Raw genomic sequence first — 142973 nt, forward strand, 5'->3', positions numbered from 1 at the left:
GGGGCCTCTGGAGACAAGGAGAAAGGGGACTGCTAGGCTGGGTACTGACCATTAGCCTGGGCATTACTGTCAGCCAAGAGGAAGGCTGGGGTTTGAGGGGCCAGGAGAACTTGAGCCCGAGTCTCTGAAACTTCAGGAACCCTGCAGAAGACCAGGAATCTCAAGAAGTAGAACTTAACATGGGGGTGATGGCACAGAGAGGAAGTCAGAATCAGGATGGAGAGGACCTGGGGAAGCAGCCATTGCTACAGGAAGTCCATGGCCTGGACTCGTGCCTCTGGATGCCACTTGTGATGGCTTTACCCTGCAGCTGCTGGGGCTACCAGAGGCTCGGGCCCTGGAGCCCTTGATGATAAATTGTGGCGTTTGAACATAACAAGAAACAGCAGGGTTGGATTCTTTTTCCCCTCCCAGTCTGCTCTGGTTGGCTCACTCATGTGTATGAACCTCTTCCTGTGGACAGTGCTCTTTCTGGCTGGCTCTCAAGCCTACGTTCATCTCATTTCTTCATTCCTCCCCTAGGAGGCCCCAGCTCCCAGATTCAGGGCAATGAAACCAGAAAACACATAAAGCAGCTGTCCTGCATCTATGATTCAAAACATCTGGGCGCTGGGACTGCCAGAGGTGGCTGGAACCTTCCTGTATGCAAACGGCCAACTACTAGCTAGTTAGCATTTTCCTCTGTCCCCACTTTGCCTTTCCTACCCTCTTTTCCCCATTCAGGGCCATTCCAACCCAGGCAGGGTGTTGTGTACATGATTGAGAATGTGTGGCTTTCCACCTGCCCTCCAGGGGGGAGTCACAGGTGGGTGACATGCACGCTCCTAGACTCTTTTGGGGCTCTGGCTTCCTTGCAGCAAGTAGGTGGGTCTGTGAGCCTCCCTCCCTCAGAGGCATTGCATAAGCAGCTGCAGCCCTGAGTACATTCCCATGGTTACCAGGCTGGGAAAGGCTGGCCGAGATGGCATCGCCATGGCACCGGCATGGTCCAGAGCTCTGCTGGGCGTCACTCTGGCATGTGTAGTTCTGGGCTCTTGCTGGACAGATGGCCTTCACAGATTCCCTCCCAGACATCCAGTGGCCTTGGATATCGTGATGTGAGGTAAGCAGACGGGAGCAGACTAGGTGGAGTATGAGGGCTTCTCACGTCCTCCAGATCCTCCCTGAAGGCCTTCAGCCACTAAGGCAGCAGCCCTTGCTGTGTGGTTGCCTCTGAAGCTAACCTTTCTACATCAAGGGCTCAACACACCAGATAGGCCAAGTTACGGTGCTGCCCATTGTCCAGGCCCCCTTGGGAGCCCCTTGCTCAGGCCCATAGGAATGTGGAGCTTGGACTCCATAACCATGTGTGTCCTGCCACCGTCTAGCAGCCTGTACTCAGGGATACCACAGAGTCAGGGATAAGAACTCCAGGCCCAGCTCTGTCTCAAGGACACAGGAGGATGGAGAACAAAGACATGTGAGATGTAGGCCTTCAGGGTGGCTGAACTATCAAGGTAGCAGTGGGGATGGGCTTGAGGGGAGAAAGCCAGGGAAGGGAGCAAGCCAGGGAAGGGAGCCGGCAAGGAGGCAGAGGCAAGATACTGCTTATCAGATGAGTCTCAGCGATTGACTGTGTATGCAAGTGCCCAAAGCTGGGCTCCGTGTTGCTGGAGCCCGGGAATCTGCCTGTAGACGGTGATAGGATGGAGAACAAACCTCCAGGATGCCCAGGAAGCCTTCGCAGATAGACCTCTCACAGGGCACACCAGATGTGGCCAAGTGGTCCCCCCAAGACTCAGGTTTGCATCTGTGGTTGTTCCGAAAGATGCCCCACGAAGGGTCGCTCAGCTCTCCCAGCCTGGCTCCCTGCCCCACCAATGCTGGCTTTCCCATCAGCGCTTCTTCCTCACTTCAGCCGTTCTTCCACGTCTCCCCATCTCCTCCCCAGCCCAGCCAACCAGTCAGGATCATCCCAACCCCTCTAAGCAGGGTGTCCTAACCCACCCTCTTGACACTGCTTTCCATGTATAAGCCATCTCATGTCGCCACAGGTTCCCTGCAGACCCCAAACTGAGACCCTCTTGCCCTTCACGGCCCATGCCATAGGGACAAAAACATGACCTTGTCACCTCCCTGATGTGGCAACTCTTTTTAAAATTACGGGACCTGGAACAAGAAGGCAGAGTGTCCTCTCCTTCGGCTGGGCACAATGTGTGAAGCAACTCAAACATTTGAGAATGGCTGTGAAAGTGTAGTGAGTATTGACTTTGGGGCTAGAGAGCAGGGAATTCACAAATAGGAAACCTCCACAGATGGAGAGGGTCACAGTCATGATCCATAGCAGATGTCTGTCTTAAGCCGTTTTGTGTTGCTATGACAAAATACCCGAGGTTGAGTGATTCCTAAAAGCCAGTCACATAATTAACTCACAGTTCTAGATATGCCCAAGGGCATGGGGTCAACACCTCAGATATGGTGAAGACCTCTAGGCTGTCTCAACTCACGGTGCACACATCACACGGGAGCACTTGTGAAATGGGGAGGGAGCTGTCATAGAGCAAGAAAGAAGGGGAAGTCTGTCTGTCAGGAATAGCTTTGTAGCACCCTGTTCTCTTGAGCATCAACTCAGTTCCCAATATCAGCATTACTTCCTTCCAAGAGTGGTTCTGACTTAATTTATGTGCCATGTGGCTCCACTTCTTAAAGCTTCCCCAACGTTAGCACTGCCACCTGGGTTTTTCCAGCCCATGCTCTTTCTGGGACCCAATCAAGCCACGAAAGTACCAACAATGTCCAATGACACACAAGCATGGGAACACGGAGTGCTTACGGGGAAAGAGATGGGGCATGGCTTTCTAGTGCTAGCCTGGAAAGTCCAGGTGGGAGAGAGAAGGAAGATTCTGGAAGGAAAATGGGGTCTATAAGAGAGCCCTTGTCCCATAGTGCCCCTTTATCCCCATTATCTGTCCTTGTTGTCAGACTCATCATTTGCTATGGGGATTGGAGGAGGGAGAGGATACTGTGGCATAGAGAGCTCTCTCGGAGGATGAACACGGCACAGGCTGTGTACAAACTGCTTGGTTGAGAACCCTGGTCCTGAAGGAGGTAAATGTTCATTTGAGTGTGCATGTGTATGTGATTGTGCATGCATCATTGTGCATGTGTGAGTATGAAGATGTTTCTGGGCGCACACACATGAAAGGGAGCTTGCCTTCCCAGCAGTGAGGCACATGTGTGAGCATGTGCCTGGCCCTGTTCTGATGAGGTCTGCTGGCTTGCTAGCAGCTGGAGTGCTTGCTATACTGACAGGGCCTGTAATCACGGGAAATTACCCAGCCCCGAACTAAAATTAAGGCTGAGGCTGCTACCACAAGACCTGCTTACAGAGCAGGCTCCCGGAAAAAGCTGGGGGGAGGAGTCTGTTGGGAGTTGGGACTTCTGGGGAGGACAAGGCCTGGCTTAGAGGCACGAACAGGAGAAAGCCCAGCTCCTATTTGGCCAGTGACTGCCCAGGGCCAAGGGCCGTGTTATCTGTTTGCATGCTGCCTTTTGCTCCCTTCCCACAGCTCAGCATCCCTCTCCACTAGGGAGGTGGACATAGTCCTCTTCACCTCTGAGAGGAGAGACTGAGTCTCCCTGAGGCTGAGCAGTGAGGCTTGTCACTACAGCTCTTTAAGGACAGGGCTGTGTGACAGGAGCGTGGTGCCTGAGCAGGGAGAAGGCAAGCTCTCTGGGTCCTGTGTGGCTGAGCAGTGTGGGTCTTGAAGGATTTCTCTGTTTTTTAATACTTGGTGGTTGGGTGCAAGATACACCAATGTTTTGGGATCCCCAAACAATTCTCCTGGCTCTGTCTCTCCTTAAGATCTGAAGCATGACTATGGGAACCCATACAGCTCTCTAGGGAGCTCAGTGAGCCAAGCATCACTCCATTCAACCCTGTTTCTAGGCTTGGCCCCTTCGGACCATATGGGCTCAAGGCTCTCTGTGTTCACATAGGGAACCTGGGACCAGGCTTTCCAGCTGAGGACACTTCTAGCATCTTGTGTCTCTGCAAAGACCTCTCTGTGATCCTGTGAATGAATCTTCTCCCAAGTCAGTGAGTGTATTGTTCACAGACAGTGGATGGTGTCTGAAAGGGGCTCCAGGGCAGGGTAGATGGTGGATATAGGTCCATCTTGCTCTTACCCATCAGTCCCCAGGAGAACCTAGATCGATGGTGTGGAGGCTATGGAGAGAAAAAGTGCTAGCCCAAGGCCCCATATGGCATCTGTTGGCACACAATCTGCTGGTCTGCTGCCAAGGACTGGCTGCATGTGACTGAGCAATGAAAAATGATCTGAGCACCAGGCACTGTTCTAGGACTCAAGTGTGTGCATGCACACCATTTAAGGAGTCCACTGAACAGTTGTCCCCAGCTCTGCTTCACAGGTGAAGGAAGAGGCAGCTAGCCCCATGGTTTGTGCACACCTGGGTAGCAGTGGGGTGTGACCCCTCTACCAGCAGGCTGGCAGCAAAGTCTCCATGCAATCTACTCTTATGAATACACCTGAATACATCCAAAGTAGGTTCTCACCCTGCACAGTCCCCTGAAGATGGCTCTGCTCAGAGATCCTGAAGTAGCACCCTATGTTGTGCTCATGCTGGACATCTGCTATCTGGTTCTGCATGCCTGGTCCCATGATGCCCCTTTGAGAACTTGGAGAAGACAGTCACAGGGCTATGAATGTACACTCCCAATAGCCTATGCCAATGGTTGCGAGCTGTCATGTGGGTGCTGGGAACTTGAACCTGGGTCCCTTGCAAGAGCAGCCAGTTAACCATCGAGCTACCTCTAGGGTCCCCTGTTTCACCTTTTAAACTTCATAAAGTTTGGAAATATTCAGCCCCATTCCATAGATAAGAAATGGAGACCCAGAGAACTTCATCTGCTTGCTCAGAGTCTCAGCTTGTAGGCTTGGCTCTGGGTCACCAGCTCCATCTGTCTGCAGCTGTATCCCGAGTTCTGGGTACCCTGACAACAACCAGGTGTGGGGGCTGACCCTCACCACCCCACCTCTTTGGTCATCTCCTTCTCTTTCCTGAACCATGGCTCCTGTCGAGTTCCCTCAGGACACCTCCCTAGAAGGACTGAGGGAGTCTGTTTGTTAGAAGCAATAATTTCCTCTGGTGATCTGAAGGCTTGCTGTGGTGTGGGGGGTAGGCCAGGCTAGGGGGTTCTGCCTGGCTCATTGGGGCCTTTTAAGCAATCCCTGGACCTAGACTCACTTATCCCCAGGACTTTGCTGCTCTTCTTTCCCACTCAGCTCACAGTGAGCAGCCCGAGGCAGGTTGACACCACATTTCTGGGGGATGATATACCACAGGACCCATACATCCTTAGAGTGCCTCAGAGCCCAGCATGGCTGCTCCTTAGGCCTACCTCCTTCCTTCACTGGCCCAAGTCCCTGGCCCAGGGCTTACTTCCAGGGCTGATGGGTCCTATACTCTTGGCCTCTTCTTCCTCTGTGGGGTCCAAGTGAGGGGCGGAGTCATTAAGTAATGCAGCAGTTAGTCAATTCCCCAGCCCACTGCCTGGCCTCTTTGTACCTTTGCCATCCAATCAATTATTTGTCAAGCCTTCCTGGGGTTCCTTACTTCACTCAAAGCAAACTGGTGAGCACATGGAAGTCTTGTGTGCCCTGCCTCTTGAAGCCGTCCATCTCTTGCTTTTACCTCATTGACTTAGTTCCAGCATGCAGGTCTGTTTACTGTTCCTGATCCAGGGGTGGTCTTTGCAAGAGTCGTTTTCTCACATGTCTGCATGGGTCCCTTCTTCACCTCAGTGAGGCCTCCTGAGCAGATGGCTCCTGCAACCAGGACTTTTACCACTTCCACACTTTGCAGTTTTCTGTGCGTTGCCTCCTTCTGAAATGCAGCTTAACTCATTCGCTTAGCTTCTCATTGTTTTGCTGCATTGGATTGTGTTCCATAAAAGTGGACGTCTTTGTTTGTTATGTTCAACAGCCCCTGGCCCAGGGCAGGCATTAGAGAAAGGGGAACGTACCAGCCACAGACCTGGGCCAGTTGTGTGTCCTCTGCAGGCAAGACTCCAGGTAGGATCTCACCTACTGGTTGTGGTGATGATTAATTAGTTCGCACCATGTCTTACACGTTATAAATGCCAAAGAAGTCATAATCATGAGGAAGAAATGGCATTTTGTGACATGAAAAAAGGAAAGAAAATGCTTGGAAATGAAATCGGATAAAAATAGATATAAAGATTGGAACTCTGATTTCTCCCATACCTTCCCCCAAACTTCCCTTTTAAATTCCTTGAAGGCAGAATCCCCTACCCACCTGTTTGTGATGTTCTTTTTGCCTCTAGCCTTTCCCTGTGTGGGATCCTGCTTCAGGCCAGGACCTGGCTCCATACTGCTTGCCACAAACCTGAGCAAGCACCCCAGGTGCTTTGTAAGGAAGACTGTCCACACAGACGTGCCAGGCAGAGGGTACCTGCCCTTCCCTCCCAGAGCTCACAGCCAGGGAGGGGGTGGGCAAGGGCATGGACTGCAGTGGGATGTGCCTGTTTGGGACACCCTTCCTGTTGGCACCACAGACACAGCTTTGCTTCTTCAGGGCTCAGAAACTGGCAGTGAGTAGTCAAAAAGCAGTGGACTGTGGCCACACAGGGAGCCTGCATCCAGGCAGGAGCTGAGAGCCTACCTCCTGCCTCAGCCTGAGGCCTTCCAACTGCTTTACATGTGTTCTTTGGAGCCCATGCAGGCAGCCTGGGTTCCCCCAGAGAATGCCACGGCCTTGACCCTGTCTCTTAAGCCTTCATGGCTGTTTCAGCACCCCTGGGGCCATGGAACTCAGTGTTGCTGAGGCCTGCAGGGCTGGCTGGAGGCGTGGGAGTCAGGGCAAAGCTAGTTCTCACCGATCTGAACTCCCATGCTCCCCCTTGCCCTGCGAGGATGGACATGGATTTCTGAATATCTCTGGGGAGACCACTGCTTACCTTCTTTGGATAGACTCTCCCAAGGGTGAAGAGAAATAGGATCATTGGAGCTAAAGGGGTTGTTGATACCTTCTTGCCATCCTGGAGACTAGGAACTGAGGGCACCAAAAGGGAGGGGTTCAACTAGGTCCATGGCCAGAGTCAAGGCAGGTGTGGGTCAGATTCCAAGGCCCTTTGCTTTCTTTGGCTCATGTCCAGGCATTTACCTTATGTGCTCAGTGACAGGGCACCCACTGGCTCAGTAGTATTTAGAACTTCCTGTCTACCCTTGCTCTACCAGGGTCATGGGTCAAGTCCACACCATGGACCCTCCCTACTTTCTCATTTGGTGATTCAAGGGACCCTCACTGGCTGGGTCCAGAGGGGCCTCTCCATCTCCACAGATACATAAAAGGTCATAGACAGTATTTGCTCATCCTTTCTCATGCATTCAAACATTTCTGTTGAACTTCGACTGTCCTGTGTGCCAGAAACTGCTCCAGTGACCAAGACACACTGATGAAATCAAATACCAGACCCCAAGGACTTAATTGGCTCCTGCCTTGGACACTTTCTCACCCACGGCATAGTCTCTTGCAGCTGTGAGGCCAGCGGCCAAAAGAGTAACTGGTCCAGGCAATAAGGAGACAGCAAGGATCCGAAGCACAAGTGGGGGTGAGGACGGGGAAAGTCAGAGCCATTATTTTCTCCGCCCAGAAACTACAGGGCTTCCTTTTGACCCTCTCAGGATTGGAGGCGGAGGAGTCTTTGGGGACATCTGGAACATCTGGTAGCCATCTCTCCCACTGAAGAGGACTGGGCAGGGGGGTAGGAAGGACAAATAGAACCAGGTATCTTCTTGCTCCCAAATCTCAAAACACTGCCTTCAGGTCCTGGTGGCCTGACTTTCTCCTCAGCCATCCTCAGACACCAAAAGATCTTGATCCCATCTCCTGCCCTCACCTCTCGGCATGGACCTGTTCCTATACATTGTAGGGTCCAATTGGGAGATCAGCTTCCCACAGGAACCCAGGTTGAGAGGCTAGGGTCTGAGGTGAGAGGGTGGGATGTGGGAAGAGGATGCAGCTGGAGCAGGGAGGAGACTTCCTGCAGGAGAGATGCTGGAGGAGCTGGGTAGAGGTGGGATAGCATGGCAGTGAGCTCACAGGATGTGAGATGAAATGAAACGGCTGTAACCTGAGGACTGGAGGTGTCAAGGGTGCTCTGTTCTCCCCCGAGTCCACATCGTGAACTTTCAAACCTCAGTGTTCAGAGTATGGTCATTTAGATATAGAACTTCCTTCACTTGCATTTCTGGTAGTGCTGGGTGGGGGTGGAACCTAAGGTCTCACTAGGTAGATGCTCTGCCACTGAGCTACACCTGAAGCCTAACTAAGACTTTGAGTTTTTAAGGTAAAATGTTGTCACTGGGGAGGCTCCAAGCCAGTGCATTGGTGTGTCATGATGAGAAAAGGTGATCCAGGCAGAGACAAAAAAGAAGGGAAGTCATGTGAAAAAGGAAGTATATCCACAAGCCAAGGAGTGAGGTCTCAGAGCACAGCCTGCCAAGTCCTTGATTTTGGGCTCCTGGCCATCCACAACTCTGAGGAAACAGATTTCTGTTGTTGAAGCACCCTGACTAGGATGTTTGTTACAGTGGCCCCAGCTAAGTCATCTAGGAGTCGGGCTATTGGATTATCATCCTGTTCTTTGTCTCAGGCGTGTGTGCCTATGGGCCACATGGAGAGCCCGTTATCCCAGAATTCTGTTGAGAAGAGACAGATAATAGGGCCAGAGTCCTGGTTTATTATTGCCATGTGTTTGTGTCCAGTGGAGCCTCTTGTATGTATGAGTCACATCCAGAAAAGAAGGTGACATCCTTTATATGAAAACCAGACTGACCTTTGAAGGGAACCGGTGAGTTATGTTTGCTTTTAATAATGCAGGGGGAAAGCAGATGCAACCTTGCCAGCACAAGGAGATGGATCAGACACAGCACAGACGCTGTCTTCTTCGTGTGCTTTGAAGGGAGGGAGGTGCCTGTTTTACTCCTTAAGTCCGCAGAAAGCCTATGAGGAAAACATTCATAAACACCTATGTCATGCCTGGGCTACCAGTACCATTCACAAAACTTACACACGTGGCAGGTGCAGAAGGGAGATATTGAATATCCATGGGATAATTATAAAATTTTTCTCCTCTAGACACTACAGACTCCATGTTTTAACCATGTAACTGTGTCATCTTCAATAAGCCTCAACAAAGCCCAATGATGCAACGTTGTTATTTCCCTTGCTTTTCGTATGAGAAGAGGGAGGCACAGAGAGATTCTGTGACAGAGCCTACTACAGATGCTAAGAAGAAAGAGCAGCATGATCAGGTGGGATGGGGGTGTCGGGGGAGAAGGCCCCCGGGAAGAGGTTAGGGAGCAAGCATATGGGCCACCCCTCCAGAGTCTTGCCCTCAAGAGGGACTGTCCGGACACTTACCAGACTGTCATACTGAGGAATGACTGCATGACCATACTGTCATTCCTCAGATGTGTCTACATTTATTTTTCTAGTATTTTAGTATGCTTTCACTCAAGGGTCTGTAGGAATTATTTTTGTTTCCTTTCTTTTTATGTGGAGTGTTGTTGGGAATAGGGAGCAATCGGGATGGGCAAGACAAATCATACAAGACTACTGGCTACAGAGATGAGTAAAACCGTCGGATGGATAAAGTGTGAACAATGACACACAGACACCTTGGATGCTGGGAGACAGAGCTAAAAGTGTGTAGATGGCAATAAGCATCCAGGCTCCCCCCGCCCCCCCAACTGTACAGGAATAAGTGCTCCATTTTATCGTGTGTTTAGTGTTTTCAGAAACCACATCCACAGTGTTCACATTTGGCTTCTTATTCTGGTTTCTTCATAGGGTACAGGTAGTGGAAAGGACCACAGGCTACAGTTGGCTGTCTTTCTGTGCACAACATGGAATAGCCCTTCTGTGGCCCATGAGAGGTTAGTTGTGGCTACACGACAGACATGAGTGTAGGAGAAATGGGGGTATTAATCTGACAGAAGAGTTAGTACGTATACACAGCATCAGGAGTTAGTATCAATCAGTATGGTACATGATCAGTATATATGATATCAAATAGGTTTTTCTGTTAGGCCCCACGTACTGGAGATAATCAAAAGATGGTTGAACTATCTAGGTAGAACACAGACCTGAGCTCCAGCTGACACATGGTAGAAAAGACACATGACAACATAAAAGCTGTGTGGTTTGGAACCGCTAAGACATGGGGCCACTTGTCGCAGCAGTCCAATGTGCTTTAGGCCAGGTGATTGGCGTTCATGAGCAATCGGAGTCACGGCCTGCTGAGATGTGGCCTGCTGTATCACTCATGAAGGAAGGCAGGCACAATGACCTCTAGGATACCATGAGGCATCATGAATACAGTGGTCCCTGTGATGCACGTGGAGAGATTTTAATATAGCAGCCCCTGTGGTACCCCTCAAGTCATTAGAGTCCAGCGGCCTCATGTGGATGGCACATACTCAGAAAAATGTTGTCCATTCTGATCATGCACAGATTTGTTTTTTCTGGTAAGTATGACAATTGTTTGCTTGGCACTTATTTTATATTGGGTAATGTAAGAATTCCAGAGATGTTTTAAATATATGAGGTATGGGTGGGTTATACATGAATACCATGCCGTTTTGTGTAAGAAACTTGACCATCTCAGGATGTTGGTATCCAAGGGGGATCTTAGAAGAAAGTCCACATGGTTACTGAGGAATGACTTCATGGCCTCACTGTCACATCTCGGATGTGTCTACTACATCTGTCTCTCTAGTATTTTAGTATTCTTTGGCCCTGAGGTCTGTAAGAATTATTTTGTTTCCCTGTTTTTCTTGCGTGGAATATCCAGAAACTTACCCTTTTTTTCATCATGTTGTTTCTGTGATTAAAAAATGTGGAACGCCAATGTGACACCTGCTGTTTGTTACTTTTGCCTTTGCTAACTGATTTGGGGACCAGAGTCCTGTTCGGTCTTATCTAACACTATTTCTTCGGAGGCCATTTTGCTTCCTGAACTTTAATTTTTCCTCCTTTACTTGAGATAGTCATCCAGGATCCCCAGTTGATTCCTGGTCCTGCCAGATGTGGGGGTTGAGGGGTAATGACTAATGTTCTCTGGGAATCCCCAGATGACCCCCATCTGCTTGAGCAAACTTGGACTATTTCTGGAAGACTTGGGCAAGAGGAAGGACTTGGTGTCACTAAGTGGGTGAATGGATAAGACCCAGTTGGCTGTGAAGTTTTCCTTTTAGAGGTTCAGAGAGAGAGAGGGTGTGGACTTGTGTGTCTTCATGGGGTGGAGCAGGCTAGGACACTTCCTAGGGCTGATGGGAGGCCTGATACCCACGCCCTGGTGGTTGTGGGATGGATCTGCTCTAGTTTCTGGCCAAGGCCCTGGGTTTGCAATCAGGCCTGGAACAGTGGCCAGAGAAAAAGCAACCAGAAGCAATGTGCTGTGTGCCACTTTTCTCTGGATGAACACAGAATAATGCTGAGGATAGTCATGTACTCCCCATTTAGTAAGCCCAAGGAAAATGACCTGAGAAACTGGAAAGGTAAGGAGGGGACCATTGGTTGTCTGTGCCCCCCACAAATGTGATGTCTTTGCTGAGTTCACAGTGACTGTCACCTGTATGTATGTGCTTCTGCCTCCGGCTGTATTCTCCAGGGAGGGAGGCTGGTTCAAGGAGATACGCCGTGTAGTTAAAGTTTGGACCAGAAGAGAGAGAGAAAAGACACAGGGTGCAGGATGGCAGCAGAGGCCCTGGGGAAAGATGATGATGGTCTAGGGAGGAAGGATGAATGACAGGACCCTGTGGAGGTCCACTTCTCAGCTGAGTACATGTCAGATGACGATATTGGGTACCAGGGTGGTATCCATGACCACCACTGTATCCCGCTCATCTGTTCTTCCACAGAGGATTCTGGGAAAGGTTGCCTCCTCCGGCTTCTCATTCCTAGGGGTGGGAGTTGGGCCAGCTTCAGGAATCCAGCCAAAGTCCCCCCAGACCGACCCCCTACCCCTGACAAGGAAAAGCCTGTCACCAGGAGAAGGATAACGCTCCCGTGTCCAAGCCCTCCTTTCACTTGCCGCTCGGCACGAATCCAATTGCTCCCTCTAACCTAATTCTCCGTTGCTGCTAGAGTCCTTTGCTTTGGCGATATTAAAACTCTTTTCATTTAATTGTGCAGAAGATAGATCCTCCTTGGCCATCAGGTGGTAAATATAGAATAGCCGATGTGCAGCTCTAATTTCTTCCCTGGCAGGCCTCCTGTAGCTCTGAGTCATTGGGGACCAAGTTCTTCTGGAAGGCAGGAGACAGGAAGGGAGAACAGGGACAGGCCTCCCGCCCCGACATTTCCAGGAGGTCACAGGTAAAAGGCAGTCTGCCCGTGTCGATAGGGCCAGTTGTTTCTCTCCTGACTCTTACATGTCACCTGGTGACTTGAGCTCTGAAATGCACAAGCATCTAGTGTTTCTGGATCCAAAGGTGACTAAGGGATCCTGATCCATTGTAAAGAATGTGAGGAGCCACATTATTGCCCAGAGCTGGGACCACCAGAGAGGGATGCTTTGGACAAGCCCCCATTTTCACTTAGGGATGGACTGCCCATGTCTCTGTGCAAAGTCACCAAGGAGCCACACAGCATCACAGCTCTTTTTCTGTTCTCTGAGGCCTCCTGTGATGGTGCACTGTAATCTTGTTTGGTGACCACAGGGTTTCTCAGCAAGATAAGGAAAGGCACGATATCAGTGCGGGTGTGTTCATCTCCAGCTGGGGGAGAAATAGCATGTGGAAGATGGGGCCACTGTGTTCCCATAGGTGGGGAGAGCAAGTGCATCACCATAGGTTCCAGGGGCCCTTAGCATGCTCTGAGTTCTCCCCTATTCAGCCAGAAGGGAGGGGTCCCAGCTCAGTCACTGATGCAGTCTACAGTCACAGCTAGTTATGGAGGAAGAAGGAAGCATCCTTGGATGAACCACTGGTCAACAGACAGGGTCAGCTGAGCTGTGACAGCGGCTCGCTGGAAGCTCCAGCTTTCATGACTCCCGTAGACACTGGAAAACACAGCCACATACTCGATTTCCTCCAGGAGAGTGGTAGCTTCCTCTGGGCCACATGCTCAGCTCCCTGAGCCTCTAGACCCCTCCTTCAAGACTATGGGTGCATGTGAGTTTCTAGACTAGTTCAGTTTCCCATCAGAGGCACCCCTACACTGCAGTTTACTGGCTTCTCCTATCACCCCTGCTCCTCATGGGCTGGTAAGAACATTTCTCCCAGGCTGGGCCCTGGGCTGCCTTTTCTTCTTTCCAGCCTCATAGTAAGATATAGATCCAGCATCTCCTGAGGCTCCTCTCTCCTGAAATCTTAGGGATCCTTGGGGGTCTATTTCTTCTTGGCACTGTTACCCTAAGATCCTCAGGCAGGCTTGCATACTCAGACTCCACCACAGCAGGACTCTGCAAGAACTGCCTCTCCCTTACCCGTTGCTGATCCAACACCCTCAGAACAAAAGAGAGGACTCTCAGGGTTCAAGTAGCCATGGAACCCTTTGAACTACAGTCTGAAGACACTAAGGTAGTCTCCAAGACTCTAGCCTGGACTTGTCTCCACTGACACTTATCTCGGATCCTAGGATCGAACATTCTGGCCTGCAGGTGACTTGCCTTCCTAGTCTTTCCATTTTCAGAATCAGGAACAGCAGGGCATGTGACTTCTGGAAACATTGACCCAGATAGCTCATTCACAGTTGTATCGGGGCCAGAATCATCCTAGCTCTCAGATCCTTTCTGTTCAGACAAGGAAACGGAGGCCTAGAGACCTAGTCTGGGAGGTATACTCACTCCTGCATGGTGTCCTAGGATCCTGACTTTTTAGATTCTGATCTAGGATCAGTATTTCTGTTGCTGCAGTAAAACACTGATGGACACTTACAGGGACAATGGTCAGAACTACAGGAATCTATCTCCATCTTCATCTTGTACCAGCTGGGTGACCACCCATAAATTACCTGACCTCTCTGGCCAGCAGTTTCCTCATCTATAAAATGAGGGTGACCTTGGTATCTGTCTCCTGAGGTGGCCTGAGATGCTAGAGATAGCCTCTCCAAAGCCCCAGTGTAGCATCTGGAAAGTGGCCCATGATAATTAGTTATCTCACATTTCCCCTCCAACCAGTTCAAACCATAATGAGCACTAGCAATTCCAGCAATCACTGAGCAGGCATTTAATTTATTGCCTTGGAAAATGAAAGGGTTCTGTATCAAGGGACTGTTTGGATGGCTTCTCCAGAAAGAGAGGATTGCACAGATGGCTTTTTCTCCTCCATAGAAGTTTCCTAGCACTGGGAAGGGGCAGCAGAACCACTCTCTCCCTCTCGAAGCTGCCTACAGGAAACAAAGAGAGAGCCATAAAGTCAGGCCTCTGCTGGTATTCTCCTGGGAGGCTTCCAGAAGTCAGGGCTGCCTTGACTTCTGCATGCCTTTCTCATCCCTGCAGAGAGGATACAGTGCCGGGGAACCCTTGCTCCACATCTCAGGAAGCTTTGTCACAGTGCTAGGCAAAGATGTGAGTTCTCCCCAGGGCTGGGAATAGGGGAATGTCACTTGCCTAGCACGAAGCACACCAGGGACACAGCAAGCTCAGAACAGTAGCTCCTCTTGTTCCTGGCTCATCCCAAGAACTTCGGCCTATGGCTCAAGATAAACTTACGAATTAGGCATAGCATCGTAAGAGAGAGACGAACAACTAGTCACAAAGAACAGTCATATCATACTGCCATGAGTTATAAGGCTGTCATCATTTTCTCTGTCAGAACAACTTAATGTATTGGACTCGCAGATCCCATGATGACATGATGTTTAGACGTCAAGTTGAAATGAAGGGAATGGTGCTGGGGATCCTCTTAGGTTACTGGGTGAGGGATTCTAGGGGAGAAATCATGTGGTGCCAGGGGAGTGGATCTGACAGGCCAGTGGTAGTATACACAGAGTGAACATTAGATCAAGGGATAATTCCTGGTCCTGGGTGTGTGTGTATGGAGCTGAATGGTATGAAAGTCATCCCATTACCCAGAATAGGTTGTTTAGTTCTGGAACTTTCCATTTAATATTTTTAGACTGTGGTTGAGTATGAGTAACTGAAACCACAGAAAGCACAAGGGAGGGCTATTATAATATTTTATTAACATCATTTATTAAAAAATTAAAACAGGCCGGGCGGTGGTGGCGCACGCCTTTAATCCCAGCACTCGGGAGGCAGAGCCAGGCGGATCTCTGTGAGTTCGAGGCCAGCCTGGTCTACAAAGCGAGTTCCAGGAAAGGCGCAAAAGCTACACAGAGAAACCCTGTCTCAAAAAACCAAAAAAAAAAAAAAAAAAAAAAAAAAAAAGTTTAAAAAAAAATTAAAACTTAGTTTTAAAAATCCATGAAGAACAAAACATCAGACTTTTAAACAGAAAGATATCAACCTTGCGCCTGTGGTACCTGAAAGCAAGTGCCTCCTACCTAACTTGCCTGACCTTGAGGCTCAGCCCTTCCCAGGCCCGGGCAGTCTGTTTCTCTTAAAGTAGAATCCAGACTTCTCAAACTCCACAGTAACTCAACTGTGAGAGGATCCAACCCTCTTGCTTTGAAGGAAGAAATAAGGGAAGGGCACTGAGCAGCAGAGAAGGCTGGGGTGCAATCTGGTCCCTTTCAGAAGACTGGAGCTGGTGAAGTTAGCTCAAGTGGACAGGTGAGACTCCGCCAAGGGCCCTGACATTCTGCTTTCCTGCATCTATCCTTATGGGGATCTTACTGTGGTTCACTTTTGTGCAAACACTTAAAGAACTACAGACCAATGCAATGAATGAGCTTTTTCTGTCCTTGAGGACACTGTGATGTAGTGTTTCCTGCTCCAGATAGCGTGAGTCCTCTCTGCTGCTTGGCCTCCTCTGCCAACTTCCAGGCCCAGTCCAGTCTTCCTAGTCTACTCCATAATCATCCAGCCCCACGAATATGCCTGTTGAGTGGTCTTTCTTAATTAACATTTTGAAGTGGGAAGACCCACCTTTGATCTGGGCCACACCTTCTGTGGCAGCCTATATAAAGGACACAGAAGAAGGAAGCTTTGCCTCTTTGACGGCTTGCCCTCATTTTCACTGGCAAGTCCATTCCTTCCCCGGTGCTAGAGCCCACTTCTTCAGGATTTGAGAGTATACTGAAAACCAGCTGAGACATCCAGGCTCATGGAGCAAACAACTATCAGATTCTTGGACTTTTCATTGGTAGACAGACATTGTTGGACCATAGCCTGTAAGCCACTCTAATAAGGCTCTTTACCTCTTTACACACACACACACACACACACACACACACACACACACACACACACACACACACAATCAGTTCTCTTCTTCTAGAGAAACCTGACTAATACACTGTTGCTCTTGGTTTCCCTCTAGAACTTGATGGTAAGACTATTGCTGAAGACACCACATACTTTGGCCAATGGGACATGGAGAAATCCAACTGATATTGATAGGAGAGCTTCCTCCCTGATGGCTAGGTTTCATAGTACTGGAAAGTGCTTCTAGGGGAGAAAGTCATCAACAATGTTACCCAGTTATGAACCCTACAAGTTACAATAATGACAAAGCCTGGCAAGATATGCCCATAGGTGCACTGATGTTATAGGGGTAGCCAACTGCCTTTTGATTGGATTTTAGGATTGCTCTACAGGAGAAAACACATGCCTGGTATGTAAATCTGGCCAACAACACATGTCTGGGGGAGTTCATAAACCTTAGGGGTGAACCTACTGCTATCATTTTGATAAATGGACATAGTATCAAAGTGCCCTGTACAGCATCCTTACTAGTGCAGCTCTCACTCCTTGTCAGGGAAGCTTCTTTGTGCAGTAGTTGGTGGTTAACACAGACATTCACAGCTGCTCAAAGTGCAGAAAATGTGTCTGTGCTCAGCCATAAATGGGCCATCGATATAATACCCTTTACCCGTAAGGCTCAGGTAGCATCACAGAAGAGGAGGTGTAATGACCGTAAGAGCCAGAGGCTGGGGACAACCGGGGAAAGGCAGCGTCTTCTGAACATTACTAAACCACTGTACTCATAAACTCACCGCAGCTGTGGTTCCATGCATAAGGCCCATACAAAATCAAACTAATCAACGTCCCAACACAGATGGGTCAGGAGGGCATGAGCCCCCACACCTAGTTAAGGAGATAATGATAGGTGGTGTCTGTTAGGGGAGGAACTGTCAGTTTTCTTCAGTGATGTGGCCCCTGGTAGATTGACCATGTTCTAGTACCCACATCCATGTGTATAAAGCAACACAAATTAGACTCAGAGGGTGATTATTATATTTTAAGAGGATATGAAGTGGGAGTGAGGGAGTGGTGGGATGAGATAGAATAGATCCAGAGAGAGAGAGAGAGAGAGAGAGAGAGAGAGAGAGAGAGAGAGAGAGAGAGAAGGATATGATCAGAATACATTGTATGCATGTATAAATTTCTAAAAATAATTAATAAAGCTAGTATATTAAAGTTGAATGTGTGTTAAAGTAGGGCCTGTGATGTCAGCCCCTTGGGATAATGGGGTAGGAGGAACCAATATTAAAGCCAACTTGCTCTACAGAGTTCAAGACCAGTTTAGATGAGGGAAGACTTACTTTGGTTCATAGTTTCAGGGACATCAGTACATGTTCACTTGACTCCATTGCTTCTGGGCCATGCCAAGGCAACTCATCATGTAAGGGCTTATAGGAGAGCAGAGCTGCTCACCTCATGATGGCCATGAAGGGGAGAGAGAAAGAGCAAGGAAGAGACTGATGGCAATACACAGCCCCTCACGGTATGTCCCCTAAAAAGTCACTGCATTCAACTGGGTCCTAGCTTCTTATTTTCACCACTTCCCCATTGGGCCATTTAATTCACTCCATCAGCGTAATCCATCAATGGGGTTCAGTCACTTCCTTGGAGCCCCACTTCTGACTGTTGCTGTGTTAGAGAGAACATCGTCAACACCTGAGCTTAAGGAAGGACTTTCAGACTCAGCCACAAGAGCATCACAATTCTACCATTTTCTCACACTTGTTTAACCTCCTGTTGTTCAGGCTTCATCTTCTTGAGAGTTCTGCTTTCTCTCTTTTCAGCCAACTCCTCTATGTCCTGAACACAGACTTGCTATTTCTTGGTTAACTTCCCTCTTTGGAATAGTCACTCGCCAGCAGCTCTCTAGGAAGCACAGAGGAGGTAATTCTGTGAGCTTCATGTCTGACTACATCTGTTTTTCCTCTTGTATTCATTGTTTTCCCTATATGACGAGTGCTTTGATTAGATATGGAATTCTAGGCTGCAAATGAGTTTCTCTAGAGCCTGTGAATGTTTCAGTTAATCATGCTCAGGTTCCCAGTGTTGCTGTGGAAACATCTGATGCCATTTTAAGCCTTGTCCTGTGCACATGATCAGTTCTTCCTCTTGTTGAAAAACTTCCTGTCCCTGATGCTCTGAATTTCATGCCTTACCGTGTCTTCTGTGATTTGTTCCATAATTCATGGGTGCTTTCGAAGTAGACACTCACATCCTTGGGTGCCAGAAAATCTTCTATCTCCTCTTTGAAGATACTGCTCCCTCCACATTCTCAATGCTCTCACGTTTTGAAACCCTTGTTAATGAGATGTTAGACTTTATGCTTCGAAACCCCCATCTCATGTCTTTTCTTACTCATCAGATTGTATGATTTTCCAGAAAAAAAGTACATTTTACCTAATCTTTCTGCTTTTCAACTGAAAGCTTACTTTAAGATGTGACATTTTTCTCTTTATTTTCCAAGAATTTTGCTTATTCTCTGGGTATTCAGTTAAAAATAGCATCCTGTTTTTAAAGAATGTTTCTCCGGTACACTTTATTCATTTTTTCCCCTCACTCCCTGTCTCTGTGTCCTCGGACTTGAGTCTTCTCTCTGGAGCTTTCTTTGCTTCTCTCCTTGTCACAGACCCTTCATATTGGAGCCACCTCTAAGGTCTGCAGGATTCTATAAAAGTCTGTATCCCAGACAGAGGCACTGATCACCTGACAGAGGACCTGTGCATAGACACAGCATGCCACTTTCCAGCTTCTCTGGAGGGGTTCTGGCGGCATGGTTGTTTGAATAAGAAGGATCCCCATGGGCTCATATATTTGACTCTTGGTCCTCAGTTGGTGAAGCTGTTTGGGAAGGATTAGGGCACATGGCCTTGTTGGAGGAGGTTTGTCACTGGGGGTTTGAGGTTTCGAAATTCCACGCCATTCCCGGTTAGCACTCTCTCTGTCTGTCTCTGTTGGTCTGTCTGTCTCTGCCTCTGCTTTTGGATCAGATGTAAGCTCTTTGCTACTGCTCCAGTGCCATGCATGCCTACTATCGTGCTCCTCACCATAATGGTCATGAACTCCAATGCTCTGGAACTTTGACCAACCACCCCTGCAACTAAATGCCTTCTTTTATAAGTTGCTTTGGTCATGGTGTTTTATCTAGCACTAGAAAAGTAACTAAGAAGGTGGCAAGCCTGTGTGTCACTTTCTTGAGGTCTTTCCTTTTGAACTGGTAAATCTTTCCTGAGGGGACTTCTCTCATCCCTCATGAGCGTGTTGGATAGAAGCTGGAGGCTTAAATCCTACCTCCTGTTTGCAATCCACTCTATTCTCGGGTGCCTTGTCCACAATGCCTCCTTATCATCCCAGAGACATCATCTCTGGGCTAAGTTATCCTGAGAATCACCCATCCAGCTCACCTGGGTGGGAAAGAGATCTAGAGATTGGTGTGGGGCAGGTCTCATGTCTTTTTAAAGGATGTGTGCACTACTCACTCTGTGTTCAGCTCTGTCTTGGCTTCTGAAGCTGTGTGCCTTATGCCTTTGAGACATCTGAGCAGAATCTGGCTTACTGCCTGCTTCATCCTCTCACCCCAGGCACTTGTTTACTTTTTGTGGTCCTCTTTCCGGCTGTCTTTGACCTTTTCTGGCCTCTTAGTGGAGGTTTTGCAGGGCTGGGGAAAGGAATATAAAATCAAATGTGGTTGCTTTATCGAAGTCTTTTGAAGGTCATCTTGACAGGACCGTAGAGACCTCCTGGCACCTCCCCATCCTGGCACCACAGACCTCTGAACTAATCCTTTCCCTACTTCTGTTCTGATCTTGGAGCTTGGTTTATCTCCTCTCCAGCTCCTTCCCTGTCTTGTTTCCCTGCCTTCTTCATTTCCTCTCATCCTCCCTGCCTCTCACCCCCTCTTCCTGATCTCTCTTTAACACTCGCCAGCTGTGGTCTGCCTTCTAGGAAGTCTTCCTTAACTCTATCCCAACCCTGAAGCCTTCCTTAACTCTCCCAACCCTGAAGCCTTCCTTAACTCTATCCCAGCCCTGGAGCCTTCCTTAACTCTACCCCAACCCTGAAGCCTTCCTTAACTCTACCCCAACCCTGAAGCCTTCCTTAACTCTATCCCAGCCCTGGAGCCTTCCTTAACTCTCCCAACCCTGAAGCCTTCCTTAACTCTATCCCAACCCTGAAGCCTTCCTTAACTCTCTCCCAGCCCTGAAGCCTTCCTTAACTCTATCCCAACCCTGAAGCCTTCCTTAACTCTACCCCAACCCTGAAGCCTTCCTTAACTCTCCCAACCCTGAAGCCTTCCTTAACTCTATCCCAACCCTGAAGCCTTCCTTAACTCTCTCCCAGCCCTGAAGCCTTCCTTAACTCTATCCCAACCCTGAAGCCTTCCTTAACTCTCTCCCAGCCCTGAAGCCTTCCTTAACTCTCTCCCAGCCCTGAAGCCTTCCTTAACTCTATCCCAACCCTGAAGCCTTCCTTAACTCTCTCCCAGCCCTGAAGCCTTCCTTAACTCTCTCCCAGCCCTGAAGCCTTCCTTAACTCTCTCCCAGCCCTGAAGCCTTCCTTAACTCTATCCCAACCTTGAAGTCTTCCTTAACTCTATCGCAGCCCTGAAGCCTTCCTTAACTCTATCCCAACCCTGAAGCCTTCTTTAACGCTATCCTGACCCTGACTTGCTAAGATTAGGGAAGTGATCTTGCTCTGCTGTCTTCAACTTGCTATCAAGTCCTCACTGGCCATCTGTCTTACTTCCCATGGGACTTTAAGCTCTGTAAAGGATGTATGTGCACAAGGTATGTGCTCCCATTTACCCTGTCTCCCCTGCTGGGCCCCATGCTAGGGTGAAGTGGGCTCTGATTTGTTGAAATCATAAATGAATGCTATAATTAAAGGATAATTATGTATAAATTATATACTTCATATATAATTATATAAGTCATAGATTGATGTTATAATTCATTTCAGAGAGCATTAAATTCTTGCTAACTTAATGAGCCTGTAGTCATGAATGAGTAAAGTCCATATTGGTCTAGGCAGAGGGCAGAAAAGGGGGAACCACCCACGAGTTCTCAAAGTCACCCTGACCTGGCCTCCCTGAGACCCTAAAGAGAAAGGAGGGTGTGGAGTGAGCCTCAGCAGTTCATCTTCTATAGCTGACTTGCTGCTGGGTCCCCTCCCCTGGTGAGGTGGAGCAGCAGATCCAGGGTTGGGGCAGAAGAACCATTGCTGGGTGTGCACCTCCTGCACCAGCGCCATCTGGTCTTCTGAATGAAGCCAGAGAGGCAGAGCCTCTCCATGGGGAACCAGAGAGTCTGGAAAGTGCTTCCAGCTCTTTTCCACGACATCCTGCTTTTGCCCCTGCTGCTCCTCCATAGCATTGCTAAACTCTGACCACCTCACAGACATCCCCAACCCATTGCCCCACTGCAGGGCTAGATGTCAGCCTGACTGGCTAGGTCTGTAGTGACCATGCTTTTACCCCTACTACCTGACACATTGCCCATCCCGGGTGGACATTGGCAGGAGTACAGAAAGGCACAGGGCCAAGACGCTGGAGTGGACGACTGGGTGTGGCACAAGAATCCCTTGTGACCCCTGCCCTGATTTTCTTGTCTACAAAATGTGTGTGAAATGACACTAATTCATTGGATTATTGTGCAGGTTTAGCAAAAATTGCTGAGAACTTTGCCTGGCCCACACATGCTTTACACAAGTGTTGCCCACGATCACTAAGCAACTGCTTAGGAAAGATCTGCTGAGTTGACTGAATCAGGTGCTAACAGTGGGATTATCACTCTGCTCTGGCAGCCATGGCCTCCCTGTTGGGCTTTCTGCCTCCCATTGACCTCTTGCAGTCTGCCCTCTGTTCTGGCTGCTCACAGCGTTGAGGAGGCCAAGCCCAGTATGCTCGACACTGCTCTATTTCTCTGCCTCCCCGAACCACACATGCACACAGACTACTGTATGCCTATGGATGCATGGAGGCAGGCATTGTTTCCCTGGTCTCTTATGCTCCAGTCTGTTCCCATTCTCCAGGCTCTTTCTCCTCTGACTCTTGCTGTCTGCAAGCGGCTGCCCAGCTTCGGTCCTAGGAAGCCCTCATGTTGCTTTTGGCTCTGTTATCCTCTTCGCTGGAAGCCAATTATGTTCAGCCACCTCTAGTGCTCTGAGAGGTTCCTGTCACACTTTCCGACTCTATTATTCTCCAGAGCTTCTTGAAGAGGCCCCCATCCCAACTCTTAGTGCATAGAAGCTTCCCCATTGGTCAATGAGCAACTAGAGCCCCACTTGGGCCTTAGGAAGAGTGTTTACCACCCAGGGCACAATGACTTGCTTCTACTCGGCTGGCTTCCTGCTCACTTGGGGTGCAGGATTCTGAGGTCTTTGGGCAAAGGCAGTCCTTATGTTTGGTTGGCTCTCAAACTTCCACTGGGCTCAGGAACGGGTCTGTCTTTTCTGTTCACCACTTTTTCACTTGCCCATTCACCTCTCTTCCTGTCTCTAGGCCCTTTCTTTTTTGCTATCCTTAGACTCGAAGGCCTGGGGCAGAGTTGAAGGTGAGCTGTCATGCCCCATCAGCTCAGTCTTGGGAGCAGCACACATATGTAGTGGGTAGCCATTCCAGCTTTGATCTGGAAGTTCCAACCCCCATTGAGGCTTCGGCAACTGTCACACCTACAAGGCGGGGCCAAGGGAGGACCCTGGAGACCCGGGATCGAGATGGGCCAGCGCTCTCTCTGTTCCTGGACCCTAGACAGTGGAGGTTGACCAAGCAGAGCTCCAGAGAACACCGCTGGACTGCAATACACCTTCCCCAGACCCCACGACCTACCTATCCCTTCATTTCTAAGTTACCCACTAAATAAATCTTCCTTTTAACTACGTGGAATGGCCTTAATAATTTCGCCAATACACATACCATGCCTTTCATCTGCTTTCCTCAAGTCCTGGGTTGTTGAGAAGGAGAAGACAGAGGATAATGGAGGGAGAGAATCTGCTGTTTCAGTTGTGGGTAAGAAGAGGCTTCATTGGCCTCCTGTCCCCCCACTTAGCATCTCTTATCTCCCATCTTTCACTGACACTCAACCCTTCAGTACCCCACATGCTACTGGACCACCCATGTCATGGGCCAAGAGCAAGATGTGGTGAGGAGCTGTCCTGAGGCTGAAGTGCTGAGGAAGCCGGTACCAGTCAGTACCAGCCGGTACTGAGGGCACTGTCCAGGGTGGGTCAGGGAGCGAACTCTTACTCCATCCAGTCTTCCTTTCAGAGGGGTGCAAGATGATCACCACTACACTGCCTGGCTCTGTGGGACTTGAAGTCTCACCTCAAAGGCCTTTTCCTCAGGCCACCGGACACTTATCAGTCACTTTTATCTTAGTGTGGATGAGATCATGCCTTTTCTATGAGTGCAGCCTTTATTGTCGAGGGCCCTAGAGATGGAGCTGGAAATGCCTTTTCTGCGCCCACACAGCATAGGTCAGGTGGACTTGGAAGACTCTTTCTGAGCCTACATCTCAGAGCTAAGGCTCCTCCTCCGGGCCCCCAGCCTCCCTTCTCACCATGCTCTGTCTGTTGTCCCTAAAAGGAGACCCTGGGTGGACACACAGGAAGCTGCAGGGTGACTGTAGATATGAGGGAAAAGAGAGCAGTCCAGGAAGGAAAATGAAGTCCCTTGAACATCAGCAAATCTACTCTTTGCCTTGGCCTAGCATGGATGTCCACATTCCCAGGGTTGTCTTTCTTTGCAGAGGACTGTGGGAGGAAGCGGTAGTCTTTGTTTTGGGCCCCAGCCTGGTCTTCTGCCCTTCCCCTCTGAACCAAGGGTGATATCTTCATTGTTGTTTCTGCAGTGTTTTTGGCATCTAGGGTGAACTCCGGTTGCCATGGCAACTCCAGCAAAGGGAAGAAAGGAGAGGGTTGAGGGGGTAGAATTTGTTCCACTCTTGGCTTCTTTTCTACGTGGGGGTCTGCAGAGGGCTAAGACTAAGATTTCCCCCATGAAGGCCCCCTCAGCACCCCACATCTCCCCTGCCTGGCCTGACTCCATGCTGGCTGCAGCACCTTACAAGCAAGATTCCTTTAAAGGTGAAGCATGGGCTTCTTTGCAGTTAGACTAGGAAAGGGAGAGGGCTCAAAGAAACATCCCCAGTTTGGAAACCATGCAGACCCCTCTGTCCTCCTGGGGCATGAGGGAGCATCAGGAAGGGCAGGAAGCCTTCTAAGTGCCTGGACAGTAGGAATTTAAGCCCTAGAAACCCTAGGCTAGGAAATCAAAAAGGAATACAGGAACAGGTATTTCAGGCCAGACATGCCACTGCCCTTTGTTTTGCAAGGACAGAGTCTGCATTAATATATATATATATATATATATATATATATATATTTATATCCTTTTATCTTCCAGTTCAATTTTCAACTTTTGCTTAATAATGCTACTGTGGCAGAGAAGCACTTTTGTGCTCTGGTGGCAAGCAAGCCCACTGATAAATGGCAGCTGACATGAGGGCTAGGGGTTGCTAGGGGATAGTGAGGCTGTTGTGGAGAGCTGTCACTCTGGGGAAAGGACTGTGGTCATGGGGCCATGTGGCCTTAGTGCTGCCTGAGTGTCTAGCTGCTCAGAAGCAGACAGTAAGCTGGATGCTGTGAACTTCCTGAGTTCTGCTGTTTTCTTCATCATCGCCCTGGTTTCTGTGCCCTGGGTTGATCCACTTAGAGCTTGTAAGATTGCAAATGAGGGGTCCTGGTTGTATCTCTGCACAGGTCATGTGGGACAGCCTTTTGGAAAGACCTCACTCCTCCTATCCCTTCCTGTTTTATGTGGGGAAAGTGGGCCTGGATGGGCTCAGGGCTTCTTGACAGGACCGCAACTGGAGTTCCCCAGCAGAGAAACGGAAGGATGACCCGAGAGTACACATGCTGCTGAGGGCACATGTGGAGCACCTTGTCCTGTCAGGGGCAGGGAGGAGCCTGAGGACCTAGGAATGACCATCATTTGAGTTCACATTTACTGGGGCAGGTGCCACGGCTAGCAGGCTAGGGTCTACTGACCACACTTTCATTTTGGGTTTCAAAGCTCTTCGATGTATTCTTTTGGAGGAGCACTTGCCTATCGCCCTAGATAAAAACCCACTCTGGCCTATGTCTTTTCTGCTTACCCCCAGGCCACAGGAAGATGTTACTTAGATCCTAACACCTGTTCCCCTTGCCTGACTTAAATCTAGAGGCTGCAGCAGGAAGAGGGCCCTGGGCTTTTCTGTCCTCCTTAGTACACCCTGACCCCTCATCACCTTCCGTCCTGATGACCAGTTCCTGATCCCTCCTCTGCAGGTGGAACAGAATGGAGCAGGCAGTGGGGGTGGGGGGGGGAAGAGTCTTGCTGGACCTGCTTGGCACCATGGGTTGGCTTCTCTAGTGGAACCATCTCTGTTTTGGCTTCTTGAGGAAGGAGACAGCATCCATCAAGGGCAGTAATGCCCATCCATGGTCCACTACCAGCCTCAGAAATCTGTATTACTGGGTCCACTCTATGGAACTTAATCAGCATTAGATGCTGTTTGATTTGGCCACTTATGGGCTGTGTGACCTTATATAAGCAAAGTGGAACCTCTCCGTGTCCCAGTTCTGCATCCATAGAATAAAAAGTGAAGAGGTCACTGCTTTGCACGAGCAGCCTTCCTGATGCTGAGGAGCAGGGGTGTTCTCTGAGTGTCAGATGACAAATGAGAAGACCTTTCTCTAGGTCCTGAACTGGGCCCCAGACATCAGAGCCACACCACTTCTGAGCTGCCTTTGGAAGACTCTAAGCACATGGCCTCACTAGGGTCTTTACAGCTCTTTGACCTGCCCAGAGCCCTTCCCAACTCCTTTCTCTTACCGTTTCCTGCCCTTCCACCTACCAGGTAGAGGTAGAGAAGCCTGGCTCCTGCCCTCACCTACAAGTCCATCCCAGAACCAACAGCAGCCTTGTAAGAAGAGCAGGCCATGGGCCAGGTGGGGACACTAGAGGACAGACATTCTTGTCTCCGATCCTCTAATGCTGTTGCTTTCCCTCTCAGTATAAGGCCATGACTGAAAGCGCTCTAGAGCTCAGTGAGTGTCTAGACATTGAATCCAGGGGTGTGGGAAGATGGACCTATCTGGGTCCTGTTGGTGTTGGGTAGAGTAGAATTTTCTATGGGAGAGAAAAGACTTGACGGGGCCTCCTGGTTAGGGAGGGAAGTCCTTGAGTCTTCTCTCTGTTCAGTCAGAGAACTGGGGAGGCTGCCTCTGTACCTCTTCACTGGAGATCCAGCATACCTATGGTCACCATGCTGCCTGATGCAGGATAGAGATTTCATGTCAAGAAGTCTTGCTCTCTCTTCAGGCATCAGCAACAGACATGGAAGTCACTCTAGTGAGAGATAGGTCAGGTCAGGTTTCCTAGGATATCGAGGGAATCTTCTCTGACACCTCAGGCCTCAAAGGCCTCAACTGAAGCCCTTGCCTACCTTTTCTACACTGAAGGGAAAGAGCCACTGTGCAAGGCTCCTCCTTTGTTGACTAACGTTTGCCCATGTCCTTTCATCTCTGGACCTCTAGCACAAGACTGGCCCCATATCTGGCCCCAAACAGGCCTTGTAGGGATGTCTACAAGGGATGCTTGCAGGATGTCTGAAACGGTGCTTCCAGGAGGAAGGGAGAAAGTCATGAGGAGACTTGGGAGAGGAGGGGATTGGGGGAGAGTGTGCCTTTGTGGAAAATAGGGGCACTTTTGAGGATGCTCAGGCTAGAGACTGGCCTGCCACCTTGGAGCACCCATGTCACCAGATTGTATACCTCTGCAGGTAGTTGTCGTGAGTGGCCTGTCCGCCTTTCACCTGCTGCAAAGGTGGTCCAGTAGGGGAAGGGCAGAGACTTGGGGAAAGCAAATGAGAGGAAGGAAGGAAGAGAAAGTCAAAAGCAGGGCCTGTAAGAGGGGGTAGAGGGAAGGAAAAGGGGGGGGAGGGCAAAGAAAGGATGCAAAGAAGAGGGAGGCCAAAGGAGAGCACTCAGGAATGGGACGAAGAGGCTCTCATTCTCAGTCTGTGTCCCTTTCACCCTGACAAGGCAGAGTCTGTGTGTTGTGTTGTGAACAGTTCCTTGTGACCTTTTTACCTAATAGCTGTGAGGCTAGATCCTTTTGCTGTGGGTCATCCTGGGCTCTAACCTAGTACCTGGGGCAAACTGACCAGAAGCTGGCTCCTTCCCTGGTCCCCACATGTCTCATGCTTGGAATCAGGAGGCTTGTGGTCTCTGAGAGAGCATGGCATAGGGAGTATGTGGGATCAAGCTATCCAGGCTCAGATGCCTGCCTGCGACTTTAAATGACTCAATGACAAATTGCCTAAATGCTTTCAGCTTCTGTTTGATGATCTCCAAATGCGACAAAAACCAGCATCTCCCTGGGAGGTGGTGTGAGGTTTGGATGAGGCAATCCAGGTAGAACATCAAGCCTGGGCATCATGAGAATTGCAGGAGTCTGTGGTCGTTCCTTGGGGCCCTAGGTACGGTGGTGGAAGCCCTCACTAAACTTCTGCTCATGGCTCTGCTTGCAGAGGGGGGTCAGTGATCCTGGCTCAGAAGGTAGCCAAGGATGGTGAAGAGCCTATGCAGAGCAGGGGCAAGCAGCATGTTCCCAATGACTGCTTCTCCTTGGCTTTTCCTCCTCTCTCTTTGAGGAAGTATTAATGTCCACAGTACAGACGAGGAAACCCAGGCTAGGGGCAGACTGGGGTTTGCCCAGGCAAAGCGGAAGATCCAAACAACTAGAGAAGTAAGGACTCCCTGCCTAGAAGGTTCCTTTCAATGTGGGCCCTGACAAGGAGCTTGGGGACTGTGGGAGGACAGGGGACAGGCTCAGTTCCTGCCAATAACACCCATTACCTCCCACTTACAGTTCTTTGTTGATTCTGAACAGCAGGTACCAGGTTTTAATGTCACCATTGCCTCTCCACATCAGGAGGAGAAAATTGGACTAAAATGGCTTGGTGCTTTTACCTCACAGTTTGGAAGAGGATGAAGTAACAGCATAAGGACAAGTAGGAAAGAAAAGAATGGTTTCCAGACCGAATTCAGGCATGCCAGCCTGCAAGGGGCTCAAAAGCAGGTGCCTGGGAAGAGGGAAGAGCTTACCAGGGCCCAGGCCCCTCCCCTGTAAGATTCGGGTGTCCGAATCTCCTCCAGTGAGTGGGTGGTCTTTTGACTTGGGCACATCCAAGTGGGGCCCAGTGGAAGGACAAGGCCCGTCTATAAATATAAGATGCTTAAAACCATGGAAGAGAAGACAAAGGTTGGTACTCAGTTGGGTGAGGGCAGGAGAAGGGGACGCACCAGAAAACTGTGAAAAGATGTCTGTTTTCCCCAGGGCTGGGACATAGGGACCTCACTTGCCTAGCATGGGACATGCAAAGAACACCATAAATTTAGGACAGTCGCTTCTCTTATTCATGGATCACCCCAAGACCTGCAGCCTACGGCTCAGGACTAACTAACTATAGAGTACGTTTCCCACAGAGTTTGGGTTTTGTCCCCAGTACAGGTGCAGCTTAAGTGCTACTTAGAGAGTTAGCATGGTCTGTGGACCACTGTCATTGAGATGGACTGAGGGGAGTACTCAGACAGAGGAGGAGTGGTAAAGGGCTGAGGGTCTGGTCATCACCATCCAGTGCTTCAGAAGCCAGTGAGAGGCAAGCTATGGGGCTGGCAGGAGGTTGCAGAGCCCTCAAATCACAACAAGAAGTCTATGGATATAAAAGCCCAGATCTTGAAGGCCATGGTGGGACTACCACTGCTGCCCCTAAGGAGTAGGTTGGGGCATCTAAAAGGTCCTGAAATGTATTCCTTACTTCTCTCATTTCTGTGAACAAATACCTGAGCAAAAACAACTTAAGAGGGTGTCTTAGTTAGGGTTTCTATTGCTGTTATGAAACACCATGACTGTAAGCAAGTTGGAGAGGAAAGGAGGGTTTATTTGGCTTATACTTCTATATTGCTGTTCATCACTGAAGGAAGTCAGGACAGGAACTCAAACAGAGCAGGAACCTGGAGGCAGGAGCTGATGCAGAGGCCATGGGGGGGGTGCTGCTTACTGGCTTGCTTCTCGTGACTTGCTCAGCCTGCTTTCTTATAGAATCCAGGACCACCAGTCCAGGCATGGCACCACCCACCATAGGCTGGGCCCTCCCCCATTGATTACTAGTTGAAAAAATGCCTCACAGATGGATCTCAGGGAGGCATTTCCTCAGCTGAGGCTCCTTCCTCTCTGATGACTCTAGCTTGTGTCAAGTTGACACACAAAACCAGCCAGTACAAAGGGGAAAGGCTTATTTTGCTCATGGTTCAGAGAAATACAGTCATATCAGGGAAGAGAGGAAAATGGAGTGCTTGGTCTATTGTGCAACCAGAAAGCAGAAAAAAGACAATGACAGTGTTTAATTTGTTCTTCCCTCCTTTTCTGTGTGGGTCTAGTGTATCCATGTATGTGTACAGTTTATGCAGGAATGTACATGTGTGTGTGGTGGCCAGAGGTTGATGTCAGTGTTGTCCTCTATTGCTCTCCTTATTTTTTTGAAACACAGGTCTCTTATGTAACTGGATATCTCTGATTTAGATAGATTAGATGGCTAGCAAGCTGCCAGGATCCCCCTCTCTGCCCTTCAGTACTCGGGTGACAGATGCACACCATCATGCTCAGCTTTTCATGGATGCTGGACGTCCAGATGCAGATATTAGTGCTTATGTGGCAAGTGCTTTCTTTATAAGGCCATCTTCCTGGCCCCCTTCCCTCTGTGTATTCAGTCTGGAACTCCAGCACACTGGATGGTATAATACTTTTCTGTTGCTGTGACCTAACACCACAATCAAGGCAACTTATAGAGGAAAGAGTTGGTTTGGGCTTACAGTTCCAGAGGGAGAGTCTATAATGATGGGGGAAACATAGATCAGGAGGCTGGAGCAGGAAGCTGATAAGTCACATCTTCAACCACAAGCATGAAATAGACAGATAACTGGAAGTACGATGAAGCTATGAACTCTCAAGGTCCGTTCCCAGTGACATATTCTTTCATCAAAGCTGCACTTCCTGAAGGTTCTGTAACCCCCCACCCTCCACCCCCACATAGTGCCATCAAGTAGGCACCAAGTCCTCAAATACCTGAGCCTATTGGGGACATTTCTCATTCAAATCACTACAGATGGTGCCATCCACATTCAGGTGAGCTTTCCCTCATCAATTAAGCCACCTAGGAAACACTTCACAGATGTGCCAAAGGGTGGGCATTTTTAATGTCCAGGTGTTTATTAATCCTTTCAAGTCCACAACTGAAATTCACGAGTCTATCCCTTTTTAACTTGACACTCAAACATCCCAAACCATAACGATCCACCCATCATCCTTCTTAGGCTGTAGGAGCCCCATACATAGGAGATCTCATACATAATGCAAAATGCACTCATTAGGACATCAAAAGTTCTCACAGTCTTAAATTTTAACACTTGTTCAAAGCCCAAAGTCTCTTCTGAAACTCAAGACAATCTCCTCACTGTAAGCCTCTACTCAAAAAACAAGTTCATACTTCTGAACTACTATGGCACACAGTATATATCCTCTTACTCAAATGGAGGAATAGACTCATAAGCAAGGAAAGATTAGGTTAAAGCAAGACCAAAAACACAGCAGTTCAAACACTAAAATTTTCAGCTCCTTGCTCAGCCTCTGGGGATCTTAACAACATCATCTGAGCTCCCATACCCATTCCTCTGTTGGTGCTACATACAGCACAGATAGACTTTCTCTCTTGGTCCAGATCCACTTTATACCTGTAGCCTTCTTCTACAGATTTCCCATGGTCTTTGCATCTCCAACATCCATAGATATCTACTAAAAGCTTAGACTTCACTTTTACATTTTCACAAAACTTCTCAGAGCCACACATCAACTGGCCTTGGTTGCTTTCCAAAAACTTGGCAGAGCCTCCATGACCCTCAACTTGTATTTTGCAAACCCACAAAGCAGCACCATATGAATGGTACTGCCAAGTTCTGCTGCCAGTTTGAGATCCAGCATGGCACCCTTCTGTCACAGTTGTACTTACCTTCATACCTTGGAGAATGAACCTATAAAAATACCTTCCTTGGTTTTTGTTTTGTGAAGGGACTACCTTTAGTGAGTGGGGAACCCCTTCAGAAGAATTTTCCAGCTCACCCTCTCTTCTTTCAAATGAATTTGCATTCTTAAAAGATTTTCGGCCGGGCGGTGGTGGCGCACGCCTTTAATCCCAGCACTCGGGAGGCAGAGCCAGGCAGATCTCAGTGAGTTCGAGGCCAGCCTGGGCTACCAAGTGAGTTCCAGGAAAAGGCGCAAAGCTACACAGAGAAACCCTGTCTCGAAAAAACCAAAAAAAAAAAAAAAAAAAAAAAAGATTTTCATTTTGTTACTTTTAATTATGTGCGTGTGTGTGTATATGTGTGTGTGTGTGTGTGTGTGTGTGTGTGTGTGTGTGTGTGTGTGTGTGTGTGTGTGTGTGTGACTGTAGGTGCCCACAGAATCTAGAGACATCAGATCCCTTAGGGCTGAAGTTGCAGTCAGTTGTGAACCACTTGACTTTGTGCTGAGAACTGAGCTAGGGTTCTCAGCAAAAGCAGTATGCATGCTTAACCTTTGAGCCATCTCTCCAGGCTTGAATATGCATTTTTATAAGGTGGAGCCTTCCATGGGTGGGGTCTTGCCATTAAGGAGAGCAAATGTGTGGTTTCTCTGTAACTTTTCTAATTTCATTAACAGTTACAGCAGCTACATCTCTACCTCCCTTGTTTACAACTTTAAATTAGCCCATGCTCACTTTCCTTGTCAAACTGCACAGTTGTCTGAAACTGATCAGACGCACTAGGTTCCTCCATCCCCAATCTTTATAAGCAGCAAGGACTGCTGAGAAAAAGCAATCAATCGATGGATCGATCAATCAATCAATCAATCAAGCAAGCAAGCCCTATAGAGCAGCAGAGCAAGAGGAAGAGACCAACTAAACTCATTAAGCTTCGGGTTTTCAGATTTTGTGAGCTATCATCAATGCTGGGTTGGCATTGGGGTGATGCAATCCTCTTTGAGTCACTTATACCCCTGTAAGTAACCATCACCTACACTCCGTTGGTAACTCAATAAAGCTCATTTGTTCATCAATTTGGACTTTAGAGGCATCCTTTGGTCTGTCATGAATTTCCTTTCTCAGGTGAGTGGACTTTTGTTCACATTTCCCCAGGAGTAGTGTCACATAACAAGTTGACAATCAAAATTAGCCATTATATGGAAGTATTATGGAGGCCAAGACCCTAGGGAGTCTATTCTGCATGTGTTCAAATTCCATTTACTGAATTTTATATGTTTTTATTTAACATGTTTTCATGTAATATCTTTTGATCATATTCCTTCCCCTACTCCATCTCTTCCCAGATACTTCCCACCTCCCTACCCATCCAACTTCTGCTGTGGGATGGTCTGTATGTCAAATGTGTTGCTGATTGGTCAATAAATAAATCACTGATTGGCAATGGCCAGGCAGGAAGTATAGACAGGACTAACAGAGAGGAGAATGGAGAGAACAGGAAGCTGGGTGGGGGAGAGACACTGCCAGCCGCCATGATGACAAACAGCATGTAAAGATGCCGGTAAGCCATGAGCCATGTGGCAAGGTATAGATTAATGGAAATGGATTAATTTAAGCTGTAAGAACAGTTAACAAGAAGCCTGCCACGGCCATACAGTTTGTAACCAATATAAGTCTCTATGTTTACTTGGTTGGGTCTGACGGCTGTGGGACTGGCGGGTGTCAGAGATTTGTCCTGACTGTGGGCCAGGCAGGAAAACTCAAGCTACAAATGGCGCCCAACGTGGGGCAAGAGTTTCCACCTAAAAACTAAAAAAAAAAAAGATTCTAAAACGGAGCTAAAAACAGCTTCCTAATTGTCTCTCTCAAATGAGTAGCAGCTGCCGGTTTGAGCTACTGGTGGGTTCCTAGCGTGTGTGCTCGACCTGCCGCCATATGGCGGGAATGAGGCCTCTGCAAGTGGCACATTAAGCTACATGATGGATTTAGCCTTTGCTAGTACAAAACAACAACAAAAAAAAGAGGTTTCTGGGCTACATGCTGCTTTGATAGAAGCATAGACCCACTATTTCTGAGAGTTGATGGCTCCGAGCTGGCAGAAAACGTACCACCACCATGTTGGGAAGCTGAAATGGGCGGAGCCAGCAGCCATAGCGCCAGCGCCGTTTCAGGCTTAGAAGGCTGCAGTTTAAAGCAATAGGCTCAAGCTAATATAAAAAAATAAGCCACGTAAAGATGGCTACCACACAGAGAATCTGGATTATGTTCTCTTTGATATTCGTAACTGAAAAAAAACATTTGATTACAAAAGCTGTTGAGTTATGCCAAAATGTATATTTTAAAGGTACCTTGACTTCAAAATTTAGATGTAAGGATATGTTGCTTTGGAAAGGAGGCTCTGCTTTTGTTTCCACAGAAAGCCAGAGGCTATGGATTTGTTCCAGATTAAGACACATCAGGTTTGACCAGCCAAGACCACCTGAAAGGTCTCCGATGACACCATGGCCCAGATGATCCAACATCCAGAACCATTTCAAGGCAACTGGCTCAGATGATACAGCCTCACGGACTACTCCATGATCCTAAAATTTTCTTTGTTTCCCCAAAAGATACAATGCCCCCCTCCAGCAAAAAGTAATAAGAAAAGCTACGCCCAAATTCCCAAATATACCAAGCTAACTTTGGAGATATGTAAAGGTTAAAACCTTCCTTTTTAAGAAAAGAAAAGGGGAAGTGCTGTGGGATGGTCTGTATGTCAAATGTGTTGCTGATTGGTCAATGAATAAATCACTGATTGGCAATGGCCAGGCAGGAAGTATAGGCGGGACTAACAGAGAGGAGAATGGAGAGAACAGGAAGCTGAGTGGGGGAGAGACACTGCCAGCCGCCATGATGACAAACAACATATAAAGATGCCGGTAAGCCATGAGCCATATGACAAGGTATAAATTAATGAAAATGGATTAATTTAAGCACCAAAAAGCCTGCCACGGCCATACAGTTTGTAACCAATATAAGTCTCTATGTTTACTTGGTTGGGTCTGACGGCTGTGGGACTGGCGGGTATCAGAGATTTGTCCTGACTATGGGCCAGGCAGGAAAACTCAAGCTACAAACTTCCATGTTTCTTTTTCTTTCCCCCTTTCAAAACCAAAAACCAAAAACCAAAACAAAACTGAGAAAACAACGACAACAACAACAACAACAAAAATGAGAAATGAAAATCAAAACAGACAAACCTAAAAAAGGGAAAATCAATAAAACCAAAATACCAAAACACAGCAAAACAAAAAGTGGACAGAAAAAACAAAAACCATGGGGAATATGGAGTCCATTGATGGTGATCAACTATTCCTATGCATGGGCCTGGCCCAGGAGTGTGGTTGATACACCTAGTGACATTCAGTTGGAGAAAACTGGTATTTACTTTCCTAGTGGGTACCAATTACAAATAGCTTCTTGGTTAGGCGTGGGACTTTGTGTCCACTTCCCCTTCTCAGTGCTGGGATTTTGTCTGATTTGAAGCTGTGCTGGTCTTGTGTATGCTGTGATAGTCCCTGTGATTTCACATGTGTTCCAGTCCTGTTGTTTCTGGGAGATGTTGTTTCCTTGGAGTTGTCCACCACCTCTGGCTCTTATAATCTTCCTGCCCCCTCTACTATATAGATCCCTGAGCCTTGTTGGGATAGATTTGATAAAAAGAATCCCATTTAGGGCTGAGTGCTCCAAAGTCTCCCACCCTTGGCATATTGTACAGTTGTGGATCTTTTTGCTAATTACTATCTACTACAAGAAGACGCTTCTTTGGCGAGGGTTGAGTGGTGCTCTGATCTACCAGTATAGCAATTAGGGGTCATTTTATCGCTACGTTAAATGAGATAAATGGCAAAAATACTATGTTTTAGGAGAACAATAGTAGGTTTCCCCATAGGTCCATGACCTGTCAGCTCTCAGATTCTTTCCCACTTCATCAGTGTCGTGTATGGATTCTATTTCATGGAGTCGGCTTTAAATCCAAATTTTTCAAAGTGGCTAATTACTCCCATAACATTTGCACCACTACTGCATCAATACTGGCAGGTCTCCTGTTGTAGGTTTTAGGATTTGTAGCTTGGTGAAATTGGTGAACATTTTTCTCCTTCTGTAGTGTGCAAAGTACCTAGTTAATAGTTATGAAGTTTCTAGTTGGGCACTAGCTTGCTTTCTTCATGTTCAGTGACATGAGTAAGTTGCGTCTTCAAAGGACCTTATCATGAGGCTTGGAGAGTAATCAATAGCCTTGGTAAAAGCCTGTGATGGGGGGGGGGCTCTATAGTTAATAACTCAGCAATATATAACTCATTTCTGGCACTGGAGGTTTTACTTGGTGGAATAAGATGTCTAGTTTGGGCACTATCGACCCCATTACAAGTTGACTCTATTTAAATTCCTTTCATATATGTATATTTTTCAGGATCCTTTTGTGGCAGTAGGTTTCCATATGGCCTTTCAAAAGACCCTTAGTGGTAGGCGTCCTTTCCCATAGTTCCTCATTTACTATACTCTTCCATCTCCTTCACTATTTAATCCTCCTGTGCTGGTTTTCTCTTTATCTCTTTATAACACTTGAATCTATTTCCCTCTTTCTTAGAAGATCTCCTCCTCCCCTCTGGTCCCTTACTAGGTACCTAACCTCTGGAGTTATTTGAATAGAAACACACACACACACACACACACACACACACACACACACAGCTCAAAAGCTACCATCCACATATAAAAGAATATATATGCATATCTATGTTTTGGGTAAGGAAGGTTAGTCTTGCACTCGTGAGGTAAGACACTGACTTGCAGCTGTTCTAACCTCTCCCAGATCATCTCCCTTGCATCTTGCCTCTGCCCTTCTTTCTCCTCTTTTCTTCCCCTTACACTTGTATAATAGGATGAATAGACCACACATGTCTCGGTATGTCATGATCAGGGGCCCGGGACTTTCTCCTCTCAGGGGTATAGGTGTATACAGAGATGGAGTCTGTATTTCATACTTGTACAATAATGCCCTACAAACTTGGCTTCCCTGGCAGGCATTTAAAAGAACATTTAGGCCGGGACCAGATTTTGAAATGGTAAAGCCCACCTGTGAGTTGGCCCTCAGGGGTACTGGCCAGGGGAATACTAATGGCCCTGTGCTGCCTGCTCCAGTACAGTAATCAAAGCCCTGCACCTAACGTCCATGCCCACAAATGACAGAGACTGTTAGCATCCTGCAGTGGGGTGCTGATAGCACAGGCTCCTGGGTCCGTACTTGGGGCTCCTGATGGTGTTTGTAGCAGCTGTGCTGTTCTCCTAGCTGATATTCCTGAACAGCCAGTCCCCATTAGTGAGCACATGTTTGTCTGGACCATCCATTGACTGCAGACCTGAAGAGGACCAAGGGAGGACTCCTCCCTACATTGTAGCTCTCTCTCTAGGGAATCCTTAGATACTGCTCTAGAACTCAAGCATTCTTCAGTTCTGGAGAATGCCAGGATATGTCCAAACTGTGGCTGCTTGAAAGTGGCTAACTAGAGATATAAAACATCCCAGAGGACTTTAAAAGCATGGAAGGGCTTCGGTTAATGTTGTCCAGTGTGCTTTCTAGGCATGTTTAACTAAAAATCTAACCAGGAAGCTTCAGTGACTAAACCAGATGACAACAGAGTGAATCTGACTGCAGTAGGCACTGGGCCAGGGCCTCCTGACTGATCTCATCCTCCCTGCCCAGCCAGGTCAACTCTTGGAATGTCCTCAGTTAACCCCTTGGGCCCTGGGGAATCCTAAACTGGTTGCATTTAGTGCTGTTTGGGATGCTGTCTTAGATGATAGGGTTCTCATTGCTATTTTGATCAACACTATGACCAAAAGCAAGCTGGAGAGGAAAATGTTTATTTGGCTTGTACTTCCACACTAGTTCTTCATTGAAGGAAGTCAGGGCAGGAACTCAAACAGGGCAGAAATGGATGCAGAGGCCATAGAAGGATGCTGCTTACTGGTTTGCTCCTCCTAGCTCGCTTAGCCTGCTTCCTTATAGAACTCAGAGGTGATCCCACCCACAATGGACTGAGCCCTTCCTCATCCATCACCAATTGAGAAAATGCCCTACAGACTTGCCTACAGCCTGATCTTCTGGCTGTTTTCCTAGTTGAGGCTCCCTCCTCTGAGTTTGGCTTGTGTCAAATTGACATAAAGCTAGCCAGCACAGAAGCTGTCAACAGATTTCTATTTCTCATGTTATGTATTTGCCTAAATGTTTTCAGATAGGTACACTGAGGTTAAGGCAGAGGAGTAACTTATTCAAGATTACTCTGGCACAGCTAGGAACACCAGTGTAGGTTCCTACATCATAGCCTGGCTTCTCCCAGCTGCCTTAGAGAACTTCATCTTCTTGCCTGATGATTGGATTCCAACAGCTCTGTTTTAGAGAATAATTTTATTGTCCTCATTATGCATTTCAATATTCTAAACCACCTTCCATCTGCTTTGGAGGCAGGCAAAGGAAACATTATAAACACAAATATACCATCATTATGCTTCCTTTGGTCATTCAACTCTGGCGTCTGCTCCCTTGTGCAAGGGAATAAAGGAAGATGAATCTGAGCTTGGGTCTCCACAAGGTCATAATCAGCGTGAGGGTGGAGGCAGAGGCGATAGGCCCTGGGCCCACCCTCAGGGGAAGATAGGCAGTCATGCCCTCCTGTGCCCTGTAGGTACTGTGGCTGACTGCAGGCCAGTGGTGTTCTGTATCATCCCTGCTTTTCATCAGAGTGCTATAGATTCACTGCCACTTAGCAGCTGTGATCTTTGGCAAGTTTGCTAATTGTCTGTGCCTCAGTGTTCTCCTTGACACTGTGATAATAAAAGCAGCCCTCTTTGCCCGAGGCTTGGACCTTGGAGTCCTGGCTGGGACTTTTGCAGGCAGAGGTCTGTCACAGAAAAGAAGAGCCTAGGTAGGAACTCAACTCTTCACTCTATCCGAGGACTTTGGGCAGGCCTGTGCATTGTCTGAGACATGGCTTTGTTGCATCTGTGTGCGTGCTAGTTTGGGTAAATGTGTAACAGGCATAGCCCTTTGCCTGCCACATTAGAGAATTCAGAGAGTGTCAGTTTCCCTCCACAACAAGACAGGCAGGCTACCCTGAGCATCATGATAAGATCATCTTTTGAGTTATGAGAGAATATTAGAGGTGATGGGAGCAGCTGAGGAGGCCAGGCTGGCACAGAGGAAAATTTCGTTTTTATCCACTCGCCCATTTTCTGGATATGATCTATGTCTGTTCCCTGGTTGGTACCCTGGGGTAGGCAGGTATGTCCTTAATGTTCCTGCCCACAAGAGTTTCTAGGCTGAGGGAAACACGATAGACGTACAAAGGCTTGCCTGATGTGTGGAGGCACCAAAGGTTGAGGGCTGAAGTATAGCTCCAGTGATGTAAGAATGTCACATTGATTGAAAGGCATCCTGAATGGAAGGAATACCTGGGAACCCAGGGGCAGAAGACTACGAGAGTATGAAGGATAATGTTGTGGCAAGTTGTGTATTGACTGCTTCCCTTGGACACACCATTCAATGAGCTCAACATTCTTCCTGGGGAGGCTCCCTTCCTGTGGCAAAAATCCAGAGCTCCATTAAAGTAGCAACCGACTACTCTAGTTCTGAAATGGAGACCAAACCTTACTGGTTTGCTGCACAGGTGAATAGTAGGTGCAAACTCAAATTCTCAGCAGGATCGTGGAGGTTAAGAGAGGCCAGCAGGAAGCCTGAATAGGACTAGCAGAGGCCAAAAGGCTTCTAGGAGCAGGGGATGCTAGAAGAGGAGAAAGCCTCCCCCAAGAAAGCTGAGGTTGCTCATCCACATCTCATGGCAGATGCAAGCTGGGAGCTTCTTCATATTATGTCTCACTAAGGAGACAGGCCTCTTCTCAGGCACAAGGCTGACATGTTTTGTTTTCCCCAGATGGGGATAATCAGCCTGTTTGGGAGCAGGGCTGACAGCTCCAGCAGCAGGCTCGGTCTGGGGGCGGGAGGCCCGGGGCTGCAGGCAGCTCCCGGCTCTCTAGGGAGCAGAGGCTGCCTATGTGACAACCTCCAGCAGGTGGGGATTTCTGTTGGCACCACAGAGAGGGCTGTGGAGTAATTTAGCTCCGCTACATGAACCCTGAGAATCAGCCCAGATCCTCCTTCCATTTAGTTTATGCCTGAGTGTCAGAGCTGAAGAGCATCAAGCCAGCCTTCCCCAGTTCCACTGGTAGAGGAATGAGCTGAGCATTTCCAGATCTTGTGCAGGAAGTTTGAGTCTGGCTGTCCCCTCCACTTCTTTGGGAAGATTAGTATACTTTCCTGTCCCTTACTGAGGTCCCCACTCATACCAGCTCCCCAGCCCTCAGCCTCCAGGCTCACATCCCAACTTTTCACTAGAGTCTGTGTAAGGTTCTTTTTGGTTCAGGTTCTGGGGAGAGGAGAGCAGAAGTTCCTACCACTCAAGGGGACTCCTAGGCAAGCCTGCTGGCCTAGGACCCTGGTTTGCTGATCAGCATTTCTGAGCACTGGCCTAGGAAGAGATTTGTATCTTGTCCCAAGACAAAACTCAGCCACTGTGATACTAGCCTTTTCAGTCATATTCACCTTGAGGATAATGGGTTCCTTCCACATGGATCCCTAGCGGTCTCAGGAGACCTAACATTTGCAGATGGCAATGGGCTCTTTTTCTACTTTCTTCTCATGCTGTCCCCCACCTTCAGTTACAGGAGACTGTAACAGCAAGGTCAGCCTTTTGGAGGGGCTTCCTTCCTTGTCCCATCAACAAGCCCTCCCAGTTCTAAGACCCAGCCAGCGCAAGGTTTGACTCTCCTCCCCACCTTGCCTCAGCACCCCTTTTCTGGGTCCCCAGCCAGATTGCACCTTACATATCTGTGTTTGCTCATTGGTTCCCTGTACACTATAGGTTGGAGTCTCTCTCAGTCTCCAGCTGTTCCATTGTATCTGTTCCCGGGAGCAAGTTTAATAAGGACCTTTAATAGAGTTGGGGCTCTTATCAGGGGAAAACCTGCATGTATATGTGTAGGCCCATGAGTTTCTCTGTCTGTGTACCTGGCCATCAGGGGTCAGGATGAGGCAGAGCCCTGGCTTTGTCCTCGGCTCCTCAACCAACACCCACCCTCAGTGGTTGGTGATCTGGGCTCTGCATCTCAGTTCCCCCATCTAGCTAGTGGTTGCATGCCTGTGAGACTCCAGCGGTATGTACACAAGGTTGTGGTCCCCAAGACATGCACCTCTGGGACCCCGGGCCATCTGGTCTTCTGCAGCCTTGTGGAACAGCTTTCCTCCTCTGTGGTCTCCCTGGCAACACAGAGCCACCTGCCAAGCCTGCTGCCGGGGCCTGGTGCCCGAGCCGATCTTTAGTGCCACACAGAGATGGCTGATGGCAGGAGCCAGGGTGAGGCTCAGCCTTCCCAGCTGTCACAGTGAGCAAATCAGACAAAGGCTGAGTCTGTGGGGGTGGGGCACTAGGGCCAGGGGTCCTGGGAAAGTGGCTTTGAGGCCCTGGCTGTACCTCTCCCATCTCATTCTCCTGATACTGCCCTGACAGTGACCCTTGCTTTCCAAAGCAGTCTCTGTGAGGTTTCACAACCTGGACTCCACATTTCTCTATCTACCAAAAAAGGGAGCAAATCCTCTATCCCTCTAGTTTATTGACTGAAGACAAGAATGGAGCTTAGCTATCACAGCCCTGTGGAACGGAGAGCCTTCAGGTAGCTAGTGGCCTTTGGACAGCTGCCCAAACTGGCCTACAGGTCTTTGGAGGGTGCTGATCTCATGCGCATTTATTAGAAATATCTCCCAAGACCCTTAGGTCTAAGGTCCAGAAGTCATTGTGACCCTTACTCCATGATTCTGGAAGGCATTCCTTCCCAGAGCTAGGTTTGCCCTTGAAGTCTCTCCCCAAGACCACCAGGTTCTGGTGGCTGAGCATCTATCTTGGCTTCAGATCATAGACACTCCATCAAGGACACCATTGTTTCCCTGTCTTGAGAGAACAGGATGTTAGAGCTGCCCCTGGGAAAGGAGTCCAAAAGAAGCATTTGTGTCCGAGAGAGCCCTGGGGATGCTGTTTCTGTCTGTGGACAGCTGGACAGATCAAGGCCAGGGAAGGAGAGACCATTATACCTCAGCAGACTCCTAGGTCTGGAGCAAATATCCAGGTACTTCCATCTAGGCAGGCCTGGGCAGCAGTAGAAACGGCTAATTGCAGAGGGGTTCTCTTGGGACTAGACAACTATCACCAAACAGCAATATCCACAAGGGCAGGTTGCCCGCAGGCCCCCGTAGCCCCTTTATGTGAAAGAAGGATGCCCTTTTCCCCTAGGCTTGACTCTATGGTGAGTGGACTTCATTCACTTACACCTCCACAGGCTATAACTGAACCTGAATTGCTATCCGTTGCAGCCTGCCAAGCAGCAACTACTTGACCAAATACTAGAAAATCCAGGGGCAATTCTGGGCTGGTCTCATGGGGAGCTATTGTTGACATTGAGCCTGAGACCCAGAGGCCAGAGCAAGGACTTCAGTTCCTTCAACAAACACTAATTGAGATCCCCTGCCTTTGCAAAGAAAGTACTTGAATCAAGACAGAGAAGGTCCCTGTGGTCTTGGTGCTTGTGCTATATAGAGAAGAGACTAGAATAATACCGTGGGAGATGGGCAGGGAGATGGATAGTGAGCGCATGGCAACAATAGATGTGGCATGAGGAGACACATCTGGCAAGACACTCAGAGCTTTAAGCGGTAACCCTCCTGAGAAAATGTTTCTACTTCGGCATGGACAGCTTGGCCATAATGTTTCCCCGCCCCCGCCCTCCATGAGGTCTTGGAACTTACACAGCTCATTCCCTTGCTGGGCAGAGACTTCCAATGCACTGATTGCAAGCTGCCATCTCAGCCTGGTTTCCAAGTAGCATTTGGGCCTGGGAAGTGAGATGGGAGCAGTTTCTGGAGCTCTGGGCACTATTCACAGAGGCTCCTGTAAGTCTTAGCATACAGATGGAAGGCCAAGGCTGTTGAGTGAGTGGTGTATGAAGGGACCTTAAATCAAGTCCAGCCAACTGGAGTCCTGGAGAGCAACAGAAACATGATCAACTAAAATGTAGGGTGGTTGATTCCATCTTGTCCTGGAGGAAATCCATCCCCTTAACACATCACACTTAGAGTCACACATCTTGGCTGCATGTGCCCATGTCTCCTCTGGCACAACACCTTCTTCTCTGCAGGCCATCAGCAAATCCACCCTGGGTATTAGCCAATGACCTGAAGACCCTCTTTACCAAAGACATCTTGGCAGACCATTGGCCTTTGAGCCCTAGAAGCACAGACAAAGCATGGCAGAATCTCAGCAGAGGCCTTCCTATTGGCACCCCCCCCACCCTCCGGTCAGCCTCCATAGGTATAAGTAATGGGCAGTAGATCCCTAACACTCAGCAGAAGTCATAGGAATCAGATTTCAGAAACCCGTGCAAAAGATTGGATTTTCTTACTGTGCACACTCTTTCATTTCCTGTGTTTGCCCCCAAAGGGCTTTTCCATCGACAAAGCACTTGCTTCTGTAGGCAGTGCAGTTGATGAGAAGCTGCTGATGGGGAGATTAGCGATGGGGACAGAGAGAACCTGGAGAGCTGGGGCGGCAGTACTAATGAAGGGGTGGGAGAGCCCAATCCAGCCCCAGGCAGACAGGAATGGGCCAGCTAGAAGAGGAAGCCAGGTGGGGCTGCACCAGGAACCGGGGAGCCCCGAGTACTTTGTCAAACCAGAATCCAGTCTCTGTGTATAAGTAGTGTTCCAAGGAAATGGTGTGTGTTCAGCTAAACTACAAGAACTTTGAATAAATATTATAGTCAGACAAAAGGAAGGACTTCCTGGCTACCAAATGAATGAGTTTTTTAGGTCACTTGTGTATACTGAAGAGGCCTCCTCTTACTTATCTGGGGCCACTCGGCATAGCCCTTCTTAGGAACAAGGGCTCCCTAGCTCTTGGGGATCAAGGATGAGCTTGATGCCTGCAGGACTTAACTGGAGGAAGCCCTGTATCACAGATGCCCTGCCTTGGGCGTCCCTCAGACTGTCTCACTCCCAAAGGCTTCCAATGAGCCTGAAAGGGATCTATGCCCACCGCCATCACCACTCCCGATGCATCCCTGCCTCTCTTCTCTGTCCTTGCCTCTGAGCTCCTCTCTTAGCTCCTTACCTTTCCTTCCTGCCTTGCTCCAAGCCCCGCTCTGAAGCCCTTCACTCAACATCTGTACTCTCTAGGTAGTCCCGTTGCCCTCTGAGGTTCTCTGCCAACAACGCTTAGCTACACTCCATGCCTCACTGTGAATCCATCCACCTTCTCCACAGGACCCACACAGATCTCCTGAGCCTCTTCTCCCAGCCTGCAGGCTCCATTTCTATGAATGGCAGTGCCCTTTCTTGCTACTCACACCTAGATGCTTCTGTGCCTTTTGTATCCCTTGACTTTCCTTAGGCTTCCCAGGGCCTGCTGATCCCTCACTGATGCCTGCTGAGCCCCTGCAGGTTCTGACTCACCCTTCCCCCTCCCCACCACTGCCACCAAGGCCAGGCCTCCATTCCCAGAGGAAGTGATTCAGCACTCAGACTCTGCTATGTGCCTACTGCCTGCCTGTGCAGCTTTGGGTGAGTTAATTAGCCTCTCTGGGACACAGCTTCCTCATGTATAAATCAAAGATAAGAATGATATATCCCTTCTGCACTTGTGAAAAATCAAGTGGTCCATGTAAAACAGGCTTGTGCGTAGAGGTAGGAACCTGCTAATCAGGGTTATCTCTGGCCACTCACTGCTGCCCCATAGAAACATGAGAGCCACAATGAAGCCATATATATAAATTCAAAACATCTAGCAGCTGTATTAAGAGGAAACACATAGAATTAATTTAATGGTATATTTTATTTAGCCTACTAAATTCAAAATATTATTTCAAAATTCTATCAGCATAAAATATGACTGACCTATTTTGCCTTCTTTCTCATGTGCCAAGTCTGAAATCCAGCATTTATTTTACATTCCCATCACATCTCCATTGAACAAGCCATGTGTAGAATGTTCAAGAATCATATGTGCCTAGTGGTAAAGGCACTGGCCAGAAGGAGTATGAACAGTCTCCTTGCGTCATGGTTCCTCCACAGCAGACTTGCTCAACCACTGTAAACGGCTGCTATGGCTTCCCACCACACTGAAGACAAAGTCCCAGGCCTTCAATGGGGCTGACAGTGTCACCACATCTGCCCCGGCTTGCAGAGGGCATCACCTCCATTCTCCTCAGCCACTAAGCTGCAGGTCTTGCAGCCTCCTTGTTCGTTACGGGACAGGCCAAGTTCATTCTCTCCACCTGTGCGTGGAGACCTTGGTGTGCTTCTCCCTCTGACCTTCCGCCCCGGCAGGTGACCCAGCAAGGGGGATGATAGAGTACAAGGGGACACAGGAGCCTTAGTTCGAGACCTTACTCGAAGGAGGAAAGCCAGAGTTGGGTGGACTGATACAGAGACTCCTTCAAGTTCCTTGAGTTGTGTCGATATATCCTAGTGTGGGATAAATTGACAGCCAGTGACCACAGTTCAGGCACTTGGAGAATATTCTTCACTGGGGCTAGGTTGGCCGGTCTCTACCCCGGGGAACAACAACAGTAGAAGAAGAACTAGTATGCATCAGGATGGGGCCCTGTGACGCTAGTTTCACTAGCAACCTCTTGTCTTGGTAGGGGCTCACCATAGTTCTCTTGATGCATAGATGGGATCAACAAAGCCACATGGCCAGCTGTCAGGGGAAGAGGTGATAGAATAGCCTGAATGCCTGTGAGCTTGCAGCATAGGTTGGTGCTTGCAACAGGCCAGCAGCTGCAGTGACAGAACTCACAGGCTGGCCCTGGGCAAGGGGCTCCTTCCCAAGGAGGCCTGTGGAGTCCACTCCCTGGTAGCCTATGCCCAGATCAGCTGCAGTGCCTAGAGAAGTTCCTAAGAGTCTAGAGGGCAGTGGGGGTATAGGCCAAAGAAAAGAGGCCATTGTCTGTCACTCTAGAGCCCATTCTTGCTGAGAGGACAATGTATGTCCTATCTGGTGTCCCTGCCATGTTCCCTGTGGCCATTGCCATGGGCTGACTGGGCAGTGGCTAGGTGTCATCACTTTTTCTCATCAGCAGGCAGTAGCAGGAGGTGCGGGAGGCACTGTAGGGGACAGGCTCTGAGTTCAAGTCTCTTCACTCTGTTCTTCCATCTGTCCCCTCCAGTGTTTCAGTCATCCACCCAAGTAGCCCCACTCTCAGCTGCCTGTGAGAATTGAATGGGGACTTTTAAGAAAACCCCAATGCCAGATCTTGCCTCAAATCCCTTCTGTCAGAATTTGTATTGTGTCTTGTTACCAGAATTCTGAAATAGTCTTGTGCTGCCAGGGTGGAGAACCTCTGACTTGTTTCCAACCCCAGGCTTGCTCTTCCAACTTCAATCTCTTTTCTGAACTTCTCACTTCCTCCCGTGATGTCTCTTCCTGGGCTTCTCTTAGGGTATCTCAAACCCATCTGCCCCAAGTCAGGCTCCCTTCAATGAATGTGTCCACCAGGTACACAATAATGCAGCTTGGTGTCAGCCATCGACTCTAGGTTCAACCTCCATGTATTTCACGGCTCATCCATCCTTTGAAGGTTTGCTTCCTCAATAGTAACAGTGAACATCAGTGTCAGAATGCAAGAGAAGCGGACTGCTTCCTTGCATACTAATCCAAGGTGACTCACCTGTAAGCCAGATACTTCTCAAGAAGCAGCTTTCTCTTCCTCACAGGGTTATGCTGGTTTGTACTATCACACTTCTCTTCCAGTCGGTGGGGAGGAGAAAGCAAATGGCACATTCATGGTCCTCCCTTCAAAAGAATAGACTGGATGTTGTTTACATCCCAGTGCCCCAAATTCAATCACACGCTCACGCAGCCAGGCTGTTCTCCTTAGATAGCCTCCTGTTTCTCCATCTCTCTCTCCTTCCCTCAGTCTTTGCCCGATGCAGCCAGTCTTCCGGCTCTGTTCTCTGTACCCTCCAGCCTCCTCTCTTCCTTGCATCGTGGGTAATACTTTCAAAATGCAAGTGAGATCTGGTCCTCTTCTTGACCACTTCCCACTGCTCTGAGGATAAGGCCCCTGACCATGCAATCTGGCCCTATGCCTCAAACTCGGTCCAACCCCATTGGCTGGCTCTCTCATGGTCTGTGTGCACTGGGTCTCATGCATGCTGTTGCTTTTCTCTGTGGCCTGTGCTTTTGTTTTCTCTATTATAGTCCCCCCGCCCCACGGTTATTCCTTAACTTGACCTTTAAATCTAAGATCAGCCAACTTCTCAGGGACACATCCCTGACATCTGGCTGAGATCAGAGTGCCCTGCTTCCCAGTGCCAACATTCTAGTTGTGTTCCACTAAGAGGTTAATCATTGCTTAAATTCTGTGCATCCCATTTGAGCAAACGGCCCAGGAGGAATGGATCACTGCGATTTCAGTGTGCCACTGTGACTAGCCCTTGGAAATCCTCACTAACACTGCTTATGAATTATGAGGAGCAACTGTAAGGAGTGACACCCGGGCTCCCAACTCCCCAAGAATGCAAATGAGGTACATTTGTAGAGGAGGAGCATTGGGAAGCAAGGAGACAGCAGGCTCTTGTGTTCAACATGGAAATGCGGCCGGGAAGTGTCCCAGAAGTTACTGGGCTCATGTGGGCTGCTATATACATGGGAGTCCGGACCTCTGGAGGGATGTCCTGGCTGGATCAATAAACTATCTGGATTAAGGAACTAGAAAAATAGAAACTGCCAAAAATGTAGTATAATCATTGTTAACTTGATTAGACTGATAGACACCTAGGAAATTAGTTGGACACACCTCTGGGTGTGAGAGTGAGGATGTTTCCAGAGGTACTTAATATATGGGATACAAAGCAATGTAGGAGAGAATCACCTTGACCTTGAATGGTACCATCTACTAGTGTGGGGACCTGGATAGAACCAAAGAGGAAGAAGAAGGCAGCCAGCTAATGCACAGAGTACACAGTACAACCACTCCCTGCCTTCCCCCCTCCTTCCTCCCTCTCTCCCCTTCTTGGTCACCAGGAGGTAAGTGACTTCACCATGGTGTTCAGCCTCACCACAGCCTAGAAAAAACAAAGATAGCAGACATGGATGGATACCACTGGAACCACAAACCCGGGAAAATTATTTCTCCCTTAGGTTACTTTTCCTAGTTTTTTTTTTCCCCAGAACAATGCATATGACTAATATAGGCAGTCATTTGAAGGTTCCTGTGTTATGTCCAACTTTGAAGGGGAAAAGTCCCACCTACTCACCTTCCTCTAGTGACCTCAATGCTGTTCTGAGGTTCCAACTTTGAGTCCTTAACCTTTCCTAAGTTGCTTGGAGGCAGGTGGTAGGATCACGCTGCCTAAACAGGGCTGAGGACTCTCTCTTTGCAAGTCCTGCAGGATGACCTCTGTGTAGTTCTCGATGAGTAGAGGCAGGTCACGTTAGAAATGTTCGAGGGTGTTTTAAATTTCACGGTGAGCAGTCATGGCTACTGGGATTTAGAGCCAGAGACACACTGAACACTGGCTAGGACAGCCTGACAATAAAAGGTCTCAACTCATATGCCTTCCTTGTTGTCCTTGCTGAGCAATGAATATGGGATGATGCGGCTGAAGCAATGTGGTTGGCAGCGTGAACTCAGCTTAGAAGGAAAGTCTCTTTTGCCACCATCCATGAGGCCACTTGTCTGCATACATCTCACTTATCACGCAGAGAACGTGATTCTCACTGGAGAGATGTTTAGGAAAGCTGCTGGGGTGATAAAGGTTTTCCTGATGACCCGCATGCTCTGTGGCCACATGTGCCATGCGAGGCTGGCCATGCTATTTCTTCGTTGTACAACCAGGGCAGTCTTTTCTCATTTCTCCTCCTGGACAGTTGGAGAGCCAAGAGTTTTCAGGTTCTCTTCTCCTTTCTAGACAGGACCCCTTGTGCTTGTGGGCATGAGAATGTTAGTTAGTCAAGGTCCCAAGGAGGTCTTGAAGCCTCCACCGCAGCCATATTGAAGAGCAGAGGACAGCTTCCCCCTATCTTGATGATGGCAGAAGATTCAGAATCCCTCTTAGAAATTCTCTGGCCTCAAATACGGAAGAAAAAGAAAGCTGAGGAACCAGCATGAGATGTGTGAAGTGCACGGTCCATTTAGGACATTCATCCCTATTTGACTCCATTTACCAAAATTATCAAGGTCAGTGTTCCATTCCCAACACCAGGTGGTGATGAGTTGAGTCACTGCATGGCTTCTAGGAGTGGACTTGACTGGGGCGCCGAAGGAGTGAAGAAAACATGAGCACATAAATATACAGGGAAGCTGGAATTGGGTGGTCTGGGCTCTCAAATGGAGAAACCCCAATACCCTAGAATCTCGCATGTTTAGTATGCAGAACTGACACAGAGAGGCAGAGTCATTGCATTCAGCTGAACAGAAGATGAGGTCATTACAAGGAGGCAGAGTTTATGGCAAATATGGTTTATGTTTATCCAACAGCTGGATCAAGGAGTCAGGTGTAGATAATCTCAGTAGGAGCAGTCTCTGTAGGGGAGCAGTGTTCAGGCTGTAAACATTTGTGGGGAGAAAGCTATGGTGGACATTTTCTGCATACACTATCACCATCTACTTGTGGACCAGAAGGGAAGGCTTTACCATTTTTCTTTTTGCCCTGAGTCGCGCCCATGGCAGGGGAAGGAGAATTTGCCATTTCCCAAAGGGTCTGAGAGTAGGGTCCTTGTTATGGCTGTGCTCATGCCAACAGTACCCATTCACTCAGTACTTCGGTCCCTACAGGGTGGTTACCTCCACAGTCACTCACCAATTCTATCACCATCTGCATCTTCACCTCCAACAAGGATGACTCTGTCCCCATCATCTATGTCTTGACTCTGGGTGGGACTAGCATCTGCCTACTGACCTCCTTTTAGACTCTGGACAGAGTCTGGAAGGACCTTTGGCACAGAGTTACTTCTGGAATCACACACACACACACACACACACACACACACACACACACACACACACACACACACACACACACCCCAGGGCAGGATGAGTCCACTCTGAGGAGCAGGGGGAGGGAGTATGGGCTAGGGCTTTGCAGCTGCAAGTTTCTAGAAGCCAGTAGGTCTCAGGGAACAAGCAGTTCTTTAAGAAGAGTCCTGTCTTCAGAGAGAGCTCTATGGAGATGGGCGAGATACAGAGATGCCCACTGAAGAATGCTGGGAGACTCTGAGTAGGGGCAGAGCTCTGTCCTGGATGAAGATTATGGGTCATTTTATGACCTGAGCCAAGGCTTTCTCTGAAGTGGGAATTAGAGGCCAATCTGAGAAAGGGTAAGGGGACAGGCCTGGCTGGACCACAGTATTGGCTGGCTTGAGAATGTTCTGGGGTCTCACACTCAATGCTTTTTGTGTCACCCCCACCATCTTTTCCTGGCTCCTTGGTGTCACTGGCCTTGCCTTTACCTCCCTGGTACTCGAGGCACAGCTACATTCTCCTTAGTGTTTGGGATTTGAGTGAAACAGAAGACCTTCAGAACCTGAGGCGCTCTGCAGACTGAATCTGCAGGCTATCCCGATCAGGGGAGGAGAGGGCAGCGCTGGGGTCTGGGGTTTTGCCAGCACTGGCAGCTGGATGAGCAGCTGTAATGGGATTTGGACCAGCCATGCCCACCTCCCTCCCCCAGTAGCCTGATTAGGATGCAGTGTTGGCTCTGCTGACTGGACCAGGCAGCTCTTTGTCCCTCTGCCAGTGCCTAGCAACCCTCACAGGGGAGCCCTTTCCCACCGCTCTGTCCACTAGCCCGGCCCTAGCCTCAGAGCACACACAAGGGCCACTTGCCTTTTTTTTTTTTTTTTTTTTTGACACTGTAAGGGAGCCAGCTGGTCAGATGGTCTCTCCAGATCCTCCCATGATTCAGTTCTGAGTTTCTTCTGAAAGTCTAGGCTTCCTTTCCAAGAGTCCTGCATCCTATCAGCGATGCTCGGGTAGAGTTTCATTATGGAATCCCTGAGTCACGTGGGTCTATTCTAGAAAGCCCCCAAAACTCCAGGATTGTAGGGCAGGGGGTCTCAAATTGGTGGGCTGGACTCTAGGACTTGGTGAGTGTGTTGGAGAGGAACGATCTGGAAATGGGGTCTGTGGCTGTGGTTCAGGGGGCACAGCTAAGAGGTGCTGGAAACAGAAACTTCCTGTCATTCTCTCAGAACTGCACTTTCTGAGTGTGCAGCGGGAAGTTAGGAGTCAGTCTCTGGTTTGACAGTGTTCAGCTGCCCAAGCTGGGGCTGGAGCAATGAGCAAAGAAAGACTTGGTCCTCAGGCAGCCTGGGATGGCTTAGGGGAGACATGTCTCATAGGAAGGGACAGGTGGTGTGTCGGGTGTGCACAGAGAGGGCCGTGGAGGAAAAGGGCAAGCCTGATGTGGCTGCGCATTAACTCTAGCATTGCTGAGAAGGAGGGGGATCCCAGGTCTAGCCTGAGCTAAGTAGGGAGAGCCTGTCAAAAGCAATTGGCAGCAACAACAAAAACTAAAGCAAACAAATTGTTGAAAACAATATGAAAAATGAAAATGAGCAAGCAAGCGAAACATGACTCTTCTGTATTTACCCTATGCTAAGCATCACTCCAAGTCATGTATATATATATATATATATATATATATATATATATATATATATATATATATATATATATATTTTCACAACGGCCTTAAAGACTCACTACTGTTATTTAGCTCTGCTTTGTGGGTAAGGAAATAGAGGCACAGAAAGTTAAACAACCTTGTAGGAATGGCAGTTTGAACCCTGAGGGCCGAAGCTGAAGTCTCTGCCTTGCCAGTACTGTTAACCTCAGTGAATCAAGAAGAGATGACAGGGTTCGTGATGGCAGGGCCATGTGGACTGAGGAAGAGGAGAGGGGATGTATGAGGAGATCTGGGGAAAGGGTGCTGGGCAGATGTGTTCCTCAGAGAGTGGCCTGGTGGCTCCTTCCAACAATAAGGATGGTGGAGGTAGCCTGGGGGCTGGAGGAAAGCTTCCCACTGGGGATTTGGTGGAAGCAGCAGTCTCTAAGAGCTACTGTGACTAGGGTGTGTCTCGGCTCATCCCCAGATAACATTCTTCTGTGACCTTTCCTTCCAGACAACTGCAGATGAGGTCCCCCATTCTGTAGAAGTATCCTCAAGACACACAGAAGCAGCCAAAGAGACAGCCTGGTGACAGAGATCGTCAGTCAGGCTGATTAGGAATAACTGAAAACACCCCTCTCTCTGTGGCAGTCATCCCAGGGTGAAACAGACCCAGGACTGATTTCCCCCAGGAACCTGAGCAGAAGTGCAGGAATGAAGGAAGTAGCTGAATGTCTTTGAGTCCTCTTGCACATCTGTCCCCTGATAGACAGAAGCAGTGTTGGTGACATTAGGGTTGAACTGAGTGGGCTGGCAGCATCTTTGGACAAAGGACTTGGTTTCTTTACCTGCATATATGATCACCATGTCCCTAACCAATAAAGCTTGATGAGCTCACGATGACAGCACAGAACCTGTCACACAAGCTCCTCATCAACAGTGTTGCAGATGTTGTTTCAGCCTAATCATCTGTGGCTTTGGATGGGTTGATGCAGTTATTTTTCTGTCCTGGACTTTGGACTCCCCACCAAGGTACAGTGGAGATGGGGGTTGGTGACTCACTTAGAATCAGCACAGAGTGGATACCAAACACTGGAGGTGCAGCCAGGCTCTGACTTCAACGAGCTGCTATAGTGGGCTGCTGAGCCCCAGTCCGGTCCTCACACTCCAGGCTGCAGACAATGGGGACTGCAATAGGTTGAATTTTAACTACCCACAGTTCCTGCCCCTGGTGTGAAATATCATATAATTGCACCCTCTTAAGTGTGGACAGGACTCGTAAGTACGGTGCAATTTTGCTTTCCCGATTGGAGCTCTTAGGAGGCAAAGGGGAAGGGATTGCTGATGTTACTGAATCTGTTCCCCCAAAGAGTTGCCTTTAAGTTTACTCCAAAAGAGCCTGGGCCAATCAGATGAGTCCTTTGAAAGAGAGATGGAGGACAGAGAGGCAGAACAACTCTGAGGGTCACAGTGTCATGATGGGCCTCAGAAGCACATGGTGACTACCCTCTAAAAGCTAAGGCCCAAGTTCTATAACCCAAAGCAATTGAATTCTGCCAGCAGATCAGGATGAGATCCCAGGTCTCCACTGAGCTGCCGGGCCTGGTCTCTTTTTGATTGCTGCCTTATAGCATCTTGAATAGAACTCCCTGTCCAGTCTCTGAATGCATAGAACCTGTGACACATGCTAGCTAGCCAGGTATATTATCTCAGGTCACTAAGTTGTAACATTTTGCACAGCTCTAGAAAATCAAAACCATATAGACTCTGTCTTGAATATTTCCAAGGCTTTAAGTCATCCCCTTCCCGTTAGCTCAGGTCTAGGGCCCAGGCACCTTATGGATTTCTTGCAGACAGTTCTTCTATCTGCTCCAGCAAAGAATTATTTTATCAGCTGCCAAATTGTTCCCAAAGTTTGTCATCAAATAACCTTCTATTTGCTCTACTTTTAATATAATTATCAGCATCATTTGCATGATACCAACTCAGGTCTCAGCCTGTCATAGGCCCTACATTATCTGAACTACTTTTTCTGGGAATGGCTTTATTCATGCCTCATGCAGGCTGCCTCCTCCCACATGCATTATCTGCAATTTCCACACCTCTGTGCCTGCCTGCGGAGGCCCTTTATTAGAGCCAGGGCTGGTGTGGGGTTGGGGCATACTATATTTATAGAGTAGTCAAGACAGACTCTAGGAAGCTGTAGGAGCAGCAAATGGAAACTGATTTTGACTATGGTATCTGCAAGGAGGGAGCAGACAGAGGTGATGCATGAATCTATTGTGACAGGACCTTGAGCAGGCCAGGGGTAGCAGACCTGCTCCTAGCTGAGGGTAGGGTATGTGCAAAATGGCCTTTAAATACATGTGTGGCCATTTGGTTGGAAGGGTCCTTTCTGCAATCAAAGAGGCTGTGCACAAACTCCAGAAGTGGAGAAAACAGGAGGGGATGGAGGGATGAGAAAAGAATCCTATGGAGAGAGAAGAGATAGTGTGAGAATAGAAATACTTCATTCTCCATCAACTATGGGCTCTCAGAACATTTGGCTCCCATGAGTAACCAGCTGAATCCCTGGGGAAGGCACTACAGAAGGTGAATGGAAAATGTCACTCACTCTCTGACAAGAATTGCCTAAGAGTGATGAAGCTATCCCTCTGCAGACAGGCTCTGCTGTCTGCCTGAGATCCCTCAGGAGGGAATATCTCTATCCCAGAGGAGAAGATGTATATTCAGAGCACGAATCTGTGTGTGGTACCACTCACTGGCTCATCTGTAACCACACCTCTGGGGATGTATGCTGCACCGGAAGTTGTCATGAGTATGTATATTTACCTGTGCACTCATCTGGGCAGGACAGAGTATTTGCATATCTATGTACACAGATCAGAGAGCTATAGATCAGCACACAGGTCTCTTGATTTTTCCTGTCCGTTTCAAAGAATTATTTCTCTCATCCAGGCCGCCCCAACATCCGTACTTTCCATCTTCCTAGATGCATATGTCTAAGAGTTAGGGAGGCACAGGGCTGGTAGCTCTGAGACCTGCTCTGCCAGCAGCTGTAATGACTTGTAATTGAAGTATCATTTCTGATCCTGAACCTTATGAGTGAGGGTTCCAAATCTCTTGCCCCTGGTTCCTACCTGCCCCTGGTTCCCACCCGCCCCTAATTACAAATAGTCCTTGCCTCACTCACCTGTATCCACTGCTGGGCCCTGGAATGGATGGGGGACAGAGAGAACTTAAGCCTAGCCTCTGACTGAGGGGTGCCTAGTACCTCTGAAGATGGCCTTCCATCCTCCTTGTCTCCCTGTAGCTGCTAAGATATGTCAAGGGATTTCAAGTACACCACGGCCACAGTCTGCACAGCATGGCTCTAGACACAGAACTAACATACATTCCCTTGTTTTTTCAGGGTATCCCAAGGTCTGGGGACCAGGTCCACAAGGTCTCTGTTCTGGTTGTATGAGCAGACCACCTTGGGAGGTTTCCACACAAGGCATGGGGAGGGCTTCTCACAGTGCTCCAGAACACTCGGGCCGTATGTTAAAACACCCTAGGGAGCTTTCAAAAAACACTCCTACCCAAGCCTCTCCACAGACCAATTATCCAATTATCTGCGGTGGTGAGGCCTGGGCAGGGGTGTTTCTTTCAAAGCTTGCGAAGAGATTCTGTGGAGAAGAGCTAAAAAGGGTCCTTTCTCTAGCGGACAGTGCCAGGAATCTGGAGCAGCCTTGGGTCTACAGAGGGAGAGCACACCAGAAATGCCAGCTCTCCACCATGAGACACCTGTGTTCTGGAAGGTGCAGCTCATGTCTGAGTGGCGCCAGGGCTGGGCTAGAGTTACGGAAGGAACGGCTGCCCAGGAGATATGAATGCTGGGTAGGGTGGCCTGGCATCCATCTCCCTCAATCCCTCATCCCAGGAAATCGAATTAAAACCCTTATTTTTCAGCTGCTGCCTGCTCAGCTGGCTGGCTGGCTGGCTTGTGGAGAGGGATGAGGCAATGAGCTCCTCAGGGTAGGGAACAATGGGTGTGGAGGCCCCTCATTCTCCTACTCTGGGAGGGAAGGCACCTCAAGAGGGCTCTGGGAGACCATTGACATGGTGGTTCTTTAGCACCCCTCCAAATGCTTTCTAGAGCCTGGCAGCTAGGGTGTGGGTGGTGGGGGTACCAAGCATAGAAGGTAAAGGTTAGAACTTGACCTGAAGTTGACATCTTGGGTGAATGAGCATAGAGATAATGAGAAATCCTGGCTCTGTTCTTGAGGATGCTTAGTTTGGGTGACCAGAATTGGTGTAGTTATTATGCATCGGACCGTGTTAGGAGTACCAGAGACGAATGCCTGTGAAAGGCACAGAGTAGCATAGGGCACAGAAGCTCATTCTATCCTTATGATGGAGGGGGTAGCTCACAAGACCCTCCTCTGCTGGGGCATGGTGTTTGGTCTGGCGAGAAAGTCATCTTTGTGCCCCTGGGAAGTGAATCAACTGAGAAAAAGCAGCACTTTTGGATGACTTCAGACATACCTGGCTGCGTGTGTCACGTTTTCCATCCACACTCTGCCCTTATCAGATCTATTTAGGCTGGGTGCAAGTAGAACCAGAGGCCTGATTGCCCAATCGGTCTGTGGGGGATGCACCTTCAGATGATTAGGCTATGAGGCAAAGGGAGGACAGGTGTGTGTGTGTGTGTGTGTGTGTGTGTGTGTGTGTGTGTGTGTGCATGTGCATGAGCACCTCACTTCCTTCTACACAGCTGGCTGCCTGGACAGAGGGAGATGCACACCATAACTGCCTTCTCAGACACTATGATGTACACCTGGTAACAAAGAACAGAGAGCGGGGTTCTGGTTCCCGGACACAGATGTGAAGAACCGAGAACGTAACAATAACTCAGGAACTGGATGCACAACTTCAGAGTGGTGGGCCTCCCACTCTATCACCATTTCCGGAGTGAACTGCTCTACTGTAGGTGATCCCCGCTCCCTGTTCCATGCATCCTCTAGTGCCAATGTCCTGTGTTTCATGCTTCACTTCCTATCTGGAGGCTCCCAACAGCCATATCTTCCCCTGTATGTCTCACAGTTTAACAGAGTACTTCTGCAGGTGACATCTCATTTGATTGTTCCTGTGTCAGGACTGGAGGCTGAGTAGAGAAACTGACTCCCGGCTTGGGAAAAAAGACTAGAAAGAGATGCAGTGCATTCCAGAGGGTGGTTTTGCTGACACCTGCTTAGCACCTGGCTGTGCTCTTTCTAGAGGGGACCCAACCACTCTTGATAGAGAAGACTGGTATTATTCACTTCTCTTCCTCTGGAACATGGCTGGAAAGGAACACAAGGTAGTGCCAGCCAACAGTGAGGTGAGGGGCCAGTGCTTACTGGGCTACAAGGGGGAATCATGGATGTGCTGTCTGTATACAGGGCACTTCACATATCTTTCTGGGACATTAGGTTGCTTCTTATTCTGAGTCTTATTGTTTTCATTTATGAAATGGGGTCTTATGTGTTAGGGTTCTGTATGGCTCTCATCCATGGTTCTTCTCTGTGTCCCAGACCTTTTATCTTCAGCTAGACTGACCTTTCCAAAGAAAGGCTTAAGACTTTTCTCCTTCCCTCTTCCTCCTTGGGGATTCCTCAGAAAGCACTCTGTACCCCAGTGAATGGACTCACAGGGAGGGTGGTCTAGAACTTACCCAAATGGGCAACGGCAGATCTGGTTGAAGGCTGAGTGATGGGGATTCAGAGAACTCACAGGATGTTCTGGAGGCGGTTACAACCAACTGGGTGTGGCAGGACAGTTGGTTATGTGCCTTAGCCTGCCGAGTTCTGCTCATTAAACCTCCAAAATGTACCAGAATAAGATTGAGCAGACCACGTCACCAATAACAATAGCAATTTGTTCAGCATCATAGATAGAAGCTAGTACAAGCCTACTACTGGCACACAGACTGTCCTTACTCAGTGTTGTTCTCAAGACAACCAGAAATAAGAACTATGATTCCATTACGCAGGTGAAGAAGTCGAGGCTCAGAAATGTCAGGCCACATGCCCAAACTCACAGAGCTGGCAGTGCATTCTCATTTATTTTAAGAGACCTCCTATGAGCACCATCACTTCTACAGTGACTATAGAGGTGTTCTCCAGAGTGTCACATTTGAGGACATCCAGACAGGCACTTGCAATCCAACCCTTGCAGACCCGGACTGTGGGCGGAGAAAGGCCCAAAGACGGCCTGGGACTTGCTCGGGTGGGGGTGGCAAGGTTGGCAGAGGAAGCTTGGGACACAGCGAGGAGAGGGAGAGGGCTTTCCCTCTTGGATGTTTTGTGGTTGGACAGAAAGGTGGAGAGTCCTGAGGAAGGCTCAACTCAGCCCGGAAGCTCTGCGACAGAACTGGGAAAGGGGGGCTGTTACCTCCGCCTCCGCGCCCTGGGTCTCTGCCGCAGCTCCGGCTTGTGTCAGTGCGGTGGTCCTCATCCAGCTCCCCATCTCTGCCCCGGGCCTAACCCCGCCCCCGGGCGCTCATTGGCTTGCACCCCACCCCCAGCCTGCGAGGTCCGCTGGGGAGGCGGTGGTCTGTCGCCTCCCTCAGCCCCGGGCCTGGCTGCGCAGCAGAGGCGGCGCCTCTCCCGCAGGACAGAGCGGGCCGCGCGGTGCAGAGCGGACGAAAGCAGACGAGGGGCTCCTGGCTCCCATCACCGGAGGTGACTGGCAGGCCCCTCTGGACTAGCGTGGTCCCCGTGTGCACATACGCGCACACGCCGCGGCGCAGGGACACACAGACCCAGCTGCCCGCGGCCACACGCACTCAGAGACCAGGCTCGGCGCGCGCTCCGCGACTCGCACGCTCCAGCCAGTGCAGCTCCGGGCACGGATTCGCGGGCTACGCGCCCCCCTGCATCTTCCGTCCCGGCGCCCTGCAGCCGGCTCGGCTCTGCGGCCAGCAGGTAAGGGTCATCTCCGACCTGTCCCTCCGCTCCGCAGCTCACTCCCAGCTCCAGACGCTTCTCCTCTCCGGCGGGGCCCTTGGACCCCTCCTCCAGCTCAGAGGTCTCCTGGAGCCGCATGCTCCGCCGATCCTGCGCCGGCGAGGGCCAGCGCGGGGCACAGCACCGGAGCCCAACCTCTCTCGCGGCTGTGGGCTGCCTACGCTTCTCTCTGCCCCATCTAAGTGTCTGGGACCGTGAACGGGGGCTATCATCCCTGTAGACCACTCAGTGGGGATCGGCCTAGCTTTCTCAGCCTTTTCTGGTGCCAGAAAAGGACATTCAGGGGCAGGGATGACACTGCGGCCAGAGGGACCCCAAGAGATCTATCTCCCTACGCGGATTTGGAAGGGAGATGCTGGAGGGTCTTTTGGGGGACTCGGTTCCACAATATGCGGGATATTTGAGGGGTAGGCAAGGTATGTGCTGGGGATGAAGGTAGGGAAGGAACCAGTTTAGTTTGTCCCCCAGTGGAGATAACCTTTGGATTGTTTAAAAAAAGGATAGTACAACGATTTTTTCCCGCGGCGCAGAAAGGTTGAGTGAGAGATGCTTGGGCTTTGGTGGTCTAACAAGGAAACGCCCTGCAGGGCCTGTGGGAGAAAATTATTGCTGGGAGTGGGGTTGCTGAAGTGGGCCCACCTGAGACCCCCTGCTGACTGTTGTAAAGGCCCGCAGTAGGCAGCTACTGGGAACAGGACCATATCACCAGCAACAGCATGGCAGGTTTGGGGGTCTGAGGGACCAGGCACCCGTGCATGGAACTAAATCTTCAGGAGCAAGCACGCAGGAAGGGGACAGTGATGGCATTTCACTTGCTGATAGGGAGTGGAACATCAATTCCACATGGAGCTCAGAGCTTTCTGGACCATCTTGGCCTGAGAGTAGGTCTTGGTAATTCTTCAGCCCATCTCAGGGCTGGTGTATGTGACTACTTTTCTTTACTTCAGGCTATGTGTCCCATAACCCTTCACTCTCCAAACAAAAAGAGAAACGGGCCTCTTGGGATTTTTCTGTGGCAGCTCAGGTGCATTCCTGTGGGGGTATGTGGGAGTTTAGAGCCCAGACAGAGCATGTGGAGGGCAGTTTGCCCTGGGGCTGCAGTTGAACTGAGGCAGACCATTCTGAAGATCAAGCTGGAGGCTGGAAGGTGGCTGTGGGCATGGGAAGAGGATGGGGTACTGTGATTGAGCCTTTTGGGAGCCCAGGGATAGCAAGTAGCTCTAGGTTTGTTCAGGAGGCCCTGGGATGCAATTGGTGTGGTGAGCAGGTGAGGTTGGAGGATCCCCCATTCCCGAGTGTGGGCCTAGGACTCCTGCTCCTCACTGACCTTGGAGAGAGCAGGCAAAGGCCCCAGTCTGGACACAAGCCAAAATCTGAACACACAAATTCAAGACAGGACATGTTGGAGCTGGCCTTGAGCCCGATCTCCTGACCAATTCATCAACAAGTGTGTGTGGTGTGACCTGGAGTCAGATGCAGATACGGTTCCTCCTGCTTTCTGCCATCAGTGGTGGCTCATGGGTGGTGGGGCATCTGTCCTCAGGTCCCCAAGGGTCTGTCTGTCTCTGTGTAGTGAGGGACATGTCTGTTGGAGGACCTTTTCCTGCCCTCCTGAGCCTGGGCCAGGCTAAAGCCTGCATTCACATTTTGTGCATGTTTCAGGCTAGCAGGGGGCTGATTGGGGAAGCACTTTGGGAGCCTTTGTTTTTTGTTTTGTTTTGTTTTCACACGGTCATCTCTCTGTCGTGCTTCTACTTTTGGACACTCGTTCCTTCCGTTTGTATTGAATGGTGGAATGGACTCAGTGCATGTTTATAGATCAGAATACAGGTGAGATTCCAGAAAGGACAGGAGATAGGGCCACGAGGTGGCCTTCTCACTGAGAAGGTAGCCTGGCAGGGATGCATTTCATTGCCCAGGAATGGCACTGAGGAAGCGGAGGACCCTGTGCTGTGGGCCAAATGGCAGGGCCTGGGGCGCTCAATGCAGTGTGAGAACTTCACTTAGGACCAGGAACACAGTGCTCACCTGTGAGCCACCCATCCTGGAGCTGACCCTGAAGGGACTGAAAGGAGCAGAGGATGTGTGTGAGCAGAGCTGTGATGCTCCAGACAGGGGATATGGGGGCCTTTTAACCCGGAAGGCCTAGAGGCTGCCTGCCACTTCTGAATAGCAGGAACTGGGCTTCTACGCCTGAATGGATTGGGCCTCATGGTCCAGCTGCCTGGCAACATGGAGGCAGGAAAGCCCTTAGCTGTGATGTGTTTGTACTGAGCTCTGGATGCCGTCAGAAGCACACAATGATAACCACCCCCACACTGACACACAGAGGAGTGACACACAGCTGGGAAGGCATGTGGGCTTCCCACGACACTTGCCTGGGATCTGAGATGAAATAGAAACAGGCAGCAACAGAAAGACATCCTCACATAAGATCGGGGAACACTTGGTCACAAAAGCCAACCTTAATGAAGGCCCAGGTGTGTGTGTGTGTGTGTGTGTGTGTGTGTGTGTGTGTGTGTGTGTGTGTGTGTGTGTGTGGTGTTTGTACACTGTGTTGCAGGAGCCTAGAACATGGGATGTAGCTTTTTTTTTTTTCTGTAAATCTAGCAGATATTTTAGACTCTGTGGCCATCGTACTTGGTCTCCGTGACTTTGTCCTGCTGTGTTAGCTTGGAAGCAACCACAGGGGACAGACGAACAGAAACTAAACCTGACTGTGTTTTGGTAAACTTTTTGGACACCTCGTATTTTAATTTCACGTAATTTGTATTTTGTGAAATTGAATTCTTCTAATTTCCTGCACCATGTAGAAACCATACTTGACTCTCTGACTGTCCAAAACTAGGGAACTAAGTGAATCTAACTGGTGGAAGGGTCCCTAGCTCCTGGGCTGGATGGTTAGAGGCAAGAGAGGGTCCAAGAGGTTGAAGAAAGAGAATGTCTGATCTTGGAGCTCAAGATGCCTGAGCACTAGGTGCTCCCCTTGGTCTCTGAGAGGCATCTGTCTGTCAGTCCCAGGGGAGGCCTCCACTGTGCTCAGGGGACACCCCTACTCCCGCAGTATACCTGGAGATGGCACCCATTAAATGCTTCTGATGTCTGAGCAAGCCGAGTAGTTCCTAAGCCTCTTCTCCTGTTCCTCTCACGAGAGAGAAGCCAACTCACAACCTCACCTTGGATCTCACAGTAAACTTGGCAAGACCTCAACAGCCTAAGCAGGAGGGAGGGGCTTTTTGTTCACGGCTGGGGACCGGAGGACAGAATGAGTAAGTCCACTGGTGGGCTTTCAGGAGGTGGTGTTCCAAGGTTGGAATGGCCTCTCTCCTCCCAGCTCTCCCCAGATTCTGAGTAGTACGTGGCTCTATATTCTCCCTGGCAGATGGGCAAGTGGCACGCTGGCTGAGATCACTGGCAGCCGCTGTGCACCTTGGAATCTCTTCACTGGGAACCTATGGCTCGGCTAGCAAACTCACCCTCCCTTCTGCTTCTCTCTTGCCCTGCTGTCCTCCAAGGACCTTTCTTTCCTGCCACATCTTCCAGGGATGCTTTGCTGTCATATTGCCCCATACCTCAGAATTCGGCCCACTTTCCATCAATTTGGTTCTGATCCTGAAGGGCTGGCCCTATGGTTGCTCTGCTCAGTGGCCAGAAAAATCTCTTCCCTTGTGGGGGGTGTAGCAATCTCTTCCCACTCAGTGATACCCCATTTCCTGATACTGTCCTCCAGTGTCCCTAGCTGCTAGACTGGCTCCAGCCTCCCCTACCTCCTCCCCATCACCTGATGTCTTGCCCTGGAAGTGTCTCTGGTGCAGGGCATATATGGAGCCCAGGCCTGTATGAGGGGACAGGGATGGGACAGTGCTATCCTCACGTCCATCCCTGTAGGGGCTTCACAGGGCAAAGGAATTCAGAGTAGGAAAAGATGCAGAGAGATACCAGACTCCGACTGAGGACCTGGACCATCTGTGGGAGGAGTTGTAAGTGGCCTGCAGCAGAAACCACGCCCCCTCGGAGCATGGCAGATGGCCTCTGCTGGGTTTGGTGCAGTGAGGGCGGCTGAAGGGTCTGCAAATCCCCCCTTCTTCTGACGAGGAAAGTCTCGAGGTCTGTGAGTCACCAATTCTCCAGTGTGCTGACTGGTGATGTAGCAGCTGCTGCTGCTGTCAGTTCCTGTTCAACTCACTTCAGAACTGCTGCGGACTAGGGAGGGCAAGCCTTCTCTGGCTAGAGGGCTGGGCCTGTTCTGGGGTCTCCTAGACCCCCTGAAGTTGAGTTCACATCTCACTCCTGTCAGGCATATCTCTAGGCTCCACACCGTGTAACCTTGGGAAACACCTTCCCACTCCGGCCTCAGCTTCCCCATGATGAGGCGGCTTTTCAAGTGGATCTCAGGCAGGACTGAAATGCTCTGCTCACAGCTGTTCTTCCTGATGATGAGGACAGGTACAGGTAGGCCTGCTTCTGCCCAGGCAAATGGCAGCCAGTAGTAGAGGATCTGCACACCTCTGAGCCCGTGAGAACTCATCGGGGGTGCCGCAGGCTCCTTTACAAGTGATAGAGCAGTCAAGGGACACGCATGCTTTGGTGCCACTTTCTAGCTCTATGGGGGTACTTCCTGTGTGACCTCGGAGAAGTTGTATAGTCTCTCTGCGCCCCTATCATCTCTCCTAGAGAATGAGGATGATGACGGGAACTATTTCGTAAGTGTCAGTCAGGTTACAGAAGTCGATGGGTATTCAGTTTGGAAGAGCGCCCAACACATGTATGTGATAGAGCGTGGTGGGGACAGCACTGTGGCACAAGAATCATGAACACAGAGAGGGAGACACCTCACAGATGCCAGGCTGTGGCACATCCTTGAAGCGCTGCCGTTGGGACAGGCATGGCTGTCATGCCCACTTTGCAGACAACATGTAGAGGCTAAGCAGGAAGCTTAAGTACTTTGCCTGAGGTCAAGACGAAAACCCCCAGGGAAAACTTCCCACTTCTCTTCCACTCAGAGCTCGGAGGCAGAGCTTGCCTGTTCTCAGAGCCACCTGCCCTGCACAGTTTGAACCCCAGAGAGCACAGGGTGGGATGAGTGGGCATGCAGGGTGCCCAAGTCAAAGGGCCTGATGCCCCTCCTCAGGGTGGGATGTCTGACAGATCTGTGGTGGCCTGTCTCATTCCGTGACAGGGACACTTGCTTCTCCAACGAGTTTTGAGGCAGAGGCAGCCTGGGTAGAGAGGAGCAGTAGGCTAGTGTGGCAGATCCAGGGAACACAGCCTGTGGAGGACTGTGTCTGGGCCCCACAGAGCACTGTGGAAAGCATGAGCTAGGTGCTACCAGGAAAGAGTGGGGACAGGACAGAAACACCCGGAAGAGCAGAGGTTGCATGAGATCTCCAGAGTCAGGAGGAGAAGCCAGGGCCTGAGCCCTCTGTGGTAGGGATGAGGTGGAGCAGCAACTGTTACCCAGGACCGTAGCTCTTGCCTAGTGGCTGCCCCACCTGAGATACTCACCTGTGTGCACTCCATGGCTCCTGTGTCAACACTATGTGTATCTCCCTGGATTGTGATTTGTCTGGGAGACTGTACACAGAACCAGGGATCCCTGCACATATCTGCAGGAGGATGATGTGTCTGTGAGCTAATAGTATCCTTACAGTAGTGTCTTCTGTATGTGGTTCTGGGTCTCCATAAAGGGACACATGAGGAGAGGTGTTACAGCTGATCATATTGATGCTGGCAAGTGAAAGCTCTATGGATATTGGTGGCTTAGTGTCTGTGGACATGACGTGTGTCTATGCTCATTTGTTTCAGAGAGGGGAGGGGAGAGAGAAGGAGAGGGAGAGGGTAGACTACCAGCCCCCCACCCCACCCCAGCTCTCTGCCATCATGATCCCTCCACCAGAGAGAACCTTAGAGCTGTAGTTCTCTTTGTTCCTGTGTGCATCCCAAGGTTCTCACAAGGGTTAATGCAGAACCACGATAAGCCCAACAACACAACTCAACTGAAGGCCCATCCTGACTGAGAGGGTCTGAGATGGAGAGGAGGGAGGTGCGTCTGGGGACAGTCTGGTCCTAAAGGGTTTCCTTGGGGACCACAGCTCTGTTTTGGAATCTTCGTCTTGAGATTACTCAAGGTGAAAGAGAGTCAGCCCCAACTTCGGAGGACATCCTGCTCTTACTGGTTTTTCTGTCCTGAACTAGCTGGGGAAGATGGTTTCTCCCTCTTGCTGAGGTTCCCAGAACTAGATATTCCTCTATCCTAGCCAAGCCTGAAGTCATTTCTGCAGGCAGAGTCTGGGAATCTCAGACTGGTAGAGATGATTGCCCCCTTTGGGGGAACCACCAGTGCTACAACCAAGGCTGCCTGTAGCCGCGAGGAGGTGTAGGAACCTACTCAAGCCTGTGTGCCTACCTCGGTCTGTTCCCAGCCTTCTTCCAGCCCACCCAGCCCTACTTGCCCCCTCCCCCAGTACTTGTCAGCTATCTGAGGCCTCCTCAGCATCTCCGACTGAGCTGTAGACTGGGGAGGGGCATTCTTTTCTCTTCATCTTCTTTCCTGTCACTGGTCTTTATTCCTCATTTTGGGTATTTGTCTATGACAAATGGTTGAGTCAAAGAGTTGAAAGAGGGTATTAAGACCAAGCAGCAGGGGCACAGAGGCATAGGTGACAAAAGCTAGGTGCCTAGGACATGTGGGTAGAGGGGGCAGGCTTGTTTCAGCTCCTCCCGGCCTCCAGAGTGAAGCACTTTTGTGTTAGCTGTGTTCTGATAGGGCTACTTAAGAATCCTTCCCACAGCCATGTAGTAATAACCATCATCACTCTGGAGGGATGACAGCACTCTGCTTAGCAGGGCCGGTGTGACGCTGCTGCAGTGAGTAGACTCACATACGTTGCTCTCTGTCCAAGGGCAAACCTTCCCCGGTGCAGAGCTCCCGAGTGGCAGGGCATTTGTATCCATAGTCAACGGCTGTGACTGTGACTGTGAGCTCGGTTCCCCCAGTTTCCTCAGTTATCTGTAGCTTTTCTGGTCCCTTCTGGGGTCCTGGTCCCTCCTACACCTGTCCTTGAGGTCCAGCAGCACTAAGATGTGAGTGTACCCTTTAGTAGTCACTGAGGACAAAGTGGGGTGGGACAGGGTGGAAGGGGAATGTATCTATCCCACCTGTGCAGTGGGAGCAAAGAGGCCCTTTTAGAGTGAGCAGATGGTATAGAAGTTCATTTCTCCATACCAGAGCAGCTTGGAGTTAGCTAGGCTACCCAGGCTGGAGAGGTGTCTTGCTGCCACAGACCGCACAGTGATCCTGGCTTCTATTCCACTCTTATTCTCCAACTGCTAGGAAATTATTCTGTCCCCCCCCCTCGAAAAGGCAGACCCTGCATTTAGAAGGGAAAGTGAAAGAGGTAGGAGCATATGTGCCCTGAACAAGAGACTCACGCTTGTGCCTGAGAACAAGGGAGCCTGGTAAATGTCCCTGCTAGGTGGGCTTGCATATTGCCAGCCAAAACACTGTTCCTGTGTGGAAGCAGAGGATGTCGAGACATGGAGACAGTTGGTCTACTACAGAGGAATAAGCTGCCCTAGAGTGTTCCAATGGCCTGGTTGCTGAGCTGGCATGTACCTACCACATGCGGTGCCCTGCCGTGGGCCCAGTGCAGATAGATGATGCTCAACCCATGTTGGTAGGACAGAAGAGTAAAAAAGAAGGAGTTCAGGCCCCAAGGGTTAACCAGGGCTGGAAGCCTAGACTGGGAACCCACTGCAGTTGACCTCGTGTGCTCTTTCCTTCCCTTCAGCCTGTGGACAGCGGCACTGGTTCTCCACTGCTGGGAGCCGCAGCCAGAGAGAGAGGATGGGAAGCACCATGGCCAGAGTCCTGCTCGGCACCTCCCTCACTGCTCTCCTCCTGCTGCCTGTGGTAAGGGCCCAGAGTCTCCCTCCACAAGTGTACGGAGTCTCCACCTGGAGAACCAGTTATGTCTGTGTACTCTCAGCCAAGCCGCCCCCTAAGCTGGCATTTTTGTCAATTTCTGCCAACACTCACCGCCCCCCCCCCACCCCACCCCCACACACTGCACCACTCATGTTTCTGTGGTGTGAATTAGATAAATGATTTTTCTCAAGACTGGTGCTGATTGGACTGAAAGTTGTTACAGAGTTTACAAGTCTATTAAGATGGTGACATGTGCTGTGGCATTTAGAGTTGCATAGTATCTGAATAGCTCTACAGTGTAGCTAGAGTTTTCCTGCCTGACCCACAGTCAGGACAAATCTTTGTTACCTGCCAGTCTCACAGCTGCTCAGACCCAAACCAAGTAAACACAGAGACTTATATTGCTTACAAACTGTATGGCCGTGGCAGGCTTCTTGCTAACTGTTCTTATAGCTTAAATTAATCCATTTCCATAAATCTATATCTTGCCATGTGGCTCGTGGCTTACCGGCATCTTCACATGCTGTTTGTCATTGTGATGGCTGGCAGTGTCTCTCTGACTCAGCCTTCCACTTCCCAGTTCTATTCTCCTCCTTGTCCCGCCTATACTTCCTGCCTAGCCACTGGCCAATCAGTGTTTTCTTTATTGACCAATCAGAGCAACACATTTGTCATACAGAACATCCCACAGCACTACAGTGTGCAGGGTCCCTGGTTAGGGCCATAGAATGGTCTTCTGGTCCCCATCCCATGAGGTCCTCTGACATCTAAACTCAGGGGCCTGTCCTCTGCTCAGACCTCTCCTGTGCAAGGGTGAAGATCAGGAGGGGAGGAGGGTTCCATTTGGGCCAGGTTGAGGCTGTCCTTAGAGCCCCAGGTATCTAGTCTCCTGATCTCTATCTCCTTATGTGATGGGATAGGCACATCCCTCTCTCTGTGAGAAGCTGGGGTTGGATCTGTCTTGGGACATGGCCCTTGGCAGCTCTGATCTTTGCCAAGGGAATCATTTCTGACCTGGGATTTGATGGAAATGAACTTGGCCATCTATCATGATCATCTACACTTGGCCGTAAAGTTCCTGGATTCTGCCGTGGGACCTGAGACGGGCTTTGTACCATACTATCTCTGAGCTTGTCTTTCCTCCTCTGAAAGAAAGTGGTGAGGCCCCTGAATCCTACCATTACCCTTTGTCTGCTGTGGCAGGGTGCTTGCTCCTGTAGCTCTCAGTTTACCAGGCCTCACCTGCCCCTAAAGTGCAGCAAGAGTCAGAAGATCAGATTCAGATCCTGTGACAGGGCCTTGTGTCTTGGAAAAAGTTAAGTAACATCTCTGCTTGGTTACACATCTGCAACAGAGAATGATGAAAACAAAAAAATAGTCCCTCCTTTGTAGTGTTTATGAGCTTCTAGCATGCATGCACACACAGATGCTCAGCTGCTAGAGGGCAGCCCATGCAACTCTTAATGTCACCATACTGTGGAGACTGAGGCTCAGGAGCCTGTGGGACCCACACATTGAGTTAGGGTCTGTGGGGATCTCTCATGGCATCTGTAACAAAATAGATGTTGGTGCCCTTGTTGGTCTGAGGTCTATCACCCTCCTGCTCAACACTTTGCTTCTAAGTCAAAGCAGAAGGGCTGTCAATGGAGCCCCTTGCTCTCTCATTGGCTGTTCCTCATGTCTTACAGGCTATTGCTATGCACTCTGATTGCATCTTCAAGAAGGAGCAAGCCATGTGCCTGGAGAAGATCCAGAGGGCCAATGATCTGATGGGCCTAAACGAGTCTTCCCCAGGTGAGTGAGGTGGCACACAGGCCTGGTGTCCTCAGCACAGGCAGGCTAGCTGTGCAGACATAGTGGGAGGGTGTGAAACTCTGGAGTCTTCAGAACGCCCTCTGAGGCCACAGCATTTGACATCTGCCCTGCTCAGTGACACTGGGTGGCTCTCCTTGTGCCAGTCTGGGCTGGGCTATTCTGGGTAGCTTAAAGTGACTTCTTTTCTCTTGGGCCTGGTCTGGATAGCAGCTGTCAACAAGCTTGTTCATAGGCCACCTGGGACCAGTGGCAGCAGGAATGCAGCTGTTATGGTGGTTGGGTTATAGAGTATCTGGCTAGATGGAGGCAAGGGGGTGGGGTATTTTCCTATCTGCTGGGTCAGGCAGAAACCAGGGTTGAACGCAGAAGCCAACCCCAGGGCTTTGGTTAATGTGGAGCTCCCGTATCATATGCTGGATGTGGTCGCATATATCTTTAGCTTGTTTCCTCAAATGATCCCAAGGATTCCAAAAAGTCCCTCCTAAAAATTCATGTCCTGAGGGAGAGGCACAGCTCCTGGAAAGACCCAGGGGTCTTCTTCCAACTCCCCCTGCAGGGGTAGGGGAGGTTGGGTGGGCATCTTGGAGAGGTCATGCTTTTCTTCTGCTCCTGTCCCGATGCAGAGCAGGCTGGATCTGCCTAGGGGTGGGGATCCACTACATCCTGAGGAGTGTACCTTTCCCTCTGGACTCACTCAGCTCTTCTGAGAACAGTCTGTTTGAAGACTTTATTAATCTTCAGTCCAGTTAAACAGAATTTCTGCTGGGCCAGCTTTACACCAGCAGCTTCTTCACAAAGACTGATGGGGGGGGGGGGGGTGCTCCCAGCATGGCATGGCTGCTTCACTGTCGGACCAGAAGCGGACTCTAGCCCATACCAACCAAGGACACTGAGGAAAGGGGACAGATGAGTATACAGTGAGAGGAAACTCAAACTCTGATCTAAGTGACTACTTCGCGTGGGTGAGAAAGTGGGTCCTGAAGGGATTAGCTACCCAGTGCCTGTGTACCATGTGGGTAGACCCCATGCAGCCTGCGTCCTGACCTGGAGTCATTGGTCCCAAATGGCTGCTCTCTTGCCCATAGGGTGTTCTTGTCTGCAGGCTGAAGCAAAAGAGGACAGGTGTGGGTAGAGCACTGATAGAAGGCGGGGCCGGTGGTGGTGGGAGGGGCTTCCCTGGTGGCTTTGGAGAAGAAGAGGTGAGGGCCAGGAGGAGAAGGAAGGAGTGAGTAGCTTGGAATACCCACCCACCAGGGGACCTTTTAGGAGGACATCCACAAGCCCCAGTACAGATTAAACCAGAATCTTGGCTTGACATAGTTACAAGACATTCAATAGCTCCCAGGAGGTTCTGATGAGAAGCCAGAGCTATGAAAACTGGTCCAAGGCAGGGGTGGGCATCGGACTGCAGGTGAGACAGGGCCAAGGGGAGAACACTGCAGGCTGTTTGCAGTCACTCCTACTTCATAGATGAAGAAACAGATGCGAGGGAACCCCGCACCTTGCTCAAGGACACAGTTCACTGCAAGTGGGGCCTGAATTTGGGCGGTCTATATCCTCAGTCACTGGAACAGACTGCCTCAGGACAGCATACTCTGAGGCCCGGCATGACTTCCATATCACCTTTGAAGACACGTATCACCTCAATTTTCTTGGGTCTAATGGAGGGGGGATCATATGTAGCAACTGTCATCTGTAGGAAGCAAGAAGGCTTGAGGACTTCAGAGTCACTGCATCTGAGTCTCCCTCATGGTGTAGAAAGCTACAGGCTTTGCCTTTGGCTAGGTCAGACTTCTTCTGGCAAGGTAGACACCATTTGGAACTGTCTGAAAGAGAGGGGAGTGTAGTCAGACTTTATTGGACTGCCAGTCCCCAAATAATGACATGGAGACTTATTATTAATTATAAACACTTGGCCTTTAGCTTGGGCTTGTTCCCAACTAGCTCTTATAGCTTAAACTATAACTTACAACTGTTTCTATTAATCTATGTTCTACCATGTGGTTCTTTACCTCTCCTCCATTCTGTATGTCCGGCTCCCTCAGTATCTCACTGGCATCTCTCAAGCACGCAGATTCATCTCCAGTTCCTCTCTATCCCTGGAAGTCCTGCCTAGTCTCTCCTGCCTAGCTATTGACCATTCAGCTCTATTGGCCATTCAGCTTTATTGGTCGTTCAGCTCTTCATTAAGTCAATCAGAAGGCACCTTTCACATAGTGTGATCAAATATCCCTCAACAGGGGAGGGTTGAGAACCAGCCCTGGCTTCAGAGAGCTGAGGAGAGGAGGGAGGGCAGGAGAACAAGCCTAGGTAGGGGTGGCTTAAGACAGGTGAGAACTGTGAGCTAGCTCTTATGGACCAGGTGCTAGCAGAGCAGGCTTGGGTCCTCAGTGTTCATGCCCGCACACAGCTTGTCCACCCAAGTCAGCAGTGATGCTTCCTTCCACCTGAAGATGACATTATCTTCTCAGAGAGTCCCTTTCTTGCTTCCTTGCCCATCATCTAGAAGCCCATGCCAGATTGGTAGATAGAGTCTGTGTGTATTTTTGGATATGTCCAGAGATCCCAGCTCCCCCAATCCACTACACTGCAGTCGAAGAGTGAAAAGTCTCCCTGATTCCAGGTTTTGGTGGACACATGAGGAGTTGTGGAGAAGAAGGTCTTGGGTCTGTGTTCAAGGGGGCCTGCATTGCTCAGAGCAGAGCCCCCGCAAAGGCAAAGGTTGTTCGCATAAATGCCACAGTGGTGGAAGGTCCACTAAGGAAGGGCAAGGGTAGAGGAAGGGAGGTCCTCTTGGGATGGCTGTGTTGAGTGAAGCATCCATCAAATCTGTGGTCGAAAGGTCCTATGGCATGATCTGCAGCAAACAAACATTTGCATAGGCAGCTTCTGGGCACCATGCCAGGATTCAGGGTCTAGGACAGCTAATCCTTGTTGTCAGTCCCCAAGGGAAGGCCTCCATGTCTTCTGAGCCTCATATGAGCCTCATGCCTGCCTCTAGGGCTGTCTTCACCTGGGCCTTCAGATTAAACAACCATGTGACCCTAGAGCAGGGGCCATCTCACTGTACTTTGCAGGGCCGTTGAAGTCCCTACAAACACTTTAAGGTACCCATGAACAGTCCTTTCTCACCCACAGCCAAGGTCAGCAGCATCTGGGGCTCAGGCTCCAAGGAGGTGTGTTCTCCGAGCCAGCCCCCAGCTGATTGTAAAGTGTGTCCAAGCTTGATAACTCTAGAGAACCGCCTCTACCACTGTGCCCACGTGATGTCAGGCATGAGAGAAAAGGCCACGGAGCAGGTGAATCAAGCTAAGATATCAGTATCTCTGGAAGTGGAGCAGGGTTAAGAGATGTGTTGTCAGCCTTGGTTGGGGAGAGTAGAGACTGGTGAGCTGTAGTCTCCTTCTATGTTGTCCCTGAGCACTTATCTGCACAGACACTGATAGGAAGTAGTGCTAACCCTGAGACATGCTTGAAAATGAAGAAGAAAGCCTGCCAGTTTGCTTCAGCGCCTGGGAGTGTGTGAGCTCAGGGCAGCTTTTATACATGTGCACATGCGTGCATTCACTAGCTTCTCAATGTCCAGGCCACTTAAGAATGGTATGGCTGGGAAGCCTCCCAAAGCATCACACAGTGCAGGAATGCAGACCTTGGTGGTCTGGTCAGCCACTGCACATGGCTCCTTTGTGCAGTCAAGAGACTGTAAACAGGAGATGTATGAGAATATGTAACATGGCACAATGCTTTACAGTAAGATCGAAAAGTTAAGCACACTGTGAAATAATGATACAAGTATAGTTTAATAGATTCATGGAGCCAAGAATTTAGTCGGTTAGTCTGCACCATACGTAATTGTGTGTGCTGTGCTGTTTCACATGACTGGCAATGAGGCGGCTGTTCCCACCAGCGTCACCACACACGAGTGACTTTAACATGGTGACGGCATCACTAGCGGCAGGGACTTCTCAGCTCTAGTATAATGTTAGAAGATAGCCATGGCATACCTAGTAAGTTGGGTCTGTGGGAATGAAAGCCTGGTTTGTTGGAGGCGAGGGCCATGTGTGGCACTGTGGTTGGGGATTACTGTCTTGGGGAGGCACCTATATTCCCTCCTCGTCCTGATCTTCAGGGACGGAAATACCACCCCATCGTTTTGAGCACGTGTTGAAGGGTTTCTTGGGAAGAGGACCAGGGATGGAGGTATATTTCACTGTTTTGTTTCCAGATCCCTGGATCCTGCATGGGACTTGAGCCAACTCTGAGTCTGGCTCTGCCATGTGACATATGATGATGCGGCTAGAACCAGAGGTGCTGTCACTGGCAAATCACATGGAGAGTCTCAGCCAGCTCTGGGTGGGTGCCCAGAGCTCCTGACTGGGGACTTCCCTTTCTGCTGCACTGTAGCAGTGTCCTTGGAGGAGGACTGGACGGGGGGGGGGGGGGGGGGGGGGGGGGGGGGGGGGGGGGGGGGGGGGGGGGGGGCAAGAGGGCTGCTGTGCACGGGAACTGGGGCTTGTCTGTGCACGACAGGCCCTGTAGCTCCATCCTGTGATCCCTCTACCTGGATCAGGGTTTGTCTGCCTAGGCTGTGGCCAGCGGCACCTCCTCTTTCGTGAGGCTTTGAGCTGTGAGCACAGGAACCTGCCTGTGTCCAGGAAGAGCTGCCCTAGCTGGCCTTCAGTGAATGCCACATGCTGAAAGAGATGGGCAAGGTCTGCAGCGCCATGGCAAGTCAGGGGAGAGGTCTTCATGCTGCCTTTCTGGACTTGTCCTAGGTAGAGTTCAGGTGCTTAGACCACCCCCACCCCCGACCCTATTGGCCTTCCAGCTGCTCTAACACTGACTAGGCCCAAACATGAGGAAGTGGGTGTCTATAGAAACCCTTGCTCCAAGGAAATTACCGGATGTAGGGTTCATAGGAACCTGATTGAGAGCTTGCTCAGACTCATCTTCTCCAGGAGCTCCTCCTTATGGAACTCAAGCATGTATCAGACTCTCCTGAGGGTTTGTTAAGCACAGGTTGATGGATGGTCTCAGGGTATCTCCTGCCTAAGTCTGGGTGGGGCCTGAGCGTCTGCGTTCTTGGAGGTCTGCTGCCAGGTGTGTTGCTTGGGGTCACATTTGGAGATTCGCTGCTTCAGCTCTGCCCCTTTCCTTTGGCACTCACATCACGGGAGGGGGAGGGGTCCTCATCTGATAAAAACAAGAAACCTTGGCTGTCAGGAAATTGAATTGTTTTTCCACTCTCGAATTGTGTGCTCAGATGGAGGACCTTCTTTAAGAATACCTGAACATCCCTGGGTGGATCTTCAAAGGAAGGGAGGACTGTGGCTTTGTCTGTCACTCTGGTGTCCCTGGGCTCACGAGTTTTGAACTCTTTGTGGAACTGGACAGAATCATCACCATGACAACCCCTGATTAGCTCCTCATTCTGTTCCCTTCAAAGACTAATGGCTCATGCACTCTCTCTCTCAGCTCCACGCCTAAGTAGGTTCGTCTCCCCCGCGGTCACAGGAGCCACTGCCGCTGCTTGCTTGGTATGGAGTGTCATGTTGTGTCGGAGGGAAGGTGGGTGCACCCCTCAAAGTGTGCAGCACTTCCTGGCTCATGGTGCCCTCAGTCCTCAGTAGGGCTTGTGTGGGTTGAGCTGGGAGGGCTAAAGGTGGGGCTGGTGCAGACCTGGGGAGTAGAGGAGAGGTCATGGGGGTGGGATTTAGTGGGGCCGCCATCAAGGGAAGCAAGCTCTGAAGGGATCGAGGCCTGCTCCAAAGGTGGGGACTTGGGCATCTTCTCTCTGAAACCCACGTTCCTGGCTGCTGTCTCACTGTCCTGTCCTGCTTTTTCTCGGCAGCTGTCTTTGCCAGCTCCTCTTCTGAACCTTGGCATTCTCGGGTGTTCTTCCGTGAACTCACTTTCTCACGGGATATTCATCTAGCTACCCTGGCCACCTTACCTCTTCTCATCTGGTTTAATTTTGGCTCTTACCATGATCTCAACTCCAGCATACGTGAGACCAAACATGCTTTCCAACTTGTCTAATTCTCTCACCATTTGGCTCCTAACTAGTCCTTATGTTGTGACAGTCTATCCATCCATCTGCCCTTCTACCTACTGCCTACCCACCCATTGTCCACCTATCCATCTACCTACCTGTACATTCAAACATCCACTCATCCATCCATCTATCCACCTTCCCTCTCATTTATATCTTCATCCATCCGTAGAGATGCTCAAGTCAGAACCAGGCTGACATCAGTGATACTTCCTTACCTCTCTTGTGTGTGAGTCATATCACACAGACTATGTGGCAGTTGTAAGCCAGCCTTAAAGTCCAGAGATTAGAACAATGACTTTTTTTTAACCTAATACAAGTGATCAGTCAGTATAGTTAGCTATAGTGGGAAGACAGAATTTAGCTTTGCCTAGTCATTAAGAGACCCAGGCTCCTTCCTTGTTGGAACACTGACACCCTTTGTATGTTAATAGGCTTTCTTTTGGGCCACCGACCAGCTCCCAAATTATGACACAGAGACTTATTATTAGTGATAAATGCTCAGCCTTATCTTGTGCTTGTCCCACTAACTCTTGTAACTTAAATTAATCTGTTTCTCTTCATCTACCTTTTGTCTCAGGGCTTTTTACCTTTTTTTTTCATTCTGTATGTCCTACTCTGTGTCTGTCTGTCTAGCCCTGGGTGTCTCCCTCTCTTTCTCTCTTGTTCTCTTCTCTCTCTCTCTCCCTCTCAGCCTCGATTCATCCTCCTCTTTATTCCCTATGCCTGCCAGCCCTGCTTATCCCTCTACTGCCTGGCTATTTGCCATTCAAACTTTTTATTAGACCAATCAGGTGCCTTAGGCAGGCAAAGCAATACATCTTTACATCATTAAACAAATGCAGCATAAACAAATGCAACACATCTTTGACTAGTTAAACAATCATTCCTCAACAGTATGTGGTCTCAAGGGTGTTGCTGAGAAGGAAGAGAGAGAAAAGTAGTAAAGGCCCCAGGGTAGCTTTGGAGACTAGTTCACCTCTTCTACCTCCTTCCTAAGGACTTAGAGTTCAGGGTAGGAGTCACATGACATGGGTGAGCACTAGCCATCCATTCCACACTTCAGCCCTGTCCTTCACCATACCCTGTTGTTCCTGTCTCTAAACTGTCCTACACAGTTCTATCCATCTTTGCTGCCATTACTCTGAAGCAATCCCTTTCATGATCCCTGGGCTACCTCCATATCCTGGCATGACTTTCTGTCCCATTTTTGCCATTGTGTTCTCTCTGATCCACTAAATTGGATCATCTGGATACTATCTTAAAAATCTTCCATGGCAGGCAGAGAAAGATGCCCTGCTACCATCTAGAGAGAAATCCTTACCTCTCAGCCCCCTAAACCTGCAAATACGTGACCCTCCCTGAGGGGGGATTTTGCAGACGATCTGGTGATAGTGAGAATGCCTTGGGTGGCTTAGATGGACACTGGGTGATAGTGAGAGTCTTTAAAAGTGAGAGGAGATGGGAGAGTTGAGGAGCCTTAGGATGCCAAGCTCCTAGTTTTGAAGCTGGGGGGAAGGACCATAAGCCAAAGAGCACTGGTGACCACTTGAATTCAGGGTCATTGGAAGGTTCATTTCCCTGAGCCTCTAGCAGTCTTACTGATATGCCCAATTCTAGCCAGATGAGACTCATTTCAGGCCTCTTTCCTCCAGGATGGTATGATAGTAACTTGTGCTGCCCGATGATGCTGAATTTCTTTATATAAACCTCCAGCCCCAATAGGAAACTAGCCTATCACTCACTCAGCATAGCATTCCAGACCATTGTAAGCTCCGTGAGGCCCAGACTGGCTGCTTTGGCTTCATCTGCACTGATGAACTCTTTGTGTCTTCACTGAATCCCTTTCGAATTAATGAGCAAATGAGAAGGAAAAGTAGAAAGAGGAGAGAAGAAAGGATTAAAGGAGAGGAGGGGGCAGGAGCAAAGGCTTCAGTCACCACCAACATGAACTGCTGAGCTGTGGAAACTACACATGTTCTGTGTCTGTGGTGGGGACATAAGTTTCTGTCCTCTACCAGAAAACCTAGGGGCCCTCTTGTGAGCCCACCTCCTGTCCTGTCTAAAGGTGGTCAGTCTTCATAGGTGGGGGTGGTCCTTATAGGTCCTGGGGTCCTGGAGATCTTATTCTGGGCTTTCTTGGTGTCCTGGCCTCATAAGAAGACAAAATTGGGGGGCAGAATGAAGGACTGGGAGAGTTTCCAGGCTTGTGACAGGTAGATCCTTGGGAATCCTGGGCAAGGCACTTGGCAGACACCCTGAAAAGTAGTCCCAGTGGCTTTTGCCATCCCCGAGGCAGCAGACAGTCCTGTGAACTCTCTGTTCCAGATTCCAGCTTGTCCACTCATAGCTGGGGGTGCCGAGAGACACCGGGCCCTTGCTCTAATACTCGTCTATGAATCACAGCAGAGGAGACCACACCATAAATCTGGGTTCTTCTAGGCAGATTCGGAAGGGAGGCTCTGCCCTCCCTACAGCTTTGTCCTCTTGTGAGCTTCATGCACATCTGGCGTGGGGACGTCACTGAGAAAACTCTCACCAAGACCACGTATTACTTACCCGGCCTCCACCTCTGATCCCAGGCTTTAGATCCTGGCTGCTGCCACTCCTTGCCCCTCAGCCCTCACATCTGTGCCCTCTGTGTGGCCCCCTGACCTCAGCGTTGTCAGCTGGAACAGCAGCTGGTTGTGCCAGGGCCTAATGTTCCAATTATGGAAACATCTGCTGGCCAGGGCATCTGGGGTATGGGCCAGACATGGTCATGCTCCGTGGGCATTTCACAGTTAGCATGGGCCATGGCAGCCAAAGATGTGCTGTTGAGTCTCTTTCAAGGACATGATGTCACAGTCAACTGTGTACTGGCGAGACACCCTGGGTGGGCGGGAATCCTTGATAGCAGCATGTTGAGATAGAGGTGGTTTTTCTCATCTGATCCTCTGAGTCTCTGTACACTTGAACTCTGCATAGAGAGCTTTAACAATTTTCCTAGCTCCTAGAGGGTGTCATTCCATGAGCAGCATGCCACAGGCTAGAGAGTCACTCGTGTGAATACCAAAGCAGCAAGGTCTGAATTCTGAGAGACCTAGAAGCTGAGAATGTCTTGGGTTGCCAGAAGTCATGACTGCGACAGAGGAACCATGCTGTCATGAAGCCTGCCCAGGCCACCCCTCCACCTGCTCAGGTTTCCTCTGAGCCTGTCAGCAGCTGGCCATTGAGCTACTATCTCCCCAGCAGGGCTGCCCTTCTAAGGAGTGATTTCCAGGAGCATCTAGTTGAAATAATGAAACTAAGCCCAGTGGCAACCAACAAGCATGGCGTCATCGAGGTGCTGATCATAGGACTTTCTGTGTAGGAACTCGTTAGTCGTGAGCAGTCGCTCACTTCCTTATGGGACACTGAAGTTCCCCCATCTGTAGACCCTCTGTAGGTCAGGCTCCTTTCCCGAAGCTGTCTGATGCTGCCTGACCTGTTTCAGCACCTCCCCCGACCCTCTGCCCCTTTGTCATACACTCTCCACAACGTCACTACACGGGCTTCCTTTGCTAACCCCTAAGTGTGGTATCCTGGGGCTCCCTCCTCCTTGCTCTTCTTCACATCCTTTCCTTGGGAGACATGACTCATGGGCTGGAGAGATGGCTCAGCCATTAAAGGCTAGGCTCACAACCAAAACGACATGTCTCACCACTCCTATGCTCAAGAGGAAGTACGCCTGGCAGGCCAGGTAGGGACAGGTAGGCAGGGCAAGGACAACAGCTGTCATGCTTATGAATCGGGGTGTGAAGAACACAGATTTTAATTGTTGATGTGGTGAGTCACCAAGCCACACAATTCGCAAAGATTTTGGTCCTAACTGAGGGAGATCTAGGAGGAGGCTGTGATCCCAGTGAAGACTGATAGGTTTCATTGATGTCTGGAGGGAACCAAGCAGGACCTGATGATGCCCATGACGGAGATGGAGTAAATGGCGCTCAGGTATCTAGCTGGGCCAAAACAGACGCAGGGTTAGCAGGAGGGTCTGGGTGGAGCCCAGAACTCCTGCATTTGGCTTCTCTTTGGCCCCTCAAAGTGGGAACATACAGCAGGTAACAAACGAACCTTGGGGTCAGCCCAGAGAGTGGCTACATGTAATTCTGTTAAGTCCCTGAGCAGAGTGAGCTCATCCAAGGTGAGTGGGCAGGTGGCCCAAGACAGGATGCCTTCCAGAATCTGCGGCCAGTCAGGTGGGCAGAGTCCAGCCTGGCTGGAGTTGAACTTGTTCCTTGGATTTGGCAGCAGCGGGGAGGTTGTTGCTGACCTTGATGAGTGTTGCTGCAGTGCAGAGGAGCGGTGGAGAGACATGGTGGCCACAAGGGGAGAGAATGCACAGGACAGGGGGATCGATCCCGTGAGCCACCAAACCTCCCAAATCAGAGCTAGCTGAGCCGGACATACTCTTCTTCCTCGCTGCTCACCCCCAGGAAGACTTAGTGATTCCCAAGTCTCTCTGTGTACCGGTCCCTTCCCCTCTGCCAGCCAATCCCCACAGCAAGGCTCTGACCTTGGCCTCCTCAAGGACTCTGCCTCCATCACCTCTTTCTGTTCCAAGTCTTCCCATAGTTCTGTCTGGATACCTTCCATCCTCTCAGCTGGGGAAGCGGTGACCTCACTTCAGGTGCCAGCTTTGATCCAGGCCTATGCTGGGATGGAGGTGGGCTCTGGGGTCTAGCCTCGGGCCAGCTGATCTAGCCTCAACCCCACTCCCATGGAGAAGTGAGCCTCACTGGGGAGGTGAATATGAGGACAGATCCCACAAGGGTGGTGAGGCTAGGGGAATGCAGGTGTCTGGCAGGCTGCAAGTGTACTGTAGCATGGAGAAGAGGGCCTTCCACGGAGCCTCCTGCTCTGGGGTTCCTACAATGGTTTTCTGAACCACTCCTGGAGTGCTTTTCCAGGTGCAGGAGCAAGCCGTGCCCACATAGGAAGACTTACCTTCTCTCCTCGTAAACTGTTTGCCTCCTGCAAGGGCCAACCTCTGAGCAGTTCATGCAAAGTGTGTGTGTGTGTGTGTGTTTACTTGTGTGTGGCATGTGGTTGCTATTTGCCATTATTATTATTATTATTATTATTATTATTATTATTATTATTATTTTGAGACAGGGTTTCTCTGTGTAGCTTTGCGCCTTTCCTGGAACTCGTTTTGGAGACCAGGCTGGCCTCGAACTCACAGAGATCTGCCTGCCTCTGCCTCCCGAGTGCTGGGATTAAAGGCGTGCGCCACCACGCCTGGCTACTATTTGCCATTATTATCATCTGATTGCAATACCTAATAGAAATAAGTTAAGAGAAGAAAGATTTATTTTAGCTCACAGTTTCAGGAGTTCTGTTTGTGTTTGGGAAGGCACAGTAGAGTAGCTCAGCTCATGTTATGGTGCCTCACAAGCAAAGAAATGGGGAATGCTAGCACCCCAACAGCTTTTTCCTTCCTCACTTACTTTTGCCCAGGATACGAGTCCACCCACAGGTAATACCACCCATATTCAGGGTGGATCTTTCCTCCTTAGTCAATCCTCTCTGGAGATGCCCTCACCATCACCAGAGGAATGCCTCACCATCTCTTAGGTGATTCTAAAGCAAGTCAAATTGATATTGAAAACCAGCTGTTACAGAGGGGCGTATGTGTGTACACATCTATAGTATGTGTTGTGCCCGTGTGTACCTGCATATGTGGGATGTGTATGGTGTGCTTGTGTCTGGTTGTGGTATGTGTACACTTTGTGTGCATGTGGTATGAATATGGCTAGGCGCACTCTCACGGTGGCTCTCTCCCCCAGGTTGCCCTGGCATGTGGGACAATATCACATGTTGGAAGCCTGCCCAAGTAGGTGAGCTGGTCCTTGTGAGCTGCCCTGAGGTCTTCCGGATCTTCAACCCAGACCAAGGTAAGTAGAGCTCAGAATCTCTCCAGCTGTGTTGATGTAGCCTGCATTCCACACAGCCATACCCCCTGCCCGGAGCTCAGCTTCAAGAACTCAGCTGCCTGACGGGCAGATGGCAGATGGCAGACAGGATGGGATGGCGCCCTTCATGCCCGTATAGGGCACGGAAACACTTCTCCAACATAGCACTAGGGCCAAGTATGCATTGTCAGGTGAATGTCCTGGTAGGTGAGAGCAATCTGGGCTACAGCAGCTCTACTGCTTACCCCATCAGGGACCTTCTGTAAGGCAGATCACCCCTCAAGTTTCTGGCCTAGCAGATGGTAATGTGACACAGTGGCTGTTTTCCAAGTGGTCTGTAGGGATAAAGTGAGGTCACTTATAGAGATGCTATGTAGCACAGCACCCAGTGCATTTTGCACAGTCAGTAGTAAAGTTAGCTGACGTCATCACAGTCACCACGATGATGCCATAACCATGGAGATGTCTCAAGAGGCCTGGAGGAATATATGCATGCAGTTGTATGACCAAATAACCCACAGGCAGAATGGGGGTGTAAAGATGGCTGACAGACACCTGTGCCCACATTCTTCAACATCTTGATGTGGGCAGGTACCCAATCCTCCAGCCTGCCAGTCAGTCTGCCAGCCCACCCACCGGCATACACATTTGCGAAACAAAACATGTGCCTGGGCCTTACTGCCCTCAGATGACTGTGAGGATTCGGGGAAGAGGAGCTGGAGTCCTGTTCCTCTAACCCCAGCTGACCAGGACACCAAGGAAAACAGTCTATGACGTGTGGACACTGGATTCAGAGATGTGTGTGTGTGTGTGTGTGTGTGTGTGTGTGTGTGTGTGTGTGTGTGAGATGGTCTGTCACAGTTAGGGTTTCTATTGCTACAGTGAAACACCATGACCAATAAGCAAATTGGGGAGGAAAGAGTTTATTTGGCTTACACTTCCACATTGCCGTTTCATCACCAAAGGAAGTCAGTACAAGAATTCAAGCAGGGCAGGAACCTGGAGCAGGAGCTAATGCAGAGGCCATAGAGGAGGTGCTGCTTACTGGCTTGCTTCCTATGACTTGTTCAGCCTGCTTTCTCACAGAACCCAGGACCATCAGCCCAAGGATGGCACCACCCACAATGGGCTGGTCCTCCTCCATCAATCACTAATTAAGAAAATGCCTTACAGCTGGATCTTATGGAGGCATCTTCTTAATTGAGGCTTCCTCCTATCAGAAGCTTCTAGTTTGCATATCAAGTTGACATAGGACAAGCCAGCACATAGCCTGTGCCAGGAAACCAAAGCTGGGTGGAGGGGTCTGTGGACCTCACATACCACATCTGTTCATGGTCTCTGGTGCCCCCAAAATGATGTGTACAATTCCTGGGGCCAAACTGGGATCCTATGAAATGGTCACTATGATACTGGATACAGAAATGTGAATCAGGGAGCAAGGAAGTACTCTGCCCAAAGACAGAACCCCAGTGTGCCTGACTTCATGGAGGGAATGCCAGGCCCTGTCTCAGGGGGCAGGGGCACAGCCAATAACTTGCCTCCACCCTGGCTTGCAGGAGGTGGGGGACAAAGAGTGGTATTCACTGGGGTTCTGAGTCTCCATCTTGGGCTTCCCATCCAGAGCACAGAGAAGGTGGGGTTTATCTATATATCCCTCCTCTCTTTATCCCACGTCTTTCCACCTCCTGCTAGCCAAGAAGAAGCTGGTTTCTGAATGTTCCCATTCTGAGGGTTTGGAAACTGGCTGTGCCCCAGAGCAGGCCAGAGGGTAAATTCTGGAGGAGGCTCTAGGCAGAGAGGCAGAGTGAGTAGAGGGAAGATGGAGGCCGTCAGGGACAGGGCCTGACTCCTAAGATTTATTCCCATGGAAGCCAGCTTAATCACTTCCTCCATGTGCCCATTGCTTTATTTCAGTTAGTTATTTGAAGCTTTTTGGAACATCCTCCCGAGGCAAAATTCCAGCCACAAAACCTTTTTTTTTTCTGCAGTAGCAGCCACAAGAGGTGACAGGAAGGAGGGTAAAATGATTTCCCTCAGCTGCACCCGCCTCGCCTCGGGAGCAGGGAATGTTATTTACACCTGGCTCTTAATGGTTCATTAAAGCAGGGCCTTTAGCACCTCTGTTCACAAGCCTGGTAGTGAGACCTGCCCTCCCCACAGAAGGGAGTGAACTGCAGTCTCTCTCTGCTTTCTCATGCCTGGAAGCTCAGTGACAATGGTGTTGGATAGGCCTTCCAGAAATGCTGGCTTTGTGGGAGGAGCCTTGGCCAATGCCTCGCCTTCCTCCTCATGTACTGACCTGGAGGTGGAGTTAGAGCTTCCCGAGCTTGCTAGGTCCTAGCCTGGGGATGGATCCTTAGGCTTTCAGGTCCCTAGCAGGGCTCTCTCAGGGTTGGGGCGGGGGGGAGAGAATGGCCTGTGGGAACAGACCTTACTTCAGCCCTATTCACCACTGCATTTGTATTCATATTCATGTTCTCTCTCTCTCTCTCTCCCTCTTTCTCCCTCTCTCCCCAGTCTGGATGACAGAAACCATAGGTAAGACGACCCTTGGGAGGACAGACAGAGTTCCATCTGCCTAGCAGGAGCCCAACCTTAGCAGATTCAATGCCCCTGGGTGCTGGAATGATGGTGAGGTGGGGTAGCATGCACGACAGGATCATCAGGAACCAGTTTCTTCCTTCCTCCCCACAATTTGGCCATCCTGGAGGCTAGGAGAGATGGAAGGCACAGTGGTTGGCTTCAAGGCCTTTCCAAGCTGGGTCAGGAGTTTGAGTCACCAATGGAGGGGTTGGAAACCAAGTCCATCTGTGTGCATGGTGCATGCATCTTCCTACATGTGGCCTGGTCCTCCTGTTTGTGAGTTCATGTAGATACTGTCATTCCAGCAGCGGGGAGGTGGGAATGTACCCACTAAGCAAGAGAGCAGAAGATAATGAGAGGCAGATTATGCAGGGGGACAGGGAAGAGGTCAGGGCAGACCTTCCTGAAGGAGGTGGCACTTCAGCTTATAAATGGATTTTGAAAACTTGAGAGGAAATGGGGTTAACTTCTAGGTCGTCTTTAGACAAATATGAGAATAAAGGTTATGCAGCTGGGAGAAAACTACAGATAGACTTTTTGGGTTGGGGGAGGTTCCTTTGGTGAGAAACAGACTTGGAACAGCAGTGGGAGATGAACTTCAAGAAAGAAACCCCAAGCCCCAGGCTTCTCCACTCCCCCCTCCCCCACCCTAGAGGCTCTCTGGTGGGGACCAAGCCATGGGCCACTCTGAGCTTCCTAGCCACGCAGCCCGCCACCCTTGTGAGATGGGCGTTGCCAGAGGCCGTGTACCACAGGGATGTGCATCTGCTGAGTGAGAGTCAGCCTCTAGATCCCAACCCCACTCGCTGAAGACTGGCCACCCCAGCCTTGGGTAATGGGGCCAGCTGATAAATGCAGTATTCTGACCCGTGTTTGTGTTTTTGCAGGGGACTCTGGTTTTGCCGATAGTAATTCCTTGGAAATCACAGGTGAGGGAGGAGCTGGAGGCACTTTGGGCTGGTGAGGGTGGAGGGCAGCTGCTGTGGGAGCCCTGACCTGCTTTGTAGCTAGACTTTATCCTCTGTGTGGTCTTGAGCGTGTGGCTTCTCTGAGAAAGCTGTGTGTTGTCTCCTTGGAAGATACCACTTAGGTCCCCAGAGAGAAGATGGTACATCCATCATGCAGGTAATCATGTGCTGTGGGGGAGCTATGGGTGTCTTGAAGCCCCTTGGTGTATTGTGAGTGTGGAGCCTCTGGATTACAAGGTCTTTGGTGGCTTTGAACCTCCCACGGAAGTTCTCAGACTTCAGCTTTGCACTCCAGTCACCTGGATGGGGTCAAGCCGTGTGCCACTCAGCATCACAGCCATGCAGCCGCAGCCCTTGTGAGACTGGAGCTGCAAGAGGCTGTGTGCCAGAGGGATGTGTGGTGGCCGAGTGAGATGCAGCCTACCTGTCCCCTTCCTGCCCTCTGCAGACTTGATGAGGTGCAGATTCTGGGGTGTCACCCCAGTCTCTGATGTAACCAGCTGAAGCAGGGCCAGATGCATGGCCAGCCAGTCTCCAGGTGATAAGGTGGGGCCCTATCGGGGAGCGTGCTACGCTCCTACGGCGTTGCCGGAGCAAAACAACCCGTTGAAAGAGATGCTGTCACTGTGAGGTTTTGACAATCTGGAGAGCACTCCATCTTCCGGAGATTTCTATCAGAACAATATTCACAGAACAATTTTGAGAAGAAAAAGGTTTATGTTTTCCTGAGCCTACATCGTGTTATTAAAATAAAGAGGGAAAATAAAAGACAGGAAATGGCTTTTCCCTCTCGGAAGCTTTCTTTTTTTTAAATTGATTTTCACATCCCTGTGCACCCTTTGTCCCTTTTCCTCTTCCTACCTCTGTGAGATAGGCAAGGCAGAGTTAACCAAAGCCCAGAGAGGGCGGTGGCATGGCCTTCTGGCTCCCAAGGGAGACGCGGCGGGGAGGCAGTCAGATTTTCTCAACTGTTCAGGAGCCTTTGCAGGGAGGTTGCCAACGGCAGCCTGAGACACGTTTTTCTGAAGAGGAGACAGTCTGGTGACATCACTAAGAGTGAAGTCCCTGGCCTGGTGGACTCCCTTGGCTTGTGTCACAGGCGTCAGAGAAGCTGGGGAGACACTCCCGTTCTGAGCAGATTGTTCTTCTGGGCAGAGTCCCTGCTCCGCCACTCCTCCTGGCCCCATTCCTCCAAGTCCTAGGAAGAGTATGTCTAACTCTCTTGGCTGAAGGCAATTGACCTTACACCTTCTAAGTCTACCAGCAAGAACAGGATGCTGGTTAGAAAAGTGTGGGGTCTTTCCCCCTGCCTTCTACACTGACCCACCACCTCCTCATTGGCTCTCCAGAGGCCACCTTGATCACAGTGGATGGGATCCTTCCCAGCAGTGTATACTCCAGACTCCTTCTACACAGTGCTCTCTTGGTAATCCACAAGTCACTGGTCTCTGAAACCCATGGACCGACTGTACCAGAGACCGCAGGATGAGGCCCCAGAATCTGTGCTCTACCAAGCCCACAAAGTGAGCAGGGGTGTACAACTGAAGTTTGAAAGCCTCTGTTCTGTCTCTGGGGATTTAAAACCACCCTAGATCCTGGTCCTTTCAATGTTTCCTAAGAGATGGGTAAACTCTTGGGCTGCCAGCTAGGGACAGGTGTCTGGTGCTAGCTAGAGGAAAAGGCCTACTTGCCTTGTGCTTCCCTGGATTTTAGTGTCTCTCACAGGCTCAGAATGACATGATGTCATTCAAGGCTGAAGCCACCCACTCACATGAGAAATAGCCTACACGCTGCTTTGCAGGTAGCAAATGCCTCTTTCAGCAGCCGTGACTGCTCTGTCCCTCTAGCGTCCCACACAATGGCCTTAGGGTCGATCCAAAGAGAATGAATGCACACTGATGACAGGAGACAGACTACAAGACTCTGAAAGGCAACAACAAAGCAGCAAAACAGCAATGGCAAAGGCCCACCGAGCCCTGTAAGGGTGGAAGTAAGACAGAGTATGCCTGGACTTCCTAAGTAACTGTAAAGTCAGGTGCCCATTGGTGGGAGATGTTCCAGCTGCTGGGAGGCCCAGAGCTTGGAGCTCAAGTGTGCCCAATCCTCACCCCACAGTCACCCAGGGAGGTCTTGGACACACTGGATGCCTTGTTAGGGCCCCTGCGGTTGGGGATGAGGTTGAGGGTGGGTTTGGAAGCAGCATTTGTGACCAGTCTCTAGGTGGTTCTGCACATTGACCTTTTGAGAAGTGCTGATCCGGGGGCCTGGGTGGGGGGGGGGGGGGGGGGCGGGGCAGGCTCCAGATCCTCTTCCGGTGAGTGTTTGGGAATATTTCAGGAGAGATACAGGCATGCTGGATTCTTGGTTCAGGGATCAGGTTGCTCATTCATTCATCCCTCCCTTCACCCTGGGCCTCTGTCATTAGTGAAGGATGAGTGTCAGGTCTTCAGCGATCACTCGACCTTGTACCTTCTAGCTTGAGCCTCCAGTTGAACACGAGGGTTTTCAGGAATTCCTGGTATGAAATCATTTCCAGGGTCACTTAAAGCCATTCACCTACCTTACTTAGTTTTCTGTTCTCTGCAGACATGGGGGTCGTGGGCCGGAACTGCACGGAGGATGGCTGGTCGGAGCCCTTCCCCCATTACTTCGATGCTTGTGGGTTTGATGACTATGAACCCGAGTCTGGGGATCAGGTAAGTCAGATGGTGGGTTAGTTCTGAGGAGCTCGGGGCTCTGGGTAGCGCTCACGAGCACCTGCTGTATACTGAGCCTGAAGCATGGAGGGTAGGATGTTCATTCACCCTGCTGGGGCTCTGTCCCACCAGAAGTCCCCTCAACCCTGGCTACTTTTTCAGGACACCGCCTTCCGTGTAGCCCAGTAATTGAGGGGTTAATGCTGGGCCCAGCAGGGAGTCTCTTCCACCCCTCTTCAGGCAGCTAAGGCTGCTTTCGGTTCTTACTGACCAGGACCCTGGCCTTCAATACATTCTGAACAGGTTTAGAGTAACGACCCTTTTCAGAGAGGAGCAGGTGTCCAGCCGGGAGTGGAGTGATGGCAGAGTGGGGAGATGTTGGCCCCACAGGAGGGCAGGCCTTGGTCTGGGGATTCTGGGTGTGGGTCCTAGGGGGGCAGTGGCTGGTTCCAAGTGGAGTGTGTCCTATGCCCTGCTCCAGGATTATTACTACCTGTCGGTGAAGGCCCTCTACACCGTCGGCTACAGCACGTCCCTCGTCACCCTCACTACTGCCATGGTCATCCTGTGCCGCTTCCGGTGAGAGCCTGGTGGTGTTACGACCACCACTGTCCATCCTGCTCAAAGTGCTTACCTCCCATTGTTCCTGGAATGCCGCTTGGACAGCAGACCCTGTCCCTAGCAGCACAGCAGATGGGAAGGTGGCCTGAGAGAGCAGCTCATGTTTCCAGAACCTCACAGTTGGACAGGATCCCTTCTGGGAATCTCCCTTGCTTGCTTTAATCTCCCTGGTCTGGGTGGAGAGGCTGTAGGGGGGAGATGTCTGGCCAGCAGATGACCAGATGACCAGGGTGGGGAAGGCAGAGGATTCTCCAGCTGGGAGAAGAGGGTGGTCTGGGAGAGGGACCCCATTAAGACAAGCCATGACGAGGCCCAGAACAGCCCCCCCCAGCCCCCCAGGATGTGAAATGCTGTGCAGTTTATGGCCTCCCCATCCTGGTTCACGCAGGAAACTGCACTGCACTCGCAACTTCATCCACATGAACCTGTTTGTGTCCTTCATGCTGAGGGCCATCTCCGTCTTCATCAAAGACTGGATTCTGTATGCCGAGCAGGACAGCAGTCACTGCTTCATCTCCACTGTAAGTGAGCCGAGCAGCCCAGCCACCCCGGGACTCTGCTCTGCTAGCACCCTACAGGGAAGGTGTCCCTGCAGGTGAAAGCCTTGTCTCGGGTCATGTGGAAGTTCAGGAGTTATGGAGTGGTTACTGTAGCCAGTGTATGACTTCACTCCCAGCCAAAACACAGTCAGGCCTGTGGTGGGGTATTTGTACACTGTGTGCAGGTATATTACTGTGACTGGTGTAATAAAAAGCTGAGTGGCCAATAGCTACTCAGGAGGTATGGGCAGGATTTCTGGGGAGAGGAAGAGGAGGGGGAATCAAGGCACAGAGGAGATACCAAGGAAACATGGAGAAAGAAGACCATGTAAAATGAAAGAAAGATTAAAAAGCCATGTGATAAAACATAGATTAATAAAACCAGGTTAATTTAAATTGTAAGAGCTAGTGGGACAAGCCTAAGCTAAGGCCGAGCTTTCATAATTAATAATAAGTCTCTGAGTTGTTATTTGTGAGCTGGTGGCCCAAAGAAAAATCCAGCTACACAGGCCCTCAGCCTGGACCTTGGGCCAGGAAGGCCACATGAGAATGAGGCTCAGGCAGGGCTTGCCAGTCCTTTGCTATGTAACCAGTTCTGTGGAAATCCGTGTGCCAGCTGTCCAGGGTCTTTGCAGATGCCTTCCCAAGCACAGATGTGTGAAGGAGGTATATGCAGAGAACTGACATATGATAGGGTGGGCTAAGAACAGGCTAGGCTTGGGGGCTTCACTGGGAGGGCATGTATTGAGGATCTGTTTGAGAAGAGATTTCCCAGGGCCAAGGTGCGTGTCTCTACCTGTGATATGTCCAGATCCTTGATTTGTAAGCAGTCTCCCGTGGGGACTGCTGGTTGCTTCTCTTCCTGCTTACCTGACCTGTAGTGCTGGGTAAGGGGTGAGAGGGTGGGAAAGGGGAGCTTGGAACTTTAGCCTGTTATCACTTGTCCTTGTACAACAGCATTTTCCTGGCTGGGCAGGTTTTCCTGAGTCCTAGGATGCTGTGTATTCTGCCTCCTCCATCCAGGAATGCCCATAATCTTAGGTCCTTGGGATACCTGAGGCTGAGTATGCCAGTGCTGACAGGCCTCATGATTTCCCTTTGTTCTGTGGAGCTGGGTTTCAGGATTTACCTGGGGGCAGGGCAGAGAGCTCAGCTTTCCTCTGGCTGTCCCTGTAGGTGGAATGCAAAGCTGTCATGGTTTTCTTCCACTACTGCGTGGTGTCCAACTACTTCTGGCTGTTCATTGAAGGCCTGTACCTCTTTACATTGCTGGTGGAGACCTTCTTCCCTGAGAGGAGATACTTCTACTGGTACACCATCATTGGCTGGGGTAGGTCACTGGCTGGGTCTGGATGGCTCAGCCTCCTTGTCAGTTGTCTTTGGTCCCAGTTTTAGGAACCATTAGGTAACAGCCCTTGCTAGGCTGTAGGCTACTTGCTAATTCTTAGAACCATTTTATCTTTCACTTCCTTCCGGTGGGACCCCATTTGTTAAGGGAGCGCTATACCTAGGAATCATCTTAGGAGACCAGATGGCCTGAAGCTGGGGGAAATGGAAAGTATGAGAAGAAGCTGGAGATGAGGGACAATAGGACCCCCAGGAATTTTCCCCCTCCCCTGAGGCTAAGAGTATCCTGGGCAAGTTGGATTTCCTTTTCTTGTTCTCCAGGGACCCCTACTGTGTGTGTGACCGTGTGGGCTGTGCTGAGGCTGTACTTCGATGATGCAGGGTAAGTACAGATGAGAGTATAGAGTACGTTTTCAGGCACCTGGCTTCCCATGAACTCCCCAACATGTTGTTCTGAACAAAACCCAGCCCTGGGCAGCACCTGAGTCCTCACCCCATGTGATCAGTCCTCTCTCAGCCCCAAACCAAAGCCTGGTCCCAAGTTCCTCCTCAGCCTTCACCTCTGTGGTTAGCCTTGTCTTAAGTGACAGTCCAGCAAGAGAATGGGTACAATTCTGAACCCATCTGGTTTGGGGCAACTCTGAGCATCTGGTATCCTTCAGAGAGAAGGAGGAAGAATGTCAGAAGTGAGGTTACTCTCCTCTCCAAGGTTACCTTATGGACAATGGAACTGAATGGGAGACACGTCCTTTCCAAGTATCCCATTGTGACCCTGATTCTTGGGCTCCAGTCTCTGCCATGACAGAGGAGCAGAGGGGAAAAAAAGCAAGCCTGGGGCAAGGGGTATTCTTCTAGCTAGCCCACCTCTACTTCCAGATTGCCCTGGTCAGGGAGTACAGGGGGAGAAAAGTGCAGCCCCCCAGCTAGTCGTGTGATGTTCTGCAGGGTCTGTTATGATTTCTCCCCTTTGCCCGTCTGTCTTTTAGCTGCTGGGATATGAATGACAGCACGGCTCTGTGGTGGGTGATCAAAGGCCCCGTGGTTGGCTCTATAATGGTGAGTATCCTTGGAACAAAGAGGGAAGGGAGAGACAGACAAAGAGAATACAGGAAAGGGAAAGATAAGCTTTGTCACAGCTGTATTATATGCTGTAACATTGGCGCACACATTATTAAGTTATTCTAGTGTTATTCCATTTTTAATTATTGTGAAAGGTGCTACTAGGAATAATTTCATGCATGATTTTGAGCATGATTTATAAGTTTTTCTTTCAAATGAATCTCTAGAGGTGGAATTGCTGGTCAAAAGGGTATACATTTAATACTTCAGATCCTTCACCATTTTGCAAAAATGCTTTAACAAATCACATTCCCTCTGGTGCCTTTGTTCCCCAGATACTCCCTATACCTGCAGTACCAGTCATTTGATGGTTCAGAGTCCTGCGGAGGGTGACACTGTCTTCGGGATGGAGCGTCTGTTTCTCTGGGTTGTTAGTGGGTTCGGGCATGCACTTCTGAACAGCTTTTTTGGTGGCGTGTACTTATTTTGGACATTCCTGTGAACTTCTCTCGTTCAGTCTTCTGGCAGCTTGTCCTTCAGATCAGCTGAGGAGCAGTGACTTCTCTTTGCCACTTTATCATGTTCTCAGGCCAGCGTGACTTCCATGCCCTGGGATCCTCGGGCTTCATCTTTATGATCGCAGCCTCATTTCTTGTTTATGGAGGATTTCCATCAGCTTAAGCTATACAACCAATCTCCTCTTAATCACTTCACAACACGGTTGTGGTTTAGATGTTCAATGTATCTTTAAGAAATGTATTTATTTTTTGTTGTTTTGAAAATGCTATCTATTTTTCTACGTTCATACTTTTGGTGGCTGCACATTTCCCAGTCTCCTTACAGATTCTTATATGCTGGAAAGTTATTTATCACAAACACCTATGCACTGCAGATTGGAGACCTTCACTTTTGTGTTACTCGTATGCCAGCCCAGGAAGCTGTGCCCGCTGCTGTGACCCTGTATGTTTTTCTACCGTATACGTCAATGTCTTATTTGTTCGGTTGAACACTTCTCACACATTCAGTTAGTCAGGTAGACTTTTGAATATCCTCATTAAGTTGTAAGAAAAAATCTGGTGGAGGTCTGCATTGAATTATGTACTGATTGGAAGGAAAGTTGATTTTCTCCAAGAACACAGCAGCACTCCCAGTCTGCCCAGTCTTTCTTGCTGTCATTTGTTTACTCTGAGGCGTCCCCAGCCTGGACCTTGGTTGAGTCTAGAGATCTTTCCTTCATTGTAGTGTCTGGTGGTGGAGATCTGGTAGATCTTTCCTTCCCTGTAGTATTGAGGCCCTACAGGGAAGTGATCAGCTTTTGTGATTTCTTGGCTTTGTTACATTTTTGAATTCTCTTCTGAGTTTAATCCCTTTTATTTGCTTCACATGGGGTTTCTACATAGAAAATTATGCAACCTGTAAATGGAAACAGCTTTTCCCATCTTTTCCAATATCTGTTCCTTTGATTCCTTGTTTTTATGGAGGACAATGTTTGCTCTAGTTATTGGCAATTGTCTTGCATGCAATTGGGCAAGGGTTTCTTCCTGGCTGGCTCTTCTGTGTGTTGTTGTGAAGCTGAGCACGGGTATTGCATTGGATCACATGGGCTGAAGAGATCATGCCCTATGACAGAATAGTGTAATACACTAGTCCAATTTTTCTCTAGTTCTAGGGATGTATTTGTGTCTGGCTTTGAGCACGGGTGCTTAAGTCTTTGGGATAAATGGCGAGGAATAAGATTCTGGGACACAGAGTGTGTGCATTTACTGTTCACATGGCTATGGACAAGGAGCAAGAGTGCTCACTTCCTGTTCTCTCCATGTCTATGCTGGTTACTTGTCTATTACTAATTATTTGCCAGTCTCACAGGGATGGTGGAGCATGTTTGTTTGTTTGTTTGTTTGTTTTCATCTGTCATCATAAAGAATAATAGCACATTTCTTTGCGTTCCTAGGATGAAATCTATGGTCATGATCTGCTTGCTCTTCTCAAGTACCACCAAATTCTGCTTGTTAATGTTGTCCTTCAAGATTTAGGATTGTTCTCCATGTATCTTAAATGTCGGTGTGAGTTTATTTCCTGTTCCTGCCTGGCTTTTGTTTTGTTTTGCCTTTTGAAACAGGGTCTCACTACGTAACCATGCTCAGCTTTTTTTTTTTTTTTTGGAGGGGGTCTGTTCCCTTCCCTCGTGTGTGTGTGTGTGTGTGTGTGTGTGTGTGTGTGTGTGTGTGTGTGTGTGTGTGTGGTGGGGGGTGGGGTGGAGAGGTCAGAAGAGATCAATCTCTAGTGTCATCCTTCAGAATTCCCATTTGGATTTTTTCTGAAGGTTTCTCACTGGCTTGGAGTGCAGTCCAGGATCTATCTGCCTGTGTCTGTCTCTTCAGCCCTCAGATTACAAGCACATGCGGCCACACCTATCTTTATTATTTTTTTTCCTTCACCTGAGTTCTAGGGATAATGCTTTATCTTTTATCCTCTTGCTTGTAAGATTTTATTGGCTGGGCTAACCCTCTCCCTGCCCCCACCACCTTTTTTTGTAGTAGGATCTTAGAGAGCTCTGAAACAATTACATATCAGGGAAACTGCATTTTCTTTACAAGTTCATGAAATTATCGGGGCCTAATGCTTTGTAACGCATATACTTTTGACTCCTTTTACATTTCCTTCTGAACTTATTGCTCTCCTCAGACCCTCCACCTCCTAGGGAGTTGTTCTTGCTCATTCTAATTTCCTGGTTTGGGTCAATCTCTCACGATTTGAAATCGTCTGTTTATCTCTGGTGTTGTCCTCGTTCTCACCCCTAGACATTTTTTTTTTTTTTTTTTTTTTTTTTTTTTTTTTTTTTTGGTTTTTCGAGACAGGGTTTCTCTGTGTAGCTTTGCGCCTTTCCTGGAACTCACTTGGTAGTCCAGGCTGGCCTCGAACTCACAGAGATCCGCCTGGCTCTGCCTCCCGAGTGCTGGGATTAAAGGCGTGCGCCACCACCGCCCGGCCTCACCCCTAGACATTTAATGACACTTTCTCCTCAGCAATATTTGCTGAGTTAATTCGAGCATTAATTAGACAGCAACAGAAGCAGAGACAAGCAGGGCAGAGCAGGAGTGTGCTTTCTTGTGCTAATTGATCCGTGAAACAAAGAAGAGAACAAGCAGGATCCTTCCTGATCAAGGCTTCTATGGCTTCCAGTCTCTTTCTCACGACTCTTCACCTGCAGAGCATTCCCTCTGGTATACGTCGGCTTTAAGACGATCACTCTCCTGCTTTTGGATGCTTGGTTGTTCTCAGGAGCGGTTGGTTGTTGTTTTGAAATAGAATCGTGTTGTTCTTTTCCTAAGGGCGACTTTGGCTCTGGCCCAGAGATGTCGCCGCCGTGCGTGCCGGCTTCTTGTTGTGCCTCCTTTGCATTTATTTGCGGCTCTTCCCCCTCCTTTCTCAGCACACACGCAGCTTCCCACTGTGTTTGGAAAGCAGCTGTCCCTGATGGCACACGCTGCTGCTATTGCTGTTCCCAGGCAGTCCTCTAATTAGGAATGCCGCTGAGGCTGCTTCCCCGTACTCCACGGACTGGACTCTGGACTTGAACTTTCTCTCCCCATCCCCACCCCACCTCTATCTCTCTATCTCTGAGACAGGGGCTTGCTGTATCTCCCAGGCTGCCCTGGAATGCATGATCTTCCTACTTTGGCCTTGCAAGTGCTGGGATTACAGGCCCACAACCCCACCATCTGCTGAGCTTGGGGGTCACTGTACAGTCCCCTCCTCAGTTGTGCTTTTCCAACACCCTAGCCTTCTTTCCTCTTTCTCTTGCAGACAGTGCTCGCCTCTGGCTTACCCCCTGTGCTCTCTATTTCCAGGTTTTTGCATACAATTCTTTTTCTTGTATCTTTTCCTTCATTCGAATGACTCCGTGGGAGGCTTCAAAGTCTGCAAGGGAACTTGCCCGCCTGGGAGAGGGTCCTGTTGGGGACTACCAGGCTGGACAGAGATTCGAGTTTGCCTTTCCTTTCCTCCTCAGGTTAACTTTGTGCTTTTCATCGGCATCATCATCATCCTTGTGCAGAAGCTGCAGTCGCCAGACATGGGAGGCAATGAGTCCAGCATCTACTTGTAAGTATGTTATGTGGCTATGTGGATGCCACAGCCGTTTCCGACCACATGGCCTGCACTCGGGGTCACAGGCAGGACAAAGCTTGAACTTTGCTGGCAGGTTGACCTAGCATGAGCGTTTGCAAGATTCCTTCCTCATTAAAGTGCCTGTGAACTACAACTGCCCTCCCAGGCTTCAGCCAACCCAGAGTTCCTCAGCAACATGGATGCTGCATGGAAAAGGGAGAGAGGAGAGAGAGAAAGAGACTGACAGAGCCTCTGTGGTGGCAGGAAAATCAGTGGAGAACTCCAGAGTCCCTGGGGGAGCTAGGGTCTTGGTTGTTTAGAAGTTGGCTTTCCTTTGGGGATGCTGGTTCTGTGGGAAGATGAGCCCATTGGAGGCATGGCTGTGACAGGCCACACCCCCTCATCCACTATGCAGAAGCTGCTAAGTGCCTGGCAGTCAGCAGGGGGACCTTCTCCTGGGTCACACTCTGCATGGAGATTCTCCTTCCTCCTCCTTCCCTCAGAATAGCTCTGTCCACCTCTGTGTCTGTCTGACCTTCTGCCTTGGCCCCCTTCGTCCTCAGCAGAGGAGCATCAGCTCTGTGATTGCCACTGAGTGCAAGGCTTTGGCTACGCTTACAGACATTCGAGTTCCGAGAAGTAGTTTTGCAGTCACTGATTGCCCTAAAAACACATGACCACCTCAATCCCAGCCCCTTCCCATTCTGAAAATCGGACAGAGCTCCTGTTGACTCCCCCTTTGGGCTCAGAAATGGAGTGTGGGGTGTGAAGATACTTCTAATGCTAAAGAGGAAGGTCACGGGCTCTGTGAGGCTGATTGGAAGGGCATAGTAGCAGCCCAGGGTAGGTGAGGGCAGCCATGGGACTCTCGCAGCGTCACTGGGGTCTTTGTGACAAACCCAGCCTGAGGCTCACAACCTTGATGGCTTCTCTGAGAAAAATGAGGGGGGAGTAGAGAGAGCGACACAGAGGGGTCTACCAGCCGTTCTCCTAGAGCTCCTTTCCCTGTGTCACTGGTTAGCACAGGGTCCTCACTATATACGATGTATTCTCTGCCTCGGCAATAATTACATAACATTGAACAAGGACACCTTTGTGATCATTTTACTGTCCTCCCCCATGCTTGTTTCATGTTTTTGCCATGTTTTATTTACTTATTTAAGCAACCCTTTACTTGTCTATCTTTTCATGTTTTGCCAGCTGTTTATCTATGTATTTATTTATTTGCTACTTTGTAACAGCCCTTCCTTGTCAGTGTCTGTGATGCAACAGGAAGTTATTGATACAAGCCGTGACCTATCCGCAGGGCAGCAGCTCTGTTGCTTCTTGCCCTGCACTGGAGAGAGAACCTTGTCTCAGAGAGTCATAAAAGAGCCCCCTTCTCCCCTCTGCCACCTTCCTGTCCAATGTAGGAAGCCAAAGTCGTGCCTCTATGCCCAGCCTCAGTTTCTCTTGCTTGCCTTGCGGACTGGCTCCCTTACTGACTGTCACCTCTTGTAACTGGAAAAGCTAATTTAGCCTCATTGTCTCCTGAGCACTGTCAACCTTGCTCAGTCTCCTCCCCTTCCTGGTAGGATCTGTCTTCTTCTGAGGCCTCTGGGCCATCTTCTTTGGGCTGAATGAGAAGATCCTTCCAGCTTCTCCTTACTTTGCCTATGCAGAGAGAGACACACACACAGGGGCTCGGGCTCAGTAAACAAGGATGCTCTGGGAACCCTGATCACATATTTGCCATATCAAATGCCCTGCCCTAGACAACAACAACTGCCCCTGGCCTGATGGGAAAGACCAGTGGGCCTTCCTAACGTATAGATAAGAACCACTTGTAATTAGCACATGGTTTATATTAATATTTGGATGTTAATCCAGAACTTTGAAGAAGGTTTACTTTCTTAGTGTAAAAACAGCACTTTACAGGCTTGGCCAGTGCTATTTGATAGAAAACCAACCAACCAAACAAACAAAAAACCCAAAGCTATGGTAGTCTCCAGTCGCAAAGATTAACACAATCTATAAGGCTGACAAGGGATTAGCTTGATCCCGTTGAATTCAGCTATGTGTCTGAGTGTTCCCAGGGTCAAAGAGACGTCACTGATCCTGTGACAAAGCTTCTGAGAGCTGCAGAGCATGTAAAAAGGCTTGCACGCAGTTGATGCTCACAGGCACAGCTGAGCAAGCTGGGCAAGCTATCCCTAACGAGACGCCCCCTTTACAGCGAGGACACTAGTGTTCCATAACCTTTGGTGACTCCAACAGGAAAAGGAGCTAGGCTGTGGCCACAGTGCAGGCAGTGGGCACCAGAGCCAGCTTGTGTCGTCCCTCCTGATCTCAGGGAATCCACAGATTGTACTTGATAAGGCTAAGCCAGTGTGTAAAATAAAAGGCTTCCTGAATGAAGATCCCTGGTAGGCTCCGGACGTTCCCCTCCACCCCCCATATAAAAGTACTCCATTCCCAGGACTTTAGAGAAGCTGGCTGTAAGGGGAGGTGCCTGCACTGGGGAGGAGGGAGAATCTGGGGTGGGCAGGGCGTGGTGGGAGATTCCAGGGCTGTGCCTGGGACCCTAGACGTGTGTGTTTGCTGTAAAGCCCCTTCTGGTCTGCCCACAACAGCTCTCTGGTTTTTTCCTCTGTTTCCAGAACAAATTTAAGACTGAGAGTCCCCAAGAAAGCCCGAGAGGACCCCCTGCCTGTGCCCTCAGAGCAGCATTCACCCCCTTTCCTGTAGGTTGGTTCCAGCTGTGCAGATGCTAAGGGTTTGTCCACTGTCAACCGAGGTGCTCTTGGCTCAACCTTGAGGGACCTGCCGGATGTGGGGCTCCGTGGAGGGCAGGGGAGCCTGGGCCTGCATTAGGGTCAGCAGGGGCTCAGGTTAGGGTTGTGCAAGCATTCAGCCCTGGGCTTGGCAGGGTTGGCTTGTTTGGGCCTGAAACCTGAGTTTCTGCCAGGCACAGCTCCCTGGCTCTGGAGGGTGGAAGAGAAGCAGGTTTTCTGGAAGACTGAGACTGAGCAAGGAAGGGCTTAGTCCAGCCATGATGTGGCCTGGCTTCATTCTTAGTGCCTGTGACCGGCTCTGCTCTTGGAGGTGGGCATTAGAAGCTACCGCTTAGGTCTGAGGTGGGGAGGGAAAACCTATTTGCACACTCCCCCCACCCCACATTCCCGCAGGGATTCCTCCACCACCTCCCAGGACAGGCTTTGTGTGGGCAGGCAGCCCTTCAATCAGGATGCTCAGCCAAGGGCTTGACATACAGGTATGGCCTTCCAGTCCCTGCAGCCCATAACCCTCACCCTGTCAATGAGTATCTGCCCCCAGAGTTCTGTCAGGGGTGGTTTAGGGAAACGGTCACCCTGAGAAACCCAGGAAAAGAAAGCCACCCAATAAGTCAGTGGCCACAAAGCCTTGAGCCCGGGTGTGGATGCCCTCTGGGATCCTGGGTTTATTCTGCCTCCTTGTTGGAGGAGGAAGTGGTGCTGAGCCACACTTTAGCAGGGCTGCTTTTCTGGGGAATGTTTCCTGGGGACTGGGCAGTGTACTGAAGGTGCAGGTGAGCTTAGCGTCAGGAGACCATCATGGTCTACAGGCTGCCAAGGAAGCAGTAGGACATGGATTCCTAGGCTCGGAGGTGGAGACAACAGGAGTGCCCTCTGCACAGGGCATGGATAGTTGTCTGTCTAGTATCCCATTGGATGTTTCCTGGGGCTTCAGTCCGGCCAGCCTCTCACACAAAAGACACCGTTAAAACCTTGTGCCAGATTCTTGGGATAGACGTGAGAGCTGAGACCCTGGAATAGCCCTGACCTTCTTACAGATGAAGAGAAGCCATGTCAGAGCTGGACCCGGAAGCGCCTACCCTTACTTGCAGAGGGGGCCTCTGCACCAGCCACTGGCCAAATCCCCACAAGTCAATTCCCACTGACCATCGGAGGTCTTCTGATTCAGGGAAGCCCCCACCCCGACCCCAGCACACTCCTCTGAGTCTCCTGTGCTTCCGTGGACTGGGGCGGCCCTCCAGCTTGGCCTGGGTGTATCTCTGGATGAAACCGTTCTCCCCTCTTGCCTACTTATCCTGGGAGGCCTCCACCCTGCCGTCCTCACTCTCTGGGTCAGCTCTCCTGTCACTGCAGGACCTGTTGCTTTTCCGTGAGTCTGTTTGCAGGCCACTACAGGCCAGGGGCAGGGATTTGGGAGAGGGCCTCTTCCCGCTTTCTCTGGATAGTCTCCCCTGAGAGCCCTCTGGATGTCACCTTGACCTTGTTGCTCCTGGATTTGACCTTCCACCCTCATCAGGGCCACCAATCCCAGTAAACGTGTCACTAAATTGTCCTTTGGCTATTTTCCAGATTTTTTTTAAAAGGAGAATCAGGGAAGTCAATATTTACTGTAAAGTGTTGCGGATCCCCAAAAGGGAGGAATATGGGACAGTGTTGGGGGAAAAAAGGGAGAGGTCTTTGGGGAGAGAGGCTAAAGCTTAGAACTCAAGGCGACAGGAATCGATCAACAGCTGTGTGGGTGTGCAGTGTCTTAGACTGGCCCTGTCTGCTTCGGCCAGGGTTGGGGGATGTTAGCTGCTTGGTCTGGGCAAAGGAGAGGACCAGGAAAACAGCTGCTGTTCCTGTGGACCCAGAGATCCTTGTTCTCCTCATTTGTATCACCCTCTCTTTCTCCATACACACACAATCCAGTCCCTTGTCATTTACCAAGCACACACAAGAACTTTCTCAGGAATACCTTGCGACAGGGCTTCTCCAGCACACCCCCCCACCCCCAAGGCTGAGGCTGAAGTGCAGCTCCTGGGCTGGCAGGTCAGTAGGGTCAGAGTGGCACCGTAGTCTGTTACTGATATGTAACAGTACCAGTGACAGTCAGGTACTGTTCCTGCTACTGGTCTGGGGATCTCTTGAGTAGCAAAGCATCAAATAACACTTATAAAACAGGCCTACAGCACCTACCTCATAGGTGATGTAAAATAAAAGATGCCATTTATTGAATGAGTACCACAGGCCTGGAGAGGAACAGCCTGCTGGGCAGGCTGGTGTTTGCCTCATCTGGAAGTATGCAATACATGTTCTTGCCTCAGCAGAGTAGCATGCCCCCAGGCTCTAGCTGCCTTTAGACCCATTCCCCAGCTGGAGTCCGAAAGCAGGTCTTTGAATGTTAAGGACCTAATTATTCTGCACACCTGATTAATGCATTCACTCGCCACCAGGAGGTGCCCCAGAGCCCTTCACAGGGAGGTGACTTGTTATCTAAGGTGGCATGGACTCTTGATCTCTGGTAGGGAAACTAGTGTCCCTGCCTTACACCAGCTCAAGCGTGAGCAGGACTAGAAAGCATCAGCAGAGACAACTAGATGCCTGTGACTGAGGACAGCAGGGTTCACGGGCAGCCTGGCCTCAGTGCTGCCTCCTCAAGGCATCCCTTTCCTCAGGCTTTTGCCCTTCAGCCCCTGTCCATATACCTGGATGGAGCAGTCTAGCTTAGTGCTGTCCTGAGGAGTTTCTCGAATGTCCTGGTTTTATATCCAGCGTGTTCACCATGAGCAATATGTGACTATTAAGTTCTGATACAGTGACTAGAATGCTGAGATAGAGTTTTCATTCGATTGGATTTTTAATTAATTTTAATTTGAATACCATCTAGGGTAGTGGCTACCTTAGTAGGTAAATACAGGTCTAGACTAATGAACAGTCCATTGTGCCCAGCCTGCCTCTACTCTCCTGTGTGTCCTTACACTGAGAGGAGGTGGGGGTGGGGGAAGAAGAACTGGTCAGAACACCCATGGCAATCTTTGCCAACAAGTCCAGAACTCTATCTCCTCATGCCAGCTGTGCGTGAGGTCCACAGCATGAGTCTCCAGCTGTTCGTCTTACTGGGTGACCTTGGCAAAGCCGTGCTCTAAGCCTGGGGCTGATACAGAGATGGCCTCTGGCTCCCTGTCTGATTCCCAGCTCGGGCCTCATCTCCTGAACACACCTGCCTTTTAATACTACTTGCCTACTAGTGGCCCGAGTGTGTGTGTGTGTGTGTGTGTGTGTGTGTGTGTGTGTGTGTGTGTGTGTGTATGCGCGCTCATGTTCTGTAACTATACAGATACACATACATTCCTCTGTCCAGAGCTGAGTGTGTTTTAGTCCTTAGTGTCCTCATTCTCCTCTGGGTGGCTTCCTTAGCTTGTCTCTATTCCCTCACTTCTCTGCCCTCCCTGTGCCCTGTGAACTAAGTCTTCCCGAGTCCCACTGCAGTTTCTTCATTGCCCAATGCCCCCAGCTGACAGAAGTGCTAATCTTGTCACACCCAGCAGCTGCGTGCAGAAATGCTACTGCAAGCCACAGCGGGCTCAGCAGCACTCTTGCAAGATGTCAGAACTATCCACCATTACTCTGTAAGTGTGTGTGGCCGTGGCTGTGGCCGGGTGTCCTGGAGGGGGTGGGGGATGCATGCTGCTGTTGCCGCCACCGCCTTGTGCTTGTGTTCTGTCAGGCTGGAGGAGTGTGGAGAGCCACCCCGAGCCTCCCAGCCTACCCTATTCCTGGCTGTTGCATGTTGATGTGTGTCTTGTGAGTTCTTTGCAATCTCGTGGGTGGGGCTGGAGGGCATGTGGGTATTGGAGCTGCGGCATTGCAGGGACATCTTGACTTGGTGGCTACGACTGATGCTTGCCTCACTCCACAGTCGGCAGTTCGTGGCTGCTGACAGAAGTGTGTCCTTCCTCAGAACCTCACGTCTCTGGGCTTTAGTCTTGGCAGTGGCAGAACTGTAAGCACTCAGAGCTGGGATGAGTTCACTATGTGCTGGGCACGTTGTGTGCTGCTTGGCTGAGTTCAGTCTCCACAAGGACCCTGTATGGTGGCTTCTCTCACTGTCTCTCCATTTGATAGACAAGGAAACTAGAGCATGACAAGATAGAGTAAGTCACATGACTGGCAAGGCAAGGACTGGAACCTAGAGCATCCTAAGAATCACACCCTAGGTCACAGAGTGGGAGGTGTGGCCTTCCTGGCAACCCACTATAGTTTGGGTGGCTCTATTCATGAGCTCTTCTTGAGATTGTAGGACTCTTCTTCCTATTGATAGTTCTTTGGGATCGGAGGACAGAGGTAGAGGCTGTGTCACTGGGTCTCTGAGTTAATCACAGTTCAAGGCTTATAGCTTGTCTGGGAATTCCCATTCCCAGACAGTCAACTCAGACATCTACAAGTCCCCCACACTGGGTCCCTCTCATCTGTCACCACTGCCCTGTCTGCCAAGGGCCTGTGAGGTGTTCTGAGTCCCTGCTTCAGAGCTGTGGGAGGGTGGATACTGTTCTTGGGCCATACCCTGGGAAACCCTCTATTCAGATCCACATCTGCCCTGTGGCTGGGAAGGGTCCGGCACCATTCCTCAAAGCCAGTTTCTCAGTTTTGTAGAATTGTACTGTGAACAGCGATGAGGCTTAGCATCGTGGTTCTCTGCTGAAGTAAGAACCTGGAATGGGTCCACTGTAGAGGGGAAGCTGGAGGAGGAAAGCAGGACCCTAGCCTGCTCAGGACCCAACAAGACCCCCAGATCTGCCATACATGTGCTTTTGTAAGCACATCTTCCAGCTCTTTCAACTTCCATTCTGTCTCCAGACACACCCTGCTGCTTTCTGGTGCCAGATCCTGGGCACCAAAAGGCAAGTGGGACCTGGGGCCCAGGAGACATTGGGTTTTAAGGACTCTAGCTCGTATGGCTGAGCAGCCCTGCTGCTCTTCCACAGAACAGGCATTTCCGGTGTTGACCGCGTGCCTGAAGGTGCTTGCTGTGAGACCTGACAGATGAAAGAGGGGCCCTCTTCAGGGTCACTACAGTGAAAACAGACTGGTAGGAATCCATGTGGGCTCATTGCAGGGACTCACTCAGGTCCCATTGGCCCTGCCCTGGTTTAGGGACCTTCAGTGACTATAGAATAAGCCGCCTTAGAGCAAGAGGGCACTGTGAGCCCCACAATTGTGGGCTTCCTCCTCACTGGGCTGAACCTTCTCCCAAAGATCTCCTGAAGCTTCTATTTCTCCTTCCTTCTTCCCCCTCCTCTCCCCCCTCCTCCTTCTTCTCTCCCCTCTCATAGAAGCTAGGACACTAAGGACCTTATTCGGAATCTAGGGATTTATTTGGCTTTTCTAGAATGCTGGAGTCCAATGTTCAGCAGAGTGCTTTTCTTCCAGAAAGACTGGGAGGGGGAGAGGAGGGGCACATGGTAGAGTTGCTCCCAGTCAAATGGTCGCCCTTATATTTACTGTCCACTTCTGAGGGCTAAGCTGTGACTGGATAGGGTGAGGCCAATGGTCCCCGGGGGGACTGGATACAGCTGAGGGGAAAACATCTGCAGAGGAGAGCTGGGCTCTTTGGGGAGGCTCACAGGGGGCCACTGTCCTGGGATGGGTAGAGAAGGGGCCCACTCCGGGAAGCCCCTGTGAAAATTTACTCCCTCCAGAGCAGCCCACGTGTGCCTGATGTCCTTACTGTGGACCTCTTCTGTCCCTGTACTAACAGGGCCCCACCCTATTCTTGGCTCTATCTCAAGAGCTAAGAGCAGGAGAGGATCCCAGGAGGTGTGGTGGGATCCATCTTTAGGGCAGACCTCATCCTTTGACTCAGTTCTGGGGCAGGTAGAATTTCTGCTCAGCCAGCAGGTCTTTCCTTGAAACCCTCCCAAGTTCCTCTACGGTCCATCTAGGACCCTCCTTCCTGGTTGTCAGCATGGCCCTCGATGTCCCTAGCTATCCCTAGACTCAGAAAAGCCCTATCTCCATGGGTCTTTGGGCAGCTGTTTTTGAGGTCACACAGCTCCTTCTGAGCCAGGACAGGCATGCTTTGGCTCAAGACTTTGGAATCCTATCCTGATTTTACACGTTACTCAAGGGGGCCCCGATAAATGATACATGTTCACTGGCCCTGCAGGATACTGACTAAGTGCCCAGCAGACTGGGGAAGCCTCCTTACAACATCCTAGGAACCCTGGCCTCTAGTTGGCTCCCTCATTCCCAAGCCCCTTGCACCAGGAAAGGATGCCAAGTGGGTCTGTGAACAGGGGCACTGAGGGCTAGCCAGGGCTGGTGACAGGCCCTCTGCCCTCCCTGCTCCCAAGTCCTGCAGTCTCCTGAGCAGATTTTTGCTTTCTTCTGACAGACGCCTGGCTCGCTCCACCTTGCTGCTCATCCCACTGTTTGGAATCCACTACACAGTATTCGCCTTCTCTCCAGAGAATGTCAGCAAGAGGGAACGACTTGTGTTTGAGCTTGGGCTGGGCTCCTTCCAGGTAGGCAATGGTGCACGCAGAGCGCGTAGCTCATTGGAAGCTAAGCCCTGACCTCTGACCTGCTGCCAGCTCTGTAACCCTATGAACCTTGACTTTAGTGTTTGTCTCTGACATGAGTGCTAGAGCATAAGTCCTTTATGGTCCTTTCTACTGCTCTAAGATGCAATAAAGCCTGGCTGTCACTGTGCCTGGGGGCCCTGACCCAGGTACCCCTGAGTGACTTGAGTTGAAAGTGCTCCAGAAAGCCCAGGAGATAGGATGACTTTAAGACCCTTATGCTGTGTCCACATCCTAACTTCAGCCATGCATCCAGCCACATGAGGACTGGAGTTCTGTCTTATCCACCTTGAGTCCCTGGCATAGGGGACCTCAGTCTAGGGCCTGACACAGAGAACTGAATGGGCTGGAGGTACCTGGACAGACTCTTTAAATGAGTGGGTATCAGGACAAGAAGAGGAACAGAGCAAGTAGGTGGCTATAAGGAAGTGCATGCATCACAGCCAGGAAGTGAATGAAGGCACTAATGGTGGTGGGTTGTAAGGGGGAGGGCTTCTTTCCCTAAGCCACCCGTTTAAACTGGCATTTGAGTTTGACGGTCAGAAAATGAATGCTCTGTGCAACTGACTTGAATTTTAATTCAAAGCCCCTTTCCCCGATTCACATTCTTACTCTGGTAAGGCTGGATGCATTGTAGATAAAAGTTCTGACCCTGGAATTACAACCCAAGGCTCCCATCTTTACGTTTATTGGCATATTCCAGCCATCATTCCTCTGACATTTTCAAATGACAGCCCAGTGTACTGAGGTCCTACAGACCTGGTTTTCAGCATTCAGGAAAAGCTTGCTTTGTTTAGTGTAGAAGAGCTAAATTCATTCTCTGCCAAGTACTTAACACACGTGGTTTGCTTTGCTGTGTACAGAAGCAGCTTGCCAAGGGAGGGCAGAGTACGGGGTGGTGATGGATAAAGATCATATGTTCTGTTCTAAAGGAATCCTGCTCTCAGGAGCCTGAGGACTAGTAGCAGAGCCCAGAGAACATTCTGGCTTCCTCTAGAAAGGGCGAGTGGCTTCCCTAGGAAATGGGATAAAGATAGTCTTCAGTGATGGGAAGGATTGGTCGAGTGAATGTGAGATCCAAGATGAGATGTCTGTCAGTGGGGGCTGGTCTATCGGCCATCTGGCTTCATGGGAGTGCCTGTCTTAGGGAGCAGGACGCATTCCATGTTACCGTAGAGTTTTACGCAGGTGTGCCCTGTCTAGACTGATGTTTTTCTTGTTTCTGATGTCTTTTCCACTGCCACTCCTGTGTCCCAGGAGACCCCTTGCTGGTGGGCTCATGGTGGTTTGTGTTCTCTTCCCAGGGCTTTGTGGTGGCCGTGCTCTACTGCTTCCTGAATGGGGAGGTAAGACACAGTCTTGGCACCTTTCTCGAAGTGCAGGTGGGGGTTGGTGGGGAGAGACTGGGAGCAGATTCTTCAAATGGGATCTTCCAGGTTCCCAGTACTGAGGATAGGTTGACATAGGTGCCAGTGTTACGTGGTACCAACATCTCCTGGAATCCCCTACCTGTTCCAGAATCACTCCAACTCTGCAGCTAAGGCCAAAACTGAAGACAGAGTGGAGTGCCGTTGGTGACGGCATCATGTCTGCTGAGAGCACAATTCCAGGGCACATTCTTTCCAAAAGACATGCCTTAGTGAGCAGGAGTTAATACCTATAGGCCATCAGGCTATGATGGGCAGAGCTGCTGAGCCCCAGTAAGCCAGCCTGACCATCCCTGTTAGCACAGAGCCTATGAGAATCTGAAAGAAACCCTGAGAAGAAACCTGGAGCCTTCCTGAGGTGTTTCGTTCCCAGAGCTACCATTTGGGGCTCCTTCTCTAGCCTGCTGGGGTAATGTTCTGGAGCAGACCCAGGATAGAGGTGCCAGGCAAGTGGTGGGCACTGGCTATGTGGGATGAGTTTGCAAGTGGAGAGAGGTCTTAGTGAAAAGATCTTGGCCTCAGCAGGCTCTCCCCCTTGTTTGCATCTGAGACTCAAGACAATTAAGAAGGTCAATGGAGACCAGATTATAACAGATCAAGAGATCCCAGAGAGGGCCTTGCATAAAGATCCTAGGAGAGCCAGAGGTGGGAGCATGGGCTGCTTGTCGGGAGTCTGCCAAAGGAGAGGAGGCACGAAGTGGAGAAAGTGGGGATGGGTGCTTCTTCTAGTCGTGCAGCTCGTATACTGCATAAAGGTGCCTGGCTGAAGTGCCATATGGAGCCTTACGTTTTCTTGGCATGGCCACCATTTACTATATGCAGAGCTACATGAGGGTTTGCCAAGAGGCATGGACTGTTTTATAACTCTCTGTCTCAGAAATCTTCTCACCTTGGAAGCGTTCAAAGCTGTGGATGTCTAGGACTTATCCAGAGATGCTGATCTCACCATTCATGGTCTTTGGGCATCTGGAATATTACAAGTTATTTGAGTAAATCTCATATGCATCCCACAGTGGTCAACAAGGGTGATGACCTTTATTTGATCTGTTTGCTTCAAGGGGTTGCTAGGAGAGCACTCTTGACAGTTCCAAAGGACGGGTCGGTTGAGAGGCCCAGACAACAGGAAGCTGCCTGAGGGCTTTGCCCAGACGGACTAGGACAAAGCTGCAGGCTACAGCTGGGGAGTGGGAGATGATGGGTGGATAGTCACCATGGCAGCTGGGAAAGTGCCAGGCCAGGGCATAGAAGATGCTCACTGGGAAGTCATGTACATGTTGCTCATTGCAGGTACAGGCAGAGATTAAGAGAAAATGGCGAAGCTGGAAGGTGAACCGTTACTTCACTATGGACTTCAAGCACCGGCACCCGTCCCTGGCCAGCAGTGGAGTGAATGGAGGGACCCAACTGTCCATTCTGAGCAAGAGCAGCTCCCAGCTCCGCATGTCCAGCCTCCCGGCCGACAACTTGGCCACCTGAGCCCTGTCTCCCTTCTTCTGCACAGGCCGGGGCTGCAGGCCGGCGCCTGCGCATGTTTGTGCCTCTCCCCTCTCCTTGGGCAGGCCCTGGGTAGGAAGCTGGGCACCTTCCCAAGGGTGAAGAGAGAGATAGGGTGTAGGCTGATATTGCACCTCTTGTTTGGGTCTCACCTACTGTGGTCCATTTGAGCCCAATCTGACATGTAAATACACCTCAAATTTGGAAAGTTGGCCCATATCTCCCCCAATCCATGCCCTTGCTCACCTCTGCCAGGTTCCAGCTTGACCTACTGTGTCAAGGCCAGCCTCAGTGATGGCCTGATCCCAGGTGCAAGGCCTTGTGAGCTGAGGCTGAAACATGCCTGCTTTGGAGAGGCTGGGGTAGTGCCCACCCCAGAAGTCTTTCACTAAATTGACTTTGAATGTGGGCCTTTCTTAGCCTGTACCAAGTCCTGCAGTTGGCCAGGGATGCATCTCAGTAACCAGAGCATCCTTTGGAGTGGGTCAACCTGAGGCTCCTTTTGCTTACCTGACATCTAGGTTGTCCAGGTGCTCAGCTCCTGTGTGCCTGGATGATGGGAGGGTTACAGGGCTCTTTCAATCAAAGACTTAAGTTGGGGTGAGGGTCAGGGAAAGTTCTGGTGCTTTTCATTTGATGTAAGAGCTGAGAGCCAGAAATGCAGATGCATTTGGGAAGAAGATGGGATAGCTGAAGATCTTATCATGTCCTTGACTGTGCCCTGACTCAAGACTTGATCATGTGATAATTTCATTTCTACCCTCCTTGCCCACAATGGATGGTCTGAAGAAACCCTTCTCCAGCCATGACACCTACAGAGAGCCCCTAGCTTTCCTCTCTCAATTTCCCCTGAAGTCAAAGCCATGTCTAGAATGAACCAGCCACCTTGCAGTGATATCAGAGAGTTCGGAAGCAACTTTCAATTTCCATGAGCCAAGTCCTGGGTCCAGGGCTCCCCACAGCACCACCTCTACTGATGACCAAGAACTGTAGATGCTGCCCCCAGCCTGGACTCAATGACTAAACTCAGTGGTCTGCAAGACTTCCTCCGTGTGCCCTTGGCATTTGAATCACTTGCGGTCCTCGTAGAGTGTTTGGAGGGGATGCTGTGTCTGTCATGTGCATGAGCAGAGGCGACTGATGGGAGGAGTGGTGACTCTCTAGTGCCCATCTTGGCTCTCCAGCTGTACATTGCACAGCCATAACCCACGACTTTAAAATAAGGCCGCATCCAGATTTGGGAAGAGAGGAGGAAAAAAAGCAGTGCCGTGGGGCCATGTGGCCCAGCTCTTTCCACTTTGATGCTTGTTTTTGTCCCTGTCCCTGTGGACTTGTTCATGACTGTGCTCTGGAATGCATGGGGAATGTGGGAAGCTGCCTTGCTTGCTGTTGTATTAAGTAGAAGGAACTATGGGAGATTCGAAACAGTGATGCTGGAAGAGCCATTAGGCTGGAGAAGGTTCTAGTTGATATGGTGTAGAGACCAGCTCTGCGTTCTTGACCAGTGAATTCAGTTTTGGGGTCTTTGGCAAAGCCAGAAGGGGAAAGCACCTCCTTGCTCCTTCCCAGAAACATTGAGTGACTTGGACCAGCCACTGGGTGTACATTGGCCCTTTACCCCACACCTTATTCCCCTCTCCTCTCCCCTCCCTTGTTCTGAGAACCAGGTTCTCAGCCAAACAAGAATCAGTTGATCACCTTGCACTTTGGACAGTACTAGGGAGCCCAAGCTATTTAGAAGAAGCCATGGTTCAGGATTCTCGTTGGCTCAGACTGAAGGGGCGTGCACGCACGTGTGTGCACGCATGTGCATGTGTGTGGTGAGGGGAATGACGTTCTGTGTATTTTCCCCTTTGGATACCACAGTGCAAGTTTCTAGAGCAGAGGGAGACTCAGGCCATGGTCATTTGACTGGGACCTCAGATATGACGTGCTAGCCTTCTAGGCCTGGCAGAGACAGGTAGCCTGTGGCACCCTCCATCCAAGGTGCGGCCCCTGGGCTATGAACCCCATTCCGTTCACTTGTCATCACCCCCACCCATGGGTCTGCCTCACTGTGGAAGAAGAAACTGTGACTGTCTAGTTCCATCACTGCAAAACAGCAAAAACCAGATCAACCCTGAGCCCTTGCTGCTTCCTGAGCCCTGAGCCTGCGTCCTCCTACAAGTTCCAGGTTCCTCTTGCCTGTTTTTCTGTCTGAAGGATTTCTATTATTGTTATTATTATTACTATTTTTGCTAGTCTTGTGAGCAGATGTACCTGAAGGATTCTGCATGTTCCAGGAGGGTCTGGCTCTGAGGCCACAGGCAGTGAAGGGGCAATGCAAGGCTGGGTAAAACCCCTCCCCTTTGACCCTCTTACATCTATAGCGCAAGCAATAAGACTTACTGATTTGTGTGTACCCCAGTTTACCTCTGGGGTTCTATCTAAACACCAACCATCTTCCCTTGGAATGGGCCCCAGGCAAGGCTTGCAGTAATACAGCCTGGACCCAGAGAAGGGAAAAATGATTAAGAAATCCCATCTGGTGGGTAAAAAGGGCTTCATAGACTTAGAAATCTTGAGGCAGGAGCAGAGCGGATCCAAGGGGCACCCGGTCTGTAGAGGATCATTCCTGGGAAGTGGGGTCTTGTTCTATGAAACCCTGAAGGCCAAATTTCACAGACCACATAGTTTAGGGGGTAGGGCATCCTTGTCTTGTCCTGTTTCCTGTCATGACTGTCCAGCTATAGGGGGAGCAGGAAGTATCAGAAAAGGGTCTAGTCCTCATAAAATGAGATTCTACAGCAGGAATGCTTAGACTGCCAGCAAGTCAGAGGGCTTTGGAGGTGTTGCAGCTTTGAGATTGGCATCCACCAATGCCCAAGACCTGACTTCCACCTCGGTGTGCAGCGATGAGGTCCTCCTTGACGTGCTCAGGAGCCCTAGTGAGTCCTTTCCTAACCCCATCTTCCCTGAACTGACTTCTCTGGGGACAGGGATGGGGAGCTTGATCAGGGCCCAGTGGTGGAAATAACCTGGCACCTGCCGCCTAGCACCAGGGCCTCCTCTGTTTGGTCTGTACCCTCTCTTCCTTGGAAGGAAAGCTGTGAGAGACTTTTAATGCCTTGTGTGCCCTCTGCCCCCTACAAAGAGAAGGCAGCAAGTACTGTGACCCTGCAAATTCCACTTGAGCCTGGAAGCTAGCTGGAAGAGCCTTGAGCAGGAAGCCTGGGACTTGGGGCTCCTCAGCTTTGCTGCTCACCTGCTGCTTGACCTTGACTCGTCCCTATAAGGGGAAATTCAAAGACTATTAGAGCTGGGATCGACTTGGAGATCTGAAGGGTAAACCTTCCCCATGGGCTCATGAGGAAACAGGTGGGTCGAGCATGTTTTTGAATGAGAATGTGGCCCTACCAGTATTGCACAGCCCTGCATGTGAGCCAGATGTAACACTCCAAGCAGCGGTCGAGTACACTATACCTTTTGCAGGAGGGGCTGCACCTGCAGAAAGTCCAGGAGTCCATGATACAATACAGGAGAAGCAATGGAGTTGGCGTGGTATAGGATGCTTGCTAGCAAACTTAGCCCTCTCCATCTGTTCTGGGACTCCATACTTACTTTTTCTCAACCCCCTAATCTGCAATGGTGTGGCCATGGTTACGTCATCATCTGCCCCCCAGCTAGGGATGAAATGGAAGTGAAATGCTCCCTGTCAGTTTACAAGCTCTGAAAACAACACAGCTCGTTCTTAGGGTGAAGACCCCCCAAAAGGTATCCCTTGCAATCAGTCTACTGCTTTGAGCCCTCCTGGGTTAACCATGACCCCGTTTGTAAAAACCACCAGCACTGAGGGGGAGGGGGAGGCCACGGGGCTCTGGTGGACATTGAATTCCAGCTTTATCTTCTCCACGTTGTTCAGTTTGCTTTGAAGGTGAGGATGGGGAGAGCTCTGGGAGTGCAGCGAGCACCTCTGTGCCATCTGCCTAGGAATCCTTCAAGGGTATGGGACGTTCCTCAAGTGGGCCAAATGCCCGTTCTTTCCCCTCTCCTTGAACTCCGGGTCCTGTCGTGTGTCTGTACTCAGCCGTGTGTGTTTTGTCTGCTGTCTGTCTTCTGAGGCTTTGCGTCTGTCAGGGCTGGAGTGGTTCAGCCCTTGGTACTCCAGACGTGGCTCCAGGCCCACTCCTGGGAGCTGGACGCGTCTGGGTTTGATTTCCCACAATAAAGATAAATCCCACGGACCTCACTGCTACCGCTGCCTCCATTAACGCTGTGCTCACACCTTGTCTGGGATTTTAAGGATGTCAAACTGCTGTAGATGACTCAATAAATGTCTTATCATTTTCCTTGGTGTCTGCAAATTGCTGAAAGTGGAGGGTAAGGATAAGAGTCAGGAAGGGAGAGGACTCCCCCCAGATCTGATTATCCCAGAGTAGTGTAGTCTGCAAGGCCTCATGGCCTTTTGGATTCTAGAAGAGAGGAGTGAGAATGGGATTGAGTAAGCTGAAGATGGAGGAGGAAAAGAAAGAAACCCTGGCCTTCAAAGGACATCCCTGTGACGTGAGTGGAGCTGGGTTCACTTGGATGTCTGAAAACGGGAATGGCTTAGCCTAAAGTCTTTGATGCCTCATGAGCTTTGTGGAGTCTGGTGGGAGCAGCCCCCAGATTCTGAAAGCTTGCCTTCAGGGAATGTTTCAGCTCAGGCCAGGTGTGCCCTTGGCTGTGAGGGTCCCACCCACAACATTCCTGGAGAGTCAGAGCCACCAACCCCTTGCCACACCAGGTAACGGACTCTAAGTAGCTCTCATTTCCTTGAGGGCCTATTGATTGTCGTAACTCTCCTGCTCAGTGCGTTAGTCATATTTTAATTGCCAGCAACAGAAAGTCAGAAAAAGAGTCCTAGAATTCTGTCAGGGTGAAGAAACAATAAGAGTTACCTGAAGCTACGTGCCATACCACAAAAGGTGATGCCCAGGCTTCTGTCACAGTAGCTGCCACCATCCCAGTGGTGAGTCTTTTATGCTGGGGTCCTGACATTGCACTTGTCACTGCCTCTGAAGGCCATAGCTTGAGACATTTCACTGGCAAAGCATCCCACATGCAGCATCCTCTCTTTGGTTGTACATTTCTGTCAAAGCCTCATCTGACCTGTGTTCTACCTGCTGGTGTTCTGTTTTCCTGGATCCGTCTGAGAGGAGGTCAGGGTTTCAAATCCAGAGATTTGTAAATTATTCCCAAGTGTTAAGGAGGCCTGAGAATAGGAAGTACTGACCACAATGGGCTGGAAGTCTATATTCATTACAGAGCCAGTTCCCTCCAGCTACCAGACCACTCTGAACTGAAGCCAATGAGATAAACGGAAAGCCAACAGCTGTCAGCCTTCCTTCCACCTGATAGGCCCCGGAGGCCTCTTACCCCAGTGTCTAGGAGGCTGCCATGTCTGCTTTTCGAGGCTGCACTGGCCCTTTTCTCCTTTTGGGAGATTGACAGGCCACGCCCCATGACTCATTTAACAGACACCTCGATCTGAAAGGTAACCCCTCAGGGGGTCAGAATCCGCTGGCTGCTCCCTCGGATCTTTCTAGAGCTGTCATCATTTGATCAGGACAAATGGAGGCTCCACATTTCATTCTTGAAGGTCATACTCAAGAAGCACAGGCGAAGAGCCAAACATTAAGTTGGAAATCTTGAGTTCCGTATTACGGAGGAATTTCTTGGCAAATGTAAATATCAGACTACTTAGTTCATGCGAGTTAAGTACCTTTGTCCTCAACCCTGAGGACTATTCCAGCCTCTTTCTTCCCATGTCCTTAGGAAGTCCCTGAGCTCTGGTTTTTCTTAGTTAACTCTTGGTTGTTCTTTAGTAACAACAAGTGAAATTCCATTCAGGAATCCATGTTCTCAAGCTTTGGCCTGAAGTAGGACCACCATATGTTGCTGGGCCCATCTGCACAGTTTCTGATGCAGCATGGCTGAGTTTGGGCTCAACGGTCACTTCCACTTGGAGATAACACTGTAAGAACCACTGTTCTATCCATCCTATCCGAGGGGACGTGACTGGACACAGCAGCCTGTTTGTGAACCTTGGACTTGGGCAGTGGTTCAATTCCTAGAGGCTAGACAGCATGAGGTCACTGTCTGTTTTAAGAGGCTCAAAGGGTCTACAAGAAAACTGACCTTTAGATGTCTTTTGAGACTTAGTTATCATCTCTGGATCTTGTAGATCATCAAAGACAATCTGAGAATCCAGATCCAAGAATGTAAACTATCTTGAGTTTTAGAGCCATCTTGGAGATAATTAGGGTCAAGTTCAGAGGATGTAACTGAAAATTCCCAATAAAAAGTGACCTAAAGGAGGCAAAACTTTATCTTCCTTACATTCATTCTGCAATAGAAAACCCAGAACTGGTATTGTGGTTCATGGTCCCTCAGGTGCTATCTCTTTGCATGTGCATCCTTGGTAAGCGAGTCCCGTCCCAAAGTCAAAATGGCACTTGGAACATTGGAACTAGACTTGGAGTGAACAGAGAGAAAGCAGGTATTTTCCCACTTACCTCCCATTGGCCATTGTTTAGTCACATGATCACACCTCACTCCAAGGCAGGTGTCCTAGTCAGTGTTCTATTGCTGTGAAGAGACACCATGATCACAGCAACTCTTATAAAAGAAAGCATTTAAGTAGGACTGGCTTGCAGTTTCAGAGATTTAGTCCATTATCATCTTGGTGGGGAGCATGGCAGTGTATAGGGGGACATGGTACTGAAGAAGGTGGGGACGAGAGGCGGGAGGAAGGGGGATCTGTGATTGGTATGTAAAATGAATAGAAAATTTCTTAATAATGAAAAAAGAAAAAAGTAAAATAAAACAAAACAACAGCAAAAACAAAACAAAACAACAAAAAAGAAATATCTGAGAGTTCTATATCTGGATCTGCGGACAGCAGGAAGAGAGAGCCACTGGGCCTGGCTTGGGACTTTTGAAACCTCAAAGCTGACCTCAAGTGACACACTTCCTTCAACAAGGCCACGCCTCTTACTCCTTCTCAACTGGTGCCACTTCCTGGTGCCTAAGCCTATGGGGGTCATTCTTATTCAAACCATCACAGCAGGCAAACTAACACATCCTCCATTATCCTGGAAGGCAAATGTGTACACTGACTATAAAATGGTAGTTTGTGTCACACTTTCAAGGCCCTGATTCTCTGGCAAGTCTGATGGTAGTCACCTGGCTCTTCCCACACCTGTGGGAGAGCAGAGGTTGTCTATCTGGAGATTCCACTTTGTTTGAAAAAAACAAAACAAAACAAAACAAAAAAACAGGGAGATGCAGTGTCCTAGCTGGACCACAGAATGACTCCGAAGTTTCTCAGTTAGAACTGGTTGTTCCCACCCCCTATAGCCTTGTTTAGATCAAGGGATGAACACATGCTGGGTTATCTTCATTCTTTGAGTACCTTCAAATGTCTGAATTTTGTGAGTGTATTTTGTGCTGCGGGAACTTCTGTACTCATTATTCACTTTTTAATTAGGGTGATCTTCAGAGATAGTTCCTTTGGAGAGGAGAATGATCATCATAATTGCCATGAATTCATGATCATCACCACAAGTAGACTCAGGCTAACTGCTTCTCGGCCTCTGCCTTTGTTAGGTTGCCCCCTAGTGGAAAGCGCTGTGCAGTCGCATTGATGAAAACAGCATCCTGCCTGCAGCCTGAGCTGCAAGACTAGGAATTCCCTGTGGGAAGCTGGATACCAGCCGCTCATTCCTCCATACACCCATTCTATATTTAGGGAGGCAGTCCTTAGCAAAGAACTGTGTGTCCAGAAACAAACTTTATCTTTTAGACATTGGTGTAAAGATTGGTTTTCTTCACTGGTGTACTTATTCCATTCTGAAGAATGCTAGGAATGGCGATCTTTTTGGAGAGTACAGCAGCGACAGGGCATGTGGCTTTCATCTGTTTACTCAGTAGCTATTTGTTGATCATTCATTTCTCGTTGGATTACTCTCGAGTGCGTGCCTTTCCCTTGGAACTGCTCTCAGGCACTGGTGAGCGTCTCAGAATAGCCCCCACTGTCGTGGCCCATGTTCTACTGAGTCAGCAAGAAGGAAAGAGACAGAATATGATTTGCAGCGGAGGTCAGTGTCTGTCATGAAGAAAATGAAGCAGTTGCGGAGAGGGCAACCCTGTGGCTGGGGAATGATTTTAGAGTGGGTAGCCAGAAAGCTGGGCATGCAGGAGTTTGAGTATTGTAATTTTCTGAGCCTTGCAACTTTATTAGGATCTCCAAAAATATCAATTGCAAGGGCATCCCAGATAAAGAGCTACCACAAATGAGTGCTCTGGGGTTTGAAATGAGGCTCACTCATAATGTGCAGTGACTTCCTGCAGTCATCATAATAAATGACTACAGGTCTAGGGAGGGGTTGTCAGATGACTGACATCCATTCTTTTTAAAATTCTTTTTTTTTTTTTTTTTTTTTTTTTTTGGTTTTTCAAGACAGGGTTTCTCTGTGTAGCTTTGCTCCTTTCCTGGGACTCACTTGGTAGCCCAGACTGGCCTCGAACTCACAGAGATCTTGAGTCTAGACATCAAGTCAAGATGTTGCTGGGGCCATACCCTGCCTGAAGGCTCTGGGGGGAGTATTCTATCTTTTTATTTTTTTAAAAAAATGAGTTTTGGATCTTGCTGGTGAGTTTCTTTTAGCATTCCTTGGCTTTTTGATGCATCACCTGGATCTTCTGTCATCACAGGGCTTTCTCTACTTCCGCACCTCTGAGCCTACTGTACTTCATTGTAAGGATCACAAGACCTATCTGACTTAGGGCTCACCACAATCCAGTGTGGCCCATCTCATTTCACCTCCAGAGACTTATGTCTAAATCTGGCTCCATCCATAGACACTCAGAGTGAGGACTTCAATATATCATCTGGGCAGACACAGCTGACTTGCAGGAATAAGCGAAAGTCTGCAGCTTTCACTGGCTGAGCTGGCACAGTGGGGCTGTTGGGCTATTTATAAGGACGAGTTGTGGCTGAAGGGAAGTCAGGGCAGGGACTCGAGCCAGGAATCTGGAGGCAGGAACCGAAGCAGAGACCATGGAGGAACATTGCCTACTGGCTTACTTCTTGCTTGTTCAGCTTACTTTCTTGTACAGCTCAGGACCACCTGACTAGGGGTGGAACTTCTCCAGTGGGCTGGGCCCTCCCATATCAATAGTTAATCAAGAAAATGCCCCCATGGACATGCTACAGGCCAATCTGATGGAGACAACCACAACCTTGGTTGATAAACTGGGCCTCATCTCTAGGCACAGTCTATAACATGGGCACTAGCGTGTGCAGGATTCCCACAGCTTCTTGTACAGCACCACAGACAGCTCCACAACACCGAGCCTTCTGGAGAGTTCCTGTGTATTTATTTGTCTGCTATGAAAATGGCAAACGCAGGTTCTATGGGGTCTAAAGCTCCTATTATTCAGGGTTTCCTCTTTAACACAAAAACAGGCAAAATGATACTTTTTTAGTATGATAAAAGCTGATATAAGCATGATGATAATGTTTTGGGTATTCTTTATCGGACAGTTTTTCTGTCATTGTCTATTTAGTTAATTGAAATATAATTTAGTCCTAAAGTTAATTAAAGTGGAATTTAAAAAAATTGATAGGCCTCTGTACTGATGAGGACAGAATCCTTCAATTACAAGTCCACATACACAGGGGGTGATGGAATTTGTCTTGCAGAATAGAGCCTGGCTCCACACATGTCCCTGTCTTTCTCCAGGAGCAGGGGGCATCTTTGCATCACGATACCCCACAGTTTCTGGATCTCTAGCCCTGTGGATGGTAGGGAATGGAGCATAATGACCTAACTGTAAAGTAAGACAGCCTTCACTCATGTACAACCCACGGACCCAGCCCGGATGCATATCTGACAACTTCTCCTTGGATCGATTACCAAAGTGTTCCTGGCTAGTTTTGTGCTGCTTAACATGTGAGGAGGTGAGATGAGAGGAAGCCATGGTGCAATCGGTCTGTGTGTTTATCAGGGACAAATTCTCCCACGACCTTTGAATGCACTTCCGTGATTCTGGTAAAGGGAAACTGAGCAATGACTGAGACTCAAGCTTGTTGGTCACCTGAGGCAGAACCTTTCTCAGTTAAAATACATAATGTGGAGTCAGCAGAGCCCAGCACACTGAGCCTAGGCAGGTCCAAGCCCCTCCCCACTGCACCAAGGCTGTGCAAGGTGTCACAACACTAGCACTGGATTCCCAAAAGCCTGCCCATGCACCAGGGATGGATCCCGATCCCCCTGCCTTGGTGCCCCCCAAACAGTTCAGGCCAAACAACTGTCTTTCATATCCAGAGGGCCTAGTCCAGTCCCATGGGGGCTCCACAGCCACTAGTCTACAGTTCATGGGCTTCCACCAATGTGGCCGGTCATCTCTGCACATCTTCCCATCATGATCTCGACATCTCCCGTCTGCAGAATCCCTCCTCTCTCTCATCGATTGGATTCCCAGAGCTCAGCCTGATACCTGGGCGTGGATCTCTGCATCTGCCTCCATCAGTCACTGGACAAAGGCTTTATGACAGAGGTTAGGGTATTCACTAGACTTGTCACCAGAGTAGACCTGATTTGGGGGATGTGGGGATGTGGGGTGGCTTGGGAGGGAGGGCTGGGGGGTTGGAGGAGGGAGGAGATGGGATCTGTGGGTGGTATGGTATGTAGAGTGAGTAGAAAATTTCTTAATAAAGAAAAATGAAAAAAAGAGAAAGTTTTAAAATAAATGTTTAAATCACCAAATATATACATATACATATATATATATATACACACATACACACACACACACACACACACACACACACACACACACACACACACACACATATATATAAATGTGCCAGGAATGCACAGACCAGAAACTTCTAAGCTTCACCACTTGGATGACGTCACATATTCCCTGAAGCACTCAGTCACCTCTCAGATTCAAAACTTCTTTCTAGGCACTAGGAGGTAGCGGCTCGGAGGAGACGCCAACACCAGTAACAATCCGATTCACTTTGCATCCATGGTCAGGTGGCATCCCTGTTTGCTTCTCGGTGGCTGTGATAAAACACTGACCAAAAGCGGCCGAGGGGAGGAGAGTGTTTATTTAGCTTACAGCCTGCAGTCCATCACTGAGGAAAAACACGGCAGGAGTGCACTGAAGGAAATTGGAGCTAGAACCTGGAACAGAGATCGTGGAGGGGTGCTGCTCACTGGCTTGCTCCTCGTGGCTTGCTTAGTCTGCTTTCTTATAGAACCCAGCACCACCTGACTAAGGGTGGCACCACTCACAGTGGGTTGGACCCTCCCTTATTAGTGATTTTAATCAAGAAAATGCCCCGCAGATAGACCCACAGGCCAGTCGGATGGAGACAGTTCCCTAACCGAGGCTCCCTCTTCCCAGGTGCCTCTTGTTTGTGTCAAGGTGACAGAAACCAACCATCTCTGATGGAGAAGATGAAAGACAACCCAACAGCGTTGTGTGTGATGTCACCGCACTTACACTATCAAGGGTCCAGGGTGTGTGACTAAGATGACTGTACTTGTCACTTCTATTACCTACCACTCCTAAGATGTTCCCAACTCTGGGAGTAATTGCTCTCTCATAACGAGCCCACCCCCTTGTTAAATGACAAGCCTGTGAGCCATGGGAGAAAGCTACCTCTAAGGCTTCTAGGACCCAGGAAGGAGCTCACTAGCACGCGACATGCAGGGGACACAGCCATTTGCAGTTAGGAGAGGCAGCTGGGGCCATTCAGAAACCACAGAGGGGAACAGGGGCTGTGGTACTGCCATTTGCCTCACTGGGTCCAGCCTTGACTGAAGGCTGACCTCGCCTCTCTGACTTTCTTAGGAGTTGATGGTGAAGAGTTATTTGAACAGGCTACACAGAAGAAAGACATTTTCTTACAATTAACTTTTCAAATACACGCACCAAAGTACAGAGACACCTACAGCAGATTCACATGCCTACTTCAGAGCTAGCACACATGATAAATATATCATGATGCTTAATTAAGATATTTTATCTTTTTAAAAATAATATTTTATTCAGTCTTTGAGAACTCCACACAGTGTTATTTCAGTCTTGATTCTATTTGCCCCTTCACACCTCCTCCCATTTCTACCCTCTCCATCCTCACCCCTGACCCACACAATTTTGAGTTTTCTTTTCTTTTTTCCACCATTGATTAACAACCATCTCCATTCCTGGTACTGGGGTTTTTATTTGCCAGCATGTTCTATTCTAGTTGGAGTATTGACTCTCCATTGTTTGGCATGGATATTAAAACCATATATGTATAAAATTTAGGAAGCGTCTATAGCAGTAGGTCTCCATACGAATTTTTCAAAGAGCTACTAATGTTATTATTTATCTCTCCCAATATTCCCTCCTCTAGCCTGCCCTCCCAATCTTCCTACCCTGATTTGAAACATTACAGGTAGAACTTGAAGTCTCCAATGTCTTCTTGTCTACTTTTAGAGTCAGTCACTAATATGAACTTTGTATGCATCCTTCTCATTCCTGTCTCTGAGGTGTGTCCCAAGGGCAATGCCAAGGCTCCCAGCAAAGTTCTAAGCCAGGGAGTGATGCTTCCTTTATACAGTAAGGTCATTGAGTCCTCGTGGAGAAGGGGGTAGGCTGGGAGGTTTCTGGCTCTGGCAGGATAGTCTCAGAGTGCAGGTGGACCATCAGGGATGAGAACTGAGTGACTATGGGGGATTTGGAGACAGCTAGCAGGAGGTGCTCTTGGCTTGGGTGTGGTGAGGGAAAGCACCGGGCATCAGGCTCCTGGCTGGAGCCACGGGGTTGGGGGTTGGGGTGGTTTCTTACGGAGATGGCAAGAGTTTGTCACAGGGAAGTCAAGTTTCAATCAAAGGTAAGTCAAAAAAGCAGGGGGAAAGACATTTCTGATACTCCAAATAGGAAGGCATCAGAAGGAATTGTAAACTTAGAGAGAATGCTGGAAAAGCTAAGGGCAGCGTTTCTGGTGCTCCCAACTGTCAGCTGCAAAGTGAGTGCTCACCCAGAACTGAATCCCCATGTTACCAGTGAAGCAGTGGCCCTGGCACTTTGATGGTCCCACAAACGGAAGCGGCACTCAATTCCAGCCACTCTCCCACCTGCACAGCTCATGACCATTGGGCTAGAAGATAGCAGTCGGCTAGGAGTGGCGTGACTTTGTTACCAGCCACCCCTTGCCCAGGCTGGATGGGCAGGTCTCCATGCTTGTAAGAACCAGAGCAGCCTCCCCAGCAAAAGCCTAGACTCCTGTGCCTTCCCCGGGGCTACCACCTGGGAATCTCTTGTGAGCGGCTGTGCAAGATGCTGACTGGGAAGCGGTGGTTTTACATTCCTCATTGGGTTGGGTAGATAGAGACAGACCCCCGCATGCTCAGGACCACAAGACCGCTTTCATTAAAGGCCTCCAAAATGCTCATTGGGGAAAACGAAGCTGGCTTGAGGGACTGAGGCTCTTGGCCCTAGATTGAATGTGGTCAGCCTAAGGAAGGTAGGAACAGGGGGAGGCGGGGTCTTTGGAAAGAGGCTGGCTTCTGCCGTCCTCCAGGAAGGAGCGGGCAGCTCCAGGCTGTCGAACAGGAGTCTGAAAGTGTTGGTATATGGGAGGAGGGCCCTGCTTGGAAAGGGATGGCTGCTCCCCGGCTCCCATTTGCCTCCAAGAATGTGGCTGGAGAGGAACCTTCTACTCAAGCCAAGGGGTTGCAGAGGAGGGGACAGGGCAAGGATAGATGGCGCTCCGATTTTTGAGACAATGCTCTTGGCCTCCTAATGTTCCCCTGCTCAGCTCTGAGTGGGTGCCCCAGGACCAGATGGGGCCCATCTCTGCTGGGAACCACATACTCAGATCTGGGGAGATGTCTGCCTGGTTTCACAGGAGACTTGGGTCACACAGTGTAGCCTGGGGGTCATGTGTTCTGAGACTGCTTCCTCCCTGGCCACTGCCTGGGTTTAGAGGTCAGCCTGTGTGCTGTGCAGGTGGCATGATGGAGGACCCTGTTCTGTCATTTGATTATACGTTTGCACATGGAACAGAGGGAGGTCTAAAACAGACCTTGGCATGAGCCCATTTTTTTTTTTAAACAGAGAGACTAGCAAGGGAGGCAAAAGCCTTGAGAATACAAGAAGAACCTGGGACCTGGGAATCCGGGAATCATTTCCTTTCCTAGCAGGTTCCTTTATCTGGAGTTCGGGGCGGGAGGGGGGGGGGGGGGGGGGGGGGGGGGGGGATATCAACTTATAGGTCTATACTGCCCTCTGCTGGCCATTTTGTTAACGACAGGCGTAGCGTTGCCTGCTAGGCTCGTTCCTATACAGTGACTGGAAAGGAGATAATGAGAGGCAAGAGCAAGCTTAAATGTTTGCTATAATTAACAGTGGGAGGAGACACATCCGAAATATCTTGTAAGAAGAATGTGACCCATAGGGCACTATTCAGGGCTTTAGTCTCTGGACTTCTGCTGACACACATTTGTATTTCTGTATGATCACAGAGAAAAGTTTTTTTTCTGGAGGCACATACGGGGAACACAGAAGTGTCTTTGGTGCCATTTAGGACGTGGATTTGTGTCTGAGAACTTTCACACTTGATTGTAAGCACAAACATCCGCATCCATCTGGCCATGCTTCAGATTTTCACGGAGGGTTTGCTTTTGTCTTCATTTTGAGGCTTGGGAGAACACCGGAGTGAGGGTCCCTCCCCAGGAGCTTACTGTTTGCTGGGAGGTTAATGCATTCAGCTGGCCCCCTGTACCAGTAGGTTCCTTATCTGTAAATGCAGAAAACCTGGAATGGAAAATATTCCGGGAGAAGCTTTACCCAGCAGCTACCGAGTCCAGCAGCTATTTGTATAGCACTCATATTGTGCCGAGTTTCATAAATGGTCTAGACATGACATAAGGCATGTGGGAGGAAATATGTAGACTACGTATACCGTTTTGTACAACCGACTTGAGCCACCATGGCACTTGGTCGGGCAGGAACTAGTTTCCCATGGACATGAGAATGCTGGGGGAGGGCTGCAGCCTGAGCAAATTAGGTAGCCAGACAAACATACCCAGGCGACGCTGTGGGGTTGCCAGCTCCTTCGCTCGCTTGGCTCCAGCAGGTGTGGGCTGATGTAGCTTTGGCCTGTTCTCTCTCCAGGGATGGCTGCCCGCTGCCCGATGGGGAGACCATCACACCCGCTGCCCTTCCATTTCTCATGTTTCACAGCCAGTGACAGGCTGTAGGAGGAGGGCAGTGCACCCTGGCCTAGGGGAGGAAAAATTTTTGTGGTTCAGTGTACATGCTGGCCTACTGGTGCAGGGTCAGGATGAGGGCAATCTGACGTGGGTAACAGTGTCTAGCCTCTTCCTCTGCTTTCTTGGTCTTCTTCAGTCCTGGCCTCCTCAGTGATTTGCTCTGGGGTCGGCATGCCAGACTCTGTCACTAGGGAACTTGGATGCATTTCTTCCTTCATGTTTGTTAGACGTATTCATTTCTTCCTCAGACACACCGATGGAGTGTCTTCCCTGAACTGGGTGCTCTTTTAGGTCTTGAGGTCACAGAAGCAAACGTGTCGGAGTCTGGATATCACTGTACCCAACTATGTTGTCGTGAGGAGAGAAAGACACAAGACAGCAGATAAAGGGCAATGGATTTGTCTGAGCCCTGCAAGGGAGGGGGAAGGCGGGACCCCATCAGTGTTAACTACTCCCTTTCTTGTAGATCTATCTCCAAAGCCTTGCCCTTGAGGAGTCAGGTGACAGTTCACCCCTGTCCCTGCCAAGTTTCAGCCAGTGTCAGATTTCTGTAGTAGACACTCATCTTTTCAAATTATTGATTCTTTATTTTATTTTATTGAAAATATGTTCTTTTCTCGTACAAAGCATCCTGACCATAGTTTTCCCTCCCTCCACTCCTCCCAGTTCCCCACACCTCCCCTATTAACCAGACCCACTCCCACTCTGTTTCCCTTCATAAAAGAGCAGGCTTCCAAGAGACAACCACCAAACACCACAAAACAAGATACAGTAAGACAAGGCGAAAGCCCTCATGTTGAGGCTGGACAAGGCAACCCAATAGGAGGCAAAGAGTCCCAGGAGCAGACAAAAGAGTTTAATCTAAATATTTTGCTTATCCCACCACAAATCCTAAAATATTATATGGCAAATGAGTGAAATTAATGAATGAATAGGTGCATAGATATCATGGTTTTCTATTATAATGCACATAGTTTGGTCAAATACATCTAAGAATTAAGAGATGTATGTATTAGGATACTTTCTGTGTATGTATTAGGATACATTTTGTGCCAGTGGTTCCGGCATAATAACATAATGAGCAGAGCGTTCTTATTTTCTTTTTATTAATTAAATTTTTTCATTTGTTTTTACATCCTGACTATAGTTCCCCCTCTCTCCTTTCCTCCCATCCCCTCCTCCCCTGCCTCCCCTCTGCCCCCTCCCCCATCCACTCCTCTGTTTCTGTTCTGAAAGGGGCAAGCCTCCCACGGGTGGCACACTCATTTTGAATGGTGGCATTTTTTTTTCTGGACCCTCCCAAAGCCTGTTTAGGGCTCTCAGAACATTCTCCAGGCTTTCCAAATACATTAAAAACATTTCATTTGGTTCTGGCTTCAGAGCAGAGGGGCTGTGTACAGCACCGTTTCTTAACTGTGGGTCGCCATGATTTGGCAACAGCCAGAGGCTTCTGAGCATTCAACAATGAAAAACTAATTCAAAATCAGTCATGTGATGGATGGATCCAAGGTGCTTCTGGCACAGTTCTCTGTGTTTGCATCAGGCGATTTCGTTGCAGCCTTGGTTCTGCACATGAGTGTGAACTTTGCACTGTGTACTCTCATGTGAGGCTAGACTACAATTCCTCTGTGAAGTTTTCTGCCCTTAAAGAAACTTAATGTCCCAATTATGGAAACAAAGACTGAACATTTCCTACCATCATTCCTCAGTGTGTATCAAATCAGTGTATCATTGGATTGTTTTATGTTAAAATATTTGATCTTAAAAATTCTTATTTGAGCTTCTGACTTGAGTTTCATTTGAAAAATTGTTAAATGATGTTTTGCTTAGAGTTAGGAAAGAGTTTCCAGCAATTCCAAAAATGCCCCTAAAGATAATTCGGCCATTTTATACTGTGTATTTGTGAGTGTGGTCCTCAGTCTTGATGACTCTAAAACCAAAATGTGAGTCAAACTATGAAGACACTGGACATGCTCTATGTCCTGCAACATCAAATAGTCAGCCAAGATTTAATTCCTTATCTAAAAATGGACAAGGACATCTCTCATTAGCTTGCAAATTTGCTTGTCTTTAATAAATTATATGCACACCAAGGAATTTGCTTTAGAATAAATCTCTATATGATTTATTAGCAATCAGAGTTTGATTTGTATCTCTAATTTTTCTTTTATTAAAAACAGATTTTTGAGTACAATAGATCTTCATGCAATATATTCTGATTATGGTTGTTCCTCCTCCTGCTCTTCCCAGGTCTTCCTCGGCCTCCCTGCCATCTGGACTCATGCCTTTTCTGTCTCTCATTAGAAAACAAAGAGGCATCCAAGGAATAACACTAAATAAATAAATAAAAATAAACAAATCAGAATATGACTAAACAACCAAACAAGAACCAAACAAGCCCAAGAAATACACATAGACACTGAGACACACATGTTCGCACACCCAGGAATCCCATAAAAATCTCAAAACCAGAAGCCATATGTGCACAGGACCCATAAGAAAACAAAAACAAAAACTCCCTGACTTAACATTATGAGACAAAGAACCTCCAATCCTTAATATATATACAAAGGACCTGTAGGGTAAAAAGAGAGAAAAAAATGGAAATTAAAATGCAAATAAAACTAAAAATATAAGATAAAATAAAAAAAGAAAGCCCTGACAACATTATGAGACAAGGAAACTCCAAAGATGCTGTTGAATTCATTTTCTGTTGGCTGTCTACTGCAGGACATGCAGCCTACCCTTAAGAGTAGTTTGTTTCTTCCTAAAGTCTTCACCCCCACAAGCTAGTAGACATAGTACTGGAAGGTACTCTGCATGCTACCAAAGGAGACATCACCAGCCCAGCTACAAAACCTTCAGTCTACAAGAGTGACCTGCCTGCAAGATATGCTGATGCATTAGCGGCACATAGTTATGGGAGAAACCAACCAATATCTGATTTGAGTTAAGGTCCACTCCTTGAGACAGAACCCATACCCAAAACTGCTTGGGTGACCAAGAACCTGAGACTAGATAGCCCAGTGACCTAGGGGGAAACCAAATACTGTTCTACTGGAAGAACTTAAAAATAAAATGATTCCTAAGGACATTCTGCTATACTCATAGATCAACACCTTGCTCAGCCATCATCAGAGAAGCTTCCTCCTGCAACAGATGGAAAAATTACATAGATCCACAGCCAACAATATTCAGAGAGTGAGGAACCTTGGGACATTCAGCCCTAAAAGGGATGTCTCCATCAAATCCCTCCCCTCAGGGATGAGGGAACTCTGTAGAACAGGAAGCAGAAAGAGTGTAAGAGCCAGAGGGGATGGAAGACAGACACAGCAAGACCAATGCACATATGAACTCACAGAGACTGAGGCAGCATGCACAGGATCTGTACAGGTCTGCCCCAGATGGGGTCCTGGGCTGAATGGAGAAGTGGGCACATGCCCCATCTCTAACCCAGAAGCTATCTCCAACTGATAACCACTTGCAAATGAAATTTAGCACCAGCTTGACTTCTTTGTGTTCAATGAGTTGTGTAGATATTGTCTTCAGCAATAGGGCTTTCCCATCGGTTTGTGGAGAACCACCAATAACCTTGACAATAGTCTTGGTTGGGAGGTTCCCATGGGACCCCTTTGGCCAACAGCTTGATTAGATATAACTTATTCTCAGTATTGGAAGCTTCATTTGGTGATGAAAGATGTCCAGTTGGGGCTCTGTCCCCCTGTTATTTGCTGATTTTATTGAGACCACCTTCATGTATGTATATACTATAGGAAGTATCTACTGTGTTAGGTTTCCATAAGACTCCTCAAATGCTTTAGTTTTTAGCTGCCCCTCCTCACATTCCTTCCCTTGCCCCTTCTTCCCTCCTCTTTTCTGCTTGATTCTCCCATTTCAGTCCCTCCCACCCATCTGTAACTGTCTATTCTAGTGAGATTCATCCTCTCACCCCAGTCCCTTACTCTCTACCTATCTACAGATTGTAGTTTGCTTATTAATTATTATTGATTTAACAGTTAGCACTCACATATAAGTGAATACATACCATATTTGTCTTTCTGGATCTTGAGTTTCCTCACTCAAAATGATTTTTCTAGTTATATCCATTTACCATTGAGTTTCATGATTTCACTTTTTAACAGCTGAGTGATATTCCATTGTGTAAATGCACCAGATTTTCTTTGTCCATTCATCCACTGATGGACATCTAGGTTGTTTTAAATTTCTGGCAATTATGAATAGAGCAGCAATGAACATGGTTGAGCAAGTGTCTCTGTGGTAGGATGAAGCATCCTTTGGGAATATACCCCAGAGTGGGGTAGCTAGAGCTTGAGGTCAGTCACTTCCCATTGTTCTGATGAACTGCCACACTGCTCTCCATAGTGGCGGTATGCTTTTATATCTGGGGTCATGTCAAAAAAATTCTCAGGTAAAAGGGTGTCACAAGTCTGCCCTACAAGATCAGAGTAGCATCAGGTCCCTTCACTAGTCAGCACAGTATTTGTCACGGTGGGCATGTGACTTGGGCTGTGTGAGAACCTCAGGGTAAATTTGTCCTCTATGTCAGTGCCATTTTCTGGGCTGATGTTCTAGAGCAACAGTACATTATGAATCTGTGTTCCTTTCTAAATCTACAGCCTTGAGCAAAAGTTTCTCTTTCTGGTTCCCATGCTTTCCAAGTTGGGATGTGTTTCATTCTCCGCACACCCATGGGCACAAGAAAATCCTCCACACAGGATTTCTTGGCATTAAGAGGCACCTTTACTTGTATTTGCTGCTCCCTGTGACCTGCAATGGCCAGATGCAGGTCCTTTCTCCATTCAAAGCTTCTTGCCCTTTTCAGCTGTGGTCCCCTGCCCAGCCTGTTCCTCAGCTCAGAGGCAGCCCAGGGTAGGTCTGGGTCAGAAGACTGTGGGGATAGAAAGAAAATGACCTCCATAGGCCCATATATTTGAACACTTGGTCCTTAGTTGGTGGGACTGTTTTGGGAAGGATTAGGAGGTGTGGCCTTGTTGGCAGAGGTGTGTCACTGGGGTGTGTGGTCTTGGAGGTCTCAAAAGACTCCCTCCATTCCCTGTCTCTGTCTCTCTCTGTCTAATGGCTTTGTTTCAAGACATGAGCTCTCAGTTACTGTTTCAACACCATGTCTATCTGCCTGCTGCCATGCCCCCGTCATGATGGTCATGAACTCTAACCTTCCAGAAATGGAAGGCCCAGTAAGCTCTCCAGTTTTCTGATTGTGGCAGCCAATGTTTGGATCTACCTCAAATTAATGTAACCCTCGAAGTGTTGGCACTAGGGGGGCTTTGGAAGGTGATTAGGACATGAAGGAGGAGCCCTCAAGATGAAATTAATGGGGGCCTAATAAAAGAGACCAGAGCCAGAGTGTTGCCTCACCTCTGCCACCAGGAGAGATCCCAAAAAGAATGGATGCCTGGGAACCAGGAAGTGGGCTCTGACTAGACATTGAAGAAACAAAGCCTCTGTTTGGGCTGCCCAGCTTTTGGAACCATGGGGGCAAGGACATCTGTCAAAGCTGTCCTGACTAGAAACTCTTCCCTCCCTCTCCCCACTCCTTCCCTCTCTTCTCTCTCTCTCTGCCTGTCTGCCTTCAACAGTACTCTGGATCACCACTAAGGATTTCTAAAACACCCTGACCCTTCTCTTATGGAGTTAGATGCTGTTCACCCAAATTCCTGAGGTTCAAGTGGTCATCTCTGAACTATGAACAGTAGCTATCTGGATCACTTTTCTGCTTGTACTGGCTGGTTTTGTATGTCAACTTGAAAAACTAGAGTCATCAGAGAGGAAGGAACCTCAACTGAGGAAATGGCTCCTTGAGATCCAGCTACAATACATTTTCTCAATTAGTGATCAATGGGGGAGGGCCCAACCCATAGTGGGTGGTGTCATCCCTGGGCTGCTGGTCCCGAGTTCTATAAGAAAGCAGGCTGAGCAAGCTAGGGGAAGCAAGCTAATGAGCAGCACCCCTTCATGGCCTCTGCATCAGCTCCTGCCTCCGGGATCCTGCTCTGTTTGAGTTCCTGTCCTGACTTTCTTCAGTGATGAACAGTAATACTCAGCATAAGTCAAGTAAACCCTTTCCTCCCCAACTTGTTTTTGGTCATGGTTTTTCATTGCAGCAATAGGAACCCTAGCTAAGACACTGTTGAAACATTAAGGAACCCATGGAAGAGCCATTACACTCCAGTTTTCTTCACTGGAGCAGATGTCAATGTGCACATGTGGGCTGAACCAGACGAGTTCTGTAGTTATTTTTTTGAGATTATAATCACATAATTCCCCCTTCTCTTTACTCCCTTCAAACCCTCCTATATACTCCTCCTTGTTCCTTTTCAAATTCATAGCCTCTTTTTAAATTAATTATTTTGTGTGTGTGTGTGTGTGTGTGTGTGTGTGTGTGTGTGTGTGTGTGTGTGTGTGCATTCCTAAATATAACCTGCCCAGTCTATAGAATGTTATTTGTATATGTTTTCAGGGTTGACCATTTGGTATTGGGTAACTTACTGGTGTGGTCTTCCCTAAGGAAGGCTATTTTTCTACTCTCAGCATTCTTTAGTTGCTTGTAGTTCTTGTGTAGTGTTGAGGCCCCATGAGCTCTTCCCTGGTCCACTTTGGCATGCATATTTTTGTCCTTGTTCAACTCGTGTTTAGGCAGTCATGTTGGTGAGACTTTGTGGGTGTAGTGACATTAATAGGAGACAGAGTCTCACAGCAAACTCCCTGATCCCCTGGTTCTTACAATCTTTTCTCCCCGTATGTGGCAATGTTCCCTGAGCCTTAGGTGCAGAGGTTATTTTGTATATATATCCATTGGCACTGGGCACAACTTCATTTTGGTTGATTATTTTTTTTTTAACCTTCTCCTTCCATGGCAAAGAGAAGTTTCCTTGATGAGGCTTGAAGACTACACTTGTCTATGGGTATAAGGACAAATATTTAGAATGTAGTTAGGAATTTGTTTGTTTAATTAAGCGGTGGTTGTAGATTCTCCTTCAAGATCCATGACTTCACTATCCCTGGGTAGTTGCTAAGTTTTCAGTGAAAGGAATGGTTTCCCTCTTGTTGAGAGGGTCTTAAGTCCAATTAGAGAGCTATTGGTTTGAGTTCCAAAGTATGGATGGCACTACTGTACCATTCAAGTTATTGTCCACTGGTTGTTGTTGTGGTTCATAGGAGTCATAGCTAAGTAAAACTTTTAGTTGCTTCCTTTCTTTGGAAGATTGCATGTAGCCTTCTGGTATGTTGTAAGACAGTCCTTAGGGAAGAGGCTTGCAGGTCAGTTCTAATTCAGGTGCCTCTAGGCCCTGTGTCTGAAGTGTATGGTGTCTTTAGCAAATGGTCTTACCATCTACTTCTTGGGGCCAACCCAGGGCAATGATAGCCACTAATATTTTGGCAGTCTCTTGGACAACCTTGGCTAACATGTCAAAAGAATGCTTCTCATGCCTAATGTTGGGGTTTTGTTAGGTTGTCTTTGTCCCTTGGAGGGAACATTGTCAGCCCAGATGAGATGAGTTCATTTAAACTACATATACATATATATGTTTATTCACAGACTGGCATGAATTGTAGGGGTTTTTGTAGCATTATTAGTCAGGGTTCTCTAGAGGAACAGAACTGATACAATGAATATATATGCATATATGTAATAAAATAAAGGGGATTTATTAGAGTGGCTTATAGGGCGTGGTCCAGCTAGTCTGACAATGGCTGTCTACCAATGGAAAAATCCTAGACTCTAGTAATTGTTTAGTCCATGAGGCTTGATGACTTACCTCATCTTCAGTATACATTCAGTACACACCAGAATCCCAAAGAAGTAGGCTCTAATACCATGAAGGCATGGACTTGCCAGCCAGAGTAAGGGGAAGCAGAAAAAGAGCAAAGACCTCTTTCTTCTATGTCTTTTATATAGGCTGCCAGCAGAAGGTGTGGCCCAGATTAAATCAGAAGATCTGGATTAAAGGTGGGTCTTCCCACTTCCAACGATTTAATTGAGAAAAATCCCCCACAGGTGTTTGAATTAATTCCAGATGTAGTTAAGTTGACAACCAAGAATAGCCATCACAGGAAGATAGTTAATAGTATGATTAATAACATATGGATAGTTAATAATTAATAACAGATAGTTAATAGTATGATCCCTTATGACTTTTTCAGATACTCTGTTATCCTCCCGCCTTGTCCTGTGTTTATCTCCATTCCTCCTCCCTAATTAGAGTCCCCCAATCACTTGTACTCTGCTATTCCCCTCTCTATTGCTCATCCACTTCCATACCCCCTATTCTTTACTTTCCTGGTTTCTGCAGTTATTCCAGGATATGTACTCAAATCTGAAGATTTGGAGCTAGGAATCTCACATGAGAGAGAACATGTAATATTTGTTTTTCTGAATCTGGGTTATCTCACTGAGTATGATCATTTCTAGTCCCATCCATTTGCCTGCAAAGTTCATGATTTCATTTTCTTTACAGCTGAATAGTACTACACAGTGTACCTGTATAACATTTTCCTTGTCCATTCACCATTGAAGGACATTTAACTTCCTAGCTATTGTGAACAGAGCAGCAATGAACATGGATGAGCAAATATCTGCGGAGTAGTGGAGTAGGGTGTTGAATCCTTTGGGCATATGCCAAGGAATGGTATAGATGGGTCATATGGTGGATTTATTTTTAACTTTTTGAGAATTCTCCACCCTGATTTTCACAGTGGCTGCACCAGTTTGCAATCCCACCAACAGTAAATGAGGGATCTTTTCCACAACATCATCACCAGCATTTGCTGTCAGTCGTTTTGTTGATCTTTGCCAAAGTTGTTTTGATTTTCATTTCCCTAACTGCCAGGGGTGATGAACATTTTTTTTTTTTGAGATATTTCCTAGCCATTTATTTTTCCTTCTTTTGAGAATTCTCTGTTCAGGTCCTAGGCCCATTTTTTCCAAATGGATCATTTTTTTTAAAAAAACTTTTTAAAATTGTTTATATATTCTGGATATGAATCCTCTATCAGATGTATAGCTGGCAAAGAGTCTCTTCTACTATATGGCTCCCGCTTTTAGGGAGCTATCCTAATCTATTTGAAGGTCTTCATTATGTCTTGGTGATTGTGACACACATAAAGAAGCCAGAGGTCTCTTTATGAGGCTATGAGATATTCTTGAAACATCTGTCCCTGTACTTACTCAGGAACAAGATAACAAAAACAAAATAAACTGAAAAGGTCACCAAGATTTGGCATATCAGCTGCAGATCACATTACAAACCTCTTCCTACTATACACTCAGCTGATTATGTGGCATATACAGCAACAAAGTGAGATTAGCTGGAGTTACCTCTGCCCTACACAGGGACTTATATTGACAGGCAAAGAATGGTGTAGAAAGATGATAGAAGAATGAGGTGTCAGGACCTCCCTTCCTTAGAAAAGTTAGCTCATGCAGAGCCACTGTGCTGTCACATGACCAAGAAGCAAAGGAATGCCAGGATTAGACATATAAATAAACTTTATAAAGATATAAAATGTAAACATTGTGCTATGCCAGATATTGACTAACTGCAGTGGCTTTGGCTTGAGGATTTTCTTGAGCACTCTTATCATTCGGAGTTAATAATAGACTGCTCGGGACATGGAAGTCTGCCCAAGCTGGCTTGGAGATTTTTCTTTCCATCTAGTGTCCTTGAAGAAACAAGAGCTACCAGTCTGAGAACAGGCTGCAATATGCCTCTAGATTCTTAAAAACTAGGTTATGGCCAGGGAGCCTGCATAGGACTGACCTAGGCACTCAGCATATATGTTACAGTTGTGTAGCTTGGTCCTCTTGTGGGATTTCTAACAGTGGGAACAGGGCCTGTCTTTTACTCTTTTACTGGGTTTTGGGACCCTACTCCTCATACTGGGGCACCTTGGTCAGCCTTAATATATGGGGAGGTGCTTAGTCTTACTGCAGCTTGATATGCCATGTTTTGTTGATACTCATGGAAGACCTGTCCTTTCCTGAATAGAAATGGAGGGGGAGTGGGTCAGGGGGTGGGAACAGATGGAATAAGTAGGGGGAGGAACTGGGAGGAGAAGAGGGAGGAGAAATTGCAGCAGGGATGTAAAATGAATGAATGAATGAATGAATGAATTTATTTAAAAAATTTGTGTTATGAGGTCAATGAGTAAAAATGATTATAAAAGATAACTGATCATCAATGATGACTAAACGTGAAGAGAAATGATTGTGAAAGATAAGTCTGTTCTGTCATGGTTTACCAATAATGACTAAACTTACAACCTCAGAGGTGCATGAAAAAAGTTAAACACATGTCTGGAAACAAAAAATGATATGATCTATGTTTTGGAATGAAATGAATCTACCTCTGCTTACTGAATTCTGTACAAATAAAGAAGCATTCTGACTGATAGGCTGTAAGATTCTTGCCACCACCATGGTCTGGCTCACTTCTTCCCTCGCCTACTCCTTACCCCTTCTCTGGAATCCGTCAACCGCCAGGGCGTGCCCCCAGCAGACATTGTCTTAGTTAGGGTTTCTATTGCCATAAAGAGACACCATGACCACGGCAACTCTTATAAGGAAAAACATTGGGGTGGCTAGTGTTTTCAGAGGTTTAGTTCATTATCATCATGGTGCAATACGTTGGTATGCAGCCAGACATGATGATGGAGAAGTAGCTGAGTGCCTGCATCTTGACTTGCAGGCAACAGGAAGTGGTCTGAGTATCACACTGAGCTTGAGCATAGAAGACCTTAAAGTCCACCTGTTAGTAAATTGCACCAAAAATATTAGTAAACTGATGGCTGAACTGCAAGGAGACAGTTTAGCCCTGGAGGGCGAGGTATCCCGGACACCTCGAGCTGCTCAGAACAACAGCTCTGCCCTGAAGGTGTCCCGGACACCTAGAGCTGTTTAGCATAGCCCTGACGGCTGGAACTGCAAGGAGACAGTTCAAGTCTGGAAGGGAAATTTTTCTGACTTCATGGGAGAGTCAGGCCTGGAAGTGCTTCAGCAGGTAAGGGTATCCTGACTCTTTAGGAAAGTCAGGATATACCTGGTGTGATGGGGGATGGTCTCCCTGCAGGACATAGCAATCCTGCTCCTCTCCTGGAGAACTGCTATCTCTGGCTCAGTGTTACCAGCTCTCTCTTGCTCAGTCCACTATGGGACATCTTAGCAAGGTTCTTCTGTTCAACTCCCCCTTGCTCAGTCCACTATGGGATGTCCCAGCAAGGTTCTTCTGTGCACCAGTGAATGAAGGTCTTCACTCAAAACTCTTTTGATAAAGAGATTTATTTGGGAAGGAGGAGTCCAGGAGAGTAGCTGCCTCTACCAGGGTGGAGAGAACAACTCACAACTGACCAGGCAGGGTGGTTTATATAGGATGTCCAGGGGGCAGAGTCAACTGTGATTGGTTAGTTTTTTCTGCCCAGGGATTGGCCAATTTTGTGGGCAAGGGGCAGAGATGGCCCTGATTTCAGGGCCAAACTGTGTTTCTTTCACTGGCCTTTCTTGATTTTTTGACACTACCTCTAAGGCCAGGACACATTTCTTTCACTGACTCTGATTCTAGGGGCCAAGAGTGTTATTTTGGTACTAGTTTCAGAGTCAGGGCATATTTCCTTGGTTCTGGGTTTGGGGATAAAGTGTTCATTTCTCTGGCTCAGGTCCCAAACACAGGCTGTGTTTCTTTCCCTGGTCCTGGGCCCTATGGCCAGGATTCTGCTGTCCTGCTCTGTGATTGGTTGGTTTCACAAGTCAGTTGGACAAGGGCAGAGATGGCTCTGATCTGAGCTAAACTGTGTTTCTCTCCCTGGCCTTACTTAGCTTTTTGACACTACCTCTAAGGTCAGGGCACATTTCATTCACTGACTCTGATTCTAGAGGCCAAGAGTGTTTCTTTGGTACTGGTTTCAGAGTCAGGGCATGTCTCCTTGGCTCATTTCTCTGGCTCAGGTCCCAAACACAGGTTGTGTTTCCTTCCTTGGTCCTGGGCCCTAGGGTCAGGATTCTGCTGTCCTGCTCTGTGATTGGTGGGTTTCACAAGTCAGCTGGACAGGGCCAGATATGGCTTTGATCTGAGCTACACCACCCACACAGTGGCACACTTCCTGCTAGGGTATATGCCCTAGAGTTGTATAGCTGGATCATTTGGTAGATCTATTTCTAGTTTTTTGAGGATCCTCCCCACTGATTTCCATTATGGCTGCACCAGTTTTCGGTCTCACCAGCAGTGAATAAATATTCCTGGAATCACTCAACATCAATTTTAGCATTTGATATTTTTGTTTTTAACTCTTAGCCATTCTGACTGGAATAAGATAAAAATCTCAAAGCAGTTTTAATTTGAATTTCCCTGCTATTGTACATTAAAACAATGCTTCTCTGCCACTTGAATGTCATCTTTTGAGAACTCCCTGTTTAGTACATGTCCCATTTTAAAAACTGGGTCAATTTCTTGATGTTTAGTTTTTGAGTTCTTTATATATTATAGATACTAACCCTCTGTCAGATGCACATTATTAAAGACTCCCCCCTCATTTTGTGTGCTGCTTCTGCTCTCAAATGATGGTGTCCTTTGCAGTACAGCAGTACCGAGGCTTTTCAGTATCATGGGATCCCGTTTATTAATTGTTAGTCTTCATGCCCATGCAACCGAAGTTCTGTTCAGAACGTTATTTCCTGTGTTCTTATATCCTGTTGTGATATATGAGAGCCACAGTTGTGCTATGTCCTTGCTGGCATTTCATGCTGTTAGGGTTTTTTTTTTCTTTTTTTTTTGAGACAGGGTTTCTCTGTGTAGCTTTGAACCTTTCCTGGAACTTGCTCTGTAGACCAGGCTGGCCTCGAACTCACAGAGGTCCACCTGCCTCTGCCTCCCGAGTGCTGGGATTAAAGGCGTGTGCCACCACCACCTGGCTAGGTTTTTAAAGAGCTGTTTGTCCTTCCTCATCCTCAGGAGATAGTACTGAAGACCACACTGAACAATTTATTGAAAAAGTCCAAGAGCATGGTGCTAGAATATTCTCATTTCCTGGTGGGAGTCTCATCGGGAACTGGGAGGGAAATGGACATATGAAAGGACTGAGAGGAGGTCCAGGCTTGCATCGTAATACCCAGCTCTCTGGTCTACTAACTCACTATTAGGGGAGGTGCATTAATCCCCCCATGATCATGAAGCATGACCTAATGCTTCTGAAGTTCCTGACTGCGCCTGTTAATACTGTGATGTTGGTTTCTGAATTGAGGACAAACCATCTTCCAGATACAGAACTTTCTCTTTTAAAATTAATACAATACTTTTTATTTTTTGAGAATTTTCCACAATGTATGTTAATAATATTCATACCCTACTCCTCACCTTGACTTCTTCCAGATCCACACCTGACTCTAAATCTTCCCCCAAACTTACTTGGTATACTCCTTTTTAAAAAAATGTTTTAATCACCCATGAACTCCAATCTGTGATGCCAATAAACACATGGGCATGGGTTCACCAACTGGAGCCTAGTTGATCTACCAGAGGCTGTGCTCTTAAAGAAAACGGACTCCCCTTCCCATAGCAGCCACCAACTCTCAGCAGTACTTCAGAAACAGCTGTGCATGTGGAGACTCATGAGTCCTTCTCCTTGCCTTGCTGGAATGTTTGTTGACTTGATCTTATGCAGTTTCTGTGCAGGCAACTATAACTGCTGTGAGTTCATGAGGGGTGTTGTCATGTCCCAAAGTCACTGTTTTCTTCTAGTCATCCCCAGTCTCTGGTGCTTACAATCTTTCTGGCCCTCCTTCCGTGATGATGCCTCTCTCTCTGCCCCCCGCCCCCGCAATCTAGCTCCCATTTGAGGCTGAGAACTCACTCTCTTTCTGTTTGTATTTTGATCAGTTGTGAAATTTTGCACTAACCACTGCCCACTGCACAGAGAAACCTCTCTGTTGATGTCTGAGAGCTAAACTAATCTGTGAATAGAGAGGTAAGAATTTAGAGGGCAGTTTAATGCTATGCCCATTTAGGAGAAAAATAGTTGTAGGTTAATCCCTGGGGTCAATGAGCTCTCCAACCATAGGTTACAGGCCATATTTACACTACCATGTATGCATTTCCTCTTATGAAGCAGACCTTAAATCCAGCCAGAAAGTGTTTGGTTACACCTATAGATACATACCATTATTGTACCCAGAGCATCTCTCACCACACTGGTGATTATTGTAGTTCACAGGGCCCACAGCTAGGTAAGACTTCCCTCCAGACAGCCTACATAGCATCTTCAGTGTTGTGAAAGCTAGCCAGCAGCAACAAGGCTTCCTGGTCAGTACCACTTTATTTTTCAATGTCCAGTGATCGAATTTTGTGTCATCTTCAGCAATAGGATCTTACAGTCAACATCTGGTGGGAAACCAAGAGTAGTGGTGATAACCTGTCCACCAGCTGATGATAATGTCAGTGTCGTACCTATACATAATGGAGTTTTATTTAGCTGCAATGAAGAATGAAGTTAAGAAATTTATAGATAAATAGATGGAACTATAAAACATACAGTCATAACCCAGACTTGGAAATACAAATGATGTGGATCCTACCCTTGAATCTTTGGACCTGTGTGCTTAACTTGGAGTACCTGTAGAAGCCACGAAACTAGAAAGAGGACATTGGTGAGCAGCAGCAAGGGGCTCTTAAGGAATGGAGAACAGTAGAAGACAGGTGGTGTGAAGGGGAATGCTGGGGAGGAATGTTTTGGTGGGAAGAGGGGTAGAAGGGTACGACATTCATATACTCATTCATAAGAATTCATTGTTCATCGGATGTGAGTTACAAATATTCCTCTCCAGTCTGTCTTAATGTTCCTAACAGCATGTTTAGAATCAACATTTTTCATTTTTACTAAGTCCAGGGCATTATTTTTCCAGGTCCCCCCCCAATTTTGTTTTCAGAGACTGTTTTTGTGCAGAAATAGAAAGATTTTTGAAGAATTTTGAGCAGAAGAGCAACATATTGAAAGAGAAATTAAAATAAAAAATGTCCAATTGTAGATAATAAAAGGATTGAAGTAGAGACAAATTTTGAGTAAGAAAAATCAGCTGTTAAAATGAATTAGATGCAAAAAATGAGGGTTTAGGGAGGTATGAAAATCATAGCGTTATGCATTAAAACTTCGCCTCTGTGCTCAGCTGTGGGGTTGCCAGAGCAGAGTTCTTTATGTCCAAGGCGAGAAGACTCCAAAGGGAGCTGTGGAGACCTCTGACTCAAGGGCATCCCATTTGCTCAACCCCATGTAGCTGCATTTCAAATGTACTTCTTTTTGTGAATTATGGTTTCTGAGTCAGGAAAAGCATTTTTTTATAGTGTATCTCCCACCATAATGATTGTTATAAAGGCTTAATAGTTGCAGAAATTTCAAATCAGTAATGCACCCCACCCCAAATCTGAAAAAAATTTCAATGCCAACCTGATGCCAAATTAGAAAAAAATATTGCATAAAATTACCTCCCCCCAAATAAGTTTAAAGGGTGTTAGTGCAACAGAACAGTGGGGGGAAGGTGCCTGTCACCAAGCCCGAGGATCTGAGTTCAATTCCCAGGATCCACGTGGTGGAAGGAAATGACCGATCCCAGAAAGTTGTTTTCTCATGACGGTGTTCCTCCACCAAATAAATAAACAAAAATCTAAAGAACTAAGAAAAAGAGTAAACATTTGTCTTCAGGTTTTATGGACAAGGTGCACATGAAACACAGATGGCTTTTGTGTTTAGAATCGGGTCTTATGACCTGAATGTCTTCTTATGTAAGCCTTCTCAATCCTGAAATACTAGCTAGGATAAGGGCTACTCAACAGGTATCGGTTGGCAGTTGCTTTACCACAAAGCCCTTCAAAAGCCAGGGTCATAAAATCACCATTACTCAGCTGAGGAGTCTTAAGATTGGCTTCTGGTACTGGGGTCAGCACGAACACTCTTCTGTGTCTTTCCTGATCCTCTTGAGTAGCTGTGGGTGGCTTTGCTGATCTTGGCTGAACATGTCATGTCATGGTGACTTGGCTAGGATGGCTAATCTCTGCTCTACCAGGGTAGTCCAGAGCATTTCTTCAACAGCTGGTGGAGATCCCAGAGGGCAGAAACCTTCAAGACAAGTCTGCTTGAGGCCCAGGCGCAATCAGAACATGCCCTCTACCGTATTTTGTTAACAGAAATATGTCAAAAGGCAGCCAGATTCCAAGAGGAGCTGGAGGGAGGCCGTCACCACAGTGGGTTTAGCAAAGAATGTTTCTGATTCATAGGCATTTCTGTGACATTCCTTGGAAAGAGAAGTATTCCAGGGAATCCCTCTTTTCAAGTTTGTGGTGATGTAATTACTTATGAGTTTAACTTTCACTAAATTTGTTGTTGTTACATGAAAGGGGCTTTTAAAAATGAAGTTGACTTAGGATCTGACGTGTGAGTCCCAATTCCTGTTATTTGCTTCACACAAAATTGAGCAGCAGTGGTATGATCACAAGCTGCGCTTTGCTACAAGTGTTAAGTAACGATTGACCCTCCCTGGAGGTCTCTGTTTGGGCACTTGCTGGAAGCGCTCTCGTAATTTTCAACAGCGCTTTATCTATGAGATGATCTTCCTTTTAGCTGTGCTGGGCTTTCAGATGCATTAATATAGCTTAATATCTCTTCCCGTTGCGTATCTAATTAAAAGCTTGTTGGATTTTCAAAGAAGAAATCATATACCCAAGTACTGGTAATAAAGTCTGCTAATAACCAGGAGGAAAACATCATCATGGGACGACATCAACCAGACACAAGAGATCAGGCAGAAAGACCCAGCCTCCCGAGAAGGCCACTGCTGCCAAAGTGAGCAGAGTGTCTGCGTGGGGCCTGTTCCGCGCTAGACATGGGGCTCCCGGGTCTAGGGAGAGCAGCTCGTAAGGTTGCCCATCTGCCTTCTAGCTTCCTAAATCATCTCCCTCGTTTCCTGGCTGCCCTTGGCCCTCTGGTCCTCAGAGTGGCAATGCTGCACTTGTAACAATCGGCCACTAGATGGCACCAACTCTGCACTAAAGAGTTATCTGACCTGCACAGACCGTTTGGAAAGGGAGGTGCCAAGACTGCCTCTCCTAGAATTCCCACCCGCTCAACTTCTCTCTCCCTCTTCTCGCCCCATTAAAAATTAGATTTCTGCTAGCAGCACTTCTGCATGATTTTGGAGTTAGAGGAAGTGTGTGTGTGTGTGTGTGTGTGTGTGAGAGAGAGAGAGAGAGAGAGAGAGAGAGAGAGAGAGAGAGAGAGAGAGAGAGAGAGAGAGAGAGAGAAAGCAATGACGGTAAAGGTAGGAGAGAACTAGTTTGAGGGTCACAAGGATTTGAGGGAACCTCTCTAAGGGCCCTGCCTTCGCTGGGCAATCCCTCACTCTCACAACCCTAGCCACATTCCCTCCCGAACGTTCAGAGTCGGCTACTCTCCATGTATCTCTCTTCACTTCAAACACTGAATGTCTTTCTGCTCTCCAACCCCAAATCACGTTTTCTTGTCTTCACCGGAGGGCAGTGGCATCCTCATCTATAACAACCATTATCCCCATCACTTTTACATCCAAAACTCATCCTGTAAGTCTAACTGATGTCACCTCCCTCAGGTGTGCCCCTCAGTTCTGCCCCCCCCCCCCCCCCAATGACGCTGCCTTTGTCTGACCAACGTTTGATTACATGTGCCTTGATATTGACACTAGGGATCCGGTGTTGACAACCACAGCTGAACCCTTACAGATGGTTCAAAGTTGGTGAGACAAATGGAAAATGTGGTTTTCAAATGGTGATTTAGCAATGTCTAGAGATGTTTTGGGTTGTTAGGAAGGGAGGTTGCTCCTGGCACCTACTGAGGAGAGGGCAAGGATCTGGCTACATATCTTAGGATGCACAGAGCAGCCTGCAACAACAGATTCTTCAGCCCTAAAATCCCAAGGGTGCCAAGGCTTACCGGGGACTGGGAGTCATATTACCGTAGGGAGAATGACAGGTGACTCCAGCATGTGGAGTCCACTCAGGACGCTCTCTGGCCCAAGGTGGAATACAGAAAGCTCTGGGGCCACTGGAGACATTGTTTTAAGGGTCACTGTGTGCCATTGGTGGAGCGTTATAATCAGGGGATGAGATAGCTCCATTTCAGTCTCTGGCTTGAATCAGTTCTTGTCTGGACCACTTTGTAGAATACACTGGTATGTGATAATACCCCTGAAATAAACTGGGATGAATCATCTTCATTTATTTCATTAAACAAATAGGTTGGATATACGTGTTAAGATTCTGTTCTAAAAATGTTGTCACCGCTTTCTTCACAATCGCTGCTGTGGTTTGGGTAGTGTCCCCCAAAGGCTCATATGCTAAGGGCTGTCCCTCAGCCTGCCATGCTGGGTAGAATCACTAGGAAGTGGGGGTCAGTGGAAGAACTTTGATTCCCAGGGTGGAGCTGCCCTTGATCTCTGATTTCCAGGCTGCCTCGGGGTGAGCGGGCCTCCTGTCATGATGTACCCTGATGTCACAGGTCCAAAGCAATGGGACCCATTGGACATGGGCTGAAACTGAGCCGGCACAAACCTTTGCTGTGTCTGCGCTCACGTACGGGGTTTTGTTTCGGTGATGGGAAATTGAGGAGCGTGGCGGTTGGGGGTTCTGTTCAGGAGATGCTGCCACAGTCACAGCTGCTAGCTTAATTCCTCCATGTTTTCTTAAAATGTTATTTGTCTCATGTTTGAGTTCACAATATTTCTCAAATCAACTTTTGCGTGTAGAGGAAGATGATGGGCAATGATCTTTTTCTCCTAGCTCTCCAGTGGTTCTGTGGCTTCCTTGACCGTCACTATTTTTTTTTTATTTAAAAACTTTTTATTGAAATGTAACAGGCTCAACCAAAACAAACAAACAAACAAAAAACTTCTACACAAATCCTAAACATCAGTATCAATATCATAATGGTCATGCGATCTTCATGATCTTAGGTCATGTGAAAGAACGCCAGTGTCCAGAAGCTGTGTCCATACCTGGAGGGGTTGACTAGCATGAGTTTGAAATAAATAGATTTGTTTTTCCTGCTGTAGATATTTAGTAGTGGGGATTGAATCCAGGTCCTCATGGACATTGAGCTATGCTGCCAGTCTAGAAATTGAATGCATAGATTCACATGACATGTACTCTTTAATAGCTAGATTGTTTCACATCATATCTTATACCCATACTGCATGCAGACATAGCTCATTTTCATTATTGTATCGTACTTAAAAAACATCAAAGTGTCAGTTTATTTATCCATTCTTGTGTTGATAAATTTGGGCTGTTTTAGCCCTGACTACTTCAAATAATACCAATGCATATATCTTTTAGTACATACATGTGCACACACATATCCAGTTGCATTTCTAGTCATAAGAATGTGTATTAAGCTTTAGAGGACAGTTTTCCAAAGCGGCTGTAAAACTTTACACTCTCGTAGGACGTCCATCTGGTGTCAGTTCATGTGGCATCACCACTGTTTTACATTCGGCTATTCCTGTGGGCAAGCACCTGCATTGCATGTAAAAGCCACAGTTTTAATGGTCATGGTCATTCCTGTGTTGAATGATGGAACGGAATGTATTTCCTGCAGTGCCCCAGGCCTCATGCATGGTAGACAAGCAGTCTCCCATTGAGCGAGAGCCCCAGCTGAAGTGGGTTTTTATATGATTACTTCATAGTTGAATAGCCCCTTCTGTGAACACCTACTCAGATCTGCTGTCTGCCTGCTCAGAGCTCACAGTGGTGTGTCGATTTGGAGTGTTAGTATTTTCTGGACATCAAGTCAGTGATCCATACTGCTTTCCCTGACTTGCTTCTTACATTCTTTCTGCCCCTTCTCCCTCCAGGTTCCCTGAGTCTTGGAAGGGGTGATGAAGATGTTCCATTTATGGTGGATGCATTGTGTGTGTGTGTGCGTGCGTGTGCGTGTGCGTGTGCGTGTGTGTGTGTGTGTGTGTGTGTGTGTGTGTGTGTGTCTTACAAATGCTTAAGATATGCTCTTCCATAAGTTTTCAAGGGTGTTATATCAATATAACATTACACCTGTACACACCACATTGTGCAAAGAACCCGTAGGCTTCTTTTCCTCCAGCTGCAATTCTGTCTGCTTCGGCCTGCGTTGCTCAGTCTTTCTTGTCTCTGTTTCACCAGCATAATCCCAACACTGGTTAGCTCCCTCCTCTCTGTCTCTAATCCCACCTGCACCTTCCCCGTCTAAGGTGCAAGTATTCCCAGGCTCTTGCCACCAGACTTCCACATTTCTGGGGCCTCACTTTTGTTTGTTTTCATGGTCACCAGTTTCATAGGGAGCTTTTGGACCTTTGATTTTACCCCATTAGTTATTTGTCTCCCCCGTGTTATAAAATTGCTGTAATTTTATTGCACGTGTCTCTATCTGATATTGTAAGTTTCCAATAATGCTAACGTTAGAGTGACTCTGGGTCCCCCCCCCTCGATGTGCATTTTCTTATACATCTTAGAATCACCTTGTAAATTTCCCCAAAAGCAGTGTGCAATATTTTTATTGAAAGTCCATTGTATCTTTAAAGTCATTTCCAGAGTAACTGAAATCATTTTTTCACACATTCACACTTAATTTTTTGAGAGTTTCACACCCATGTACTGTATTTGCACCATTTCTATCCCTCCTTTCTTCTCTCCTCTCCAACAACTCCCCACCCCAATTGCTCTCAGAGTCTTGATATTATGTGAGATATATTCTCAATAAAAGGAAAAGGAAAATTGAAGAAGAAATCAAGTCAATTAGATATAACCTACTCTTGGTAATGGAAGCATTTGGTGACAAGAGATGTCCAATCAGGGATCTGTTTCCCCCATTATTTGGCAATTTCATTTAGATGACTTTCATATAGCTATCTATTTTATGAAACTTCTACTGCATTAACTTTCCATACTACCTCTCATATGACCCTTAATTTTAACTATCTCTCCCCATATTCTCTCCCTTCCCCTTCCTCCCTCCCCTCCCCATTTGATCCTCTCGTTCTGGTTCCCCCATTCATTCATTATCTATTCTATTTCCTCTTCTTAGGGAAGTCTGTCTGTACCCCCTAGTCCTACACTACACTTAACCTCTGTGATTCTGTGGACTGTAGCTTGGTTATCACTGACTTGACAGCCACTGGAATCGTTTAACAATAGAGTTTTCAATTCATTATCATGGTAGTATTCATCCACTGATTTCAGGTTTAATATTTCTTCACCGTGTCTTATAGCTTTCGAAGAAGAGACACCATCTATTAGATTTAGTATTGATATTCATATCTTTAATATTTTGGAAATGTTATTATATTTAGTAATTTTCTATCCCAATTATTACAACTCTAAAGAAATAAAATTAAGTTTTCCAAAAAATTACCGCCCTAAATTTACAAATTACCTGTACTTTAAAAATGTTTTTCTCTACATAATCATGCCATCTGCAAATAA

The 142973-nt window shown here is 48.7% G+C and overlaps 1 protein-coding gene and 1 long non-coding RNA gene across 8 annotated transcripts; one reads left to right on the forward strand and one right to left on the reverse strand.

Annotated features, from left to right (window-relative positions):
- Positions 1–932: 932 nt before the first annotated feature.
- Positions 933–110496, forward strand: Adcyap1r1 (ADCYAP receptor type I). Of its 6 annotated transcripts, XM_052721230.1 has the most exons (19): positions 933–1102; positions 2962–3087; positions 3979–4078; positions 66048–66169; positions 67873–67978; positions 79862–79969; positions 82505–82525; positions 83458–83499; positions 86125–86234; positions 86716–86813; positions 87244–87376; positions 88571–88724; positions 89063–89123; positions 89728–89797; positions 93813–93904; positions 100212–100295; positions 103061–103190; positions 104552–104593; positions 105962–110496. In XM_052721230.1, exons 4-19 carry the CDS (start codon positions 66104–66106, stop codon positions 106148–106150), a joined length of 1506 nt encoding a protein of 501 aa, XP_052577190.1. In that variant the 5' UTR covers positions 933–1102; positions 2962–3087; positions 3979–4078; positions 66048–66103; the 3' UTR covers positions 106151–110496. The 6 variants fall into 6 exon arrangements, with proteins under 6 accessions (XP_052577190.1, XP_052577188.1, XP_052577189.1 ...); XM_052721228.1 differs by lacking the exon at positions 3979–4078; XM_052721229.1 differs by lacking the exons at positions 2962–3087; positions 3979–4078.
- Positions 44468–57794, reverse strand: LOC128099348 (uncharacterized). 2 transcript variants are annotated; one of them, XR_008214504.1, is made up of 3 exons: positions 57683–57794; positions 47915–49182; positions 44468–46448 (listed from the first exon to the last, which is right to left on the reverse strand). It is a non-coding gene; the product is annotated as an uncharacterized LOC128099348 (long non-coding RNA). The 2 variants fall into 2 exon arrangements; XR_008214505.1 differs by having other exon boundaries at positions 47915–49204; positions 57683–57757.
- Positions 110497–142973: the final 32477 nt, after the last annotated feature.

The sequence above is a fragment of the Peromyscus californicus genome, unplaced genomic scaffold (assembly GCF_007827085.1).
Source record: "Peromyscus californicus insignis strain IS unplaced genomic scaffold, ASM782708v3 Scaffold_6__1_contigs__length_162567912, whole genome shotgun sequence".
NCBI classification, from domain to species: Eukaryota; Metazoa; Chordata; class Mammalia; order Rodentia; family Cricetidae; genus Peromyscus; species Peromyscus californicus.

Excerpts from the sequence above, each read along its gene's own strand:
- Adcyap1r1 (XM_052721230.1), top strand. The coding sequence starts at position 66,104 with ATGGGAAGCACCATGGCCAGAGTCCTGCTCGGCACCTCCCTCACTGCT. Across the intron at positions 79,970-82,504 it reads GATCTTCAACCCAGACCAAG|TCTGGATGACAGAAACCATA; the intron begins GTAAGTAGAGCT and ends CTCTCTCCCCAG. Across the intron at positions 86,235-86,715 it reads AACCCGAGTCTGGGGATCAG|GATTATTACTACCTGTCGGT; the intron begins GTAAGTCAGATG and ends GCCCTGCTCCAG.